Raw genomic sequence first — 139728 nt, 5'->3', positions numbered from 1 at the left:
CGGTCTGGTGTCCCGGGTCTAAGCTTATTTGTAACTCTTCTACATCTATAGATAATGAAATGGGCACATTTTTTGGAAGGCATACCTCTCAGGTGGCTTTATGGACAAGCATCTGAAATTAAAAAAAAGAGAGAAATCATCCATTCATTGAGTGCAGTTGAAAAACACAAACAAACTAGATACGGAGGTGGGGTGGGGGCGGGAGGATGTTGTTAAAAAGATTTTTTTTTGAGAAAAAAAAACATAAACAAAACACACACACACACGAAAGTAAAAAAAAACATTCCTAAACATCACACCGATACACGACAAACAAAAACGAGGGGAGGGAAAAACAATCACATATATCACTTAGTATATAGGAATCAGCACAAACTATTCAAAACATGTGCACGGGCAGCACGCAAACGATCGGCTGTGGGCGATCGAGCCGACAAACGCCACAGTAACACAACACGCGCATACGAGCTGGTACACGCACAGTCCGTTGAACTGGTGGTGGTGGTCAAACATTAGGATCATAAATGCACCCGAAATGGTAGCACTAACGGACGGGAACTGTTTTAGCTTCCAAACCGTGCCCACACACTCCATTGTCCGTGCCATTCGCAATCAAACCACCGCAGCGAACCGAGAATTGGAATCGGTGCAAAGGTGCGAAAACCGCAAAACCTCGTGGCAACTCCGTGCAGCTCCGTAGGGTTTTGCGGCCACAGTTGCGGTTTTGCGCCAAAAATCGCAGAAAGCCTTCCCCGCCATTTCTTCTTATCTGCCGAGATCCGATTACACACAAACGGATTCATCCGCCCTGGCAGTCGGGTCCGTTTTGCTCCGGTGCCGTGTCCCTGACTGCTGCATTCTGCTTTGGCTCGTTTATTTATTTATTTTTTTTTTTTGGTGGGATAACTCTCCCCAAAAAATGTTGTGACGCTTTCCTTTTCATCCCCGTTTTTTTTTGCTCCCATCGCTGACACCTTCCGCTTGCCGGTCGTCACTCCACCGCCAAAAACCCCCCCCCCCCCAAAAAAGGGACCAGCCAAAAAGCGACAAAACAGGTTATGGACAAACTGTTGTTCAGCATCAATTCGCAATAAAACACACGCCGGAAAAGCAGCTCGAAACAAACGCGGGAAGCCGAACGACCACAACAATGATGACTAGCACCGTAATGTTAAACGATTCCGCTTGTACAGGTCCGCTCGCCGAGATTTCTACCGGCACGCGGGTCGAGATTTTTTCCACCCTCGCCGGGCATGGTACGAACCCGTGCCAAATGCTTTCCTTCCTGCCCAGCGCTTAAATGGCAGCAGATTTCGGTTCGTTGGCCGGCACAGTATCATCGTCACCCTTCCGTAGCGTAATAGAATTAGCTTCTAATGCTCGCGCGCCCAAGGGGAAAGCGCCTTGGAAACTGCATCTACCGTCCTTTCGTGGTCGAAGGGATGACACTTCTTCAAACATCGCACGATTTCCGATTGTGTGTGTGTGTACAATTTCCACGAGCTATAGACAAACATCACGTATCAGTAATGTGTTGTTGTACTGCTATTGTTTATTGTTTTTGGGGCGCCCACTTGCTTTGTCACCCCCCTTGTCAACAAAGTCATCCCGTTTTTTTTTTGTTTTCGATTTACTCTGTGACACAATCCATCGTATATTTCGCACTGTTCTTCAAGCTGATATAACTCACTGTGGCGAAGTTGTCGAACCGATGTCCTGCCTTACATGCCCAATAGCGCAGGCAGTGTTGTTGGGCCGAGCTCCATGCAACACTACATCACATCACATGTTTATGTATGCCAACATCTTGACTTATTACAAGTAATTTTCTCCATATCAATTGAAACAAATTTCCCCTGTTTCGTTTTGTTGTAATTTTTTGCTTCCCCCCCTCCCTTTGGACACGCATTTACCTTCCGCGGCTAGGCCAATGAGAGTATTTCTGGTGCATCATAAATAAAAGTGTCTACCACACGTACACGTACACGGTGGTTGGGTACACGCGCTGACATGGCTCCGTCCTGCGTAATATGGTCTTGCACGTACCAAACGATCGTCCGACGGTCTCGAAAGTCTCGGATTTTGAGGAATATATTATTTGACCAATTATATGCAACGAATTGAAATGAAACACGTCAAGCGCAACGTGCAACGAAAGGCGGAAGGTGTTAGCATGAAGAGAAGGCATTAAATTTATATATATACATATATATATATATACACGTACGGACGTACGCGGCCCAGCCTAGCAAATTCACATTTTGCACACAACAGAACAATTAGCGTTAAATTTCTCTTGCTGGTACACGGCGGGGGCCCATGCCATTGCTGTGTACCGGGTTGCAACTTCGTGCCAAACCCTTGTTAAGAGAGAACCCATTTTCATAACCTTTCCAGACTTAAATACGCTTGTTGAATTACGTCCAAGATTAATTGAGATAATATAATAAAGGAAACTCACCAATCATGTCTAGCATGCCAACATCTGCATAGGGCCGATGGACAGATTGAGTCGAGCAGAAACCAGCAAACCGGAGCGGATGTGAAATAGCTCACCTTATCATGTTTGGCTGTGTTGCCTCCTTACCACTTGGCAGCGAATTCTAATAAGACTCCGTCTGCGATAAGGTTCACGGCCATACGAGCTCTCCTGTTTCCCTCTCGCCCTGTGTGTGTGTGTGTTAAGTAATCTGTTCGACAAACCGTGTGCAGGGCACTTGATTAACTTTAAGCACCTGCTTTACGCTGATTACCACCCATCCCATCGCATTTTTATATTTTTATTATAATTTTTAACATTTTTGTTTTGCATAGAAAGATCAATACATATTGTGCACTTGTAAGCGCTAGTGCTGTATGAGAGTTTGTGTTTGGCTAATGGGGCTATGTTTAAGACCCTTTCCACCTTGCGGCTGTAAACAAAATATTGTTTTGTTTTGTTTTATTTCTCCGCTGATTTATTTTCACACCCTGTTTAATGTGCCGCTCGTTTTTTTTTTGTTTTTGTTTCTCCCCCTCCCTCAATGAAACAACATTTGATCGTTTTGGGAACCGTGCACCCCCCGTTCACGTCCTGTCCACCTGCTTCAAACCGAACCGGTCACGGTTATTCAAATCTCTGTACCGAACACACACAATGTATCACACTTTACGCACAAAAAGACGGCGCAACCGGCACCTAACGACAAGGCGGCAATTAACTATCCATCGACGCCACAAATATCCATTACGATTCGTCGAACTTAGGATCATTAAAATAAGGCATTCCGATGCAAACCTCCCCCCCCCCCCCCCTCGAACAGGCCCGCATCGCGAATGGCGATAGGTAGCGGCGGGCCCCGGCCACGGTGTTTGGCGGGAAGATGTTGGATGGGGTTTGGTGGGTGCGCGACGCATCTTGGATGCTCGAAATCACTGATTACCATTTCTTTGGCCGCGCTCGGTGCCCTTCGCGAGCGCCGTGTACGGTAGTGACTCGGTTTAATTACAATCCGAACCTTTTAAATTAACTGGAACTAATGCCTAAATTTGAAGCGAAGATTTCAATCAGCACTGTTATTGCTCCGGAGAACACAAGGTTTTACTCGTGTGTGCTGTGTGTGTGTGTGTGTTTTTTTTTCTTCCTTTCCGCCAGGATTTACGACTGACAGTAGTCGTAATTTAGGAATGGTTGTGCCGTTCATTACAGTGTCGATTCAAACGAAAATCCATCAATCATATCTTCTGTTTCTTAACGCAGGTTAAGGATAATTACACAATGTATGCTAGGAGAGATGAGAAACTCTCTACCATACGCGGCTAGCTGGCGCATCTTGCAACTTTGCAAGAGTCGTACGTGAACGTGAACACACTCGGCCGACCACCCCCGGAACACCCCCGTTGCGTCCAGCTTCCAGCGAAACAGCTTCTCGCGAGGGCAGGTCCACGGACGCTTAGCTTATTTGCCACCACACATCACAGAAGCAATAAAACTCCATTTCCTGCCTAGCCGTACCGCTACGCCTATACGGTTTACCTTTACATTTCGATATCAGTTACCACTGGAAGATAGGATTTAAAATTACTACGCTTCGAAACTCCCCTCCCGCTCGAACCAGCCACAAGGGAGCTGCATCCAGCGCCAGAGGGAACACGCTTCTTACACATTTCCCCGGCCACGATGCACGGTTGCGCGACTACCCAACGCCCCAGCACCATCTCGATCACGACTCCGTTTTCATTTTCTCCCGCTGAATGTGATCAATTGTGTGATCAATCGTTCGCTGCTGCCTCTTCCCGCAACCAACCGCACCGATCAGACCTAGAGGCGTTGATGGTGATCCTTACGTTGTCGTCAATTTTCGTCACAATTACCTAGGCACCAACGGGGTTATGCACCGGATTCAATCGATACTGCATGCACCGATAAAATGGCATCCAGCTTCCAGCGGACAGAAAGTTTAAATTCCTCACCGTTGCAATTCCACCGGCCCGAAATGGGGCGCGAAATATGAAAAGCCCGTCGGAGAAAAAAAAAACGTGTGCTTAGGTGTAAGTTTGCTGCAGTTACAAAATGATTACAAGAAGCACAAAACAACAACAACAACAACAAAACACACACACCCTGCCTTGACTGTTCTCCAGCCCTCCACTGCTTGCCAGCCTCCCGGAAGACCGCAAAACTATTTTGAGGTTTTCAATCCGTTTCCCAAAAACCCGTGTCCACGTAGGGCAACAAGCAACTGCTTATTCCCCCTGTTTTTTTTTTCTCTCTCGGGCCGCACGCAACCCGTCGTGGCGTACGACGACGGTGGGAAGCAACTGGTTCCGATGGGTTCCTACGGTGCACAAACAAGGGATTAAAAGATAGAAGATTTTGCGCTTCAATGAGTTTCACCTTCCGTGGAGTTATAGTTACCAATTCTGGGGCATTTTTTTTTGTTCTTGCGTTCTATAATGCTATACTAGACAGATGCCATCGAGGACTTGTAATTGAAAAAGTTGAAGCTCGCTGTTCAAAGTGTAGCCATTGGGAAACACACAGTTGCATTTTGAGCCCATTTGTTCCCTCTTAAAAAGGGTTCTTCTTAGCACATTTTTTTCCATGAATTATGAGTTTGTTTAACGAATTGTTGAGATATTTGAATAGCGAATTGGAAAATGAACCTTACGTTAAATAGACAAAGAATTTGTTGTCCATGCGCTAATATCAAGCACTTGAACTTTATTTTGTATGGCTTTAGAATAAAATTGCAAATAAAATGTGGCTTAATTTTCTTTGACGTTTAGAATAGCTTAACAGTCAGTATATTTTAGTTATAAAAATATCCTTCGATCGCAATTGAATTTTTCGAAGAGCCTTTGGAAATATATCTGGAATGTATTTCGATCGCAATAGGAAGTATCAGAGTAAAATAAGAAATATTTCTTATATATTAGATGTTTTAAGTCTTATTCTTGGAATAATCATTGGAATAATTTATAAGAACAATCATTTGAGGTTAATAATCATTTGATCGCATTACTACATACGTAGTAACATGTAATATGCGTCCAACCAAGTTCTTGCTATTCAAAATATTTTCAGATGAGATTCGACCCCCAATTTCGATGTCCAAATATTGAGACACAACCCCAGCACTCTAAATCCCCCAATCCATCCCAAGATCCCAATTAACAATCCTACTTGATCTTGTCCCATGTACATGCGACTTTCTCTTCAAATTAGATGTCCAGATGTCCCGCCCAAAAAAAAAATCCTTGAAGTTTCACGTCTAACATGCACACAAAAATAAAAAATCTATAAACACCAAAATTTGAAAACACCTACGACATTTAAGACATTTCAACCTCATGCAGACGAGAATTTTGTATACTTTTTTTTTAAACAGTAAATCGTAAATCTGTTGCTTCGCTAGACGCACATAAACCTCTAGCTGCTGTACTGTTGTCACTTAACTTGCCTTGGCTACACGAAAACGAACGAAATCATACAAACACTAAACGTTTACTGGTGACATGCTATCTATACGGTTTATCAGTTGTAGGCTATACATGTACGTGTGCATAATATAGTGGCACTGCCAAGCGATAGGCCGGCCGTGCAACACTCACCTTGCCGTGGTGCAGTCCCTGTACAGGACGTCAAAGTCCTTGCAGGACAGCAGCTTGCAGCGGTTAACGCCGGGCTGGATCGCGCCGAGCCCGCGCAGTATTCGGACCTGCTCGACGTTGCACACGAGCGGCACAATGTCCAGCCGCTTCAGCTTGGTGTAGACGGTGTGCAGGCCGCCGACGAGATGTTTCAGAAACAGCTCGAACGCCTGCGGAAGACATAGCATCGTTTCACCCTGTATCATGAAGGCAGCTACCTTCTGGCCCCGGTAGTCGACCAGCTTGCACTCGTTGGCCGTGGGATCAGAACTGGATATCGGCGGTGGACTGTTGTACGATCGCGGCGGCACGTGATGGTGGGCCGCGGCCATCAGATCGAGTGGACTAGCATGGTGCATGAAGGAGTTCAGCAGGCCCAGCCCGTGCGGTGGCAGGTGCGACAGGTTCTGGGCCATCCTCGGTGGCATCCCGACCATGCCCGCCATGCTGGACGGCGTCGAAACGTGCGGCGGGCTCAGCGGGTGCGCCATATGGCCCATCATCTGGGCCTGGGCACTGACGCTCAGCGGACTAGACGAAAGTTGGCGGCCACTGTGGTGATTGCTCAGCGGCCCGTTGTTGCTGCCGCCACTGTGGCTGTTGTGCACCGGGCTGACGGGCGTCGGTGTGCGCGTTTTGTCTAGCGGATGCTGATGGCTGCTGCTACCATTGTGGTTGTGCTGTATCGGGGACGAAATGTGTCGGCCCCGGGAATCGTTTGACGAAGCGATACTGTGATCGCTAGCCGTGGACGCAGTATCCATTGCGGAATCCATCACTCGATCGATCGCGACGATCATACACACCTATCGCACGGACACACACACAAACACACACACACAATCACGCACAAACACCAATTTTTGAATTCTTCACCGCAAAACCAGAATTAGTAAAAAAAAACACCCGCTAAAGCTCGTTACGCAAATCGTCAGAAATACACCCAATAATACACGGAAGCTTTCAGCATCATTTTTCACGTCAAGTGCAGGCACGGAATGAACGGCAAAACTACCGCAGACAGTCGGCAAACTGTGGACATGCTCCGAAAACTCACCGAAAAAATACACACCGCGAAATACGCTCCGAAAAGCACGGCCGAGCCACAAGTTCAGACACCCGTCGCCACGAAAGTACCTGGCACTGATACCGCTGCCACCAAAACTAGGTAACTAATCAACGCGCGAACACACGACAGTAATCCTTGTCCCAACCGAAACCAAACTAACGCACGTACCCCAAACGCAAACGCACAAACGAACGGACGGGTGTGCAAGCGATCGACGGCACCCGCCAAGGCGAATTGGCCTTGCCGTGGCCACTTATGCAGCGGACAATCCTCGACCGATTCCCGTTTGGATGCGATTTTGCTTTGCTCTCCGCTTCTTCTCCAATTCGCTGGCTTTAAGCGCACAACGGCCGCACGCCTTTACCCGACCGGGTCGACCTGGAACCTGGGCAGCGCAAAATTACACCGACCAGCGGAGCCGGCAGCCGCAGATTTCCATCTGCCAAGACACAAGATTTTATTTCCCGAGAATCACACAACAAACGGCAAAACGCGCTCTCGTTACGAGTGTCTAAATCGGATTGCTATGCTGCCGGGGCCAGAGCACGACCGAGAGATACACACGAATCCCCGTCGCCGCAGTCACACGAATAATAAATAACAGTTTAAAAATATATATTAAAGAACGAATCACTTAATCGTACAACATTGAAATGAAACAAAAATAGGTGGGTTGTATTTTCATTTCAACTGTATTTTCATTTCAATTCAACTTCAACTTCTCATCTGTATTTCGCTTACATTACATATGTACAGAGCATTTCCTTTGCCCGAATGCCTCACGCACACAGCCGCAACGGGGTACGAGCTCGGGCTCGTTTCAGGCGGGCGCAACTGAGAGAGAGAGAGCGAGGGAGAGCGAGAGAGCGCGATCGAAGCCGTGGTCGCGCCACGCGTATAATCCGCCCCAGTGCGTCGGGGGAAGCGAGCAAGCATCAAACCCGTCCGCTGCCATCACCAAGCAGGCGGCGGAAATGAGTACGACAGCTGCACGAAGCGACGGCGAACAAATACGAATGAAATGTATGTACCCGAGCATGGCTTATGCTGGGGGATTTTTTTTTCTATGCTTATGCTATTCGCCCCGAAGACACGCCCCTCGATTCGAATGCGGAATGTGTTTTCCCATTTTTTTTTGTTGCCGTTTTACTCCGAAAACCACTAGCGCGAATTGATTGTTATTTGCATCAGATGTATGCATATTAAATGTTTATTTTGCATTATTATTCGAATCAATTTTTGTTTCATTTAATCTTTGCTTCCACAACGCCAACAAAATGGCACCAAGCGCAGCTTACGCAATCGTTCTGTGACCGATCGCACTGTGCGATCTCGCTATTTGTTTCTTATCGGTCCGGGGCCCCAATGTCTGCCCGCTGTTCATTAAACTCCGGTCGGTATATACATGCATATCTATATACTGGCCAACCATTATTATCATACGGTGCCGCAGCAAAACAATTTCACATCGCAAAATGTCAAAATTACAAAAGTATCGGTAATTACCTCACAACGGTGCCCGCCGTTACCGGGCGAGCGGTTTTTGCCATCGATCGATCGTTTATGTGCTGTAACGATCGATCAAATTTTGCTGTCGATTTTTCCCCTTTATTTTTGCAATAGATGTTGTTGTGCCCACCGCAACTACTGCATCAGATTGACATACATTTTTTACAACTTTCTTTTCGTTTTTCACGCTGTGTTTTGTGACAGAAATCCGACATTGTCGATCTGTGAAGCGGTCTCCTTCAGGCATATTGTTTCAGTAAATGTGTATTACTTCGTTTACGGTGGATATTAAAATGATGAAAAGCCATCCAAGATTACAGCCTGCAAGTGTCTCGTTACACCGACCAGACTAATCCTTCTCCATCCTGTAATTCTCTTGTTAGCTGCTCAATGCTTTAATCATTGCTCTTTACTCTTTATCTGCTATATCTATTTCAATCAAAATGTAAATCAACTGCGGTGAAAAATTAGCGACTCCGCTAAAAAGAAGCGCGCGATTTACGCAGGGGTGATGTACAGATAAGTGATCACACCTTTGAAGTCGTGCAAGCCTTCATTTATCTAGATTCGCAAGTCAATACCGACGACAACAACGTGCAAGGGTGTTGACAGTCTGCCGATCATATTACAGCCGGAGAAGACTGCTCCATTCATAACGTTCATAGCTGAAGCTGTGCAGTACTATGCAGATTTTAAGTTGTGGCATTCACTTATGTGACATGAACTCTGTCCGAAGCTGAGCTAACAATCTCAACCGAGTAGGAAAGACAGATTTAAAGAAATATTGTTGGTAACGTATGAATGAAACGATTAAATGAAGCAGTTCTTAAAATGACGGAACTCCATGAGACATCCAGTGAGGTGATCAACAGAATGAGTAAATGCCTAGAATATGAGAGTCGTATTTCGAGAGTCGTATATTTCTTATCTACATCTATTCTCTATCTTCTTATCCTATCTTATATCACATTTAGTGTTGGGTGAATCTGATTCAGATTTATGAATCTTAATGAATCTTTGAACTGAATAAATGGATCTGAATCTCTATTCCAAAGATTCATGAACCCTCAAGATTTAAGAAGCCCCAAAGATGCAAGAATCCTCAAGTTTTTTAACAGAATGCTCAATATCATGAATCCTGAAGATTCATACATCATTTTGATCATTTCAATAACTTCTCACTAAAGATTCATATGAATGACTCTTCTCAAAAAAATCATAAAGCACAACTCTAATCACATCCAAAATCCCCTTCGGAACAATTCCGCTATACGCAGAATTGACTTTACATCTACGGATAAACCGAATCAAAGTAAGCCAACACCTCATAAGGTTGTTGTGCCGGTATATAAGCTTGGGAAGAATACTTTGTGGGAGATAAATGAAGTTCTAGAGTTCGATAGAGACCTATCGTATATTCTGAGAATAATCGTGAGAATCCCTCGAGCCTCCAATTACTAATACTATGAAGTAACCGTACGATAGACTGACTATCCGGCAACAGCTAAATAAAGTTAAACAAAGCCCGAAATGTCATGCCTAGACCTCTTGAGGTTGTTGTGCCGTTAAAAAAAAAGATATTTCTTATATACCACACTTTTTCAATTTTTTAAGATTAAATTCTTCAAGGACATTTCCGTCTTCTACCTTCCCAATATTGACGTACTAGGTGAGACTGGCCATCAACATCATGTCAAAAGAATGATACCGTACGATTCAGCACATTTGGCACATGGCACAACATTTGCGAATTAAAGTGCAAACTCTAATGATGATGAGTTAAACAAAAAATGACCAGGAACATGGTGTGTAGAACAAGTTTCTCGACCGTGAGCAATCTCAAAAGCAATCCAGAAATCCGCGAAACGGTTGATAAATAAGTTGTTGTAAATAGGTTTAACTCAGAAAAGGCTTGCTAGACTTGCTTTGCTCGCGTAATCCTTGCTTCGCGTTAAGGATCCTTGTGCAGTACCGTTTCTAGCACATGAAGAATCATTATCACTGCCACTAAATTAGGTAGGGAAGTAAATATTTTAAATATTACAGTAATCATACTTTCCGACTGAGAGGGCTACAAAAGTCCAGGAAATTTATCATACCGCTCCGATCTTCATATTCGTAGAAAGAACTTGCCATCTACGCTACATTAGATGCACGTTGCCGCACAATCACACAGTAACTCCCCCTGCTACAAGGGATTTAGTGCAGATTAGATTACAAACCACAACTTTTCGGGTGTTGAGCTTAAGAGTTTTGGTTTGATTCGGATTTAACTGGTGTGGTCAATGTCCGAGTGTTGTTTCTTTTCGTTCAATATACCCTAGTTGTCTAATTTTATGTAGAAATAAACCAAAAAAAACACATTAAAACCGTTTGATGACATTTATGTATGTATTTATTGAACATATATGATAAGGTAACGACTTAAATTCTATTTTTATGTGCTTTTTATTAAATCTAAGCCCCATCGTTTAATGTGAATTAAATGTCATTTAATATTTCGGCAGTTGCATGCTTCCTCGCAATCCCAACAGTGAGTCCCAGAACAGGATTGCAGCGCTAATCTAATTACGATTTATCAGAGAGAATTTTTCAATAATCTAATCATTCCCAAGGCAATCATCAGTTTTGCGTGAAAGTAAGATAACCAAAATTTGCAGTAGCTTCCACACCGGGTTCCACCAAACGGTTGCGCACCGAACGCGTAACCGTCCCGTAACATGATGATCGAAAACTGTAACGGGATATCTGTATTTGATATCTACACATTTGCAACATCATCGAGCGCCGTGTGATAAATGTTATTTCAAAGTATGGCTTTTGTCAAATACCCGCTCCGCAGCGTAACCTACGCCCCGGCACCAGGGCCATAAAAGCCAAAAAATGTGAAATGTCATTGCTTGGTTGAGTTGAAAAATAATAGAAAAGGGTGCGCGCGGAACGATTTTCCCAGTTTTTCCAATCACCTACCGTGTGTCACGGTCGCCTGATGTCCCTCGATGCGCTCGTTTTTTCTTTCATTTTTGGCTTTGTTATTGTGTGTCGCGATATCTATCAACCATCGACTTGAAAATGTTTGCAATATTCATATTTCTACGTGATATTTTCTTTCGATGGATTTCTCGGGTGTGTGTGTGTGTGTGTGTTTTTTATGTTGTTGATGGGATGATTTTTCCTTGCTCCCGGGGCTCGGGATATAAATTTAATATCGCTTTTCGTATGTCACCACCGTAATGATGGAACTTATCCTTTTCACATTATCCTTTCACGGCCGGCCACCGCATCGGGGGCCTTTTCCCCCTTTCCCTAGCCCGAAAGCGACCGCTGCTTGCGCACGGCGCAGCCACACAGCAACAAAAGGAAACGATGACTATTTATTATTTTTTATTGCACATACATGCCTTATCAAAGCCATTTTTATCATTTCACTTCATACGGATGAAGTCGATGGCGATGGTTGTTTGGTATCACCGCAACGGCAGAAATGGGCGGCCGGTTTTTAAAATTGGCCCGCTTCCATCCATCCGACCGGCCCGGAATGCAATGTAATTCAATTTCGAACCGAAATCTCTGTTCAAATTTAATTGTCTATACAATGACGAAGCCTTTCCGTGCTTCCGCGTGTGCGCTGGGAATGGGAATCTAACCGCCCTGGACAGATTCAAGAAATTGATATCTTCTCATCCGTGTTGCGTCCGACTCCACCCGGCCCGGTTGCGCAACCGTGCACCACAAATCCTTTGAAATTCCGTACAAGTAAAAAATTACACAACAACACAAAAGATGATAAGCCGTTTTTACTTCCCATTCACAAGAAACAGGAGTTTTTCCCGGGGCACTCCGCACGCATTTTCCCAATGCAGAAGTTCTACGCCGCTGCTGCTGCTGCTCAATATCCGGCTGACGAGTTGTTGACGAGTTGGTTAGTGACGGGAAGGGAAAATAAAATCGTTACAGCCAAACAGACTGATTAACATGCCAGCAGCGTAAAAGTACCGCTCGTACCGTGGATTCCTGGCACGGTGACCAGTACCAGTCGCTTGCAATCCGTGACCGGTCCACCATCGAAGGACAACTAAAAGTCGTTAAGCAGCAAACTCCGCTCGGTAGGCTTTGCAACAAAAAAAAAAGGGCTTAGTAAAAGAAAATTGCTCTCGGGAAAGTGAGTTGTAGCGCACGGTGCAAGGTACAATCAGCAAGAGGGCTTATCGCACGGCCGAAAAACGGTTACATCGATACGGGGCAGCACCCAAAATATCATCACCGTGCTATCGATGTCCAATTTATGATGAAGTGCCTACGACGAATCAGTTCGAATGGTTTCATAATCTCTTCGATTCGTCGAGCCCCGTACGGGGCCGTGGCAGCGGAGTTTGCTAATCAAACTCGTACAGGTTATTACGGGAACTACTCCTATCGGGCACATATATTTCATGTTTTTATCATCCTACACTCACGTCACTTTATTATCTCCTGACACAACCGGGAGAAACTGACTGCAATAAAAGCGCAATAATAAAGGATCAGTGTTTTTGCCTCCTCCGCTTGGCCTCCGTCGCCCGAGAAAAAAAAAACAGGGAAAACGGAGGGGTGGGATATTTCGTGGTGCCGTCGAAATTCAATCGTTTATCACCCTCTCTATCTCTGGTGGAGGCTTATTTGGTGTGCGCTTTTATGAAGACTTCCCTGCGAAGGCGCTGAGACATGGGCTGCCGATGCCGAGGAAGCGTCCGATGCCCAAGTGCGCTTATCGATTCCCAACGCGTGCACGCCTCGCGCAAAACCCGATCCGTGCGTCGGTGTACAAGGTTGAAGCAAACTGAAGCCTGACTGCCGTGAAATCTTTGCACATTTTTCGGCTTCTGCCACCGGCTGCACGAGTATGCGGTAATTTGCGTACTGTCGGGCCACACTGCAGCGGTAGCGGTAGCGCTGGGAATCGTGCAACATTGGCGGCCCAGCGCCCGGCTATAGCTGCGGCTGCACATAATATACTTTGCCGCGTGCCTTGGGGGCCTGGCTAGGACATCGCTAAGGACGACCCATGGTATGCATATACATGAATACCAAACGCCTGGAAAAACACGCCCGTTTCTCAGGGACCATGCGCAGAAGGTACGGGCTCCAGCAATCCCGAACCATGGTGGTGTACTACTGTATACTATGTTCCATTCACTCCTGAAATCTTATGGTTGTTTCTTTTGTTTCCCTTACCATCTACGGCCCGATTTTACTTCCCCCCCACCCACCACGCTGCGGACAAACCGATTCATCCCTTCTTGACCTTCCGAACAATAGACAATCCTCATCGGACACAGACTGCCCACCTGCATCCGATGGTTAAATGCAAATTAAATTCTTCTTACCACAGTCCACCGGTTTTTGCAAAACGTGCAAAACCCAGCACGGCGGAAGGATGGGTCGCCAAACAGCAGCACAAAGAAACCTATTTCCAAAATCTTCTAATCTACCTTGTTACTGTTCCCGTACATCCGGGATCGTCGGATGCTGTCGCAAATTGGGGATGTACCCCGGGCCGTCCGTAATGTTTGTCTGTACATATACACTAGTTTATTAGTTCAATAACTCACAGCTATGCTGCACATATGGTTCCAAGGTTTATTACGCTTCCCGAAAAGCGGTCGGCGGCGCTTTGTTTTAAAGCCAAAACTTACTACAAATGATCCAATTTATATGCAGCCGTGGCACCCGCTTGGTGCCTATCCGGTGGAACGATCCACAACACTAGATATTAGGCACGTTGCACTCGTTTATTGTCTAATGAAAGGAATTCTCCTGAACTTCTTGTCTTTGGACTTTTAGACCTATCATCTGCGTTTTTCGTTCCTGTGGTCCTGTTTGGTGGGTTGCCATCATCAACTGCGATGGACTTATAGTTAAAGGCGCCCTGTAAAGTATCTCGCTCCCGTATAATTAAACAGCATCCATATCTCGCCACAACATACTAGAAATGGATAAGCATTGGAAGTGCGGGTTCTCAACAAGCCGCGCACCCCCAAAACTGTAATCGATTCAAGTGCTTACACAACACTCTTTTCAACACAATAATGATGCGATGAGATACATTAAATCTTGCTAATAAGCAACAGCCGAATCTGTCCTACCGAAAACCTGCCCGGCCCCCCCCGCAACGAAAGTAAGTGGCTACGAAGAAAGGATCATAAAACCCCGGGAGCCCCCTTTCGATTGTCTCGGAATCGCAGGAAGTTCTTCCCATAAGGCGACGCGGGTACCGCATCCAGCCGGATTCGTTCGACAGCTCCGTACGTTTTTGAGGAGATCGAATGTCACTGTTTGAAAATTTCATCCGAATGAAAACCGATATTCAAATTTTGCCCTGCCAAAGAACATTAGACCGTACGGAAATATCGATGAAAGAAAACAACAACCAACATGAAAAAAAAATACACGGTATATATTTATAAATACCCACATTTATGTTCATTTGCCAAAAAACCCCCATGGACCACCGTGCATCCTTCGGCGCTCGAACTGTCACGATAAATTACCACAAGAGCCAATCAGGGGACCGTTCGTCCTAAAAACGAAATGAAAATTAATCTGCAGCCCGCTCTTATTACTGCTTATTGGTGGCAAATCATAACTAAGTTTTTTTTTCTTTGCTTTATCTTTCATTTTTTTCCTTAGTGAAGAGTTTTGCTCACAGCACAGCCACAGAAACGTCAACATAAAAAAAAAAACAAAGGAGCTCGCTTGCTACCTGTCATTTAATAACTCACCAAACCACACACTAAACTCGGGAAGCCCGCATCAATGATTTTTGTGTGGTGCGTTTATTATTTCTCCCGTTTTGTGTCACTATGGCCTGAAACTCAATGTGGCTCTTAAGTTTCTTTTTTTACTGTCCCTTTCTTTACCAATAATGTTAGATTAAATTTCCGATCCCAGCATTTTTTTTCTTGTGTGTGTGTTGCTGCTGCTTCTTCTGCCCCACAGTTTCAGTGGGGTTTTTTTTTTTCTTTGCTTACTTTGGTTTTACTTTTATCGCAAACCAAACTTACCGTCGTGTCCAGCATCCTACTCCAATACCTCCAACGAAGATAATTTTTTTTAATCTTTTTTGTTTTCAACATAATACTTTACTAAAACTCCACCGATGGCGGACGGGAGCACAGGCGGGCCACCCTTCGTTCGGACTTGTCAAAGCGGGCGGGAAGATTTCTTCTCGGTAGGAAAATCAATATTTCCGGTATGAAAACCACCGCTCCAGTTTGCTCTCCCGCATTCCTCGGCCTCTTTTTTTTTTTTTGCTATATTAAGCACTTATTAAACCGTATGATGTACAACAATGGTCAAGGCCCATCAACACTGCCTGCAATGGGGAGTACAGCGTCGGTAAGCTGACGCGAAAAAGGGACTCGGACTACCGTCCGTGCGGTGGGCGCGCTCTATAAACTGTGTATTTATCTTCCGTAATCGTCCGTTTGATAAAAAGTAAACTTTTGAATTGAATTCTACCGGAGACCGGCCATTCGGGTAAGCAAATCATGTAACAAACCATCATGCACCAAGCCTCTAGGCGGTGCATGCAGCTACTCGCATTTTGGACAGACATTGGAGTTGTGCGCCGCGTTTGCACAGTGAAGCAAATAGAATTTCTTGAAAAGGTACAATTTGCATCGTGCAAACGAAACCCACCCAGGAACAAACCCAGACAGCAATTCTAGCGGAGGCGAAACACTATTTGATCAGCAAACCTCCGGCTGCAGGCAGTTTGTTTGCGTTGGTGCACAAAGCGAGATGTTGTGCTGCTGCACTGTCGCCTGTCATGAATGACGAAATTGCGAAGAATATCGCATTCAGAACGCTTCGTACTCATGTGCGCGGTGAAGTATGATTACATCTCTCCATTCGAATGCATTTCCCATTCGACGTTTCGTTTCAAATCCAGCTACGAATCAACGCGGTACCGGTACACCCGTTCCCGGCATGTTTGTGCGAGTGACACAGAAAACCTGTAGCTCAGCAATTAATAATTCATTCGTTTAACTACACCGAAGGCAAACCGAAGGGAAGCTCACCCCGACCGCCGTACCGCCCCGGCCCGCTTTAACCGAGACCAAAAATGGTCCGGAAAATTGAAGAATCGAACAAGGAAATTCCGGATAAACCATCCGCCCGGGACCGGGAACAGTGCAGGTGAAAACAATAGGGTGAAACATCCCGCAAAACTAAGGTTTTAACTCATGTTTCTCCGTAGCCCCATCACCACCAAAGGGGGAAAAAACGGGTAAGCAGTAATCCTGCCAGTTCCTTCGGCCAGGCATTAAGGGCAGAAAAATTAGACAAAATCCTTGAGCTGTGGGCGGTGGACTTGCTTAAAACATCTCCGCACAAGCACAAACCGTCCTCCCGCGCTGCTAGTGTTCTGCTGTGTGCGCAAAATGTACGCAAGCAGCAGTTAAAGCCTGTTGCTCTTAATTCCAACCCAAAGTAGCTTCAGATCTAATAGCGTTGCTGCTGCTGATTGTATTATTGGTGCGCTTATTGCTCCCGTGGCCCTGCCAAACACATCAACAGGTTAAATTTTCGTTAGAAAATATTATTTCTATTTCCAACACCGTCCAACCCTCTGTTTAACCACCCCCCAAGTTGCTGCGCAATGACTGCGTACGAACTCGTTTCTCCGCACCGCTGTTACCCCTTTTTTCTGACCGGAAAAGCCCCGACTTTTCCCCGAGAAAACCCGTACTCGTACTCAATCCCGTTTGGTGCTCGGGGTTGCTCCGTTATTTTGGGCGAAACTTCTTGAGCAGCCCGAAAATCGTGAAATAATCCTTTCCAACTTTCTTCACCGTAAAAGGTGCCCCGGGAGGTACCGGGGCGTGCTGGGGTCGGTAGGCGGTCGGGCCGAAGGGATCGAGGCATCGAGGATATAAATTATTTGAATACCTAATAAAGGAAGGGTGTGCCCTTTTGTTTCATGTTTTTATTACACACAAATCTGAAGTTTCCATTTGCATGTAGCGTGTCGAGGCAAAGAGCATTCAAGAAAATAATCGTCCCTGGGAAGTAATAATAATTCCAAACAATATTTTACACTTTGTTGGTTTCCTCCGTGTGTAACTAAAAGTAAGATTGAATCTTTAATAAGATCTCGGAGCACAGATTTTAATTTATTCTCGCACACACACACACACACGTATACTTGAACACCCACATATTGTGTGTCCCGTGTTGGTGTTCCGGAACGGAAACAAGGAACGCTTGTTGTCGCGCTCTATCTATTCGGGTGATCCTTTTATTTGATTTTATTACACAGTGTCGGTCCTATGTTCGCCGCTATCCGTTCCTTATCACATGTGTGGGAGAAGGTATTTGAGTCTTATTACGATGAGATAGTTTGCTGAAACGACAGATTTTCACCCGTTCCTCACCCCGGGTCCGGGAAGCTCTAAACTTCAGCTTAAGAGGGTCGTCACGCTAACGTTACCTTTTCGCTTTTCGGAGCATCGTTTGGTGTAAAAATGTGTTAACACCGGCAGCAATTGACAGCTTTAAAATTAATTTTGAACCAAAACGCTTAAAATTCAACAGTTCGAAACCCATTCCGTGCCGGAAAAATCGAAACAATCAACAGAAAAAAAGGGAACAATAATGATCTGCATTTGATATTTTCCATATCCGCCCAGACATCGGGGCGTGATTTACTTTGATCTTCTCACTACACTTCAGTCTCCCTTTTAATCTCCCCCTCTTCCTCCACTCCCCCCCTTGAACTTTATTGCTCTCTAATGACAATTTTCACGCCTTTCACCCAAAACTGACCACTGTCCGTATGGTCGACCGACCGGCAGGTTGCCTGCCTTGCTGTGACGTGCTGTGTCGTACCGAGTCTTTTAGTTCGCTTTTGTTGCGGTGTCGCCACCAAAAGTCGATCCTAGCAGGATGTCCATCATCATGTTGTTAACCGTTGTCCTTCCCTTCCCTTCCTCACCGCGCAATTAATTCCAATCCAAAGTGGCCGTGGCGGGAGGCGGGCGAAAGAAAACACGACGCAAAAGTCATACAAACTACATTTGCATAAATGGGGATTTAAAAAGTAGTCTTGTCGACTTGTAACAATAACCAATGAGTATTTAATTAAAACCTTTTGTACTTTTGCTCCGACCGAGGAACCGATAGGAACCCTTTCTTTTGCCCGGTAACCGGCGTACGAACACGGCGTCCCTTACGCACCGACGAAACCTGTCCCATTGCTGCTTTGCACGTAGAAGCACTGGCTAATGTTTGCTGTTCGCCGCTGCCCGTGGACAGTTAAAAAAGGGCATCGCATTGCTCGCCTGCCACCGCAAACCCAACGAACGAACTTTCACGCCCGAGATATCGAACAGTCAGTTCATTCAAAGCCGAAATGTGAGTGCACGTCGCGAACTTGCTGACGGCTGTTCGGGGGCGAAAGGTACGGAACGGGCTTCGCATCAACACAAAAACCAACTGTTTGGATTTGATAGCGTCCTCGCCCTCGCAAACAAGGCACCATAACCCTCTGCGCGACACGATGGCGTTAATGGCGCCGGAGGGGTAGAAGGAGTCGGACGATAAGGGCGCGACGTGTTGGTGAAGCAATAATGGAAACAAAACAAGGTCATGCATATGCTATTTCCATTCACAAGCGGAAAACACCCCCTAAAGCCCCGATTGTATGACATATCCCAGAGAATCGCAGGCAACAGTGACTGCAACCGCTACCGCGTGCTGTGTTGCGTTTGTGTGTGCGTGTTTTTTTTTTGTTGTTCCCCCTCTCCATTTTTTAAACGTGTCTTTTCCCCAAATATCCTTTGGCACCTTTCTTTCTCACGTCTTTGCACCGTCCAGCACCACCCCACGCATTGCTGCCTGGTAGCGACGCACCATTGCTGTTTTTACAAATATTCAAATCGTTTCCACTAGGGGCGTCGTGTCGAACCGTTTACGAGGCGAAGCCAAATCAAAGGGGTCTAACGGTGCGTGTGTGTGTGTTGTTTACCGGAGTGCCCGAATTCCCGGTTGATGATTGCGCGACCGGACCGTGATACTGCACAATGTGCACGGGAGCAAACACACACACACCGAGCGGCGCTAAAAAGTAACCCAACCTACCCCGGGGGATCCTGCCACCCTGGTTCCGACACGTGGTCCGAGAGGGGGTGGGACCGAAAGAATGAAAAGAAAACTGATCCGTCCCCGTGCTGCCCCGGCCACTGTCCGGCTTAAAGCACCCTCCGTAACCTTAATCGACATTCTCACCTTGGCAATTGTCAAACCACACATTGTCAAATCGTGGCTATCTTCGTGCTTTGGACGGCGTTTCCTCCACACGTTGGAAGTCACACCGCCGACCGGTCCAACGCGGCCCGGTCCGAGAGACAGATCAAAACTATCATGTTTCGAACGTTCGATCAAGTGCCAGGCATTACCCGTCAGGCGTGTTATTAGTTAGGCTTTTGTGGTGAGACTTTAGCACGCGTGTTAAACACACTTATTGCATTACACACCAACACATTCACCCGTTTCGGTCCGTTTCCCGTTTCGAAATGCCACTAGACGGGCATCCGAGCTGGTCGCTTTTTTTTTTTGCCCCGAGAACAACACACAAATCGACGCGTCTCGCAAAAGGTATCTTCATCTTCGCAAACAAACATAACCGAACGAATGCCGAAAAAGGGCGGCGTGTAAATCGAATATAAACAATAGAATGAACACAACGAAACAATATTCGAGAGCGTGTAGGAGATAAATGGAGCCGAAGATTGCTATCTGCATGCGAATATCACGAGCACGCCACGCAACCGACATTTCGGCGTGTAAATAAAATTCACCATTAAAATATATACACATCTCGGGTCACTCTCGACGCTACACATTTTACGTTCTTGCGGTTTTCCGATACGATTAACGCTTGCGGTTTTGTAGCAGTGTGCTTTTCCCGACCCCGGTTTTGTGCCCCGTCTACTGACCTGGTCGCATCGGGTAGTGGTCGCTTGGTCGGCCCACCGGAACAAGCAGCAGTAGAATACCGGTTGGACTAAATTAGTGGCATTTTGTGGTCGAACATTCTACGGCAATGCACTGCATGTATCATTTACTGTGACACATGTGTCATAATTATCTCGACCCCCACGCGGCACCGTGGGTTTTGTTGTTGTACTGTACTATACACCCGAAAACAGGGATTAGCGCATTGATGTTACACGGAGCATTAAGGGAGATTTATTTACTTTACAACAAATCATTGAATGGCCCTTTAGATGATCAGAGCAAACTCTTGTTTTTCATAACCCATATGGAACACTGTTCAAAATTGATATCAAGACAGTTGAATAATCTAGTAGCTGGTGTAGTAGAAATAATCAACAAGGTCCATGGAGGAAGAAACTCCTGAAGTCACCAAAAAACAACTCTCAAATTCGCTTACTGAAGTCAATGACTAGGTATTGGTATTATTCTGGTTGAGTCTAAGGATCTTATCCAATATATTTCAGAAGTGAACAATATTCATCAGTACTTTTACTCACAAATATATATTGCAAGGCTAACTGTGGATGTAGTTCTTAAACACCCTGTGCGATATTGAAGCGTCGTGCAAAACTTTTTTGGACGGATTCCAGTTTAGTGACCGAGAAAACAGAGCGGAAACACCAAACAGTGTCGTAATATTCGAAACTATTTGAGATCTTGAAGGTCAGTTATTGGAGCTTAGTGATGGTTATCAAAAACATAACCCTTAGTGAGCATTGCTGATAATTATTTGATCTATATCTAAAGCGAAAATCAAGATTACTATCTTAAATGACTTCCAAATCGTCAGTGATGTACGAAAGCGCTAATAACTAAAACCATTAGGTGTTAGCCTGTAGACAGAAAGAACATACTGGAACAAGGGATTGACAAATAAGTGTTCACACACCAAACAGACAAACGATATTTGATGTTGACGTTGAAGAAGAATAATAGTTGTGCTAAACCACTGACGAGAGATACTGTTTTATAAGTGAATTCTTCAAATACCTCAACAAAACCAGATTGAGAGTTCCCCATTGCGGACTAGCTTGGCACGATCAAACGCCACCTTCAAGCGTGTCTAGATAGTATCTACCTGACAGCCTGCCGAGAAAACCTGAAGACACAATGGAAAAATCTCCTGGAAATCAATGCTGACCGATCGCCCAGAGTCATGCTGACGGAGAAAGATGCTAGAGCGTCAGTAGGTCACCGTGCGGATGGATACAATAGCATCTCAAGGACCTTGGCAGTAGCGTACAGTGATGTGATGCCACGATAATGAACTGTGCAGCATTTTTCCCCTTTTCTGAGCCGTCAGCAGTCGGGCAGGATAGTTTCCATTGAAGAGGAATCGTGTCGGAGATGTCGAGGAGACGATGTAGTGGTGCTGAGAGTTCACTTGTTCTTATACGTTTAAAACAGTGGTCAAAAGAATCTATCAAGCGCAGTTAATATAAGTCGATTTTTAGATATGAAAGTTGGTTTAAAACCATGTATGAAGTTGCCTGATCTCCACTACCTTGAGTTTCATTTCCAATACATCCAGGTTATACGCCACCTCGCAACGAAGTACCTTCAGACCAGATTAGATTCAAACGCTCACATACAGCATGGAAACACCACTGAACGAAATGATCTATTCATTAACGAAGAATAACTACATTAACTCACGCATATGGCAACCCAAAGGACATTGTGCACGCATAACGTCTAGTTTAAATTATCCCTTTTTGTTGCAGAAAAAAAAATGTCATTGTCTCCATTTTTCCTGCTAATTTAAACAATCGAAAGTAACCATCGGAATTCGGAAGCACCGATGTACCGCACAAGATACCGAGCGCACGATAAGCGGTAACTCACGATACATGGACCACAAAACCCCCGGGTTGGCCATATACTGCACACCGTTGGGATTTTGCAGAACAAAAAAACAACAACTACAAAACCCCCTCACTGCCATATAAAATCTAGATCGGCGGCAAGCGATTCCCGATCCGGATTGCCGTAATGCCAATGCGCGAGAAATATCTTCAAATTGTATCGCGCCGGCCGACTGGTAAGCCACGGTTTCAATCGGATAAACCCACCCCCGGCAGCCGAACGGTGCTGTGCCCCAAACCCCAATGTGTAGAGCCCAAAAACATTGAATGTTTGAACTGCAAGATAAACAAACGGAACAATTTTAATGATCGCACCACAAGAATGCACCCCGCCCGCCTGTCGGACGGGTAACGCTCCGGTCACACAATATTGTATTGCACCGTCCGGCGTGCGCACCTTTCAGCATTGCAGCGAACCCACACCAAAGAAGCTGCAGCATTGTTCTGCTCCCTTGGTGCTGCTGCTGCAACGCCTTTTGTCAGTGTGGATGTTACGCTTTTTTTTTTTTGTTTAAGGAAAACACACGCCAAATCACGCATTCGCTTTATTAAGTTGTTAAACAAGACGTCGCCGAGGTTTTGCTTCTTTTTTGGTTCCTTCCCTATGGAACCGACCGTGTCCTAGCTGGACAAACAAACTAAGAAATGGAACGGAGAACAACAAAAAAAAAGCACACGGCTACACCGTTGACCGTGTGTGTAGCTGGTGACTGTTTGCGAGCGTGGCACGGTTCTGGTATTGTCTTGTTAGGCAGTTGTCCTAAAGTAATTAAATGCGATATATATCGTATGCTTAGTCTCCCGCTCCCTTCGCATTCGTACCAACCATCCACCAGGCAATAATGCGGCGAAGATGCTGTGTCCACCCGGGTATAAAAGATTTGTTTGTTAACAACGGACTTGTAGTCCCAGCAGCTCGCAGCAACAGCAGCAGCAGCAGATCGATTATTTGCCCGACATGGGCTAGCGCAACGCTTGCTTCGATGCCGGTGCAACATATATGTCTTCAAGACAAAATCGGCACGACCTCGAATCTTTTTCGCCGGCCTTTTTGCTCCGATGGCACCGATTGGTTTGGTACTTCCATCGATCGGGCAAAGACCGGAACGCCGATAACGAAGGATAGATGGAAAATTCGCGCCAGACTCGTTACCAAGCGTCGGGCGGGTTTTCGGCTTCAATTACAATTTTGTTCCTGAGCACCGCGTTTTTGAGATACGTTTCTCCCCTCTCCCCCTCCCCCCCTCCCTTCACTCCAAAACCTCGGGGTTTCCCGGGGCCACTTTCACGTCTGCCGGATGCCCTGCAGGTAAAATTCTATAATTCAATTATTTCACCAAGCGTGAACATAATAAATATCAAGGGGTTAAGAACGAACGCTGCCTTGCTGCCGAACTGCTGCTCGGTTGTTTATTTACATTGGAATTATGGCAAAGCGGCGAGCACCCGAGTTCCGAGGCGTGGAACATGGTAACAGTTTCCCAAAAAGCCCCGAAACTAGGGAGCCGGAGCTAGGAAAATAATAACCAAAACTCAAGAGGTTCATATTACGCCCGAAGGTTTTTGATAAACGGAAATCTTGCAATGCATCCGCTTTTGCGCCCTACTGTCTGATACGGAGTCGTCGTCGTCGTTGTTTTCGCAGCAACTTGTGCCAAGCCGTACATTAGAAATTGTGGAAAAGATGTACTTCTACGCTGTTGTGGCAACGTGCGGCAAATAGCGGGGTGATAAGGACGGCGCAGCCAGGAAAAAAAGGTTCATCTTCGCCCTTAACGTTGGAATTACTCAGTTCAAAATTAAGCCCAGTACCACATCAACCGTACTGTTTGCTGCTGCTGCTGCTCCTCGATGTGTCAGAAACCGGTGATAATACCCGGGCTGTTGTTGTGTTACGGTTTAACAGTAACATCATTGCTTTACCTCACTTACTTTTTCGGATAGCATCGCAAGTCTCGGCGCGCGAACTTGCGCGAACAGTCCGTGGGACCGGGAACCGGATGGGGGGAGGGAGGTGCCTAGGAGATGGAACAGTAAATGAAAGCTTTTAAAAGTTTGCTGCAGCGGGTGAGTAACACCCCCCCGCACCGGCTGCGTTCCGGTTGCCCTTGCAGCGAGCGAAACATTGATGCAATAATCGATTTATAATCAACATAAGCATTCTCACAATGCTACATCGAAAATCAATTTCACATTTCGCAGCCCGACCGCAGTGTCCGTCGTCGTCGTTTCGCCGCCCGATTTCGATGTGCATTCCCGAGCCGTTCAGTTCCTTTTTGGTTTTACTTTTATTCCGCCTGGTGTTCACGATTCAACCCTTCACAACCGTCAGCCACCGCCAACCACCAACTTACCATACAACGCACCATTATCAGTGGCCATTTATTCAAACGCTGGACGCTATGTGAATTGGGCGAAACGTCGGTCCTTTTTATCGGACTGTAAAATGCGTCTTTAAAATCCTTCCGCTCGGTGGGCGCTTCTGGTGTGGTGGAAGAAACCGATTCGGATGCAGGCATGCTGTACGGCCAATTGGCAGACGCAGAGTTGCATTATTGCGTAGTGCACAGTGGTTTACTTCTACGAGCTCTATTATTTGCCCGGGGTGCTTATCGGTGCCGGTGCAGTTGTGGACAACGATTCCCCTGTTGGGGTGATATACGGAAGCTCGAAAAAGATGACCAATTGCTTAATGCATTAAAGTAAAACTATCTTTAGTTTTTTTGTTTTTTAAATTTACACATTCAACAGTAACTTAAATAAGAATTATTGATAAATTACCAAAGAATATGTTATTATAGGGCTTTTCTTGGGAGAGTTCCCAAAGGGCTAGAGTTTGTGATACCGACCATCATCAAAACTCGTCAAAAAAAATCAACAATTTCAACAAAATACGACAGAAGACACAGCTGAGGAAGGGACAGATATGCAATCTATAAACTTATGACGCAATTTCAGACAGATTGGAGATGCAGATTTCAGAATTTCAGTTCAAAGTTTATTTATTTAACAATATTTTAGCTGTGTAGTTATTAATCTGTATCAAACTCTGGCCATATACGAGTAAATTGTGTGAAGAAGTTTGAAGACAATCGATTCTCAGATTATCAATAAATTTTGGACACAATTTACAACAGTAGCTTCTTTATTTGTCGATAACTAGATTTAAATTTTTAAATATTCCAAATATTCTTGATACCGTGAAATCTAGGAAGATACTTTAGTTTGTCGAACATGCTTGGTTGCAATATCCTCCTTATAAGTTCTACTATAAGATACTACGTTTATAGTATGTGGTATATGTTTGCAATTTCCCCTACAACATTTGACCTTCGTGTCGTTATGGATTGTCATGTTGGCTGTTTTGGCTCTGTAAATGAATAAACACTTCTACCCAAACATGTCACTTTGACACAATCTTTAGCTAAATTGCTTGGCTTGAATCGTAATCGTAACCCCAAGAAGATGTGGTGTAAAATCGACAACGAGTCTTAAAAATCATTCCACCAATTCGCTATATCCCAGGATGTCTCTGGTTACATCAATCGTTCAATCCGGTAACTAGAAGGCCATGCATAGAACCCCAATGCCCTATAGTTCTTACGCTAGCTATACACCTCCTGGTCCGCAGTCATTTGAATGTCTATTGTATTAGTATTTTAATGTACGAAGCCTCGATTCTATTGGAATAGATCAACAGGTCTAACTAGGAAGAGTTGGTATTACAATGTTTAACATGAATGAATGAATGAAAGTGATGACGATAAAAGGTAATTAAAACAATAATTGAGTACGATAAATATGCCACATCATAAAGGCAAACATCCTGTACCGTCTTCTTAACTCTATTTTTATATTGTTCATATCCGGCCTAATATTGAACATCCCCCAGCATACCCCGAACATACCTTAGATTATCGTCAAAAACTTCAAAAGAAAACTCTAAACACTGTCACATGACTGACAGACTGACTGACTATTGCTACTACTGTTTCACCGTTTAAGCCAGGCGCGGAAGTCATTACACAAAAACAACCAAAAAACCCCCTTGCTACCCTAAACAATTCCCCAGCAAAAACCCCGAGGGCTGGGTAAAAATTGGGTGCTAAATGTAGCGAATGTCTTCAAACATTCTTTTACTAATTCGATTCCTGGCATTATCAATCAAAATTAAAAGCAAACCCGGTACCGGCACAAGCTTTAGCAGAGTTTCACAAGCGGGTGGAAGTGGGTTATGGGAGGGCGAGGCGGTGTGGTAAGCAAGCATGCGGAAAACTTCCAAAACACATCTTCCTCAATTTAAATCAGAAAATCAATGATTCGGATTAAATATTTAAAAGCAAACATAAATTAAATCTTTAACTTTGCTGCCTCTCCGTCGCCATCGATCGAACCGACTTATCTAGGCTCTCGCGTGCCTCCTTTATCGAGGCCTTTATCTGCTCTGTGTGTGTGTCTGTATGTGCGTATCTGTTTCGTTGTAGGCATACCGAATGAATGTAGTCCGTTCCGATGCTGCTGCCGACAACACTGGTCGCATTTTCCCTGCGTGAGACCAGAGATTGATTTTAAAGGTTCTTTTTATTACCCTCGGCGCGTTTTAACCTTCCACCTTTCGGCAACCGCCGTGCTGCTGCCGGTGCGCGTATCCGTATGGGGATTAGACAACAAATGAATGAAGTAAAAACATTTGTTTCCGACTGTTCCCTTCACCCTTACGTTGACGAGTCAGACGCACTTGCTTTCTTTTACGATGCTTCTTCTGCCGTCATGATTAAAGGTTCTTGACTTTCTTTAATTTGTTATTATTTCGATTTGGATGATGTCTCGCCAACTACGCGCGCGCGCCTACTTTGATATGCTGGGTAGGAGAGGAAGCATTCGCGATCAAACGGCAACCCGGTCCGGGTGGAAGGGGCCCGGGCCAATTTTCCGTGCCCTGCCGTGGAGTTCCCCTGGGTGGTGCTGGCGAAAGCAGCACAACGCAAGCCTTTATTGCCTAGCTTGCCCATCCCAGGCATTTGCAAAGATAAATGAGAACCGTTCAAAACAGGGGAGCCAGATTTGTTATTATTATCAATTTACAAAACGCTCTCTATTTTAATTTGCCCATGTAGATCATTTTTTCTTGTGTCCCACCCATCGCCACGGCTGCCATCGGTAAATCGGTAGGGACAAAGACATCGTTCAGTATTAACTTGATTAAAACCTTTTGTCTCATCGCATGAAGGAATTCCAGCCTCTCCCAAACCAGTCGCTTCGGTTTTCGCTTGTACGCGTTTGATCTCTCTATATTTTTCTTCCTCACACGCGGCACCTAAGGCTTCGCGCCCAGCCTGGACCATCTAGGTCCAGATTTACCAGCTTCCTCTTTGCTCGACGCTCGACCATGTATCCCGTGTTAAGCTACGACACAGACGTGGAACAGCGCGTAAAAGCAACTCGAACCCCGAACGAGCCGATGAATGATATCCTTTCCCGAGGGCGACACATACGTAGTGTCCTACCCGGCACGGTCCATCTAGCCGACAGGGTTCGGGCTGACCGTCCCTTCCTGTTTGCAGAACGGTCAACCACTTCCAATTCCAATCACTAAATCAAATTGCATTACCGTACCCGGCGCCGGAAACCGGGCCTGTTAAAATGCCCGAAATACGTCACACGGTAAGTCAAACGTCCGGACACTAAATTGCAGATGAAATTGAAAAGTGGAAATAAATTTGCCACTTCCGATACGGTTCCTGTTTGAGATATGTTTGAGCTCACCCGCTCGGTTTGTAAATGGGAGAAGAAAAATAAATGTGCACGTCGCTTGTCGCGTCAAAAATGAAACGTTTGCACGGGAAGGAACTTACGTTATGCTCCGTGCAAAAGATCGTCCGTCCCAAAAAAGGCTTTCCCGGTCCCAGGTCAATCGGTGCCAAATGCATTGCGAATAATCAAATATATCACGGCTGGTAATGAGATTTTAAAAGTAATCATCCCGGGTACGAATTCAATTAGACACTCATACACACAGTGGTACCGCCCCGGCCAGCCGCTGACGCTATCGATCCCTCAGGCTTCCATTTGATGAGCTATCTGCAACCGAAACATTTCCTTCCGGAAAGGTGGTTTTTATTCGAAAAACATTCCTACATTCCCCGTGGAACACCTTCTCCTAGTCGGCTTTGTCTCTAAAGAAGCCATCATTCGGCGCCTTCCATTCACCGACCCTTATCCCTCACCGGGGCTAACGGCGCCACCGTAAACCCCTACTGGTTTAATTAGACGTGTAAATACAATTCAATTAATGAAAACGAGTCGCTGCTTTAAAGACATTCCGAATGTACCACCGAAAACAGGCCAAGAAAATGTACTTCGGCGCGAACAAAACAGACAAAGCAAAACAGAGACATAACCGTCCGCTCAGTTCATCTAATTAAAACAAATGTTTATTTACCCCAATTGAGTGTGCCTAAACAAAATGCGCAGCATCTGCTGCTTATTTTTATTTTTTTTTGTTGAATTAAGTTGGAAGAAGGAAAAAAAACATCATAAAAAAAAATTTCAAAACATTTGAAAATTTTCGAAACAAAACCATTGCAATTTTTCATCCTTCTTCAAGGTGCAACTGTTGAGCCCGCATTAATTTACCGATCTGTACGGTGCTGTGTATCTTTTACCCACCCAACAAGCAGATACAGTGCGACTTCTTCCACGGAGAAAATGATTAATAACTGGCATTGAAATCCCCAACTAATACGCACTAAAATGACAAATTGTTATGAGCAGCGGAATCAACACAAAACAAAGCAAAAAACGGCCACGTGGAACAGATCGCAAAATCATAACATGTTTACCGCAAAACGTCACCCACATTGCACATCCGGACCCGAAACATCATTACCCCATCGTATTGGCTGCAAGATAAATATTCAAATTTTGCCCCGTCCAACCCATCTTCCAACGGTTGGCCGGCCACTCCACGTCACGGTGCAATAAAAAACACATAAAACAAATTCAAATATGACTTTTCCGATCTAAAAATGATCCTTAATTTGCATATTTAAATTGCGTCGCTGGGTTGCGGCCCCTCCGCTCCCCCTCTCAGCCGCACAACCACTGACAGAGTGGAAAATTTGCAAAGTTCAAAGATACTGTCGTTAGGTATGTCTCTAGAAGTGAGCCGAGTACCCTTCGATTATCAGAAAGGTGGGCGAACCGAAACAAAAAGAAGTAAGAAAAAAAACGACAACGACAGCCTTAAAATCATCCCCTCGGCGGTACCGTTTTGCACTGTTAACAATCTTACAAGTGCCTGGCATATGTCACACGACCGTTTGCTGTTTTGTGAGCGGGCGCCGAGTGTTCCCGGGCCGAATTCGGTACAGTAAGCTGTTTAACAATAATTTTTCATGATTTCCGTTCCGGAGTTGGCACTTTTTAACACCGCCATATCTCACCCCATGAGGCTCACGATGCCCTTGCTGCCAGTGGTGGGAATTCTGTGGAGATTTTCATGGAGCGTTCGGCCGGAATAGTGGGAATGGAACGGAAAGATTACTACGGATGTTGTCCCGACTCAACAATCTACCTGTTATATTGAAGTTTAGACTTGTTTCATCTACATCCACACGGTTCCTGTGTTGTACACAGTGATTCAGAGTGAGAACGATGATTTAAATCTTTCTAGAGAGTGAGTTAATTCAAATCGTGAGGGAAGAATATTTACAATTGTTTTGCGTGTTAATTCGCTGTAAGAGAATCAGATCGTTGACAACAATTTTGATTTAACTCCTCACAGTGACTTTCACCACATGATTTAATGTGGTGTGAGTTGTGAGTTACTCATGTGTGAGTTACCTCAGGATTTAAATCATGAAGTGAAGCTCCCCGTGAAGAGTTAAATTCTGAGATAACTCACTCATGAGTTAACGCTCGATTTCAACAATGAGTTAAAGGTGAACCGTGATGAGTGTGTGAGATAAATCATTGGAATACTTCCATAGAATTAAATTTCCCATCTCTGAATTGTGCTATTTGCCAAAAAAAAAATCGTTCAATAATCATGTTCATTTGCTTTGCAATATTTTCACTCACATCACACATATCAATACCAGATCATACGGCGCACACACACACACACACATCGAGCAAAACCCCCGGGTACGCTATCGTGATTCGAAAGCTATTAAAACTTCATAACGTCCTGGCGGAAGGGACTTGTCGTAGGACAACACTGCCGAAATGATTAACGAATTCTTCGTTCGAAAATATTTCGGTATTTCATTGCCACCGCCATCATCGGTGCTGCTGAACGCTAGTCTCGTTTTACCCGCTTAACCGTACCGGGAGACGAACGTATCAGTTTTCCCTCCGCCCGTTGTTCCCCCTCCCCCCCGGTACATCTTGTCTGCGATTCGCTAACCCTTTCCTCCGGGGCCGGGTTGGTTCTAAGCATTCATCCGAGTCTGTAAAAAGCATGCCATTGCCTTTTCCGGTTTTTGCATTAATATTTATGTTCCCGTACACGCATTTCCGATGTACGTGATATCTCGCTTTCATATTTCGGCGAGCGCGCGTGGAACCCACCAAGCGCGTGGAACATGTGGGCGAAACAGGGAATTTTTCGTTGGTGCAGCGCCAATTTTCCCAGCGCTTCACGAAGTTTCCCCACTCCCCCGTTTCACATAAGGTACCATTTAATGCCACTTTGTCTTTGGCAGCAAATGGAAATTCTTTGGTTTTGCCAGTTTTTGATAAGTAATAACATAACCTCGCTCATCCACGTCCCATAGCGGCCCCGCACCCGGTGGGATGCTCATCCATTTAGGGGAAGAAAATGAAATTTTTGGAAATATGACCAAAAAGGGAAGGAAGCCGGAACACATCCTCCATGCGAAAACGGGACCCAACACCCAGCAAGGCCGTCAAAATCGTGTACTCCACATTTCCCGTTCAATCATTAATGCAGTTGACAGGCAACCCTTTTGTAAGTATCCGGACGAATATTCGCCCTTCCTTTCGTGTGGCTAATGGATTTTTGATTGGAAACTACACGGGACCGGGAATTGCCGAATTTCTAAACCAGCACGGAGTCGGCATACATCTCGGTGCGAGCTGCAATCTTGCCATATGAAAGTAGCACCTCAGCTTAAAATAAAACACACACAAAACATTACCCGAAGAAGTAATTTTGTAAGCAAAACCGATCCTAAGAACCGATCAATCATTTGTTACTTCAAATTTTATGCCAAAAGATTGGCACAATGCGCTGTGACAGGCTTGTTTTATGTTGTCTGACTTTCTGTTCACACATACACACACACACACAAGAAGGAAAGGGACATCTAGAGGGAAAGTTTGTGACAAGTTTCGGTGACATCGATTTCGGAAAAAAAACCAATGAAAAACACACACATTTACTGGCGGGAAAATTTCCAGTTTCTTCGTCCTTCATCAATTGCTGTTTAGAAACAGCTATCCAAAAACGGTGTGTTTTGGGAAGAAATTGACCCGCCCGTCCTTCACCCACCAGCCCAAAAGCTGGAACAAATTCAATTAAATACACTCGGCTCAATAAAATTAAATCCCATAAGGCACCGGGTCCGTCACCGTTGGAGCAATAAAATCATAATACTCACCGGAGGGACTCCGGTTTGTGATGAATGAACGGCACACACACACACACACGCAGCCACACAACATCGTCCATCTAGCGCCCCCGTTTTCCGGAATCTAATATATCACGAATGCATCGAATGATTGATACGTTACGCGAACGTGAGTAACATTTTGCCGGGGCCCGGTAAAGTTCGGCCGGGCACAAGTGGCTTTCCCCCCCCCGGGTTGCGGGATGAGCTGTGGATGACTGTTTTCCGAACACTTTTGGGCCCAACGAAACCGGAGCGAGATAAAAAATAACATAAGTTTCATATCTGATTTTGATATCAAAAATGATAAATGATTTATCATTCGTTGCTTTCTTTTTTTTTCTTGTTTTCGCCTTTTCGACACTATTTCTTTCTCTGTCTCGCCCTCAAGGGAAACACAGGACAGTCCGGGCCTTTCCACCCATTTCATGCTTCCAACACATTCGCATCTCACTTGCCATGGCTTGTGAGATAAAATATGACACTTCAACAATTTTTCTGTCTACACCCACCACCCACCGGGGGTGGGGGGGGGGGGGGGGGGGGATGTTCATGTCCCTCATGGGCATGAACACCGATGTTTCTATCAATTTGCCGATACGCAACTTGTTATATTACCGCTCCAGCATTCAATGCTGGGTGGTGAAATGTCGCTTTGTTTGCAAATATTTACCTTCCCATACAGCCATGCCATGCCCGTTTTCAATGCACACCGTTTTGCTTGTACGGCGGTTGCCCATTAGCATCTATTGAAATGCAATCAGGTTTTTTTTCCCTCCCCCTAGCTCGCTCCTCAAGTCCGTAGCCGTATCCTTGAATGCACCACGCCACTTCAGATGTAATGAAATGTGCAAAAATAAACCACACCGACACACCGACCAACCAAAAGGCAAGGAAACTGCCTCCAATAAGGGATGCAATACTTCGTTCGTTAATCGAAATCTCTTCTTCGGGCAAACCCCGTCCAGTCACCCCCGGCCGGCCAAATTCGTTTACACTCAATCTACTTTTCGCGCTCAATGGGCAGCCAGTTTGTCATCGGTTCGGTGCGGCGTTCGGCTAAACGGTCCGCATAACTTATTCATGGGTGAGGTTGGCGATAACCCCCCCCCCCCCCCCCCTCCCCCCGCGTACTACTTTCTACCCGCCCTTCGAGATGATCCGCTTTGTAATGCTGATTGGAGTTTTGCGGGCTTGATCACTCTCCGGCACTGTAATCTTGGCAAACTAGCAGCGTATATAATAATGCACTGCACAGTCAGTTCCCCGGTCCGACCGGCAAATAGAGGGGACAGAAAATAATCATGTAATTAGCTGCGAAACATACACTCCCACTTTGTGTCCTTTTTTTCCACACCCCCCCCGGGATAGATGAGACACATCAGAAGCATCGCTCATAATAAGTAATATAAAGCAAAGGGAACGGAATATGAGACATCATCTTTGACATACGATACCCATACCGAGCGAATGTGTCGTTAGTAATGGAAAACGCTTTAAATTAACACAACTTCCACACTGATTACATTTTACGACATTCGCTACCGAAAACTCACGCTAAAACCACCACCACGCACCATCGGTGCGACGTTTTGTTTGCCTTGGAAATTTATGTAATTAATTTTTTGTTTCCTTCCCCACACACACACACACACACTGCGGCCGCCGAAAGCATGGCTGTATCAATCAAACGCTGAAGGTGGTGAAATTTAGATAAATGATTTTTCGTTGCCGTTCTCTGCTGTTAGTTCTCATTATTATTACTATTATTATTATTATTAGTCGTATATTTACGGTCTTCCTTTATCGCGCGAACCATCGCCGACCGGCTAACACGCCGGTTTTTTTTTTTTTGGTGTTTTGTTTCTTTCTTAATGAACATGATGATTGTTTCTTTTAACTTTTCGGGGGAGCTAGCGACTAGCGTCACATATGTTGCCGCCCGACAACGATGTAAAGGAGGAACAATGAACGAAAAAAAAAGCACACACACACACTCAGGAAAAAAGGTGATCATAGACACCGGGACGGACGATGATGATGGCGCACTCACACGACAGAAGCTAAGCAATAATAAGCTAACAGTAAATTTTAATAAAAAGCGCTCTAACTCATTGTCTACGACTCGTCATTGACAAGCGGGGCGGTTTTGTTTCTGCTTTTAAAACTCACGAACCCGATACGAAAATCTTGCGTGAATCGATACTTTCTTTCGAAAACCCCCCCCCGCCGTTCGGTGCGTCGTTCCCAACCGCGTAAAGGAAAGGCTCTCCCGGTTCCGACATGTGAGAGGCATGATGAAACGATATCGGTCGCGGCCGGAAGATGATTTTAGGAAATCCTTTATTTTCCACGCACACACCGCCGTCTTTCGTTCGCTTCGCCCGTTGCCAACCGGTTGATCTTTCCACCGGTTTTGAGCGGCCTTTCGCCCTTTTTTTTTTTTTGTTCGGTGGCACAGAGGGTTTTGTGCATTGCGCAACCGAAATGTTCTTCCCGTTCGCATCCACATCTGTCCTGCCGCTCCGTCCTCGGTTGGATGAGTGTGTGAAATATGATTGATTATGCTTTCTAAGCAAGACTGATCGGTCGCTATACAAATAAGTTTGTGAAACAGATATTGGAAAACGGTAGACCAAGTAGGAAGAAAATCGAAAGGGAATTAATAGGTAAATATGGTTTGCTGTATGCATTGCGAGGTGTTGGGTAAAGATCGCTATTGATCGTTGCCGGTGTCAACATTTATGCTTTCGGCACGAAGCAAACGTAACGAACAATTACAAATTGCCTAAATTAATAGCGGAACAATCCGGATCCTTCGCAAAATAATAAAAAAAAACGGAATGGTTATTAAAACATAAATATCCATTTTTTTTTCTTCAATCTCAATGCAGCTGCACCTCCATCACTATGGGCGATATTTCCATCGTGATTCCATTTTTTTTTCTTTCGTCTATTTAAAACACATTTAATTTCGAGCTCATCAGAAACAAACGCGCGGCGTGGCCGCGGTTCGGCGGTAAAGCACTGTACCTGCAACCAACATCTACGTAAATATTAACACACCCAGTCACGTGCGATTCAATATCTGTGTGTGTATATATATTTTTTAAAACGTCGGATAAACCGAGCACTAAATCGCTTCCAACGCTCCGTTCACTGTTGAGTATGGACCCGCTCCCCTCCTCAAGAAACGGCCCCATACAAAAAAGTGGTTAATATTTTCCTTCGATATTTGTACCATTTGGCACCGAAAGCACCTTAAACCACCCTCTTACATGCACAGACGCTGCAATGTTCATTTTTTATTACCATATTTTCCGTCCATCGTCTTATGCTGGAAAATTAATGAAGCATGCGTATTGATAACGCGCATAGAAACTGATTTCCTTCTGGTTCGCCTTTTTTTCTGTTCAATAAACCCGGGCGGGGTCCTTTCCCTCCGACACCACCCCCGCCCCTCGTACCCGATGGCCCCCTCTTCCCCAGAAGGAAGACGGCGAAGGGTGTGTATGTTTGCTTTACCGCAGCCCGTGGAAAATATTCTTCCTGCGTCGTGTCGTGCAACGGGGCACGACCGCACCGCTGGATGGTGGTGTCGGACGGTTAAACGTCGGCCAACAGTATCACAAAACAACAGAACAGAACAGTGCGGAACAAGAATGTGCCTACCAGAGGAAGCAGGAAGTTGATTTTTTTTTTCTTCTCGCATCGCACATATCGATTGCGACACGAACGCCAGTCCCTGTGAGGCCACCGGTAATGTAAGACGTATCCTTTGTTGCCACCAAAACACCTTCCAAAGCTGCAAAACGCTGGTTGGAGAGCTATTTTTGATTCGCTCGTCTCGATCGACGGTAAAGTTTGGTTGGTATTGAAGTTGAAACAACAGTAACTGGCTGATAGACTGGTCCCTTTTTCCAAACGGTGATAGGAAATTTCTAATTATATATACTGTCTTTTTACGGAGAGACTCGAAATTACCGGTTGTACTCCAATTTCACGAATTCTTGTGATGCGCAGATTTGGAAGCCTGGGAGTTTGTGCAGTTTTTAGGGTGGAATTCCGTTCATTCGTTTGTTAATGTTGTGCTCTAAATATTTATTTATTCGATTGCTAAAAAATATTACGTGTTGTTTAAACCTCACGTTTAGATATTGTCTTGAAGTATTGATTGTATATATAGATTATATATCGGCGCTTTCCCGTGCTCATCGGAACATTGTTAAAGCCGGATATGCGGACAACACGGATAACAGATACACTAGCTTTTGTTACTAATTACTAATACTAGTACAATATCGTTTATACTTCAATGTTACGGTGTCAACTTTCCTCTTTGCTCCTTATGTATTCAACATTTTAGGAGACTTTTTGACAAAAAACGTTATCAAAATCTATGAAAAAATATTGTATTAGATTAAAAGCCCTATAACTCCAGTTTTTACTTGTATGCTTGAGTGTTGTGCTATAAACTAACTCAGTTGTCTAATTTTAAATTTTCGACTATTAGAGGTACCGTCTAGCTCGGGGAATACCATCATTTCAAGCCCAGTGGAATACCGATTATCCGGGTGCCAGTCAACCGGTGTCTGCTTACACGAGCTATTCGGATATACCAATGAAATGCCAACAAATGAAATGAAAGATCCAATAGCTATAAAAAATAAATTAGACATATAAAAAAACCTAACCCATAATAAATTAAACACTAACATTTTTCGAAAAATTAAGATGAATAAATTAAACACTTATATGTTTCGAAAAATGAAGATGTGTGTAATATCCGTTCTATTCGAATATCCGAAAATCGTCGAGTTTGCGATATGCACGGATAATCGGTATTCCACTGTATATTTTCCACGTATACACTAAGCAGTATATTCGGTTTTCCGTGGGACCCGGATAATCGGTATAATCACGGATCGAAGTTGTTGGAATAATCGAAATTCTATTGTTTACGTTAATGTTTATGAGAAAAATATATTCTAAGTTTTACTTAAAAATTAACACGTCGTTGGAATAATCATTTTCATGCAGCACGGATAAACCGAAACCCGGTAAATAAGCATTCGATCTCTTAGTACGCAACATAAACGAAATGTCAAACGATATTCGACTTATACCAAAGTGTGAGTTACTCAAATGACGCTCATGACGCATTATCTGAGCGGATTAAGCGCGGAAAAAGGCTGCGCCCTTTTTTATAACCCACCGCGAAATAGACATCGTATTTCGTCTTCCATCGTACTGCTACGACTTTTGACCTACCGGTGACAAATACTCGCCTCAGATATCACCATTCTTCTATTCTGCACTGGTTGGAAAATGATTAATAAGCACACATGTATATGCTTCCGAGAGCGGCTGTCTTTCCCCTCCCCACCCACGGTATTGGACGGCGTGAAGTGTTTTGATAACAGTGGCACCAGATGACAAGCTAACCACGGCCCCCCCCCCCCCTCCCGGCCAAATCGCAACGGTTGAGCGAGTGAATTAAATAACATTTAAATATGCAAAGGCACGTTTCCATTTGTTGCTGGGCAAATAATATGCAATCCCAAGGTGGGTAAGGTTTTTCGGCTGCGAACAACCCGACATCCGACCGGCAATGGCAAAGGCTTCCCGCGCCCAAACCAACGCCAGCCAGACCGAACGTGGAAAGTGTAATTTTCCACCGCCGAGCAGGAAAACTGTCGCACCGCGTTTCGGATGAGTGGCAGAAAGAGTGCTGAACCGTACAGATTGAATAATGATAGAGTGGAGGGTAGCAACGACAAAAAAAAATGCGATGAAGAAGATGGATTGCCGCTGATGTCAATGAATGTTGTTTATTTTCAAGTTTTTACGGTTTTCTGGCATTATGCAAAGACCGAGTGGTGTGTGTGTGTGCGTTTTTTTGCCCCATTCACTCACTCTTCTAGCACTAGCACACAGCCCAGCAGCTGTAAAGAAGGGATGGCTTCTCCAGCTTCACGCGCTCGCCAAAAAAAAGGGTTACTGGCGAAAAACCCCGGTCGAAATCCGGCTTGCCATGTTCGATGACATACTTACCGTTTGTGTGTCCCTTTTATCTCCCTTTCAATCCCCTCGCTCCCGGTCCACACCGCACAAAACCTCGACACCTCGACGACACCGCCACCTTTGTTTCAATCAAATTTTCCAAATCCTTCAACCCCAATTTGCATTAGATGGTGGTGCAGATGGGAAGCAACCGGAACGGTCGCCTATTCGGTCGCCTATTCGATCGGCATCCCGATTTCCCGTATCGGCTACACCTACATCCATAACGGTGACCTGAAGCGGAAACGCTCTCACGTTGGGGATTGGATTGTGTACAGCTACACCTATAGAGTATGGGTTCGAGCGCTATCGAGCTACTAGCATGCCGCCAGTGACTTCCAGCTGGTGGTAGACATATCGGATTGCTGATGAGAAGTGAAATGTTTTATCCCTTAAGTTTAACGTTATCTCATTACTCCTGTCAAACGAAGAGACGTAAATCAACTGCACACAAGCAGAGTACATCACCCACATGGACGTACAGTTGTTTAATTACGAAACACGGGTACTTACCATACATTTTTGCAATAAATTATCACAATAATTTAGATGAATTTTATTTGTGTCACATTGTGCACACACGGGCCCAAGTTCTTTCGCTGCTGCTTTAAGCCATCAATCTTAAGGAACGCTTTAAAGGTAGGCACCTCTGAAAAAGATGCCCATTTTCACCTTTTTTCACTCATCACCCTCCCATTCTCTCCCTTATTTCGGTGTTCCTGGTGTGAACGGTGGCTTCTCTACCAGGTCACGTGTTTCAAATTCCTGCGCTGCTACAAAAATGGTGCTGACACAATTAAACACAAATTTTGCAGATCGTACGATTTTTCCTCCTCCGGAAGCTTCCTGTTGAAGGACGATGGCGCTACGATTTGATTTATTGTCATGTGTGTGTGTGTGTTGTGCCGCGTAGCTGTTCCGCGGCCAAATCGGGGTTTGTTGGGTCGAAAAGTCTTTTAAGACACAATACGTTCCGGCCGAGCAGCGTGCGGAAACCTGTGGTGGCAATATCACCGAATGCGACATAATTTACTGGCGCTTTTTGCGAAAAGGCGACTATTTTCTCACCCATGTGTGCGCCATCGCGTCTGGATGCTCGCGTAAAGTGTGTACAATGCTCGAGTGTCTTACCTCCGCCAGTCGGAACTCCCACGGAGTGAGGGAAAAATAAATAAATCGAATCACAGAACCACATTTATTAATAGCGCTTCACGTGTTTGTACGGCACGGTACCCGGCACCGGCACTCTTAATTATTTCATTATTCGACAAACGCAATAACACACACACACACACACCGTCCATCCTTGGGATTGCATCGCCTACTTGGGAACCACGTATTATGCGTTCCCTGTTTTCGACTGGATATTGCCCCGCGTACTGCTCATGTTATGACGTGACCGAAGAAAATTTATCGTTTCAATTAATTTCACTAAAAGAGATCATCTGGACTCAATAAAAATTGCTCGTGTCTCGCTTCCGCATCCCCTCGTGGACGTGGTTCATCCAATGTGGAATACAACCGGGAATGCCTATCACATGTCTAGCCCTAGTAAATCAACGATGATTTTGATTTGCCCGGGCAGCGTACCATTCTCGTGCGGTAATGTATGAGCAAACAGCGCCACCGGCCAGATAGAGGGCACGTAACACGAGGACAAAACAAAACGTTTTGTTTTCGTTTTGGAGGTATGTGCGTTTTTTTTAAGGGTATAAATCATCAAGCTATGTGCCCGAACCGAACCGTACACCAATTTCGAATCGAACGCGCGCTAGAATTGAAACGGATTCTCGCACTGGGAGTTAATTATGACAATTAAAATGCGAACCTACGAACCGCACACGGCTCACCCACACCAGCACGCTGATGATTGCTGTGTGCGGTATCAACAAACGGTGGACGATATAACAATCAAATTAACAAATGCTTTTAAGTCATTAATTTATTTTAATTTATTTATTTCTCCATAACGATGCGTAAATTGAGACACGGAAAGGATACATCAGGACAGGACGTTTGCCAGGACGCTGATGACAACCACCGAACGCACACGAACATGGTACGCAGCCGGATCCGGACCGTCCAATATGAACCGTTTGTGATCTTGTCTAAGCAAACAATCATCGCATAAATATCCATTTCATTATGATTGCTTTTGCAATCGATGACGCTCTCGGACTCGGTCGCTCGTTCACGTCCGCCCCTCGTGGTGTAAGTGTGTCCTACGCACGGCGGAACCGCACATGAATGAAAAGATAGTGGTCAATACTGTGTTGTGGATGGGCCGACGGATGCATTTATGTTGCCAGTCAAGTGTTACCGGCAAACAGACCGGCGATTGTAGGCAGGAATTCCATCCCACCAAATCGGAACTCCATCCTCTCGGATGGACCGGACCGCACACTACTCCCCCTTTGCGATTCGCCTTGTTCTTCGCCTTGTTGTCGCCACCCGGTCGGTTGTCCATTGTTTACACACGGGGCTACAAGCGGGGCATCTACGGGGCCGGGTCTATTCGTATGCGCGGTTGCCAAGATGCCTGCCACCGTACCGTATGATGTTGCTACACCGATAGGCCCCAACACGCGTCAACACGTAACCAGATAGCGCTGCATTAGTTGGATTTGTTTTGTGTGAAATGCATTTCGATTTCGGGCCAACAGCGGGCGCGTGTGCATTGTTTCTCCCGTTGGTCCGGTGCGTTGTTGTTTTGCCAGGAGTACCATTTTCCGCAGCCATTTCAGCATGCGGGGGGGTTTATTATGAAAGGGAAATAAAAATATATCATCACCATATCGACTTACCGGAGTGCGCCAAAGGGAGCGCTCGGTTTGCGAAAACGGGAATGGAATGGGGTGCAATCGGAGGGAATCACATGCATCGATCTGGTATTTGCACAAATAATGAACATTTCAAACAATACAATGATAAAACCGAACCCTCGGTTGCCCTTTTCTCCCTTAGGCGATAAACCCGTGGTGCCCATATTGTTTGCCCGTGTATGTTGCCCTTTTCCATTGACAGTATGCAATAGCTGTGGCTATTGATCATCGCAAACGCTTCCTCCCGACCAAACCAAACTGGCGGGTGTAATCTGTCCGGTATGCTTTGCAATTTAGAGACTAATTTCGTTTCGGTTCCAAATGGGAACGGTGGAACGGGTTGAAAACCAGTTTCCTGCTTCGATCAATGAAACCTAGCGACTCAACGTAGCTATAAGACGGTAGCCCAATGAGCAGGGTTTTTTTTCTTTCAACCTCCCTACAGACACCGAACACCCGGTCTGTCGGTCTTCCACATTCGTTAGAAACTTCATAACTCATATCCAATTTCGCCAAAAAGTCGAACAGAAGAACAATCACTGCACAAGAAGGAAGAGTCCACAAGCGCTAGGACATCGGCAAGATGCTAGGTTCTTCCCGCTTTTCCTGCGTTGTTCACGTGCACGCAATCGTTGTACCGTAACCATTTGTGTGTGGTTTGATTATTCCACAAAATTTACTCCTTTTAAAGTGTACTTTTACAAATGTGGTGAGACACCATTAGACCACCCTCCCGGTGCTAAAGCCGGTCCACCCTTAAGATCAGGTAGACGAACGGAAGAAATATTTTTACGGCTCCGTTGCGTTGCCCCGCTGGTTTTGCCTACGCAACCCCCCCTGTTGAAGCTACAAGTTCCGTGAAGCTACAAGTTCTTCCCGCTCGAACGGAAGGGAGTTTCGGTACGGTTTTCGGCAATACGAGATCATTCATATTTTATTAAAAACCCAGCCCGAATTCATTGCGAAACGAAACCTGCCGAAAACTAATTAAACATCCATGTGAAAACAGGGAGTAGTACAGCCTAGAACGGGGAAAAGGGAAGAATTTAAATGTATCATTTAGACGATTCATAAACATGCTGGCAACCCTTTTGCGTCGGAGAAGTTAGATGATGCGGTAGGCATACGCACCGCGGCGGAATTGGCCAAGTTGGCGGTAGTAAAATGGTAACCAGAAGCTGATGCTGTGCTAGACATCTGTAGACATTTGGCTCCCTGTTACGGTGATTTTTTAAACATGAGATCTTCCAGCAATTCGAGCTTATTTTCTTCCAGCCCCCCCAACCCTGATTTCGAACCAGTCCATTTGAAGGGTGGCTCTTGCGGGTAATAAGAGTTTTTTTACGACTTTTAATCGTAATAATTTTCCGTTCTGTTATTGTACGTAATGAATGCGCGATGAATCGGATGAATGGGACGGTGCGATGTTCTAACGTTCATTATAGCAAATCTATTCGCACCTGCTATAAAGTAGGCTGAGTAATTCAAGCTAGAGTGCATCACCCGCACCCGACACGGTCGTAGATGATGCCAAAAAAACGCCGTATCGATTATGGAGCTAGGGAAGCAAACTACGCCACCGGTCCGTACATATGTACCGGACCTTCGTACCACATCATTAAGCAACAGGCGCCAATGGTTTCAGTTTCCGAATTCGTTCTGTTTACGGCTAATCGGAGATCAAAGTTGTTGCACAGGAAAGTACAAAAGCACAAGGCATCGGGGCCGAAAATCGACGCCACCGTTCCGTTCACCTTAGCACCAAAAACCCTCCCGGAGCAACACTCATCTTCATCTGGTCAGAAAACGGTAGTCGGTCAGGGGATCAGGGAGAGAGTGTTGGAGAAAGAACAAGCAAAAAAAAAGGTGGCATCATCCATTCGGCACGATTAGATCGTTTTTTGTTGGTGGAGTACAAAACTCCTAACACACATGCAACAAAGAAAAAGCATAAAAGTAAAATGTTCCCTTTCATCTAGGACGTAGAGTAACTGTAAAACGCTCAACAAACATTCAAAACAGCCCGATACACCCGATTCGCCATGTTACAGACAGAAATTGGTGATGTGTTTTTTTTTTTTATTATTATTCACTTACTTCACCCTTTTACTGTCATAATAATGGAACGAAGAAAACGGAAAAAAAAGTTCAATCATTATATGATATGCATAAATCATTATGTGTTGCGTTTTCGTCTTTTGTCGGCGCAACAATAGGATAATAGACAATCGAAACCTAGAATGGAATCAACAGCAGAAGGAAAACAAAACAAGACACACACACACACAGAGAGGGGAAAAAAGTGACGCGTGATACAACCGTCGAAAGAAAAGATTGAACACATTTCGGCGCATTAAGCATAGTGGAAACGCGTCACGCGTACACCGCGCGTTGCTATGGCGATACTACCAAACGGCTATCGGCGCGCGGTGAGCAAGAAAAACGGCCTAATCATTTACTGATGGGTACGAGTGTGTGTGTGTGTGTGTTCACCTTTAGCTGCCCGGTTTGCCTGTTGCCTGTGGCCCCTTCGTTTTGGCCAGGAGGTTTGGGGAGTTGATGGGCATGATTTTCTTTTTACAAACCGCCCGCGTCCGATGCTTGGCCTTTGTGCTGTGCCTTCTCTTATTTTAGCCCTTTTTTTATTTGGGACTGTCTCACAAAACATAACACACGCGCATACATACCATTCACCTGCGCGTTTGGCAGGGCTTGCCCCGTTCCCCCCTCACACACATAGATTGTTGTCTATTTACCTTATGAATCATACGGCCGGCGGCTACTCGAATAGGAAGGAGCGCTCCTTCAAGCACACCAATTCATCCGATTCATTCATTCGATTTTCCACCACCCATTCCATGCGGTCAATCGGAAAAATGAACCGCCCGCCTCAATCACGGTATCGATGGGGAAGGGGGAGGGGGGTGGTTTGGGTGCGAGCAAAAAAAACGCGAAGCGAAGGTAATGCGATTGGGCATTGGTGAACCTAATCGCGCTCTGCGCGGTGTATTCCGTATTCCGGGCGTTAGTGTCGTTATGCTGCCCGCTGCCCTGCCTCGCCTGCTGTCATTCTCCATCAATGCGCCGAGCTGGGATGGGATCACCAACGTTTTCCGCCTAGTCATGTACACACACAACCCGGTCGAATCCGAATCCTTCCCGCTTCGGGCCGGTTATAAAGAGTCTCCGCCTTTATCTCAATCCGCGGTACGATAAAAGGCGCTTACGCTTTTAATGTATAACTAGTTTCGAGAAATTGCCGAAGACGATGATCGTCTGTTCGGTCTGTTGTATTCCGATTGATTTGATTGATGTTTATTGTTGAATCAATTATATTATATCATTATTAATTCCATATGTATTTATTACGCACGGCCGGCCGGCGTCCCTTGAGTGACAGTAGTATCCCGAGTCATCTTCTTTGTGCCGAGGAATACATGTGTTTGGTTATGGACAGAAAGAAAATAGACACGGACTACAGCCCATGACTGTAGCAGACAAAAAGACCGTGAGGTGTAAAGGAAAACAATGCGTGTCAGAATGTTGCTGCAGTTCAAAAATGATACAGCTCCTTTTCTGTTGCCCTCGACACTCGGTCCATTATGGACGTCCAGTTCCTCATACAGTTCTGGGGGAGCCTCTTAAGCATTAACTTTGAGTGAGTTATGCCAAGCGAATTGCTGTGCATGGTTATTAGAGGGGGAGAGGGTTAGCGCTTTGCTCATCATTCAGTTGTCAATTCTATCAGTCGATCGGCAGTTTCAAAGCACTGTGTGAAACAACACATTCTATGGACGCAAATAACAACCGCTTTTCATGCTGCAATGATATTTCGATTTGATATGCCTTTTAGAAGCATCCTGAGCGTGTAAACAGGTTTAGTTAGAGCCGTTTTTGATAACAGATGTCGCTAGTAGTTTAGTATTTGTTTTCCTTTATCTGGCAACACTGTCGTTTTGAAGTGTCATTTCGATGGGGTGAAACGTTTCAAGGGTGTCAATTTTTCATTTGGCAGTTAAATAATTACTTGGAGCACAAAAAAAGATAACACAATAAACATTGAGACGCCACATATTCTCTCCTAAACTCCAGAAGAACTTTTGAAAATTCTTCACCCAATAACAATAAACATTCATTTCAAAACGTCGGTCTATTTTGCCCAGCTCAAAGTCTCTATAAAAAAAACAACAACATCCGTCTATATTCGAATGTCTCGACCATCTTTCAACATCCACCGCTAAGCTGGGAAGTTCATGTTGAATAATTGGTGGGACCTGCAGGATGTTGTGTATTATGAGTGGCTAAAACCAGGCATAAAGATTACAGGTGAGATCTTACTTGCTTGCCTGCTTATTCGATGTCGTCTGGCGCCACTCTAATGACATGACCAGCATAACAGTGCTTGGCGAATCTAGTTCGCTGTATGATAGTGAGTTCATCGTACAGGGACAAGCTGTAGAGGGTGCATCATTGTCTTTCTACACATGCGGGACCAAACAACCTTCTGAGCGTCTTCCTGTCGGACTCGACTAAAAGGATTCGTCAGTTTTGCACAGAGTCCATAGTCGCTAAGGTGTACGTGAGTATGTATAATTCCGTTCGGTTCGGTCGACTTAAGAACTATTTAATGTCATTTAAATTCCACATTCGCTCTAGCCAAACGGACCACAGCGTTATGGAACCGCACCGCCAAAGACAAATGATGTTTGTTGAGTCCTCTAACGCAAACGATAAAACACCACCAAAAGAGGCAGAACAGAAACTTCACAACATCACCACCACGAAGCAAATGTAGCAAAAGTATGCTTTTAGCATATTGGATATTCATTTTTTATGAACGACCTAATTTAAACCACAAATTTCGGCCGTTTACCGGGTGCGGGTCCCTTCTGCCGGTTGCCATTGCCGGAACGTAATTCTATTGCCCTGCCTTGCGCCAAGCACATTAACCGAAAACTGTTGAACACCTGACACAATAATGGTGCGGGCAGGCCGAAAACGGTTTCTCAGCTTAGCGAAGGGAGCGTATATTAATGTAATCTCTTTTTTGGCTCGGAATATTTAATTCCCACGAAAATATAAATTTAATAATTTTAGCACTTGTCACTCGTTGCGCTGCAGCTTTGCGCGAGTGAAGTAGGAACACCCCGCCTGGATGGGTATGGGTACGCAAGAATGCAAGTAAAATCACCGATTCCCTTGCCGGAGCACAGGCAGATAGAGACGCGTCTCCCTCATTGCCGTTTGCTTTCATCGTCAGGCACTTTATCTTCGTCCGCCGACTCGTCAAGGACGGTACGGCGGTACGGGGTTTATAATTTCATTTTCATACCTAGGCGTTTGTCTTCCATGCGACTCCTAGCGTACAGGGAAATGGCAGAAAAAAAAACAGAGAGGGAAATTGGAATTAAACATTTATTTCAATTACCCTAAACATTATGTGCAAAAGTTGGTTGAGCTGAATGGTGTTCAGCAAATGAATCCAACAAACCAAACCCCCCCCCAAAAGTGTCCCCTGTACGCGCTAGAAGACTATCCATTTCAATGGTTTCCAGACCATAGACCTCAAATGGATGGCTTCTTACAACAATGGCCATCACCTTTTGTTCCACACTGGCCAACCTCACCAAACCCATCGTCTTCACGACAGGGAAAACAACCAGCTCGCGCATCAATCCGTCAGCCCTCGGACGCGACGCACACCAGCAAAACAATTGTCCGCAACGAAATAATGACGAATAACAACAAAAAAAAATCTATTATAATTAAAGGAGTAAGTCATAATCAACAGTAACTTTCGCTCTACCCACTGTCCTAATGAGCGCCAAACCGAAACCTTTGATGAATTAAAGAGGAGATACTTTCAAAGTTCATTAAACTTTTCTGCGGAAGTAATTACGTCCTTCCTTTAAGACGCAGGCATCACATTCAGCACCGGGAAGTCCTTTACCACCTGTTCTAATGCCCGCTTTCGGGTTTGTTTCACATTTTTCCAATTCCTGCTGTTAATCAAATACATTCATTAGTATCCGCTTTCATCGCTGTGTATTCCACCCGGCAGGACTTTCCCGCTGGGCCAGAGTTCTTACGGGATCCGCGTTCGGCTAGGGGATCGTTGGAAAACTGGGTCCGCTATGCAGCGCGTCGGACATATTATTTTATCTGCCCAAAATTTTCCAGCCGCACTTCAAAACAGCTTGATCTGGCTACACAAACTACAAGCTTATGGTTTGGAATTTCACAAATATTTTACTTTTATACTGTTGGAAAAACCGAGGGAGTTCGGCACGTCATATCGCTGGCCAGTAGAGAAAACTGTAGTCGGAAAACTGCAATCGCATGCTGCGTTTGCCCGAGGCACTCAATACAAAAAAATACGAAAAAACCATTTTAATACTCATATCGCCATGTCCGTACACACATACACGGCGCGAAGTATTACATAGCCCTTTTTATTTCTTGTGTTGTGTTTTTGATGTTCAATTTGCCTTTTTTTTGTTCGTGCTCGCCTACTTGCTTCACTTCTTTCTTGCCGATATCTTAACGTCCAGCAGAAACACTCAATAGTCTGTCGGCCTGTAACTCAATTCCATTCGGATATTTACGTTCCTATCACTGGCAATGTCCGGAAGGGCTAGACACCCTCCCGGTTAGTGCTCAAATAATACCAGAAAATGCTCTTACGGATGAAAAAAGTCAGTCGAACGTGTAATATGGATATGAAATTGTCCCGTTTATGATTGTTTGCACTTGCAGCACGGAAAGGGCAAGCCAGAACAACAGCAGAGTGGAAGGCAACAAAACAAAAAAAAAAACACTCACATTCACCCAACCGCGAAGGGGAAAACGGTCCCGATGCTGGGTGTTTTTTTTTTTTTTGGGATTCTGGATGCTGGAATCAGCATACGGCTACCGGAAAGTCATCATTATGGGATGGGCGTAATGTCTTTTCCGATATGAAAAACTAATATTACGCCTATTGGCCGAGCGTTCTCAAAAATACGGGCAAACGAGGAATGCAAGTGAAAGAAGAAATCCTACATTAGGAGCTACTTTTATGGTTATGCGTCTTATCATATTCCTATCATTCTTCGCATAACTTCCAGCCCATTGTAATATGCCTGTTGTGTGTGCTAGTTGGGTGTGCGGATGAAGGAGGTTTTAAGCTGATATCGTAATCAATTCGTTTGCTTCTACCGCATGGCCACGATTCGATTGTACCTTTTTCGCATAATATTTCGATATTCGATTGATGCTCCTCTGTGTAAGCAGACGAACCGTTCTTTTTTTTTGGGACGGAGATTGATTCTGACTTTCTAGCTTCTTTCTATCTTGGTTTGGGACTTCTGACTTTTCTTTGACTTGACTACCCGTTGGCGGATAGTAAATACTATGAGAATTGTTTCTGATCCCCAACGCGCTGTTTAGATCACAGAGTAAATCTCTTGGAAACTCTCTTAGATCTAAAAGGATTTCCTCAGATATATCTATCTAATTCATAGTTATTTTAATTTTAATTTCTTTCATATTTAATTCATAGTTAAACGTATCTTCTAAAGTCTTTTTCAAGCTCAAATTCATGATTTAAATTTAAACATTTATCATTAAAAAAAAAATGGTCATGAAAAGGTATAACTGAGACACACTGATATTAAGACATATTGACGTAAAGGTTATGTGAAGGATCCTACCATATATGGGCTCATCATCAGGAAGTCATCAGGGAATCTCAGAAAAGTCATCTAATCACCCAGATAAAACCTATCCACGTGTGAGACGTGAAGAACAGCATGAGCCACTGCCAATTCAACAACAGGTTGCCGCTGGAATAAGAACGAGTTGGGTTTTGGGTAATACCGCAATGTGTGGTGAGCATACGACTCCATCTCCTTACACTGTAAGAGAACACACGGAAAGGCGTTCTAGTTCCTTAACATCATCACAAAGCCGTTTGCGATTAGGTTTACTATGGGTGGACATGGAAGAATGGGTGTAACAACGTAACTTATCAAAGTGAAGTATTGTCGAGAGTAGAAATTCACGTTAGCTGGTTTTAGCGGTTACACTCACTAAGGTTGAGACGTGAGTCTGACTTTTATACCAACACAATCATGAAGATGTAATATTGGGAGCCTTCAGGTCCCATTTGTATATCGAAATAAGTGCATGGTTTAAGCACTATTTGGAGCGTCACAACTATCAGCAGCATATTCTCTAGCAGGACATTGTTTCCGTACACAGAAGTAAGACATCTTAGAACCATTTACAAGTAGAACAATTTATGAACATCGGGAAAAACCTGGAATTATTATGATAGACAATATTTGGGGAATATTGATTACATTATATATATATAATTAATATTGAAAATATGAATAATATTGGGAAATATTGGTAATATTAGTGAGAAGAACTTGAAAAACAAGTATAAGACTTTATAAGAGCTTGAAAATACTATCCATCTGTTAATACTATACAAAAACAGTTAGAATCTGTTAACATTTAGGAGCACAAGACACTTTAAACTAGACGGCTACAAAGATTAATGGTTATACAATCGACCCGTGTTGGAAGTTTCTATTCGCTTATTAATAGTTTTTTTAATTTTAGCCTGTTTTTTTTACTTACATTCTTTTACTAATATTCTACCTAACAAACAATACTACATCTAATATATAAACGCACGCTACGCACGTTACCAGCTAAGATTCGATTTATGTTAATTTTTGCACCAAACATTTAAATGCCTAGTTGCCATGCTCAACAAGTGTACGATTGCCAACGGTTTTGCCTGCTCACACCCATGTCCTCGCCCTATTATTCATGCTGCCATTCGTCACTCTCCCACGCATCCCAACGCACTGGGAAGGCATCTGACGCAGTGCCCTAGCAAAACGCACCGTCGCCCCTTTGCCAATTCATAGTACTAGCGAACAGAAAACGGCGAGAAGCAACATATTGAACCGAACCGACCGAAAAACCCCCGTAGCTTCTGGACAGAAATACATAGGTTTGAAAAGGGGGGTGGGGGAGGACTTTTTGCAGCAACACCGAAAAACCACGCCAAAACCTCGAATCAAAAAGGCAAACGAAATAAATATTGAAAGCGGAACTGACGAGGGATAAATGTTGTGTGAACTTCCTTTACCACTTTACCACGCACGCTGCATATGGGTTGGCGTGTCGGTGCGTTCGCTCACCCGGGCGCGCTGCTAGACCCGGCCGCACTTCCGATTGAATTTTATTGCCTTTAAATTAATTGTGCGTACTTAGAGTGGCGGATACAAACACGCATATTTACATACCGTTCGACCATCGAGCGCCCAACGCAGGCACTCGGGCCCGGCCCGAACGGGATGGCCATCGAAGGGAGTGCGGGCGAAACGGGGACCGGCCGGTTGGGCGGGAGGGGATGAAATTAAATGGGTCTGGTTCGATTGTGTCTGGTGAACTACTTGACATGTTTAAGCTCGCGTGAGATTGATTGCAAATCACGGACACAATTCATCAATCTGGCCGTCCCCCTGGCAGTGGCTACATGTACATCTACCTCAGCTGCTAAATCTTGACCAAACGCATCGATATGCTCCATCAATCCGAATTATTCTTTATCTAAATTCTGGCCCGACCCCGTACGGTACGTCCCAGCATTCCTCGGGCAGCGATCGTTCCACCGGGGGGTGGGGAGGGAGTCCACCGGGATGCGGATAGCGCAAGGGAAGGCCGTTTTTCGAGCAGGAGAGGCGATGCACTGTCTTAAAACATTCTTCGCACAGTAGACACAAATCAACGACAAAACAGCGATGGCAACAGACCGGACCAATAATAATGTGTATGTTTTCCGAATGATTTATCCAAAGCAAACGATAACATGCAAAGCTCTGATCATTCACCGAAAACAACGTCACTATATTCGGTATGCTCGGGGTTTTTTTTTTGCTGTTTGCTTGTAGTCCCGTTTGCTGCCTGCAAAACATAAATATCGCGTGTAAACATTCGAAATCATACCCAAACCGTTCTGCTCGGTATTTTTTTGTTTCATTTTCCTGTTTTCAGGTTTTATGCTGCTAAACCGAGTGGTGCCCAGAGTGTTCGGGTTTGCATGACGGTTAAGCATGATTCGCAAACGTATAAATGGCAATTGATCTTTTGCACTTTGCCGCTACAGAAATGACGTCGAATACTGCGTGCAACATCACCCTCGTCGGATTCCGTACATGCACGGTAACCTCCACCCGCTTTGGTCACTGCTTCCACTGCTACCGCCCTTCGCGCGACGAACGGGGGCAGGTTTGTGGTGGTGGTGGTGGTGGTGACCTTCCGCGCGCCCTCCCGAAACGCACAATCTAAAGAACACATCGATTAAAAATGCACTTATAATGCACGCACACACACACAATACGTCTATCTGGTACTAGCTAGTAAGTCCCTTAAATGTTCATTTCCTACCATCAATTTGCCATATGACACCAGAAAAGTGCGCAGCCAATCTTTATTGGCAACATTAAAAAAAAAAAGCCCCACTGAGCACTGGGCTCGGAACAAACAGGCGTTAAATAAACGGGCAAACAGCGAACCATACGGCTACAACTACAACAAACTACATTACAGCAGGTCTAGGATAGTTCGCTCCATCCCGTTCGCTCGGCGAGATCGCACGCGCCGAGCTGCAACACAAACTGCACCGTGCACTGCAGGCCCGATTGCATTGGAAGGCAATTATTTCCATCTGCATATTAATTGTTGCAACAAACACCGTTCTCGCTCGCACGGAACCGCCACCACCACCACCGGTCGGTTGGTGGTGATCGTTTTTCTTTCGATTTCGAACCTGCAGCAAATGGCAAGCAACTGCATCAACACCGTTTGTAAGTGCGTCGATCTCAGCGCGGTGCTAGCCCGGTTTTGATTCGACTGTTGGCGGTCTGCCCGGGAAGGGTGCAGACAACATCGTGATGGTTGATTCGTGGCGGGTGTAAGTGCAGTTTGCACATTATCTCAGCACATGTTCCATCCGCCGTTAATCCGGCACAGCGAATGCCACCTATATTTTATTGTACAAGTGCTTGTGAAAATTGCATTAGTCACAACATTTACCCAGCTGTCGGGAATTGCTGTATCCTTTGCTGTGCGGTGTGCTGCACAACGAACCACGCGGAATGTTTTAACGCGTTGGCATTTGGCTCGAGCACTGATGATGCGCAAGAAAGTAGCTGCGTTTTTGGTATTCCTTTGTGCCGAGTGGCTTTGATATCACGGACATTTTCAACCCGATTTTGATTCAGTGCGAAGGATGCGATGCTATCAGTATTTCGATTGCTTTCTTTTGTGTCTTGAGCAGTGTCTGTGCTTAATGAGTCTTTTGGCGAAGAGTCACTGAGTTGAATGTTTAGCGAAGAGTCATTGTAATGATGACTTGATTCTGACATCTCGGAAGATTCGTTGAGTTACTAAACACTCTGCTATTGATGTCTTGACTCTCACATATCGAAAGATATAAGAGTCTCTGTCGAGAGAAGAGTAATAAGAGTCGTCTCAAATGATTCATGAATTACTAAAAGCCCCATTATTCTAGACTATAACCCGCTGATATTGTTATTTCATGCGTTAAAACAGTGTAAACTCTGAGAGCAGCTAAAAATCAAATGCGTTAAAACATAAATCTTCTGAGATTTTTGAGGAGCTCAATCATTTTCAGCAAATTCTTGGTTCTTGAAGCTTCTTAATAGAAATTCGAAGTCATTCAGGTTCAAGAAATTGTCTCCTATACACCCAACACTAGTGATTTTCTGTGTATAGCTTTAATATGGGTGAGAATCTTCAAAGTGCGTGAGATTCTGAGTCTGAGATCTAAGAATTCTGACAATGCGTGAGTGAAAGCCTGAGATACTTCTTTCTTATTCTTGACGTATCTTGCTAGACCTATCATTTGAGGCATACTAGACTTATTTTACTTATATTTTTTGGACATTTTGGAGCATTTGGGGCATGATGGCACCGATCTTCACACGAACGGACCGGACTAAAATCCCATCTGGACCCGTACGCAGGACTGACTATCCCAACTATGGGTAAATAAAGTCACAGAAATCCAGAAATGGCAGGCCTATAGAACTCTTGAGGTTGTTGTGCCGATAAAGAAGAAGAAGAAGACTTATTCTACACTTAGCCGGATAGTTAGTCCTTGCTACGGGGGATTGATCCGGACGGGATTTTAGACCGGTCCTGGTGTGTCCTGTCCAGATCAAATCCGCTATCAATACACTCTAAGCGATTCTGGGCTTGTTTAGTATCCAGAAATTCATAGATCATGACAACTCAACACAAAAGATGCAGAGTTATTCCGATTCAGCCATTTGCATCATATTTACCCAACACTAATCTTGAGTTTTCCTAATCGCAGTTCTCAAAAGAGCTCGTTGGAGGTTTATTGATTTACCGATCTTGAATCCTCATAAGAGATACTCCGATCTCAGACCTCCAAATCATATTAGCCCAACACTTATCTTAAGTTATGCAGTGCATGACATTCACTTGCGAGAGACTTCCTTCAGGGGAGTTGATCCGTTCCATGATGATATTGATGATGTGACAAACACATTTCCAAAAATTAGTGGATAGCTGGAATCCTCCAAAAAATTTGAAATTTCACCTGAATAGAAATTAAAACTCCATTTAAAAACATTATTAAAACAACGCAGATGTTGCCATGTTGTTTTCTAGATGACCTATCATTGTTATCATTGTTGTGGCGGTTGCGTAGCACTACCGAGCAGTGCTGCATCGAAACATTGCCAACAGTTTGTTCGTTTTCCTTTGTTTTTTTTTTTTTCTTTTGTAATTTATTTTATAACAACCCGTAGAAAGCGTTTGCTTTATTATATTCACCTAAGCTGCACAATCGCAAAGAAAACGCTACCCCCAGCCGGGCAGGAAATGAGGCTACGGTACGCAAACGGAGATGAAGCGTACGCGACAATAATTATTATAATTACATGACGTGATCCTCTATTTCTGCATAAAATATTGCAAGCGCGTTGCACTTGGGCGCGCCTCTCGCTCACCCCTGTTCGCAGACAACATCGCATTGTTGACAATCGCACTTGGCGCACCGATTGGCGACTCGATACATTTCATTTGAGCCGTTTTGGAATCGACTCCCCGGGACCCGTTCGCACAGCGGACGCACTGGCCCGGTGGTTCATTATGTATTCATTTCATTAAATTATAAAACTCGTCTCCTTGAACGCACTGCTGGTACATTCTTAATATTTTGCGCCAAGCAGAAATGCAAATCCATCACGGACGAAACACGGGCGAAGTTTCATTGATAAATTGTTTTATTATTATAATAAAAAATAATAAAGCAAAAAATAAATCGGAAGGACAACCCAACACCCATAATTAAGGCACACACACACACACACACACCCGTACATGACTGGTGCTCCAACATATGTGCTGGCCGGATCGATTGTGAGCGGGCCAATCGCCAATCTGTCTGTCGATAGCTTGTTGCGAACCGCCAACCATCCAGCGAAGTGAACGCCAAGCGACAACATCGACGTAGCATAAATTGTAAAAACTAATTATCAACTTACCTGTATTTCTTTCGCATTGTGTGTGTGTGTGTTTCATTTTTTTTTCTTTCTAAAACTTGCAAATACTTTCATTAATTATCATCATAAATCGATCGATTAAACGCCACGGCTATTTGCATTTTAAAAACGTGATTTTCTCGTCCACATTGCGAGACGGGCTTTCGCAACAAGATCACCATTCAGCAGGTTCGACGGGCAGCATATGTTGCATATTACTTCAAACGGCTAGAAGAGACTGAGATGGGCTGGCAAACAACAAAAAAAAATAAACCGATCAGTGCACGTCTCCCGTATTGCATTTGCACCCGGCTGGGCAGTAATTGATCGTACGGTCAATAATTGTGCTTCGAGGCCACCCCTTTTTTTTTGGGGGGGGGGGGGGGGGGGGGGGGGGGGGAATGCATTGGTACGGGGTACGATAATTTCCTGCCAGCTACAAATTGTCCACATTTCACCGGTGCAGCGAACGAATTGTCGAAACAATTCTTTTCTCCAACTGCAACACTAACGCCCGGAGCGGAACCATCGCTGCAAGGCTCAAACATAGTAGCCACACGGGAGTAACGCGTAAAATCCCGCGTCCCGGTTGTGTGGTGCGCCACCAAAAAAAGATTATTAAAGAACCCTGCCTGACGTTAATGTATATTACCTTTTTGGAAGCAGCTTTTTTTTTCTCTCTTATACACCCGCACAGCATCCCCAAAGCCTCGGGAATGCTAAATCAATTTTGTATCATTTTGTTACAACTCGCATGAGCATGGGCAACATGAGTTTCGCTTTATTACCCCGAAGACTTCGACCTTTTAGCTGTTTTATGCTTTGTTGAGGATTGAACGCCACACCGCACAAATGCAGTTCGTGGCTTTTTTGTTGCCGTGTGGATGATGTACATATAGGTGTGCATGCTCTTCTGTGGTGCTTGTCTAGACTTTCGTTCCCACACAGTTCCCGTACGGCACACGGGCACTGGTCGTGTCATTCGCGTTGCTTTCTTTCGTGGCAGGTCTCTTAGAGAAAGAAGTCGGACTAAAAAAAAAACCCCCCGCTCTCCTGTTCATTTACAGTGGGGCATTATAGGTTGTGCGAGATCTGCATTTTTCTGCTGAGTCTGTTCTTTATCTGGTGTCGAAAACCTCAATTTTGCAAATACAGTCAGGTTGCCTGACGATAAACGCTTCCTCTTACACGCGGATTCGAAGATAAGAGGGTTTTTTTTGGGGCAATTTGATTAGTTTATAGCACTGAGTTAGTTTATAGCACAAAATCTAATGCAAAAAGGTGTCAAATTGGTTGAAAATGTCTTTCTTTAACGTATAAGACATATCTTTTCCAATTTTTGGCAATGTTTTCTTTAGTGTTGGGTGAATCTGATGTTGGAACTGAATGAATGAATCTGAATCTCTATTTAAAAGATTCATGAATCCTCAAAGATTAATAAATCCTGCAAGATCCATGATACCCCCTCCCCTCTCTCCTCCTTCGGTCTCTTTTTTCTTGGTGTAACGTCCTTCTAGGTCTGCCATTTCTGTCTTGACTAAGACTTAATTTTTCCACGTAGCTGGATAGTCCGTCCTTGCTGCTGGAGATTGGTCCGGATGGGATTTTGGACCGATCCTGTCGTGTGAAGATCGGCAACTCTACCAACACCCCAACCGGCAGACTCCCTCTCGGTCATTAGTTGTGACCCAACAACCCCCATTTCGCTCGAGTCTTTAAAGAGACTTGCTCTGGAGATTCATGATTTTTTTGGGAGACGATTCTCGATTTTACGATGACTCCACACTTAAGATTCATATGAATGACTCTTTTTCAAAAGATTTATTAAGCATAATACTGGTTTTCACGCAAAAAGTCGCCCATCGAGTTGCGGAATACATATGAATGTAGTTAACTCTGTAACTTTGAAGTATAAACGACGTTGCAGGCGAAGATTCAAGATCTTTCCTGGATTATAGCTTTTCTACGCCGCTATAATAATGTATCTCGAGGACTGCCTGTACTTTCTAAGGTGCGTTATATTCCATCTACACTACGCTCATGTACGTCTCCAGACTCCACTTCACGACACGCCATTTTGCTCTTAATGAAGTTGAATACGGTACAAAAGTGACAAAACGAGCTGTATTGCCACGTACCACACGGGGCAAAAGCAAAAGGTCAACAGTGTATAGTTTCACCCTGTGCATCGGCCAAGATCCAAAAACCGACCTCAGTTTTGCTGTTGCAAAAATGCCAGCGCTGCACACGGGTGCCCAGGGATTACGGCTTGACACGAAGGGAACCGGGTTTGGAACCGTTTTCTTATTGAAATCCTTTGAAATGGGAAAATGAGCGTTTTATCGTCTGATGACACAAGATGATGAATAGCAAACATGATGATGACACCGAGACCTACACGGACAAATTGTTGTTGAAAACCGTGCAAGGTACACATCACTTCTTACACCGGGCCGTAAAAGGGGGGGACAGGCATTCGCACAAACGTGCCAAGATGTTTTGATTGCGGTCCACTACATTCCGTTTGATGTTTTGTCTCGGCGTTATCAGTACGAAAACCAATCCATTGCATGGAATTGTTCACACTTCCGACCGGCAACGCACACAAAGCGCATTGCATTAGACGGGACGAGCTCATTTCAATGGCCATCCAGGCGGTTGCAAATAGGGGGCAAAAAGGGAATTATTGCACCATGTTTCTATACTATCGAATCAGTGATTATTGTCACCATCTGCTAGTAGACAGCTGGGATGCAGTGTGGGATTCCCCATTGGTCTACGGCTAATATTTGCCGAACTCTGTACTCACAGAACCTTTGCAATGCTGGATCGGGCTTTGGTGTATATTTACCAGCAGAAAACAACCATATACATAAGATATGAGTGTATTCAAACTGCGCAAAACTGCCTCTTGAGCTCACTGCGAAGTCGAATGATTCCTTATTTGGTGCTGGAATTTTCTACGGCCCTGAACATCGGTAAAGTTCTTTTCCTTAGCCCCGGAACGCGACAACATTTCACATTGCTGCAAGCTTTTGTTGCCCCAAACATAACCTCATTCGTCCTAATTAAAATAATTATTAATCCCAGGCAAAACAGGAAACCATACAGTGGACACTTATTCGTTCACTAACTTTTGTTTTTTGCCGTAAAAGCAACTGAAAACCTGCAACTGTGCGCGCGATAAGTGACATTATGGGTGAGTGATAAATTTACCATACCACTCACGTGACTCACCACAGGATGGTTCGAAAGTAAATCGTTACCCTGTTCCGTTTCTGTGTCTTATGTATCTTGGCATAAATCGACACCGAACAACACACGACACAACAGTATCCTCTCCTTCTTCATGCGAACTTTTTCACTTAAATTGCATCACTTCAAACAGAGGAGAGAAGAAGAAAAAACCAGCCCAAAATGGTAATTCTTGACTGCGAATAGCTCGGCGTTTGAAAAACCCGCGATCAATTTGCTGGAGTCGGAAACAAATAACCAAAATCTATATGTACTGTATGCCTTTACTGTCTCTGCCCATGTACCGCCTGGTTCCGAACCACCGCAGGGACGCAGGATTAACGAAGAAAATCGGAAAATTAAAGAAAAACACCTGCATTATATTTTGATGCCGAATGCTTTTTGCTTAGGCGAACCCGCAGGTACCATCCCACCCGCCCCCGGCCGTGCACGAGCGAGAAAGAGATTTTTGCCTAACACATACATTATGCTGCCCAGTTTTGAACATGTACATCACCGCGTATATGTCTTGGCGATAAGCACGATATATGGGCACTCGAAAAGCACCGAGTGCATCTGCAAATTATTAGTATATTATGTTTTTGTTCGACATCGGGAAAATTGTGTGTGTTGTGTGCCACGAACGTCGCCTGTAACCGAGGCACTGTTTGTTTACCTAATATCGACGCTTCGTTCGGCAAAACACCAACGTTCGTTCGTATCGGCATGCGCCGAGTATAGGCGGAGCCAACGCAATACGGATCACTACGCCTGGGAAGCAGCACCATGCGATGGGACGACCTCCCTCCCTTCCGCTCTCCACCCTTCCTCCCTCTCACCCCATCCAGTCTTTTTTCACTGCCCGAACGTACCACAAAACTTGCTTTAGAATTTTGATACCCTCAAATAAAAGTGCATACAATATCGTCTTGCAGGTTACCGGTGGAATGTGCGCCAGAAAATGTTGCGACAAAAACGCGATCCTCTGTACATAAGCGAAGGACCTATCGAAGAGATTGCTATTGCACTTTGCGCGAAAGTTTCTTGCTTTGTGAAGATTGCTTCTAGCGCGCGCGTGTGTGTGTGTGGGTTTGTGGATGTGTACATAAAATGTGCCATAAATTGCAAGTTGTATTCCATTCTTGATTATTTCCTTTCCCTAATATTAATCTTCTCCGAGCACAACGTTTGAAGAGAAACGAAGTGAAAAAAAAAACAGGCGTAATGTCTGCTGAATATGAAATGCGCTACTACAAATGCTTTTCAATGCACTTGCGGTGCGGTGGAGCATTGTAATGGGTTTTCTATTGTATGTACGGCTGAACGGCAAATATTTCACTATTTTAAATTCTCGCCAGCGATGGTACCAATTGTTCGTAGTATAGTATCATATCGGTACATCATATCACACTACAGCGAAGTGCAACTTTTACTTCATATCTTTTGCGTTGAGGCAATCGTGAATAATACTATTTGAAGGGTTATTACTTTAGTTAAATAACAAATATTTCTTTCGCATGAAATATCACTTAATCCTAATCGATCTACAGGCTCTTCTCACTCATTGAAACTGAGAAATGTAATTTTAGTACCTCAAACATCTGCATCTCTTCTCCATAAATTAAGGTTCTCTTTCTATTTCATAAGGAACAGATTGTTCCGACAAATGTGTAGCACTAGATTTTCATTAATACATTTAGTGAAATACATTGGAGCATCAACGGGTCAATTTGGATCACCTTGTGTGTGATAATTCAAATTTTCAAAACCATCAGACGTCTAGCGTCAGATGTTTCGAACACGATGGATGACGTTATGTCCCAACTGTCAAACAACCGCATATTGTCCAGCCTGCGGTGCTGTACGCTGAAATGGAAGACGGAAAACAGAAGCGGCTTTGAATGTTTTTGAGCGTGTGTTAGCAAGCGTAAGCTTGGGATATAAACAAATATTCATTTCACAAAAGTTACGAGTATTATTGCCCAACCAATAGCAACTCTAGATATTAGTGGTACGATTTTGCAGCGGCAAACATATCGTGCGACGCGGTTTGCTATCGATTGAATAGTAGAAATTGCATTCAATTGCTCAAAATGGACGCTTTGGACGCGGGAGAAATCCTCAGCCATTTGAATCATTTGGGGTATCGTAACATAACTGTGGTGCAGTTGAAAGAATTTCAAAAAGGTACGATAATTGAAAAACTGCTCGTTTTCACAGTAATTATCACTATTCCAAAACCTAATCTCGTGCATTGCAGATTTGAAAAAACTCATCCGGTACGATGCAAAACAGTGCGTAGAAAGTGATGGCAGTTTGAATGATAACGCAGCACCGGGCAACGTATTTGATAGATTACATACAGAAACAACGGCAAGCTACCAAGCAAAACATACACGATCGAAACATACAGAGCCAGCTGCACCGATGGACAAGGAAAACGTTACGCCAATTCAAAAAACTACTTCTTGTAAAAACAACGAAATAGTCAGCAAAATGTGTAAGTAATACATAAGCGCCCCTCCTATTGCTTTATCTAATTGTCACATTCTTGCAGGGATAAGACCGAAAAGTAGTCAATCTGTAAGACGAAGTGACCCCGTTGCGCTCTACCATTCATACAAAAAGGAATGGAGCAAATTCAAACAGAAATTACCCGGTGAAAACGATCATTCCGAATTGCGCTGGAAAATCAGGAACAAGTTGCTTGGGGAACAATAGATGGTACGAAAGTATAACACGAAGAAAGAAGCGTTTGTTAAATCTACATGCATCAGTTTACACTTTATTTATCATGTCTGAATTTGGTCATTAGTGCCCGAGCATCGTTGCGGTTCAAATGTTCCAAAAGTTTGTTCTCAATGTCTCGCACTGCACTTTCCGTTAGCACGACGGTATTGTGTTTTAACATCGAGTACACATTTAACCCATACGTTGGCATTAAGTTTACGTGCGCCAAGCCATCTGTACTAATGGATATGTTCTTCGGAAGAATATCGGACGTGTCGACAAACAGCACAGAGGGACCCCATAGACGAGCTGCAATCAAATCTTTCATGTACTGGGGATCTTCCGTGGGGATGTTTAAATCTTTTACGACATGCAAATCATCTTGCGCTAGCTTTATCGACATGGTAGAAACTAATCCCAACACTCTGTTGAAGAATGGTAGCATGTAGAAGTGCGTTGTCGGGGATCTTGGACCATGGGCAATTCCGCCTCCTCGCCACAAGGGCGACCGGATCGAACCGTGGCGCGCCCTTCCTAATCCTTTCTGGGGCCATGGTTTTCTTCCTCCTCCACGTACTTCGTTCCTTGTTTTCGTGTGGGCAAAGCTCACAAACCGGTACTTCCTTTGCCACTCGATATTCTGATGAACGATGTCAATTCGCGGCGCAGCACCAAATATTGAACTGTCCAGTTCCATGATACCGGTATGGTGTGGTTCTAGCGAGTCCATGTTTTCCAGCCATACTGCACGCGGCGGACGCCGATCTACTTTCGCACCGAACACTGTAGCTGAGGTAGAGTTGAAACGAGCGAACCCGTTAGTTCCAAACACTTTAAATAAGTTAGAAAACTTAAACATTATAAATGCGTTTGTTTCGTAACCGAGCTCTACCGAGAAGGGAAACAAACAGACCCAACTTGACACCGAGGTGCTGTCAAACATTTGGTTTGACAGTTCATGAGCCAAACATGAAATCCGTTATTGGGCCATTTTTGAAAAAAAAAAACATTTAATATCCAGACAAACATTTCGCAATGGTTTTTTATTAGAAAAAATAATTTTGAAGTGACTTCCAACAATAGATACAACAGATTTATTTTTTGGCAGAATTCTTCCATGTTCAGTGACCTTATCATTTGATTTCTTGATTAACTATGGGCACTCATTGTCAGCTTGCTGTCCAACATCAACTATGGGATCACACGAAACTTGTTTTGTTACCTCTTATGTACACTGCTTCATTATATACTTCATTGACGTTTGGCAAACTGATCAACTCACGCACACATGCATTCTTCGATTGCTTGCGCGAGGTTGTGCTGCTTGTCCGCCGAAAAAACGAGTTAATTTGTGCGTTCAACCCTACTACTTCGACATCGCCCGTGTGCGATTGATACCATTTTTCGGCCAGTTTCGATCGTAGTAAGCAAACGGAAGTGCACCGCGACGGTGGCAGGATTAAAACGCTCAACGTCTCACGCGTACGCCATTTTATGATTTTTATCGCTATTGACGACATCCCACACACTCGCGTAGTGAAGCATCCAATCGATTAGTTTCTTGATTAGTGCTACAACACGTTAACGCTGTAGAGAGAGAGCAACTAGCACCCGATTGTGAAAAATGCATCCGTCACGAGGATCAGCAATGAATAACGTTTCGATTACAGATTCTTGTGGTCAGCCGTTGTGTGAAAAGAAGGACTACTGTGACAGTGTCAATACCGATTCTGGGTTTCTTTCGGGCCATAACCTCAACTCGTCTGAGATTTTTGGGACGGAAGAAAGTGGTTCGTCGGAAACTAATCCCAGGAACGTTGGTGCGCATACATCGCCTCCTGCGAGTGAGAAACAGATCGAGCAGGAACCGTGTTCGAACGTCGACTCCGGGATGATTCCGGATGAAGAGTGTAACTCCCGTGATATGGGGTTGACCGACATCTGCGAACGTTTCGATCGTTTGATGAAGCGTGACTGGATGAAAAGTTTTCAACAGGATGAAATGGGTGAAACGTAAGTGTCTTGGCAACAGCAGCCCTCGATGGATGTTTTGGTGTAGTGTAGGCATAAACAATGGGCACTGTTTTTTTTTTTTACTTTCAGCCAGCTTCATCTGGCCGTATACGAGAGAAATGATGAGCATATTGCCAAGCTGGTTACAAATCTTCCGCGACAATTCCTTAACATCCAGAACGACGATGGGCAAACGGCACTGCATTTGGCTGTCCTGACCGATCAGTCCAAGATTGTGCGTCGCCTGTTGAGCGCCGGTAGTGATCGGTCTGTCCGTGATGTAGATGGCAATACCGCCCTACATCTGGCCAGTGCTATGGGCAACGGGAACATCGTCAAAGAGCTGCTCGCACCGCCATCGTTCAACGAGATCCCGCAGGGAGTATCGCATACAAAAGTGCCACAGGATATTGAATCGTGGAATTACGATGGTAAGTGGGTAGAATCAATTAGTCCATTATCGTTGTCGTAGCAGTCTTTTTTTCAATCTCCATTTATGGTCAAAGCGTCGTTCCTTTCAATCATAGCGCGTTGCTGTTCCGATAGAATGCAACAGAACGAGATGGGGTATGAATATGAAACGAAAATAGATGGCGGCATCCAGTAGGCATGGGTATTTCTAATTATAAAAAGGGACCGTGCTAAATTTAGTAAATGAAGCACGATCCTAGCAGCGATCTGCGCAAAATCGTGTTTATTTTGGTGTTAAAATCGTTCTGCAGAAGAATGTTAATGAATCACGAAGTAAATTCTCTATGCAATGCGTCTGTGGCAAGAGCGGAACTTGCGGATTGCCCCGAAACGTCTTCTTGTCGCACCACAAACATGACCACACGGTCCCGTTTACAAAGTCTGGTTTTTGAAGCGTTTGGGAAACCCTAACTTTCTACTTCGCGACGTGTTTCCCACATTCATAGAAATCCCGTGGGCCCATCATCATCCACTGGGAAATACAGGGGGCCTCGCGGATTGCAATCGCACGCAGTTCAAGCGAACGTTATATGTTGGGTTTTTCCCACTTATTTTGTGTACAACGTCATGCGAACCTACACTACTACGACCCACCACCACCACTCCATTGAAAGCGCATGGCTCTATTGTTGGGTTCGCTGTGTGCATTAGTGTGAGTGTTCACAGATGTTTGAACAAAAACGCTGTTTTCTAACCACCCGTGGGATTTTTTTTATTTGTTATTTTATGTAGAATTTTTTTTTTTGCTTAATTTCATACATTAATCATGTACCGTTCATTCATTGATGGCTACAGAATTAAATCTTTGCATCATATTACATCTGAGATACAGTCTCTGACATATTACCCGCATACCAATGGCTGTTCCGGGGGGTTGGGTTAACTGGGGGACGTGAAAGTGTTTACGATCAGGTTTTTTTTCTGTTATTTCATCCAGCGTGGATGGGAAATTCCGCTTTTGCGCGGTTCCGCATGTGTGTTTGCGTATTTATTTCTTTTCGCTCGGCCGAACTCCAGTGGATACACCTGGAATTGATAAACCACACACAAAACACATAGGTACAACTTAGTTACAGTAGGCGTTGTAACGCCGTTCAAGCATTTGAATTTTAACGTTGATCGGAAATGAGAACAGAATTGAAGCTTTTAGGACAGTTAATTAAGAATTATATGGTTGTAAGAGATAAGATACAAACAAAAGCAATTAATTTTTCATTGAGCGAATAAAATATTTTTTTTTATTTTCAAGCTTAAATGGAAGCGAATAATCTTACACCCTTCACTATAAAATGCAACAGATTCAATATTCATGTTTTTTCCTGTTTGACTAAGAAGGAATGTACTTCAGGATACTCGAAACAATACCATGTTTGTAATTTTTAAGAGAAAATTTATCTCTCTTATTGGATGAGAAGAATTTCAATTTTAAAATAAATGCATTCCAGGTGTAAGTAGTAAATTAGAGAGTGAGAAGTAAAAAATAAAGAAGAATTAAATCCACAAAAATTCAGCACCGACAACCTGCTCGGATGCTGACTGCCAACCGGCCTTTTTTGTAGTTTGAAGGAACTTCTCTACTCAAAACGCCTATGGTAACAAACGAAGCTGGAAGAGGAGGGACAATGACGAAGGGCTGAAGAAGTCTTGATGCTAATCTACGCGCCGTAGGATGAACTTGCTATGGTGCAGCGAATTAGACTCGTCAAGCTCAGTTAAACTGGTCATGTCATTAGAATGGCCCCGGACGATTCAGTCCGTTAAGCCCTTCAAAGTTGAACTTTGCCCAGCCGGTAAAGCTGAAAATGCGGTTCTTGACTGAGAGTTATTTGCCATTTCGTCTATTACACAAAGGGAATCAAATTTATATTAAAAGTATGCAACAAGTACTAGATAATTGTGTATATAGCGTCTGATTTCTTTGGATTTAAAGATTATCGACATATATAGGATACCAATATGCAAAATATTGTTTTAAGAAAAAAGCGTTTCAACATTAAGAATTTCTTTCAGAGATTCCGGAACCTCGAATAGATTCCTTGAGGTTCAAGAAAATGCAAGTCTTCATTTTTTTAAAGCATACTAACTGTAAATTACCCCCCTTGCGATCGTATATTTTTTATAATGTTTAAAAATTTGTGTATTTATCACTTACATTTTCTCCCTTTTGTCTTTCAGGTAAAACGTGTGTTCATTTAGCGGCCGAAGCTGGTAGCATAGAAGTAATTCGAACACTACTCGACGCCGGTGCCGACATTAACGCAAGGGTAAATATTTCATTAAACCTCCTCGAGGGGCTTTTTTTTGTATTGCTTTTGTTGTACAATCCCACTGATAAAAACCCCTCGTTATCATTGCCTCACAAAAAAAAAAACAATAGGAAGGAAAATCCGGAATGTCTCCACTGCACATCAGTATCGAGAGGGGCAACGAAGGGCTGGCAAACTTTTTGCTCGATGAATGTCCACTTCTCTCGCTGGAGGCGGTTACTTACGCGGGGATGACGGCTTACCAGCTTGCTCTCATACAAGACAAACGCATGCTGATCAGTGACCTGACGAGACGTGGAGCGGAACCAATTTCCCTACCGGAAAGTGATGTGGAATCCGATTCTGATGACGAAATGGTAAGCTAAAAGCAAACGCACATTAATGATAGTATATGTAGAACAGGATTGTAGCAAATGGGACGAATGAAATTTTGTTTTTCACTCACATTATCGTACGCATACGTATAAACACAATTAATGATCATGTTTTTAGTTTTGAGCGTTATCTATTGAAATACTGGTGAAACAAATTCACAACCGGTTTAGCAAATTGCTAGATAGATGTTTTTTTTTTTTAATTAGCGCCATATAATATTAGAAAAAGCTTCGTTATTGCCGAATGCGTGAGCCCAAGTTGCCGTAAGCACTACTTGGGTTATCCGACGTAAATCCCAAATTTTTCTTACACGAGTTACCGTGGACAGATAAAAAGTAACAGTCAGCTTTAGGCAATTAGTGAATCATTACTAGGCTGTAAGGTGTAGTAGTGTGTGGTAGCTCTCTATTTGTTTTAATTCTGTATGATTTCACATTCCACAGATCAGTAACTACTACGGGGCGAGTGCATTTTCGGCAGCTTTCACGGGATTATCGGCTATCAATGTATCTTAAAAGAACAGACAAAAAACAAAAACAAACACTATATTTTGGCCCCCTCAAATTGACCCAGCACCACCTACCCCAGGGGCTGCGTGCGAAAAAAAGAAATACAAACCACGCATACCGAGCGCAGATAGAGTAAAAAAAAACATATTGGAGCGTGGTTCTAATGTAAAATAAAAACCGTATGTAACTATTATTCCCATTCTAATAAGTGCCTTATTGTAAATGTTGGTCAAGATGAACAATTGTGACGTTGTTGGTCTCTTGTTGGCATAGTTAAGCGTATATACATGGGCATGGAGGTGTGATCGTGTTCGGATTACCGTAAACCATCCGCATCATCCGTCAAATGTTACAATGAAAAGAAATGATTCTAACACAGATTATGCACGCATCACCTTCCTTTCCACCCTTTCTCCCGCCCCACGGTCACCTGTTTGGCTTATTTCCAAGCCATCAAACGATGAAACGCTAAGGCTTTAAAACGTATCATTTTTTCGAAATGTGTGTTTTGCCTGTCCAACCCAAAAAGCAAAGGCGTCGATGTGTGTAATAGTGGTATAGCGATATGTTATTTATATGTTTCGATTAACTCGTAAGCAATTGTACATGTAACAAATTTAAAACAAAACAGAAAGACGATGTCGAGAAGCGAATAAAAAAAACAAAACTATTGCGAATGAACCTTCTTATTATGTCATCATTCTCTATTCGCGGCTTGTTAAAAAAGAAAGAAAACGTTTACGCCAAACAAAAACGGGATCGATGCACACGGGAGATGTGATGTTTACGTTTTTTTTTTATTTGAAAACAATAATATCCCATAACATTTACCTAACGAACAGGCATTTTATGCATAATTAACATGGCGCCACTATCGATTGTGGGTGTTGTTTTTTTTTGTATGTGTGTGTTAACGAAAACAAAACGGACTATCGGAAATTAACCATCCTGTACACAACGGCTTGCGTTGTTTATGATGGCGCTACTTTACTAAAAAATCCCCACTATGTAGATATTTGCGTTGTTAGTGTGTTTTACTTTATCGGTGTAGCTTTGTTAGTGATGGCACCCCCTTTTGTAGAAGAGTATATGTCAGGCTCGTACGAAACGGAAAGCTGTGTTTTTGATGCCGCCACACCCGCGGTGGTGGTGAGCTAATTATTAGCGGCTTTAACGCTTTACTCTACTGCGCATCCAATGTAGGCGCGGTGCGTGGTTGGAACGTCGGCAGTGGCGCAAACACTTGGTGGACTATATATGTTACCGCTTACACGTTGCCACACACACCGGGGAAGCGCACGGTTTACTTTGCGCTGCCCGGGTTCGGCAACTTCTCCCAGCTCGGTTCAATACCCCAGATTTGTCGCGCGTACTCGGCGATGGTACGATCGCTGGAGAATTTGCCACTGGTTGCGATGTTGTTGATGGACATCTCCAACCATTTCGATTGATCCTGCAAGAAGGAATGGGTTTGAAATTTAGAAACTAATAGTAATAATACTACTACTTCAGCGCCGTCGCCGACTCGCCCTCGTACCTGATATACGGCCGAAACACGATCCTGTGTTTTGATGTAGGAATCGAAATCAGCAAACAAGTAGTAGCGATCATACTTCAGCAGCACATTGGCCAAATCTTGGAATTCATGCGGATTGCCCGGGCTGAAGAACCCGCCCTGAATCTGATCAACGCACTGCTTAATGTCCGGATTCGAATTGTAGTAATCGTACGCATTGTACCCGCGGCACTTGAGATCCTCGACCTCCTCCACCGTCATGCCGAAGATGAAAATGTTCTCATTGCCCATCTCCTCGGCCATCTCCACATTCGCACCATCCAGGGTGCCAATGGTCAGTGCGCCATTGAGCTGGAATTTCATGTTGCCCGTACCGGAAGCTTCCGTACCAGCGGTCGAAATCTGCTCCGACAAATCAGCCGCCGGCATAATCTTCTCCGCGAGCGTTACTCGGTAGTTCTCCAGGAAAATGACCTTCAACTTATCGCCCACGATCGGATCATTGTTTACCACGTTGCCAACCGCACAGATTAGCTTGATGATTTGCTTGGCAATGTAGTATCCCGGGGCCGCCTTTCCACCGATCATGATCGTGCGCGGCGTGAAGTTGGCGGTCGGATCACGCTTGATGCGATTGTACAGCGTGATGATGTGCAGGCAGTTGAGCAGCTGACGTTTGTACTCGTGGATACGCTTCACCTGGATGTCGAACATGGAAGCCGGATTCACCTTCACACCGTAATCCTTCTCCAGCAGCTGTGCCAGCTTCAGCTTGTTTTCCTGCTTCACACGCGCCACGGCCCGCTGGAATGTAGGATCCTTGGCCCATTTCTTCAGCTCCTGCAGCTGCTCCAGATGGACCGGCCACTGGTCACCGATCTTCTCCGCAATCAGATCGGACAGGCCCGGATTGCACAGCAGCAACCAGCGCCGGGGCGTAATGCCGTTCGTTTTGTTCTGGAACTTTTCCGGCGTCATCTCGTAGAAGCACTTGAAGATATCCTTCTTGATGATTTCGGAATGGATTGCAGCCACACCGTTCACCGCGTGCGAACCGACAATCGACAGGTTTGCCATGTTGATGCGCTTCTCGCCATCCTCCTCGACCAGCGACAGTGCACGCATACGGCCGAAATCGCCCGGGAAACGTTTTTCAACTTCTTGTAAATGCAAAAAGTTTATATGATAGATAATCTCGAGATGGCGCGGCAGAATCGACTGCAGCATCGACACGGGCCAACGTTCCAGCGCCTCCGGCAGCACGGTGTGGTTCGTGTATGCGCAGGTACGCGTCACAATGTCCCACGCCTTCTCCCAGCTAAGCTTCTCGTCGTCGAGCAGGATGCGCATCAGCTCGGGAATGGCCAGCGACGGATGCGTATCGTTCAGCTGTATCGCCACCTTGTTCGGGAAATCATCAAACGACGTACGGACGGCATCGCGCGAACCAAACTTCGATGCCTTGTAACGGCGCACAATATCCTGCAGCGTGGCGGCACACATAAAGTATTCCTGCTTCAGGCGCAATTCTTTGCCTTCGAAGAAGTTATCGTTGGGATAGAGCACGCGGGAAATATTTTCCGCCAGATTTCGGTCCAACACGGCCTGGATGTAATCACCATCGTTGACTGGTACATGAAACGGCAGCAGAAGTGTAAATATTAACGCATCGACCAACTACTTCAGCATTCAAATGGAACAGTTCCCATCGATACTTACAGAACTTGAGGTTGAAATCAATTGGCGATTTGGCAGACCACAGGCGAAGTGTGTTAACGACATTGTTGCCATAACCGGGCACCGGGTTATCGTACGGCATAGCGAACACGGTCTGCGTGTCGACCCACTTTTTACCCTCGGGTGTGTCGATCACTCGGCCATAGAAATGGATCGGGATCATGTATTCCGGGCGTGCCTTCTCCCACGGGTTACCGTAACGCAGCCAATCGTCCGGTTCCTCAACCTGTTCTCCGTTACGGATCTTTTGTGCAAAAATACCATACTCGTAACGAATGCCTGCAGGTTGGAAACGGAAGGAAGGGGTGGCTGTAAAAATGTCTAAATACAACTAAAAAAAAAAAGCTCATATACCATATCCATAGGCTGGCATTCCCAGCGTTGCCATGGAGTCGAGGAAGCAGGCAGCCAACCGGCCCAAACCTCCATTACCCAAGCCGGCATCCTCTTCCAGCTCCTCCAGCTCCTCAATGTCCAGACCCATCTGATACATCGCTTCATCGCACGACGTCTGTATGCCGAGATTTATCATGGTGTTTTGCAATGATCGTCCCATGTAGTACTCCAAGGACAAATAGTACACGCGCTAATATGAAAAAAAAATGAAAAACAACGGAAACGAAAACATTACACTTTGCTGCCGCCGGCCATGTAATGTTTTAATTTGTTTTTTTTTTTTTTGCTGCTATTCATTCTATTATCAAATGCAATTCCACTTCCTTCGCGGCAATGCGTTTAGTTTAGCCGGGCGCCTGATTGTAAGTTATAATAATTAGGTCATTGTTATCGCGTACAACCGTCAACTATGTCACCGATGCTTATCACTAGGCATGCTAATACTAGTGATAAGGGAATCAAACATCCGCTTATCATGTCCTACCCAGGCTGATTCTAGTTTTATTGGCTATATTTTTGTAATCATTCTAAGCATCTTGCTGGTGTTATAATCTAACTATGACCACCAGCCGCTTATTATGTGACCGCTGATTTGTACTAACGAACAAAAAAAAAACCCGCATTTAAGTCACCTGACTTTCGCAAAGAATTTGAAGAATATTTCCTTCCCTTCCTCGGCACACCATTGAACGAGCTCTGGTACCCGAGAGATCGTAGACTCGTGCTCATGTACCGAACTCTTCACGATCACCATTTGCCTGATTGCCATTGAAACATTATCCATTCCACCCAACGTCTCAACACTTCTTCCCACCGAACCGGTCTTTCTATTAGTAGCACTGACAATTAGAGGTCAAATATCGAGTTCATGGAGTACGACCGTATATCGCACTGGCTACTGGGATCGCCATCGCGAAACGCATGCAACGAACCAAAGAAAAAAGGGGAGGTGGTAGCAGGATATACTTACTTTCGGATCCTTCTCGTAGTAATATTGCTGCGTTCGGATCCATCGCGACACCAGATGATCCTTCACGGTATGGGCCAGGGCAAAGTAGTAATCACGCACGGTGGCTACGTTCCTATCCTTCACCAACGTGTAGTGAAGATGCCGATTGAAATCCTTCTTGATCTCGTTCACATCCTCCAGCTGGGCTATGCCGCGCACACTGATCTGTTTCCTTTTATCGACATCTGATTGTGGCTTTGCCATCGTGAAAACGTTGCTAGAATTTGACTCGTTTGCAAGACTCGATACGGAATACCGTGGAACACTTGGACGAACACAACCGCTAAAGGAACTGCAACGGTGCAAACGCGGACCACTCTTCGAGATTAGTGTTCAGAAAATGGGATTCTGGCTAGCTTCGTTACTTCTTCGGTCACCTTGCGAAGGTCAAACATGCGCTGTGTTGTTTTAGCGGCTGTCATCCAGCGAACCTTACAAATGTTCACTGGCAAATGCAACGGTTGCACGGTTCCGTTCTATGCCAATTTCGACGTTTGTGTTTGTACAAAAAATTAGGTCATGTATTTTTGAACAATTCTTTTCAACGTTTTTTTTTAAATGGTAATTCTCGTTCGTTTTGCATTTTGTTTGATTGTCTGTTCTATTAAGGCTTACCAATGTATTATTGAAACACTTTAAATGAGCAGTTAAATAACAAGTTTGCGGATTTAGTTAGTTTTCTTGATTTATTTTGTGGTGTTGGATTGCTTATGCTTCGGTTTTTTTATTGGACATCAAACTTCGAATTAACACAACCACTCAAGAACCAGCGGTACTTAGTTTAAAAGGTGTTTTACATACACGGTATGAACTTAGGTTTTAAATGTGCTATATTTAATGTTAAATTTTCAACAAAGGCAAAACATAATCTACCAGCTCGTACATGCGGATGAAACCGGTTCTTTCACTCTTTCCCAAAACGTTTAAGTGAACGCGAACACAACGCATGTTAAGATAGAAAGGTCTGTAGTTTTATTTTCTAGCTATGGCGAAACATGCAGCTTAATGTTGGTTGTGATTATTTTATTCCATACTCGAGAGATTTCTTTTGCAATATTCATTTCATTCAAATGTTTCTATAGTGTAATTTAAGCATGTGCTGTAAATTCTACATGGAGTGTTTGTATTGGCCTATAGCTTTAGGTTTTTCTTTTCTTTTCTCTGTTTCTTGTCTCCATTCCACTCGTCAAAATCTTCCGCCTTTACGTGAACGAAAGGTGGGAATAGTTTTAAAGCGTACCACAGAAAACAAAAACCAACGTGAGGAATACCACAAAAAGGCAAAGCCGAACATAATTCAGAGAGGTGGGCTCGAAAACAAAACGTTACAATTTGGCTGTGCCAATAAAGCATTCGCAACGCTCAATTTCAGTACAATCACACGCAACTTCAAGGTATGTTATATTTTCTTAAGAGAAATAACACTAGTTTCTTTTTTTTTTTGTTTTCGGGTACGTGGCAAGCCACACAATCTCAATGACGACCCCCAATCGCACGTGCTACACACATTATGGACCTCCTTTTTTATCTTTTGTTCGATCGTTTAATTTAAGAAGTGTTATAAATGGGGTTCACTATCAAGAAGCCTACGGACATTTAAAAATTTTGATTTCCATTTCTTCACATAACACTCCTTCCTGGATGATGGCATTACAAAAGCAGATTCGAAACGAAATGGTTTTGCGTAAAACTTCGAAAGCAAATGACAAACAACAGCAAATAGTCGAATGCTAATAATATCCTGTTTAGCAAGGTTTTTTTCCTTCTTCAACCGAGGGCTCTCTTGTGCCTTTGAGCCACGTTTGAACGTACGTCTTTACTTGGTTTTCTCTGTTTCCGTCTTCTTGCCCAGCGGTACAGCAGCTTTTACCCTAAAAGTATGACAATTGCGAGAAAATTCCGTTAAATCAAACAATCATCGTTGATTACTACAATGTTGCATACTTACTTTTCTGTGATTTCTTGAATTTTGCTTCGCACTATCTCTATGTGGGTGTCAATCGACTGTTTGTTGTTTTCATATACTTTTGGCAAGGTGAACAAAGCGACAAATCCTGCAATGTGCGAGGGGAGAAATAATGTTGAAACCCAGCCATCCTCACGGGTAAAACATTCACAGTTCCTGAAGAAACAAATGGTCTTACCAATCATGACGCATGTGATACCATTGAAGATCGCTCCAACGTATGTCAACCAGTACAGCAGTACACCAAACTTGATCGAATCGACAAGATCCTCTACCAGAAACAGGCGTCTCAATCCGGTCAGTAATGCATTCACGTGAGCCACTGCAAATGTAGCCAGCTGCTGGACCTTCTCCTGCGACAGAGTAAGATCCATTTCCAAGTAATCCCTGTAAAATGGAGCAGTATTTAATTATGATTGCATAAGTGCAACACTCACTCTCTCTTTCAACACAAGTGAATAGTTACTTGAATGGGTGGCCCTCGGCAGTTTTCTGCACGGCTTGCAGAACGTTCTTATAAATCCGAAAAGAAATCGTTCCGAACAAGAGCAGCAACGATAGGTATGAAAATACACTGATCAGCGAGAAGAGAGACATGGCCAGCAGAATGGCAAGTCCGCCACCGAATACCACTGCCGACTTCTTTATATCACGCCAGTAAATGAGAGATTCCACTAGAACGAGAACAAAAGACACAAAACGATAATTAAATGTTTGTACATTGCGTTCGGCACGTTGCCGTCCGGAAAATGGGTTACAAGCTTCGACTAACGAAGTGCTGGGCACAACTATATTGACACGTTGCCAAAGATCGCATGCGTATCCTTCTCAATTTCACGGCGCACGGAAAACCATCCGCAGAAGAGGCTCCGGTTCCAATTATTGTCCCGTAGTTACCTGGACCCCGTGGAGGCAATTCCAGGCGATTATAATGCCCATTTCCATTGAAAGTACGCGAATTTTGTCGTTTTACCATCGCGAACAAATAATGTGTCTGCGTGTCTGCGCGATGTGTTGATGTGTGGGCTGCTGGCGGTCAACTTCCAACTCAACACTTAATCCTTCCTTTCGCGTTGATGATCGCCAAGCTCCAGGCAGTGTTCCCAAACTTTACGCGAAAGCTTTTCCAGGTAGCAGGTGTCAAAAATATGATTCATCTGTCTGCCGTACCCAAACAAACCGAAAACTACGGGTAAAACAGAGGTACGCGGATTATTTCCGCGGAACATAATTTCCAATAAAAAAGTAAAACTCGTTGCATTCCCGGTTCAACAGTGGCCCTGGTTAAATTAAAATTAATGTGTTCAGCTAACTGTGCACTTGTTCCTGTGCAAATATTGAACATTTGCCCGATGGGTTTTTGTTGATTCAATTGTTTGAAACCTGCCATGGTCTGTCCCAACGCTTTACATAATGTTCTATAGCTGCTATAGGGAACAGCGTTGCTTACTTCCATCTTTGGTGAAATCAGAAGCTTCTAAAACCAGAACATCGGCGAGAGAAAACGTTGCCATCGTTGAATGTTTCGCCGCTTCTCGTATTTGTTTACTGTTGACAAAAACTCATCCACCACCACACCAAGTCGTATGCCACAAATTAATTCGAAAATTCTAATCCAAAAGTCACTAGAACAGAAAATTTACTACTAGGATCGTATTGGAACTTAAAATTTCAATCAAAGGAGAACGTTTATTTATAACTTTGCCTTTTTTTGCTGCATTTTATTAGTCACTGTGTTATTTTTACAAATCTTGGCTTTGCAACAAGGACTTCGAAACTGTCCGGTTCGGACCAATCGGTGCAGCTTGACAGCTAGCAACTTGACATAAGGGATCATCTTTGAATCTTCCGAAAACATCAGCCTACTGGATAATCGCGATATGTTTTATTCATTTTCAAAATTCTAGATGAACCTTTCCTCATGAAAGGAATTGGAAAACAAACTCACATTCCATTTATTTTCTTCCTTGAAATTAAATACAAATAAAATGTTATTAGTATTGTCTCACAAATTTAGTAACCGTTTTTGTTTCTGTGTGAGGTATTAATTACTGTGCAAAACATGTAATTTACGATTTATAAAAAGATCGGTGGGTTAACACACTCGGCTAGATGTTGTTCTGATAGAATAGAGGTTTTCGGCCTTATGGGTTCGTATATATTCGACCTTATGCAACTTCGTATATATCTGCATCATTTCGATCGCCATCAAATGATTATTCAACAAAACTGAAATTATGAAATAGAACCAAACTTTAATAAACAGAAATCCTACCTTACCATAGAAAATACATATTGGTATATGATATATGCTTAACATGAACATAATAAGCATAACAATATTTCACAAAATACGGCGCAACAAGTTTTGTGAAACATCGACAAAGAAATGAGAATAACAAATCATTCCCATCAAAGTATATTTAGAACTACAAAAGTTCCAGAACCAGGACAACGTTACACCTCGAATCATCTAAAAAAAGGGTTTTTTTACTGATCGGAAAAGTAACGAAGCCTGCATAATTGGTCCACTTTCAACTGTACATGCATGTGTTATTGAACTTAAGTAGATACCACCAACAGACATTCGCGGTTTTGCTACCGACACTCACACACTTCTGAGCACAGTGCCAATATTGTTTTTTTTTTTTGTTGAATAAATCATGTTTTCTTTTTGTCTGCTTGTGTCAAGTGTACTGCATTGGGCTGTCTGAAAGTCTCTTACCTTTGGGGTGTAGTCTTGCTGGATTAAACCAAGTATCTGCATAGAAAGGAAAGGAAGAAAAGCAACAAAATTATTAGTGAAACATCGAAAACTCATTACGTTGTAGGCTTCACTTAGTTAATATAGCGCGTATTCACGATGTGAATTTAGAACGCAAAAAACGAACTGACGTACATGGATTAATCACGCTGCAAATTAGAAGGGGAGAAGATTTGCCGTTGCCTTCCATTGCGTTCTTTTAGGGCTCCGAAGCACCGAATTGATTTTCAACCCTCCGAACAATCGTATGTGCGTATGAGTCACACTTTTGCGGTGAAGAATTAGGATGTAGCGCTTTTTTCAGTTTTATAAATCCGTTTTCGACCGAATCGTGTGTGTCTTGTGTGCGAAGGCTTGACTATTAAACGGTTCTAAGCGAATATCGATTTTTACATTTCCCTTTGTATGATGTGACTGACATGCGAAATAAAACTCAATCGCCCTTTCACTGTTGCACAAATACTACTGACCACATCTAGGATACGTTTTCCACGTATCCCTCTTGCCGTTAAAAAAGATAGTGCGCAATCACTTCCTACTGCGCATGCCCGATTCACAGGCGGAGGTTTTCATCCCGACGTACCGGTATATTCATGCTAAGAGTGATACGTTCCCCGTGTTTTTTCCCTTTTCTGTTCTTGCAAATTTCTTCCGTTTTACTTACCCAATCCATAGTCCTTAAACATTTGTTCAATCTTTATGCATTCATTGGATGCTTCGGCTTCAACTTTGGCAGCTACTACTTTGTCGGTTGTGCGTGACACATCGCATGCTGGAGAAGCAGTAACGTTTTTTTCGGGCTCCGGTTGGAGCGGTTCCAACGGTTGGACATCAGAAAAAGGTGCAGCAGCTGACTCGTCGAAGATGAGGGATTTTTCCTCTTTCTGTGACCGTACATTTGCGTAGGGATTCATGTAGTCACTTTCAACTTCATCCTTTATCTCTGCATTGATCAACTCGATGGTCGAGTTTGCGGATGGTGCAGAAGCTGGCTCCACTATCGAAAACGGTTCGTCCTTATCAATCAACGGTTCATTTCGGTAAGTGCTGTGAGTCATGGGCATGCACTCATCAAAAACATCACCATCTTTTGACTTTGGCTCTGGTTCTGGAGTACAGGAGAACAGTAAATCTGCACTATTTTCTTCCTTTCCGAATTTATTATCTACCGCACTGTCTGTGGCAAGAGCGGAACCAATATTTTCGAAGCTTAGATCTAACAGAGAATTTTCACATTTATCTTGGAAGCTGTCCATGTTTAAACTTTGCATATTTCTTTCTATCGTGTACGAACTGAACTGTTCGCTCCACCGAATAGCTCGGCTCGCACAAGTTACCTTCTGTACAATTTTCTTCAAAGCAGAGCATGCGTACTGCTTACGTCAAAAGCATGTCAATATTTGCTAAAAGATTGGAGAAAATCTCCCCCACCCTCGGCTAGGGTTTGAAGCAGCCCTGCAGAGTTAAAAAACACGCCATATAGTACCACAAAATGCGCCATTACATGGAAATGTAAACTTATAAATGCCCATGGTAATTAAGGCATTAATCATTAATTGGAGTAAATCTTCAAAGAAAACAAATGTCATTGCATTTACAAATCCGTGGTGAAAGCTGCGTCACATGGCCGGGACACTCCCCCAAGATCCAACGTGCAACAGCGTCATTAGCCAGGTTGCGTCGACAAAGAGAAATTTGTACAGAAAACCCCTGCAGTATGAATGAACACACCAACACACTGAAAGGTCGACATCAAATATCTGCCAAAATTATAAATATGGTTGGTCGACCTTATTTGACATTTTGCATTCCCATCCCAGGTGTCCGGGTATACGCAACCCCGTTAAAGTAAATAACTTATCAGGTGTTTTTTTAAAGTAAAAACGGCCCATTGGGATCATTTTCTCGTGAACTACAATGAACGGAACTATTAGGAGTGGGTCTGCTAACCCGACACAAGGGCTGGGTCATGTACAAATGGGGAAAACAACACCGGTAAGTATCGTGGTATGAATCATTCGACACGGGGCAATACGCTTATCACACACCCCAATTATCTGTTTTATCATTGTAGAATAATGGACTGCACAGGAAGATGACGAGAACGGATCAGTCGAAATCATCGTACGAGCAGGTTCCGCTGCATACCGCATGTTTCACCTATCTTGGATTCTATCTGTTAATGATACTGGGTAGGCACGAGGTCGTTTTGTTTATCTGGCGACATTTACTAAGCAGAACATGTGTTTCATTGTACAGGATACATAAACCAGCTGTTCTTTACACCAAAGGTTGCTACGGAAAAGCATCGAGATGTAAGATTTACACCAGCTGAGAAGCCACTTTTTAGCGTACTTTGATGTGAAGGAACATTGACATACTTTCCCCGCAGGGTTATGTGCCGCTCTACGATGCTTTTGAGAAGTTTTATCTGCGCTATGTTTACCGACGCGTGAAAGATTGCTGGAACAGGCCAATTTGTAGCGTTCCGGGTGCAGAAGTCGTGCTGAAGGACCGAATCACGAAGGATTACGGCTGGTCGTTTGAGTACGTTTGGCCACATGCATCAACGTCTGATTCGTATTTGCGAATATTTCATCACAACCGGGGTTATTTTTTTCTAGATTTACCGGAACGGAAACGAAGTGTCTGAATCTGGGTTCCTACAATTACCTTGGCTTTGCGCAGAATGAAGGTCCTTGTGCTGATGAATCTGAAGAATGCGTTCGGACACACGGTTTGGCATCCTGTAGTTCACGCCGGGAATTAGGTAAGAACGAATTTATAGCAAAGGAGAACATTACATACTCATGCTTTACGATCTGTTTCGCATCAACAGGAACGAATCCGCTACATAATGAGCTTGAAGCGCTGACTGCCAAATTTCTTGGCGTCGAAGATGCGATCGTATTTGGCATGGGCTTTGCCACGAACTCTTTAAACATTCCTACACTGATTTCACCGGGTTGTTTAGTGGTTAGCGATGAGAAGAATCATGCTTCGATCATTTTGGGACTGCGACTTTCCGGAGCAACTCCAAAGGTTTTCAAACATAACAACATGGTGGACCTTGAACGTGTCCTGAGGGACTCAATTATAGCCGGACAGCCTGGCACTGGTAAACCGTGGAAAAAGATTCTTATAATAGTGGAAGGCGTTTTCAGCATGGAAGGTTCGATAGTGAAACTTCCCGAGATTGTTGCGTTGAAGAAGAAGTACAAAGCTTATATTTATCTGGACGAAGCTCACAGCATCGGTGCGACCGGACCATCCGGCCGGGGTGTTTTGGATTATTACGGTGTCAACCCGAACGATGTTGACATTTTAATGGGCACATTTACGAAAAGTTTTGGTTCGGCCGGAGGATATATTGCGGGCAATAAGGTAAACGGAGCGAGAAACTTTTGGCGTGGCGTGTACATTAATTTCAATCGTTCTTCTGTTTCCGCAGCGGCTTATCAACTTTCTGAGAGTGCATAGCCACGCACACTGCTACGCTAGTTCGATGTCTCCGCCCGTAACGCAACAAATTTTAACGTCAATGAAAATTATTCTTGGAATGGATGGATCATCGGAAGGCAAAAATCGTATTTCTCAGTTGGCAAGAAATACGCGCTACTTCCGGAAGCGACTAGCCCAAATCGGAGTGATCACCTATGGGCATGAGGATTCGCCCGTAGTGCCTATGCTGGTGTACCTGTTTTCGAAGATTGGGTAAGTGCCGTCCGAGCTGTCTGACATGCGGATAAGGGACGTTTCATTAATACCTTCCTACTTACCACAGGGCCGTAGTTAGAACATTGACTTCTAAAAACATTGCCGTCGTTGGTGTTGGTTTTCCCGCGACTCCGATCATGGAGGGCCGTATCCGTTTTTGCCTGTCGGCCGCACATACAAAGGAACAGTTAGATTACGCTCTCTCGGTCATCGACGATATAAGCGATACGTTGGGTCTAAAGTATTCCCGCAAACCTAGAAATGTAAATCCCATCGAGTATTAGTACAATCGCAATACATTCACAGGCACAGCGCATCATATCTATCTAGTTGCTGGTGGGTGGAATTTTCGTTTAAATTAAAAAAGTAGAATGCAAAACAAAACAAAGCTTTGTCAATCGTAATGGAAAAGGGTCGGTTTGAAACGATGAACTGTATTAACAAAACAAAGCTTAAAGTCAATATTTCTTTAGGTTGAGCTTTCGGTATCTTCCACACCGATTTATTCACACAATAAACGCATAAAATATAGTTTGATTCCTGTTGTAAATGTTTCAAATGAAAGAAACTCTACAGCGTGTGCAGTACATTAACTGGTATGTGATTACAATTTTTGCAATGTAAATCGATAATATCATAACATTAAAATCGAAGCAGATAACAGATGAAAAGAGATAGGGTGAAAGCTTGCACAGGGTAGTTCATTTAAAAAGCTTACTAACACATTAATGAAAAGGCATATAACGTTTAAAAGAAAAGTTCTTACATTATTCCCCATTTTTGAACTCACATCCGGCGGAATTCTCGAGCTTGACTAACAGGCAAAGACATACACAGTACACAATAGGCAATCATTACCCAGTTGGCTATTCAAATGTTTAAAGTATTTGTGGTAAAAGCACAGGAATCCTCAATGTAGTTGCTCCACCATCAGCTAAAACTGTTATACTGCGGGAATTGATTGTGAAAAGCCCCACATTTTGACATTCTGTGCATGTTGTCAAGGATTGCGTACGCAGGTACGTTGCAAATGCGCATGTACTACATTTACAATCTTTTCTGATATGCATCGATTTTCTCATTCATGTTCAATAGCTACCATCTTGAGGATGTGAAAATTTTGCTCTTGCACAAGGTCCAAAAACGCTAGCACTGGTACTGGGTGGTCTTGGTGAAGTGAAGCAACAAAAAAAAAACGCACACTTTCTCTACGTTACAATCGTACGATGATAGTGTAGGGCAGTGTGCAAAGCAGTAACGTGCGTGCAAAAGGATATCTTTCAAACCTAAATAGTGCAACACTTTGCAAGGTAAATCTGGTTGTGTAGTTCTGGATGTAAGGGAAAAGGGGGGGTAGGGGACACCGTCTCAGCTTTGAGGCATTCGTGTACCCCCCCTCTCCCCACACTGCTGCCTTTCAATCGTTCATTAAAATATTGTAGTGAAAAATCGAAAGCTCTTCACCCGTAGAGCACACACATGACCTGAGCAAGTCGTGACACGGACTCAATTTGTAGTGTTTTTGGAAGGGCGATTTTTGGTTCTGTGCTTTGACGAAGAAAAATCGCTACGCTGAGTGATTAATACAGTGCGTTAATTTCACAGAGGAAACGAAAATAAAAATGGCTCCCAACGCTCGCCTGTGGAAGAGAGAGGCCGAGGTGGACTCGGATGCGGCAAAGCTTGCGGATGTAGCCAGTACGCTAGCTACAAAAATATTCGGCCACAAGCAAAAGCACCATACGACCACTACGGAGTCTGAACTTGAGCTGGGTAAGTGTGTTTCCCTTTTCTTTTCGCTTTTCAACCCCGTGATACCACAGCTAGTATTTCTTTTTTGCCCGTTTTTTTTTTTGCTCGTCGTTTAATCCGTTTTACGTTATCCTTACGTTTCGCTCACACTTATATAATGGGGTTGTTGCAAGCCGCGCAAGGGTTGGGAAATATTAAACAAAATGATTTCAATTTCTTTCCCCAATCTCTACCCACTCCATCATAATACATTGCGAAGGCGACTTTGCGCGTGTGTATGTGTGTGTGAGTTCGCTTATATATATATACATATAAGTGTAACTGAATGTTTTACTTGCAAATGGAACCGTCAAAAAAAGAGAGTTGTTTCGAAAACTTTCTAATGTGGGTCAACATATTAACTCGAAATAAGATATTTTAGAAGTACTTTTTTAGTGGAGTTATTGAATCCTGATTTTGTCCCCATATTATTCACAAAACAGTGTGAAGGAGTTTCCACTTCACCTGGTTAGAGAATAATGGTCCGGTGGTACTTGTTTTCATCGTAAAATTTTCCCTTACTTCCACTTCCTCTGTTGCAGAAGAGAATGAAGATTTCAGCACAGCATCGCCCACCAAGGGGGAGGCGGAAAAGTTGGGCGATAAGGCGGCGGAGATGACGGAGGCGCTAGCGCACGAGATGGGCATACCGACCTGGGGGCTCGTGTCGATCATCATCGTCGTGGTACTGATCATACTGGGCGTATGCGGTTTCTGCATCCGGCGCTGCTTCCGAAAGAGACGATCCAAAGATGGCAAGAAGGGCATGAAAGGCGTTGATTTGAAATCGGTACAATTATTAGGTTCAGCATACAAAGAAAAGGTATTCAGTAGAAAACTCATTCATTACGTGTCAGTGTACAGGTGCATTTGTAATCGTGTAATTTCTCACTAAAAAATATTTGTATTCGTTGTAAAACCCCTCTTTAAGGCTGAACCAACTTTAGATGAATGTTAATGTTAGAATTTTGTATTGTAATGTAGCTCTCTCTTCTGCGGTATCGCAGAACAGACGGGGTGGAAACCGGGCCCATACTAACATGTGTTTTTTGTGCTTTTTCTCTTCACCACACTTTTACCCCGTTCATCCGTTCCTTTTTCCCGATTTGTGCACCCCGGGGGTGGCGCTTTCGTGTTTCGTGTTTCGTGTGTGTGTGCATTTCAAAGGTACAACCCGATATGGAGGAGCTGACGGAAAATGCCGAGGAAGGTGATGAGGGCGAAAGCAAACAGAGTGAGCAAAAGCTAGGCAAACTCCAGTACAAGGTACGGTTATCCATTGTTCTCCATGCACTCAATATCCTTTTACAACTCCATTCATGATGCTAATCATCCACGTTTGTCTTGCAGTTGGAATATGATTTCAATTCGAACGCTCTGACCGTCACCGTGATACAGGCGGAGGAACTCCCTGCCCTAGACATGGGCGGCACATCCGATCCGTACGTTAAAGTGTACCTACTGCCGGACAAGAAGAAAAAGTTCGAAACGAAAGTGCACCGTAAAACGTTGAATCCGGTGTTTAACGAATCGTTCACCTTCAAGGTAAGTTTCTCGGGCGGCGGTAAGATCGCGTACGGGTTGATCGTTTGCAGGACGAATGTTTAATGGCAAAATAAACAATAATCACTACGGTGTCGATAGTCAAACACATTGCAACCACCGTGCCACAACATTTTGCTCTAGGAAAGGTTATGTCTTTGCAATAGTACGATAAACATCCTCAGTCAAGGGCTTCTTGGTCTCATTTACTTGATCGACAAACTCACACACACACACACCCACAAAAGAAGCACACACTATATTATGCCGTGTTCCGTTTGCCCCAACATCGAAGTTAGATAGATCGATCTGGTTTTAACTCACATTTAAGACAGGAAACCCCTTTTTAGACAAATCCCAACAAGTTGCAAATTAATGTTGTAAGTATCGAAGTGCAAGCGTAAGCAATATAACTAATGTTGTGTTGTGTGTTTTTGTGTGTGTTTTTCTTCTTTTCTTCCTTTATTTCGATTCCCACCCGCAACAGAGTCTCCCATATGCAGAAGCGATGAACAAGACGCTGGTATTCGCTATATTCGATTTTGATCGTTTCTCCAAGCACGACCAAATCGGGGAGGTAAAGGTACCACTTTGCCAGATCGATTTGGCCCAAACGATCGAGGAATGGAGAGAGTTACAGAGCGTGGAGGGTGAAGGAGGGCAGGTACGTACACATGTTGCCATACATTCTCCACCCACACCCTTCGGCGAGGGTGGGGAGGTTTTCCTTTTTGTTGTTCTACTAAGAACCTCGTTACTAAATACCTGAATAATTGCTGAATAACCATAATGTGGCTTAGGAACAAAAGCGTAACAAACGAAACTTTTGGCCAGTATTGAACAGTGGACGGACAGAGTTCAGCGACTCCACTCTGCTATTATTATACTAATATATGTATTTGTGATCAACAACAGCAACAACAACAAAAAAAAAACATTTGTGTGATATTGTGTGTTGCGGGGGAATGTTTAAGAAGAGGAAGCACAGGTGCCTTTCGCGGTCGCGGTTTGGACAACATTTAAATATTTTTTTAAAAAAAATATACGTTTTTCGTTTTCTATTTTGTAACTTACACCCAGTTCAAATCCTACTCATTTGAAAGCTATCAATAATCCTGATATTATATATTTATAGACAAAACAATAGAAAATCATACAAGTTTATTGATTTTAAATTAATTTGAACTTACATTTTCATTCCTCCTCATATATTTGCTTACATGTTAGCATATTTTTCTATTTGACGTGATATTGCATATATTACTATAACTCTATGACTTATTCTTTCAGTTTTGGTTTTATTTTTTTATATAATCAATCTTCAACAGCTTTTATATATTTCCAAACAAAAAAAAACATATCTAATTGCTCTGTGTGGAGCTGTAAAACGATACTTTCACTATACACCGGTACCTTTACTTACTTACTTACTTACTTACTTACTTACTTCTTTTTCTGTTTTTGTTTCTGGTTTTGTTTTGGTGTCAACCTGATACAATCAATTCAATTCATTTGAACAATATCGTACGAAGCATTGAGTTATTGTGTAAACAAAAAAAAACAAAACAAAAAACCACACACACATTCGTGACCGGGACGGTGTAAAAGGACGCGTGTTATCCATACAGCACTACTATTACTACTACTACTACTACTACTCTCTCTTTCTCTCTCTCTCTCTTCTATTATAGAACGTTGTTGAAATGAGTTGAATGAAACTAAAAAAAAACACTGTTTGAGATAGTTTTAAGTTTTTTCTTTCCTATCGTGGTCCGATTGATTGATTTTTGAAAAACTAATTTAATTGACGTAAATTGTTTTTTTCTTTTTCCTCAAATTTTCTCTGCTGTGCTTACGCCTGTGAATGGTTGTGTCTACATCAAAAAAAATATATCTAACATATTTTATATGCATGTAACTGCTTCAAAATATATAAAAAAAAACTCGATAAAAAAACCATTACACGTAAGTATTGTTTCCATCAAGAAAAATATTCAAATACCACTTACTACTACCCCCGCCCCCCCTTTTACTACCCAGTTTTAAAAGTGCGCTGCTGTATATTTGTTTGATCGTATTGGCTTTTGTATAGCTTTTGTGTAATGTAAAAAAAAAAAACATGTGTGTTTAATGATGATCCTCCCCCCCTATCAGCCCCCGGCCCCAACCCCTTTGCAAACCACCCCAACAAAAAAAAAACATTAATACCAGTTGTGTCCTTATACAATTATGCAACACACATCATATATGGGCAACAAAATCTCCCCATTTGCCATACTTTTTTCTTAGAGCCTTTTGCATCAAATCGATTAATCGATTGCGTGATGTGTTAGTGTTAGCACACCGTTCTTTTCCTCTTTCTTTTCTTTATCAAATTATAATGCTATCGGTATGAGTTTCACGAAGTCCGACACAGATAATATGATGTTGGATCGCAAAGCAGCAACTGACACTCTTAGAACAACACTTTGATGAACAACTCATGGCTACAATTCCCCACAACTATTTGCTAGTTGAAATAAAGACCCCCCCGCATCACAAAACTCAATGCAGAACCAGAAGTCACCATCGTAATCATGATCATCCCAAAAGAAAAAAGAACGATCATCTACTTGTACACCTCTCCCCTGTACAACACACTCCACTCTACAGGGCTTATTAACAGCTGGTTAAGCTTTTTTATCGTTTTCATCTGTAAATGGGACCATTAATACACACGAAAACCACTAACTAACGCCCGAAGCGCTCACAAATTCTTTTCCTTCCGCTACGCGCCCGGTGGCTATCTCGTTGTGGCCGCGTGACCATTTGTACAAAACTTTGCCCACTGATTTGACAACTAAGTAGTATCTCCGCTTTAGTGCGTAGTGTGCGTAGTGCTAATTTTCTGTAATGTCTGTGTGTGTGTGTAGTTTTGTGTGAAATAAAAAAACAAACAAACCGCTTCAACGTGATCATCAAAAGCGCGCGCATTTACCCCCCATACAGAATTCACACGACACACGAGTTACTTTCACTCGCATTTCCACCGTTTATTTTCCCACCCCAAACAAAGAAGAAAACAGAGCGGTTGATGGTAGAGGATCGTATTTACCTGTTTTGTTTTGGATATTTTCCCTGTGTAAAGTTTTTTTTTTTTTGAAGCGGTAAATGTAAGTGTATCTTTACTTTGAAAAAAAAACCTACTACTACTGACAATGATTAAACTCGTTTGGTTGTTTTATTCTCTCTTTTCTTCTATTCTTAATTAAGTAACAACTTTGCCGGAATGCTTACTGATCCCTTCTGTTTAATGCATATTGAACGTACTTAAGTTTCTCATCACCTCATACTTATAAAAAAAAACCTTTTTCTCTCTCTCTCTCTCTATCTTCCCATTGATGCTTTTTATGTTAAAATTTCTCATAGTAAGAAAAAAAAGTATATATATATATACATATATACAAAACATACTTTAATCATTTTATTTGAGCTGGGTGTCTTCCTGAAAGTTTTTCTGTTCCAATGTTAAGTTTTGTTTCCCCCCTAACCTCACCCCACCCTCCCCTTTTTTGTTCTTCTTTTGGACGGTATTTAAGTACATATTTTTGGCAACAGCAAACAAAAAATAACCACGTTTTACTCCCCAAAGTCCGTGTTTGTCTTTTTTAATCGTAAAAATATATACTTTTTCCAACCATTTATAGAAACATGGAATGTGATTGGAAGCATATTTTATGTTTCTGTATTTAATTCCATGCTTGAGACTAGTGTTGTGTTGGTTTTTTTTTATGAGACGGTGTGTTTCTTTAAACGGCGATATTATTGGCGTGTATTGTTTTCCTTTACCCTCCTTTCAAAAAAAAAAAACACCAACCACAAAATAATACCAGTATAAGAATAGTAACAACAACTACCAAAAAAAATAAACCGCTACAATCGCCATATTATCCGATAGATTTATATATTTAACCCATCTTAGCGTAGTACATTTGTTTCAATATAGTTACCAAACTAACATACAGGCGCTGTAAAAATAACGCTGAATTTTTAAAACGATGACCATCCGTAGCAAAAACAAAAATTATATAGAACGTTGTATACCTCCTTCTCTCCCCTCCCCTCCCTCACGGTCTTCCTCTCACATCCACCTCCAACATTTAGTTTTTGTTAATCTATTTATATATGTATAAGCAATTCATTTTAACTTCCCTTTGTGGTTGATTTTATTTTTTTTTTAACAACAACTTAATTTTATAATAAATATAATCATATAATTTTAAAATCCTCCCTTCTCCACATTGCGTTATGTACTTTTAGAGGGTTTATATAATTATTGTTAACCTCCCCATCCCCCCAAACCTCTCCCCCCCAACCACAAAACCCAACCACCAATCCCCCTTTGTTCCTAATGTGGCGAAAGCAATGTGGCGCTTATATAAACAGAAATTTAGATTTTAACTAAAAACCAAACAAAGAAAAAGTCTCTCAAGCATGTTGTGCTTAGTGCTTTAACTAATTGCGCGGGTTTTGTTTTTGTTTTGGTTAGTACAAGCAATAAGATACAATGCAAGACAATAAAACGCACCGAGAGATATACTGTCGAACGTGTTGCTTAAATGGAGGCATCAATAATAAATTTTCATTATTGAATAGAAAACTTTCACGCAATAGCCAAGAAAAAAGCAAAGTATTAGAAATATGCCTGTTTTGTGAAATTAAAAAGCAAAAGTTGTCACAAAAGCGGTAGTTACAGCAGTTTCGCTTTTCATTTGAACTAAAGTATTATAACTTGATTGTTGTATGAACTTTCGTTCCGTAAAATGGATGGTTGTAATCAATGTCAACTTGCAAGTTGTGCCAGTGCGGACAAATAATGCCGGCACTGTTATATATATATATATGTTTTCGCGATTAAAACCCAAACACGCAGTGTGGATTATATAATAGTTTACTAACCAATGTCCTGAAAGAGGTGACGGCAGGGCTTAACATAGTGAAAACAGTCAAGAGTCAAAAGAAAGAAGACACGGAGGGCAACAAATCGTATTATCAGTATCTGTTCCAATACAGAGTTTAGCGGTAGATGGGATCGAACGAACACAGTACAGTGAATCACGCAAACGCAGAAGATAATCATGGCGATTGATATTGAAACACAACACATTCAGCCACCTTTACTAGCTTTGCTAAGTAACTTACTGAACCGCGCGCACACTTTAGTGTATCTTATTTATTCAGACGAGTTCAAAGGGTGAGATTATCGTTTTGATGTATACGGATATTCGGATCGACGGCTTGAAGAGTAGAGACTAAAATTTGAAGTCAACTCTCCCGGGTTGGGTTGCTTGATAGTTGGCACCTAAATAGTTGGGTAGCATTTCCAATGTTAATGAATATGGCCTACTAAGCATAATTGTTTTTTCACCGTAAATACTTCGTGTTCGGTTCATGTGTACGTTGTGTGCTTATTGGGTTAATTCCTCGATTTTGACAGATATCATACAACCCAACCATCAAGTACGATCTTACTAGTTGGTACGCATTGATATTCCAACCAGGGAGGTATTACTGTTAGTGTTTTACAAATTCCCTACTAAACAAATGATACAGAAAAAAAATAGTTCAGACATTATATTTAATAACAATTAATTACAAATTACTTTGTTTTTGTCAAATTTCGAATGCAAAAGCTTAAACATTACCATTCCGACGAACAAAATCAATACTCGTTTGCATAGATAATATGTGCTAAACTGTGCACGAAATTCAATATCTAATGCTGCATAGTCGGTAAAATCGTGTTTCAGCATCAAATGACAGTGAATATCATAATAGGCTTTGGGCTTTTCATTATAATGTGTCCGTTCTATCCCCAGTCTATTGCCGGAACTCTGCGACTATATTGCTCATTTGTTTGCAACATACTGTATAGATTTGCATCCATGCCTTATATATAATATAGACAGTGACAACAACGCATTATATATATCTATAAATACATACATATATCCCCGATTAAAACATTACAGTCCGAGTATATTTGCTGAGTGATACCAACTTAAAAGTGTAAATGCTAATAACAAAACTTAGAAGCACGTAGTGAACAAGTATCCCAATTATTAATTAAATTTGCCGCTGGTTTTTAAATAGAATCAAAAAAGCATGATATCCTAAAGATGTCTTTTTTGGTTGATTTTATATAACTGTGCCGCTAGAAAAAAAAAAAAACAAAACAAAAAAAAAATACATATGTCGCTTCGTTTTACCACCCAACCAACCGTTAACCCAACTGCAGACATGTTTCACCTTCAACCATTTCGGTTGTTTTCTTTTTCTTCTTCTCCATGTCTACTCTCTTGCAGGAAAATAAGTTGGGAGACATTTGCTTCTCATTGCGCTATGTACCCACTGCAGGTAAATTAACTGTCGTTATCTTGGAAGCGAAAAATCTCAAAAAGATGGATGTTGGCGGTTTATCAGGTGGGCTATTAATTAAACGATGTGTTTTTTTTTTAAAGAATATTTTTAGTTACTTTTATTGGTTTTGCTACCCATATATTGTCACTTTTCTTTACAACAATATGCTGTAATGTAGTAGTCGAACGATTGTCGCACATTTGCCTCTCCCGGGAAGAAAAACCTGGGAGCGAAGCATATGCTGCACCACTGTCCAAAGCAAAGTGAAAAATTAATTCGTTTTCCTCTCTTTTCTAGATCCATACGTCAAGATAGCCCTGATGCAGAATGGAAAGCGTTTGAAAAAGAAAAAGACTAGTATCAAAAAATGTACACTAAATCCCTACTACAATGAGTCGTTCTCATTTGAAGTTCCTTTCGAACAAATACAAGTATGCGAGAATGTATTCTACTATCATATAAAATTCTGTGTTGTGTTGTATTTATATATTGTGTATATATATATATTTATATACATATCAAGCCAAAAGCATAGAATCTCCTACCCTGCCCCCTCTCTCTTCTCAATTCAATTATGTTTTGTTTTCGTGGGCAACCAGTATTTGTATTACAAATTGTGTACAGTATTATACTCCCTAAAACTTTGTTTGTTTTTTTTTTGTTGAGTTCTCTAAAAAGCATGATCCTGTCTCGTAATTTTTACTAGCACCATAAATGCTGTATGAGCGCGGGTGCATCATCCATGGCCACACGTATGTTTTCTTTTCTATTTCAATTATTTACATCAAGGACTAACCATATTAATGATTAACGTATAACGTATATAACAAGTTATTATATGTAATGGTACAAACATGACCGTGATTAAGTGTACTTATTAAATACTAATCAAACAAAAACAAACTAGTAAAACATAGAATAAGAAACAAACAAATTAAAAGACTGCCATTTCCAACTTATTTGCAATGTAATGTAATGTAAAATTAAAGATTTTGCGTGATAAAAGTAATATTTAGAGAAGAAAATAATATAAAAGAATTCATACGTGGTGTAGTAACAATGTCCCATTTTTTCCCACCTCTATCCCTTATCTCTTACTACGAACTATCTATCTCTGTCTGTCTGCCTCCCTCTCTCTCTTACTCTCTGTCCTGTAATCCAGTAATTTGTTATTTGTATGAAAATGTTTGTCAGTAAAGTAAATGCAATAGATATTCTGTGTGTAGAAATGACAAGTATTATTGTTTAAAAAAAAAACTCCAAAAAAAGACACAGTGCTCCATATTTTGGCCGGTACTCTGAATAACAGAAATATACTTCTACCAGAAACACTAACCAAAAAAAATACTAAACAAATATAAATACACACTTCATACATGCATAGCGAAAAAAAAAGGAAAAGCAGAACGAACTCCGCAGACAAATTTAAAATCTCCTGCCACCAAGCCATGGATATAATTGTGTGTCTTGAAGAGGATGATTTTAAAACTTTGTTTGTGTCTACAATCCAGAAGCGTGACATTTTTTAGACACTTCCTTTGTCTAGTTCAAACAAAAAAGAAAACCGTACATTCAATACACCCTGGGAAGATTATCAAACAGATAACTCGACACCTTCTCAACACGGCATGACAACTCCCCACCACCCCCCCCTCCTCCTAATTCCATCAAGATCAAAAGCGCAACACCCAGAGGTCTAGGCTCCACATAATTTGCTACCCAATTACTCGAATATGCTGCTAATGCGCGCCACCCCGAGCGTCTTACCGGGGGGGAGTTGCGTGTACCTGGTGCCTTCTCCAAGCGAAGCTGCCCTGCTGCTCCTGGCACTCCCGGGGAGATTAATGCAGCAGTACGATAACCAAAACAATATCAGCAGAGAATTTAAGAAGCGAAAATGCAACACTGTTAAACCCCCACAACAAAAAAAACCGTATTACAGGGAAAACACAGTTTTGATCGAGTATTATACATTTCCGTGTACCAGTATTTAAAACACTACATGAATCAAGTAGGACTTTACGTAGGCACAAATATCTCCCAGTACAGTAATACTGCAAAAAACCAAACCCCACCCACCCAAAACCCACCCAGCCCCTCCAATTACAGCAGAAAAAAAGGAGTTTGCAAAACCAACCTTGACCTGAAAGGGTGCTGAATTTGAGTTGTGCTGTGTGCACCAATGTTTTTTTTTAGTATCGCTAATCAAGATTGGTGTGGTACGAATTATATAAGCCGGAATCGTGAACACGGATCGACTAGAACGAACAGTCTTTATGCATTTCTTGCGAAAGCCATCGAGAACGAGTTCCATTGACGATCGTTAAACGATCGCGTTTAGATCATCGAGCAGGTTCTTCGAGCCATTCGAGTCTTAACTAAATTGATGTAACATTAATTTAAACACTTAATGAGAGCTCGTCCCTTTTTGTTGTCTTATTCGATGGACAATTAAAAACTATTTTTCAATGCCACTAAACGACAGCTCCTGCAAACTTAACGATCATCAAAGATTAAAGAACAGCCATTAATTCTAACGCGTTCGTAGCTTTTACCTACATTCGACGACCGTTAGAGATGAACAACGAATGAATTTCAAAATGAGCTTCTGACGATCGTTCAATTCCATTAGCCTGTGTCACGATACCGGCTTATAGTGTTAGGTTCTATTCGGTATTTTAAACTTTATTTTTAAACTAATTTCCCATCAGTTAACACCACAATCGTACATTGTACCCTAAAAAACACATCTACATCCTGTGTTTGCTTTTCTGAAAATCGAAAACAAGAAAAAAAAAACGCGCTATGCCATATCTCTCAAAACTCGAGACAAAACACCACAAACCAAAATAAAAGAAGATAAAAGAAACACAACATATAAAACGCTCAACTCAACTTCAATTCATGCAAACTATTTTTTTCTCTACAATGCTCTCACAAAGCCTATGTAAAATATTCTACTGTACAAAAAAAAAAAATAACAAAACCCCCCCCTAATGGATTGCATGTGCAGAACAAGATCAAATGACTATTGGGCGAGATCGGGGTTTTTGGCACTACTCCATCCATCCAGAGGAGTTCCATACCGTGATTAACCAACCCAAAACCCCTCCCCCACCCCCACCCGCACACACATGTGTGTGAGGTGGGAAGGGCATGCAAACAAATGCGCGCGCCATAGTCCGTTGATCATGCCAAGCAACTAACAGCTGTATTTATACCTACTAAAAATAATATGTATATGATATGTATGTGCCCGTATGTATGTGTGTGCGTGTGCGTGTCTGTTCGGTGTATAAATGGCTTAAACCATCTTGAGGCATTGCATTTTGCGATGTTGTGTTGTGGTGGCCAGGACAAAGCAACAAAAACGGAACAGCCCCCGAGATATTACTAATGATTGTTTTTAATTCAATTTCCAACAGAAAGTTAATCTTGTCGTCACGGTAGTGGATTACGATCGCATCGGAACCTCGGAACCAATCGGAAAGGTGGTGCTAGGCTACAACGCTAGCGGCACCGAGCTTCGCCACTGGTCGGACATGTTGGCATCGCCTAGGCGCCCGATCGCGCAATGGCACACGCTGAAAGATCCGGACGATGATAAGAAGGATTAAGCGGCCACAACGAGCATTTAGAAGAAAAGAAAAAAACCAACAACAACCCACGAAGGACGAAGTGGAGGAGTACACAACAACCGTACAGCTGGGGGGATCGAAACCCCATCCCCCTCACCACCCACAAAAAAAAACCTAACCTCTCCCCCCGTTATCAGGCAAAGAAAGAGGTTGAACCTTGGGAACATGTGTGAGTGACTGTCATGTATGTTTTACAAGTTGCGCTGTAAAATAACCTCGACAAAGTTCTTCGGTAATATGCCCGGTTTAGCACAATTGTTCTCCCTGAGTTGACCTTTTTCCGTTTTTAATTTGGGAATTGATTGTACCATCCCAGCCCCGACTACTACCAATGTGGGGGCAGGAAGAATTTTAATCACAATCTAATGTGGATCTACCCTATTTTGCGTACACACACACACACACACAAAAGAAGGACGCGCGCTTTAGTGAAATGATGAACCAAGTTCATCCAGACACGCCATTAAAATATCAACAAAAAAAAAACACTGCAAATGAACTTGCGGTTTGATTTGCTTACTTGGCTTAACATCCACATTTGTGTGTACAGTTTTGTTATGTATTTGTTATATATTTGTCTTCAATCTTACCAAAAGCCAGAAAAGTATTGACAGTCGGTTAATCAAGCGGTTCGCTTTGCTTGTTGCATCCACAACACACCGCCGCTAACCTATTTTTGTTAGCCCTCATTTGTCGCATATATTTCCCAACTTTACACACAGGACCGTAATGTGTCGGTGTGTCTGTATGTCTGCATTTATTATTACAAATGAAACTAAATACGTTAAAACGAACATTAAGCGAACAACGCGCTCGATGCATTGATGCAGCACCACCTACACTGGTAGAATTGCAAAAGAGCGAAAGAGTAAACAAAAAAAAAAAAACAACACACACACACATATGTTCATCGCATCGCAAAAGTAAGATGAAATGAAAACGAAATAGATTAGTGTCAGTCAGTAAAAGGAGGAAGAAAAAGGAAAAAAAGTACCGTCTGTATTTCTTGTTGAATAATATAAAAAAAAAACCACTATTGACCTATTTATTGTTAAATAAATAATCTAACTAAACATATTAGGCATATATAACCATGAAAACAACCAGAAAAAAAAAAACAAAGTTGATAATATCTGAGCAAAACATAAGATATGCGCGCAAGGGCAGTATTTGTACACGAATAATATCAGTTCAGGATTGAGAGCGAGAGATAGAGATAGAGAGAGAGAGAGAGAGAAAGAGAGTGGGAGTGAAAAACAAAGAACAAAACAGATAGCAACGGCATATAATAAACGCATAAATTATACACAACCCATTCCATTGTAGCGAGTGTAAATGATAGAAACGGGATTTTATTAAATTAAATGCCTAGCAGCGCTTTATTTACACTACTGTTAAATAGTTGATTCTTCCGATTGGTTTTGGTTCCATCGTTAACCGGACACCGTATTTGAACGTATTGTGGCGCGGTGGTGGGGCGCGCGTAGACCACGTCCCTAAATGAGCATTTTAAACGCATTGAAAACTCTGTGTGACGTGTTTCATTCCACCATCCACCCCCCCCCACCACACGACGATGATGATCGTTGGTGGAGATAATGATGCGATGATGATGGTAATTTGACGATAACAAGTAACAAAACAAAACAAAAAACAAGATTATTGCGTGTTCAATGCTGTTAGCTAGCTATCGTAACGTCGGTAGCCCTTTATCGAAACTATATCTTTGTTTCACTCTATTTTGACTTTACTAAACGAAAAGAAAACAAACAAAAAAACCACTAAGGATTCCAAAAATCAAGAGCAAACAAAAGCTACATTAAAACGGGATCCAAATTTCCAAGATTAAAAATCTATGAATAGCAGACTCTTAGCGCGCTCCGTAGCAGAAGGAATAGAACACACAAAACCCGGCTTTTACCAACATAAATACCGAAATAAAAGAAAACATCTGGATCACTAAAAAAAAAAAAACGAGTTGAAAATGAATGAAAGCAAGATCTTTAAAAGTATAACAATAATTAGACATGTATAAGATAACCTTTACCTTATCAAGTACACGCATTGCGAGAGTATGTATATTAAGATATTGTAAATCAAACGCTAATAAAGTATTGAAGTGTAAATTACAACCAACGATTGCAACTTTCCTTACTGGCTTTACTAATTCAATGGTGCGCTTTTGAGAGCTTATTTCTTATTTTATGTTTCTATTAACTTCACGATGGAAATGGAGGGGCATCACTAGACTATGGAATTTAAAGCATTATTAGTGAGATATGAGTGTAGTTAATCGAAAACCCCATAAACGCAGGTGGATCTTTCATAAGGGCACCTAGGCTACCTGAAGAACCTGGCAGATGTAACATCAGGCGAAGTTATACCTCGACGACCCTCTCAATCTTCCATCTACAATGAAAAATTGCCAGGATATGGCAAACGAGGAGCCGACTCACAGTACCAAAAATCACTGCTACAAATGGAGTTTCCGAACCAACTTTCCGCTTGGAGCCTCCAAGGAGCTGCCTCTGTGTCACAAAAAGGGGGACAAGGTATTGCAATAAATAACAATGATATTACGGTGTTTGATACGCCTTACAGGTATTCCCCCTTTTACTACTCATCCCATTCGAAGTAGAGAAAGTAGGAAAGTGTCAAAGATCAGATCTTCACTACGCGGCGGATCTTGTAGAAGTGGATCGAACAACAACGAACAAACTAATCAGACCCTAGTACGAATGACAAATACCAAAGGCTCATAGCAGATACATGAATACATGATGGATGGAAACAGGATTAATCACTAGAGAGAGCCACTCGCGACTAGGAGGTAGAAACTTCGGGGAACATCTTCTATAAGTCAATCCTGATATTGGTATACGCTGATGACATAGACACTATTGGTTTAAAGCTCTCCTACGTAGCGGATGCTTACCAAACGAGCAGACGGTAGAAAACCTCGGGTTGGATATTAACGAGGTAAAAAACCATATAGAAGGTGTCAACACCATCAGCCCTGCTAACAAATCCTGGTCACGGTCATTGGGTAGGTCATGTCTTTAGAATGACACCGAACGACTCAGCCCGTAAAGATCTTTTAAGTCGTCCACATGGACAGAGTAGCCGAGGTAGGCCCAAAGGACAATGGAGAAGCCGCAATAATGAATTCTATGAGCTCCGTTGGGCATGTCACGTCATGAGAATGACACAGAACGACCCAGCCCGTAAAGTGTTTGTAAGTCGTCTACATAGGCAGAATAGCCGAGTTAGGCCCAAATGGAGTTGAAGTGATGGCCAAAAAGACCGGAATATTGGATTAGCAGGCCAATTGAGGCCCAAAGAACAATGGAGAAGCCGCTACAATAATGAATTCTATGAGCTCCGTTGGGCAGGTCACGTCATGAGAATGACACCGAACAACCCATCCTGTAAAGTTCTTGTAAGTCGTCCACATGGACAGAGTAGTCGAGGAAGGCCCAAAGGACAATGGAGGAGCCGGTACAATAATGAATTCTATGAGCTCCGTTGAGCAGGTCACGTCACGAGGATGACACAGAAGGACCCAGCCCGTAAAGTCGTTGTAAGTCGTCCACATGGACAGAGTAGTCGAGAAAGCCCCAAATGGAGTTGAAGTGATGGCCAAATAGACCGGAATATTGGATTAGCAGACACGGGCCTCGATCATGAGCGGTTTATCGGACTCCTCCTGCAGACCAAGACCACGAAGTGAATGTAGCGCCAATTAAGTAAGGTTTCTGTCTACTCTTTTTCTATTGTGTTTTTTTTTCTTTGCGTCGTGAAGAATGGCCTAGCCTTAGTGCTAGTTTTATTAATATCTATAAGTAATAAATTCCTTTCATGCGCTTAAAACGCTTCCTTGAAATTTTTCGGACAAATATACGCTGTTCACCCACATGTTACGAATGAATATTCGGTCAAGCAAAATTACGGGATAGCATAACAAGTTTATTGGCATACTCTCCTCCACCAATGGGGCTGAAGAAGTTTACTTGATAAATTTGCTATACTTAGTAATGGCACTTTTCCCACCAGCTTCTAAAAATAAAGTTTAAGTTTACTTTTAAGCTAACTTCGGGCTAGAAAACTCCACCAAAACGCGGGCAGAATAAAATACAGACCTATGGTGCGCCTCAGCAAATACAGAAAAAATGCTATTATTAGATTCATTATGATGGATTTGGTGGAAAACGATGCAGTGGGATGTCTAACTTTCCGGTCCATCTGCTTATCCTTTGGAAGCTTATCGTCCTTCTTCATTGTGGGATGAACTGTATGAGGCTTAGGGTAGTCGCGCGCGGCTTTGGTTGTTTATCGTTGCAAGGCAATTGTTGTTCCACCACAATGTTGCAGCCGGTTCTGACACATGTAAGGATGGCGCTCAACAGAAAACCCTACGGAGTTGCACGCGGCAACAAGGAAGAACAAACAATCCGATTAATTGCCGAACCTCTGTATCATTTCAGGGTGCAAAAACATGTAGGAAAATGTTTCATAAATTGCTTACCCCTCGGGTACGTCACGTTTGTTTTTCCCATCATCGTTGTAGATATCAATTAACTAAGGAAGAGGGGTGCTTGTTGGTGCCATAGATTCTAGTAATGGTGCGAGCGTGGAGTGTGGCGGGTGCACGAGCGATAATTGCATTTTTATTTCAAACAAGACCTTTGGTGGAAAATATAAGTATTTCACGTATATATTATTACGCCCTGACGAGCTGACTATTGCCATTCTGCTTCTGCTAGGTGTCTTACTTTGTGCCATTTTAGAAGCTGGTGTGGATCTGCTGTATCCTTATGCCATCTTTGATACTGGGGTGGTGTTTGGGGATTCGTGGTTTAAACAACACTCAACAACAAAAAAAACCGTTAAACTCAAACTAAAGGTAGTAAATGCCTCCCGTGCCTCCCCATGAACACAAAAACACACACACACACTACATGTCTGGTTGATAAAAGCCTTCGTACACTAGGTACAGTAGTAGCAGTAGGAAAATGAGGATGAAAAACGTGGTCATCAAGTTTCTAGTTTCACTCATTGTGCTACTCGCTTTGCGGTTGATCCTCGTTCACTCCTGTGATCACAACAACAACAAAAACACTGGAAAATGTGCAAGGAAATTAGAATGGAATGTTCCGTGTTGCAATTAAAACGCCACACATATCGGCACTCCAACTTGGGGCGGGGGCGACGTTGGTTTTTAGGTTTGCGAGAAATGTTTAAACTTACATGCGCGTCACTAACTGTTAGGTGCGTTCCAGCCAGAGGAAAAATCAATACTGACAACAGTGATCCCGGCGAATGGAAAAGATAAAATTTCTAAAAATATCAACATATTACTCTTTGCAGAGTAGTAAATGTGTTTTTAAAAATGTGTGCGAACGATGATGGGGTGTGTGTAGTAAAAAAAATCCCACGCTAAAAATACTAAAATCACAATTTATTGTTTGTCTTTCCAAACACGCTTACCTAATTCGAAGCGCACATATGTACCACCCGATCGTCCGGTTCACGCATCGATGTTTCGGCCGACCCATGTATTAAAGGATCGAATATGGTGAAATGGGGGAGGCGAAAAAAAAAGCGAAACAAGAAGATCGTTTACAAAACTGAGAACGCGCAGCCACCACACATCAGCGGGACAGTTTTAACACGCTCTTCCCAATATGTCATCGCTTCGATCGCTTCGTTGCACAGGTATTGATTCACGAGTTGTCGGTGTCTTTTTGTTTTATTTTTTGTTCTTCCAAATGCAAACTCTACACCCATTTCTAACCAATAGAAGGACCAAAGCGTGCACAACAAACCAAGCACGATTTGCAAATAGGCAAGCAAACACAAGAACGATCACTTACATGGTTTTAAAACAAGTAACATTTGTTGCGCATTTGCTTGCGTTTCACATTTGAGTTTTGAGTTTACCAGATGTACCACGATGGCGTACCGTATATTCCCATGCGTGCGCGGAAAACCCACTTGAAGCAAACGGAAAAAACAAATTTGACCTACGGGAAACCGTGTTACATAAACGTAACGTTCGAACACACCGGCAAGAGCGATCGGTCTGATCGTATAGAAAGCAGAAATTCGCTGAATCGATCAAGATCAACGAGCCAAATCTACGCTATACACGTACCTGCAGCAAATAGGGAGGTTTTGTGTATTTTTTTCTTTTCCAAACGGTTATTTTTGATTATCGATTGCACAAATATTAAGATCAAACACGGTTTAACACATGGCACACAATATACGGAAGCGCGCTGTATGTTTTCGTCCCCCCGTCCCCAGCATGGCTTTAATATCTGTCTAGAAGATCATTTATAAGTGCCGCCCCGCCTTAGCTCTTTACCTTTTAAGCGTGCAGGCGAAATTTGTAACCTTGAAGTGGGGTTTTACTAATACTGCAATAGCTATATATCGACATGGGGATTAAACATCATTTTTTATGCGTCACTGCACAGGGGCATAAATAGCGAGTGAATCGGTTTTCGACTCAAATTTCACTCTGTAGTGCATTTAAATGGTGTTTAGATTTGTTCATCCCAGTCACTCTATTCTTCATACGTTTCACTGGTTTTAGTTATGCTGATAAGTATCTATTAATGATTTCGTTTCCATCATTCGTACACATTACTCTCCTGCGGCCAGGGTTGTCAAACACTTAAAAAAGCGTTCATTTTTTTTGAGTCTCGGAATAAACGCAACTAAAATAAGCGCTCGTTTGGTATTGAAACATGATACACCTTCGAACATATACCGCCGGATGGCATAAAAATGTTTACCAACGCGGTCGCGTTTTATGATCTACTTTACGGTATACCAGCGTTGGCCCACATTACTAGTCCAAAACGTAAGATTTATTTATATCTTGTAGCCAGATAGAGTAAGTTCAATTGGTACGGGGTACGGGGAGGGGGGGATCGGTCCAGATAAGATTTGATCCACGACCGTTAATGAATATGAAGGAATCTCGAGACACAATACCACGGCAAGCAATACACGACAATGCCTTTTACTTCGTTGGGTACACTTCGATCTCTGAAGGTCTAGGTTTGGCATTTTTGGCTTTCCTTGACATTATCGACACGTGTCCCTCGGTGGTCAGTACTGCGTACGAGGCCGCCAGAAATATATCTTGGTTTGGCGGCCTCGTACGCAGGACTGACAATCGAGACATGAGCAATATCAGAGTGTATCTATGGTTTCATACGTAACAGAGGGTACCCGGAGGTATGTTGCGCCCATGTGATATATCATTTGGGAAGTAAGACTAATGGCCGACTAAAGAGCATGTCATACTAATGAATGTGTTGAAGAGAAGTAATTTGTTTATGACATTTTCTAATGCAACGTACGGTTTAATGTTTGGTACGAATAGAGCATCTGTATCATTTTTATTCGATACTAATTGAAAGAAGCTTACAACAGTAACACAAATTCTACTCACTGAATCTGACTCTGATCAAGCTAGTTGTTGACATTGCTGTGAACTGATTGGGCTTGGTATTTCTTTTGCTGTTCATTTTCATCCTTGCAGTCCGGAATCTATGGAATCCCTAGAAATGAGAACAAAATAGATTATCACTACACCTACTTTGAAAAGTTGGCTAAACTTCTAACGCGCCTAAAATTATCAGAATTTATCGTATAAGGTTTAATCAAATTAATTCAGGTGAAACACGGATAAAACATCATGGTATTTCGTATATGTTGTTTCTTGTTTTAAAGAATAGTTTTTACTTACCGTAACGGAATCCGGACGAGGCTATTCATCTATCGTCCCTTGCATCCATAGTTCAATAGAAGGCCTAGAAATGATACCAAATAGGCTTTCATTATTAATTCTATATTGTAAAGGTTTAATTAATATCGAACTCATCGTAAAACTATCAGAATTATCGTTAAAGGATTAATCAAATACATTCAGGTGAAACACGGATATAACATCATATTGATTGCATCACAATTTCTTATCAGTAATTTCCAATCAGATTCTACTTACCTAGATAATGCATTTAGTCTCTGATCAAGAGGATTTCGGGTAACGATGTGAGAACGGGGATCATATATTCAGCCAAGGGAGTCCTCGTTGGATCCCTAGAATAGAGAGTAAATGCTATCATTAATACGCCTGTCATAGAAAGTTCGATTAATATATAATTTCTCGCAATGTTATCAGAAGTATCGTTTACGATTTAATCAAATGCATTCAGGTGAAACACGGATAAAACATCATATTAATTACACGATCGTTTCATGTGTTAATATAGCTTCTACGTACCGGCTTGGACTCTGATCCAGATGATTTCAGCCATTCTCGTGGACTGGGTTTCGCCATTGTTTTTCCTGTCCCTCAATCATCCGTTGCTTCCATCATAGTTCAATGGAACGCAAGTTCTTGTTGGATTCCTAGAATCGAGAGCAAATAGATTATCAACATCCGTCCAGACAAGTTTACCGTATATTTAACCGCTCCTCGTAAAGCTATCAGAATTATCGTAAATGGTTTAATCAAATTCATTCAGGTGAAACACGGATATAACATCATATAGATCGATCACACGATCCGATCTTGTTTGTTCTCAACATCCCTTAACCATTCTAACCTAAAATGGAGATAACATGAAGTACTTACCAACAGAAACCAACGTTTTTACGCATGGTGTGGTTTGTAAACGATGTTAGTTCATAGGTAACAGTAAATCGAAAGAATTTGCCGCGAAATCGGCTTATAAAATGTTACTTAATGCGTGGCTTTACCGATTGCTGGAACAAACGCTAGCTTAACTTTGACGAACAATATGCACGTGCATGAGCTGTCAATAACACGAAGTTCCGACAAAGGTGAATAAAGAACAGATGTCGTGGTAGATAAATAGATTGTGACAGTTAGGTCACCCATTTTAATAAAATTCGTTCAAGCTTGAGGAAAACAATACACAAAGTTATCGACTAAATGTGCTGTTTATTCATCACGACCTACTTAACATCTCTTCTACAAGTTCTGTATACTTAATAAACTCTGCAAAAACTGTTAAAAGGATGTTTTTTCTCGGAATGGCATAGCCCGATCAGCATAATTCGATGGCAGCCATCCTGACATGTTTATGTCTGCACCTTGTGTATATTATCTTGATAATTAATCGCTAGAAATGAATTTTCTTCGCATGTCGTGATTGATACATTTTTATGCATTATTGCACCTATATTTATATTTTATCGTACTTTACACGTAATTTGCTGAAAGTGAAATCCAACCAGCAGAACAGCACGAATTTAGACAATTTATTGAAGGATTTGTGCAATGCTACAATAGGTTGGATGTGGTGTCTGTGCTCCTGCAGAGTTGATAGCCTGAAAACGTATATAAAGACGCCGTGAGTCGTGTGCCTGCGTACATATCAAAACAATTTACGGAGGCGAATGTAGCAAATGCTTAGTCTCTGTAATAACTAAACAAACAACAGGAGCATACGCGAAACAAATTTCTTACTTATCGTAGTGTAAATGTTGATGCAATCTTCAAAGTAGGTCATCGTGGTTAAGTTGATGCTGTTGCCCTGACGGTGAACCATTACCAATATTTATTCTGTGCCAAAAAGAGTGCGTGCGAACAATTACTGAGGAGACTGTGCGTTGTTGACTGCTGCAATTGTAGAAAAACGTATCGAAAAGGTGTAAAATGAAAGCCATCACTGTGAACTGTGCTACGGGTGCTTCGGTTCCCTCAATCGTAGGTGGCCGTGTGCGGCAACGCCATCGTCGGGAATGTGAAAACGATCCGGAAATTCAAGTGTATCTTGCGAAGCTCAAGGATTTGGTACCGTTCATGGACAAAACGAACCGTAAGGTGTCTAAGCTGGAGGTGATACAAAACGTTATCGACTACATCTGCGAGCTTCAGAATACGCTAGCAGATGCGGACGTTTCGACGGCCCCTGATTCCCGGGATACTCCAGCAAATAAGAGCAATACCTGTGAATAGGTATCAAGATTCCGTCAACAAGAATGGGGGAAAAAGGTACAATCAAAAACATAGTTTAACATCAGACCTAGGGAACCAACAAAGTATTGTTAAGAAAGGCCATATTTATTCGTTTTCTTGAAGCAATTGGAGCCTTACGGATTACAGAGATAATATTGGGAACCTTAAAAACATTCCATTTACAAGCTTTTTATTTCTATTTACTCCACAGATCAAATGGTAACACGACGTCATCATGGTAATTGCCTGTAACATGGCGCAGCCGGAGGAACACTTTTCGATATGTGTGCAATAGGGAGACAAAACACGCAAGATGAATAATTAAACAAATCTCAGTAGATGGCCGGATATTGCCTGTACTGGAATGATGCATCTATCATTGCCGGAGGGTTGTCATTGCCAGCATAATAGCATTAGGTTTGTGTTTTATTAAGCCCGTTCTTAAAGCATATAAATATATGAACAAATTTGTAGGTAAGAACATACCAGGAATGTAGGCAAACGGATATTGGCAGAAGAAGCATTTATGTTGTAACTAACCTCATAACAATATGCTGTGATCAGTAGAAATATGCGTTGGTTTGTGTTACTTATGTTGCAGCATAGCACACGCTTATTTCAACGAATTTACGAATATGTTTCCCTATATCGATTCAGCTACAATTTCCTGGTATCTACAGTATTTGCAATTTTTAATACATCGTTTGTTTAATTGTTTGAATTTTATGAGAGATTGACCATACATATATGTGCTACGTTTGGCGGAAGAGAGAAAATGAAACAGAAATGGCCTAACGAGCATTGTAAAGCAGATTTTATGTGATGATTGAGTAAATTTCATTTTAGTACATAATGAACCTTTAGTTTTACTACACTACAAATGCATCAAGCAGGATCAACAGAACATGTTGTGTAACATTCATCACTTTAGAAACTCTTACTATTTTATTGTATCATCTCTATTAGTAGACTCTAATAAATAACTTACAAAACGTACACGTTTATGGGGAGTATTACTTGAGATTATGTAACTGAAAGAAGTACAGTTATCTTTCTACCTTTCATTAGGTTGTAACAATCACTTTCAGTTGATCCTTTTAAAATGCGCCTTAATGAGCTCTGCATTAAGTCCACCAAACAGGAACACCTTAAATGAACGCGCATGATATGGTGTATGTTCAGGTGCGAACCGTGTCTCTTACGCACCTGCCACAGTCGTCAAAGCGAACTTGCCCAATGCCCTGATAAGAAAGTGAGTAAACACCTGGCTAACAAACATGGGCTGGATTTGTACGAATGAGCAGCAAATGACATATCATGGGCAGAGATATGATGATACGGGTACACCTGCACTGCACTCGGTCCTATAGAAATATCGTTTTTTTATATAGGTTACATGACGCATGCATTCTTAAAAACCAACGCACACCACACACTTTGAGTGTAAGAGTACTCATCGCGTTCATTATCTATGTTTTATATTATTCTTTCTTTTCTACTTCACTTGCACTAACGGGCAGTCCCGCAAACCCACAGATAACACCCACTGCCACAGGCCGCTGACTCTATCACAGGAACAACAAAAGTCCAATCGATTGATCACCGACATCGCCACGAGGTGGTATTTTGTGTCACGGAAAATCGGAACGCTCCCCGACCAGGTGTGTGTCTCAGTATCGTGGCATTGGGCTAACGATGACACAGTACACGTGCACCTGCATTACTTTATGGCCAGTAATCGGTGATGTCGGGCTTGTCTATCAGTGACGCCCCGGTATCAGTTAGGTGCATGTGAACCTGTTTGGTGGACGCTTATCTAGGCCGATGGTGGTCAATTAATACCGGTAAGCCCTCAACTCGAATCATGATTGTAGAATTGTCCAGGGATTCTTCGACACCACGTACTTAAAGCAAAAAGCCTGATAACAACGATCCGGTGTGTGTATGGTGTATGAGTAGTACGCTTCACCAGCCAAACACCTGGATGCACTTAGCAATCGGAAACTTGCCTCTAATTGGAAGTCACAAGCACGCAATGGAGATGCTTATCTGCAAAGAGCGTCCGATATGGTCACAACTGTGTTCTGAGTCAAATCTATTTAATTTTTGGAATGATCTTAATATATCAGTTCGAAGACTGTGAAGATAAGGTACTTGAAAAAACTAAGGCTATTAACTGATATATAGATATTAATTAGTTATTAACTTGTTTTTTATTGACTTTTCATATTGACCCGGTCACCATCAGTTAGCTTCAGCTTTGTAGGGTGCGACCACTTTCCCCGGACGCAAGTTATCTTGCTGCACAGCAGTTAAATACCGCGTTCCGTATGGGCGTATGGTGAAGTAGTAGAAAATCTCCACAAAGGACAGTAAGCTGGCGCCGACAAACAGCCCTGTAGTGCCTCCGACAGATACTAGAGATTCGTGAGAGACAGAGCAGTAAGATACGCACCACTACCCATGAGGAACATTTTGTACACTTACCCACCAAATCGAGCCGTCCGCGGACAACGTTGCGCTTATAGCGCTCCGTCGGTAATGCCGACAGCTGGATCTCTATAGTGGAGTATCGTCGATCGGAATCGAATATACTTTCGCGAGAATCATGCACAATACCAATGTCCACCTCGGTACAGGATGGCAAACAATCGCAGACAACACCTCGGCGTCCTACCGACCATGTGGGTATGACAATCGTAAGATCTTCGTAATTATCATTCAGACAAATCAGCCCGGACATGTTACATTTAACGTAAGGATCTGAGAGATATTCGAAGTTACCAATATTGCACTGTCGTACAATAGATTAGAGCTAAGCGGTAATGGTACCGCCTCTTACCCGTGTTCGGCATCAGATGGCTGGTGCAGTTGCAAATCTTCAGCTGCTTATCCTTCCGACACTGGACCGAGCATGCACTGTAGCTGTAGTACCGATGCACGTTCAGATTGTTCTCGTCGGGAAAGCGGCACTTGCGCTGCGATACGCTGACCTGCTTCGCTTCCGGATCGTTCTCAATATCCTTTATCGATATGTGGCGCTTGTAGGCGATGTAGTGATCGACCAGCAGTACGTCCGACTTGGGTGTGATCAAGTTCGGTACCTCCTCCTCACCGATCGTGTACACGTACGCCTCGGTAAGCACCGTAATGGTGAGCTTACCCGGTCCCGTATGTTTGTTCGAGATCATGTTCAACTTGATCGGATGTTTCGCACTGGTTTGCAGGGAGTTGACCGCATAACACAGCCCCAGTTCGGTTTCCATCGGTTGAAAGTATCGGCAGCAATCGAACGGTTTATCATTCCAGTAGCAATCCTCCAGCGTTTCCATGCACGTACTGCGCACCAGATCTGCGTACGCGGTAAAGTTGTCGAAAAAGCAATTCTCCGCCATATCGTCACCGGCACACTCGTTTACGGTGTGGTACGATTCGCCCCGAAAGTACCCAATCTCGTTCAAAACTTCTTCCATTGCGAAATCGTGATCGTCACCCCAAAGGCTGACCAAAAGTAACGCCATCGTTAGCAAGGGTTATAGTAGACCAATCGTTGTCCGCAATACTTACTTATCGGCAATTGCCTGAATGCGTTCCATGTTGCGCATTTCGCATACGACTATCGAGGGAAAGCGCGTGTTCCAATCGAGATAGCTCGTTTCCACTACGAACGAGATGGCACTGGTTTGGAATGCTTCCAGGGAGGCATCGATGAGAAAGGCGGAACCGACCCAGGAAATTATCACACACACTATCCAGAATATGCTTTTGTGGGGGAGGAATTAAGATACATCGATACACATAATGCGTTGAGATTAGTGTACTCCAACTCGATGGAAGTAATAATACCGTTCCGTTGCGTGGTATGAATCATCCGCTATAAATTTCACACCATGAAAGGTGGAGTTAATCAGGTATTCTTTTACAATGTCCATAAACCTCATCCCGGTGCCTGAAGGACTGGTTCGATCACGATCAAGTTAGAAACTGAACCATTTCTTTCTACGGGCACCATGTGTTGCTCCACTGTCCCAGAAACTAAATCAGATTAGGTAAATTAGGCTCTCGATAAAGATCTCTCCGGACGTTGCCCAAACTATTGATTGCGTATCGTGTGCATAACAGTCGGTGTAATTATATCCTAATTTATTCATGCTGCTTATTATGTTCCATTGTTAGTTGGCTAACCTGCATTAAAGGATAAACTTCTCAACCAGCTCAGTTAGCAATTCCGACATCTGGCTCCTGTATGCAGCTGCTTCCTCGAATGCACCCAGACAGAAGCGCTGCTTGCCATTGTCGCGCAAAAAACTATCAAAGTCCTCCGAAGAACTGAGCATTGCTTTAGCAGCTTGCTTGGGCAAGAGTGTAACATGGCTAAACAGTAGAGATTCAATCATCCCGGCCAATGCAAAATGTTCACACGCTGCATTATATTCCGAGCGCGGTAAGATCATTTCCACACTTAAACCACTACCACTGTACAGCAGATCACCGAAGGTCTGATAATAAGTGTTGAGCATCGTTTGCAAATGGCGTTGCCGAAAGTCGCGCGAACTACCAAGCATTATGAGCGTCCAAATATCCAACGCAGGTGGAGCGTACCGGGCCAGCTGGAAGTCAACAAGTTTCGCCTCAACAGGGATTAGCTTCATCGACCGGTTGTTTGCTAAAATACAGGAAATACTAAAAATTAATGTCTTTGGTCGCAGTTTGGTTGCAAAACAGTAAACAAATCGGATGGAACGGATCGTCGCTGGGAGTGTCGTTTGATCGGCGAAGAACCAGCAGTAGTGGCCACGGCCTCAAACCCGAAGGATGTACTGATCAACTAAGTCCGATAGCATGTCCGTCATGAAATTTCGATAATCTTCACACTGTGTCCAGGCCTCGAGACACACATCCATCTTGGCGGACCGTGACTGGCTGCCCACCGTGCCCGGTAGCCGGTGTTCCTCCCGGCACCGCGCAACTAGCTCCATCGGTAGCATCGTAACATGCCGATACAGGACACTGTCGATCAGTCCAGCGAGTTGATACTGATCGCACGAAGACCGATAGGATGGAAAGCCGGCCGGGAAGAGTTCCCGCACGTCCCGATGAAACCAGTCCAGCTCAACCTGCAGCGACTCGTAATAACCGTCCAGCAGCTCGTCGAGATAGCGCGCCCGAAACGCCCGTGTGGTCGTCGAGGTGAGGAAGGATAAAATATCGTACGCAGGTGGGGCGTAACGGGCAATTTGGAAGTCGATCAGTATGCAACTCGATGGACGGGCAGCACCCGGTGCGGACCAATTGCCCAAATTGAGCACCTCGCAGGGGTTTGGCTTTTTGATAGACGAACGCTTCCGACCGCGACCGCGCTCACCATTCGACCCCATTAGCTGGCTGTTTGCAGCGTCTACGTTAGTGTCTTTTTCCGCTTCCTGCTGATCCTCGCGGTCCGACGTCACCTTACGTGCCTCGGCCGGGTGCCCTTATCAGGTGCAGATGACGTAAAAAGCAAACAAAATTTGTATACGTTAAGAACGAACGTGGCTTGGCGATAACACCACCACCTACTCAAGGCTACAAATCTGGTTGGGGATTTCTGTACCTTCTTCATTGATGTCACCATCCACGCTCGTCGGTATCATCTCGTATCGAAACATTACGTTGTTACACCACAGATCGCCATGATTTAACACGTTGCGAAACACCGTCGAGGGTTTGGCGAAGTCGTAAATCTTGCGTACCACCGCTGGGACTTTTTCCAATATTTCCTCCAGCTTATCAGAACTGGCGTATTTATCAATTTTCTTGATCATCTCGCACAGCACCTGGATGGCATTTTCGAGATTAATCTTCCGCACATAATCATCATCATCCACGTACGCATTCTCGTTCAGATATCCGGCAAAAAGCTTCGGAATTGGGGTTTTCGACCGTTCCTCCAGAATGAGCGATGATGCGTGCAGTTTGGCGATGGCCTGCAATGCCACCTTGAGGTGTTCAAAGTCTAGCAGGTTTTTCGTATTTTCCACTATGCTATACCCTTCCGATTTCAAATTCTCGAACACTATCATTCGTTCGCCCTTGGTGAAGTAGGCCGTGGGTACGAACGGGCGCGTACCGATCATAACGTCCTGCAGCCGCGGAATCACATGCTTGTACAGCAAAATTTCCTTTCGAAAGCAACCCATCTCCTTGATGTAGTCAGCCAACTTTGGCACGTGTTCGGGGATCACTTTCACGAAAAAGCTGATATACTCCTCTTCGGCATACTTTTCCTCCTCCTCCGGTGAGTAATGTACCATCTTTTCGCGCAGATTCACATCGAGCAGATAATGGTCTCCCAAATACCCGACCGGTTCCTCGCACAGCCGCCGCACTTGGTACGAGACGAGCCTAAACTTTCCATTGACACGGTTCCGCTTATCCTGGATGTAACACTTCACCAACTCCTCTATATCGCTTTCAACTAACCCGATCGTTGCGGGGTCCATTTGGACACCGGGGTTTGGGGAACTGTTTCTTGTACCACAAAATACGCTACAATGGCGGTATACGTAACGGTACAGCTGTACTTTTATAGATGCACATGTAGTTTCGAATGCAATAAAGATAATGATAAGAAATGCAAATACGGTAGGCCCATCTTGCCAGCGTGATCTGGAGACATAACAGCGATGGCTTTTTACCGGTTATAACGACCTAGCCAAATGGTTTGCATTGAATTGAAATGATTGCTACCAGCAGTTAATCACGTAATTACATGAATCTTTTCATAGCTGGAACTGGAACTGTGTTTTATAAACGCATTTTTCGTTTTCCTTAACTCTACAACCTTCGTCGATCTTGGTAACTGGCATGGCTTACTGTGACTCTTTTCTAGTAGATGCTCTCGTTCCATCGTTTCTCGTTATTTGGCCTTGCCTGAACAGCCCAAAAGACTTAACGTGCTGGGTCGTAAGTGCTGGGTTTAAATAAGTTTTAACCGGTGATGTCTACACCGGTGATGAAGATGGTCCCCGAAGAAGCTCCTCTAGCGATAAGTTGAGATATGTGAGTACAACTTCATCTCCTTGATGGTAAGAAGGGACCTTGATAGTTGTCCGACCACCATCCACCATCTCCTGACACGTGACGTTGTTTATTGTCATTGGCCTTGATTCCAAACAAGGGCAATTCTGTCGTATACGGCTTTGAACATCTAAGTAGGACTAGAGTGGTGGAGCAACACACCATCTTCAAGATCTCTTCCCGGGGGTATTCAACACCGTAGTATCCCTGTAATTGAAGCACTCTATAATAAATTACAAACTCTGGCTTTTCACCCATTACTCAAACTATATTAACTTCTTACATCGTGACTATTTACCTTTCTTTCCATTCTTTGAATTCTTCGTCAGCTGAAGCAGGCTTTTCCAGTCCTTCGGTCCGATCATTTCGGATACTATAAAACATTCCCGAAAAAGGTAACGAAATGTTGGATGAAATTTTCATTCAAAGGTATAATTTATTATTATTTTTTTCGTTAGAACGGATCTGGCCGTATCGACTTATTTTACCACCTAGCCGGTTAGTAAAAATTTTGGTCCGGTCCGTTTGTGTGAAGACTGGTACCGCTACCATCATGCCACCGGCCCGCGCGTTCTACGGATAATCGATTTGCTAAGCCACGGATAGAGAGCGACGAGAGGAGGTTCTCCTTTTCGAATCATTCGACGGGTTCTTCATTCGTTTAAGAAGACAATTGGCTCGTTGCAGATGAGATTCACACCACCCGCATCTATATTTTCCAGCATGATTGGGTTCGAATTGATCTGATAGCAAATTTCGTTCAAAATTTCTTCGTTTACTGCTTTATCGCCAAAATCGGGCTGTAGCACAGTGCTCGTCTCGCCCCCAGCACTAAAGCCACTTTTGTTCGCGCATATTTGCTCCCGCTTTGGGTGGTGTTTGTTTACGTGCGCTTGGAGTCGCGACGGGGATGTGTAAGCCGTATCGCAATAAGTGCACTGGAACGGTTTGCCAAAGTGTTGATAAGTGTGCACCTTCAGTTGCTGCTTCTGACGGAAGCTTCGTTCACAATGATTACATTTATGAGGCTTTTCATTGCTATGAATCAGCTCGTGATCGTTCAAATGGCTCATGGTGGTAAATTTTTTCGAACAAACCCCACACGTGTGCTTTCGTTTGCTCTCTGGCAATTCGTGCTCCTCGAGGTGCTTTCGCAGGAAGCTACCTTTGGCGAATGATTTACTGCAAAGCTTGCATCGATATTTTTTCCCAACATGCAGCACCATATGAGTTTTGAGCGAGTTTTCCTTCCCAAACGATCGGTTACATATGTGACAAACGTGTTGTCGCACGCCAGCATGTAGCACCAGCTTATGATCGTTTAGCGAAGATTTTCTAGTGAAACTTTTTAAACAAAGATCGCATGGAAATCGAGAATTCTTCTTTGGTGGCTGTTCTGGTTTTTCGTTGCTTGTTTCGTGTAATCTTCTTTTCTTAACAGCAATTGAAAGTTTTTTGTTTGAAACTAGTGTCTGCTTTCCATTTCGTTGCGTTGGTGCCTTTCTATGCATTCTCAACTCATGATTATAACATGATGCTTTTGCTGCAAATTGCATTTCGCAGTACTGACACTTATAATTTTTGGTGATGGAATGAATTTCCACGTGTCTGGTAAGCAGTTTCCTGTTCTTAAACTGTTTCTGGCAAGTTGTACAAGCGAACTTCCCTGTGTCCGTATTACCAGAGCTTTGCAATCGATGAATGTTGACATTTTCGCTAGTTTTGTCTATACATTCCTTAGTTTGTTCCGTCTCTTCATTACCCGCACTGCTTTGCTCTAAACTGTTGATAATTTTAGCAATATTCGCTTTGGTCTGCAGCTCTTCGTATGCCTTTATGGCTCGCATCCGGAATCGATAAAAGTCTTTCAGCATACCCACGCATCGGGAACAAATATCATCGTACAGTAGTTGAATATCCGATAGTAGCTTTTTCGATGGAAGCTGTATGAGTTGTGCGTAAAGTTCGCCCAGCTGTATCATGCTGTTGGATGGATTCGTATCGTTGCATTCGTCGGCCCGGAATTCACATCTTGCAGACATTTTATACGTGAGAGTTGCCTCGGCTAGGCAGCATAAGCAGGTCAACTCCATTTTATATCACGTAACTAAATTTTTGCATCAAATATCTTCTTCTTGCGATACAGAATGTATCTTTCTATGCAGGGGAGCATCAATTTTTTGCAATTTTGTTAAATTTTATACACTTTGTTTTGCAGCAGAAAACAGATGTTCATTTGTTTATTTACAATTTTTAGTAATGTCATATCCTTTGCATGAACCAAACACATTGTTTATAACACCGGCTTCAAAGCGCTCGACACCTTTGCGCATTTGCACAAACGGTGTTATTGATTTTGTTTGAAAATTATCGTTTAATTTATAGATAACAGTTTTTCTACTGAAAAATATATTCTCTATTTACCATTTATGTAGCCTCATTAAGCCGTGTATATTTTTTATATAAATTCGACAATATCTACGAATATCGTTACATCATGTTATATATTATTTTACACTGTCTTTTACATTATTCTTTTTGATAACTTTGCGTAAATCCTTTGAACCAGGGAATTTCATCAAAACAATGCACCCTATTGATTGCTGTGCGTTCTTTTACACATTTTTAACGTTTTACGAACAACGCGGTTTATTGTTCTAGCACGTACTTATCAACAATTTGTGTGATCATATCACTAATGCGTGTACGATACTGTTCATACTTTTCGAAACCTCGTATACTGGCCCTCACGAATACGCTGGAATTGTTTTTGCAATCAAAATCATCTTCCGTACTATCATCCCGCTCGTAACAATCTGGCTCTGGTGGCCAGTGAAAGTACATACAGCTTTCGATCAATCCGGCCAGATGGTAGTGTGCGCAGGACTCGAGAAACTTGGATTTTGGTAAAACTTTCTCCACCTCCAGCTGGTTTGTCGTCAAATGTGAAGCCAAACTGGTGTAGTACAAATCCTTCCAATGGTCTAGCAGCGGATCTCGAAAACCGCTTAGCGTTGATATCATAATGAGAGCCATCACGTCGTATGCTGGTGGTGCGATGCGCGAAAACTGAAAGTCCACCAACTTCGCATCGATGGGTTGAACTGTGAAAAATTAACAAACATACGTATAAGTAAAAGTTAATTTGCTTACGATTGCCCGGGCTTCTCTTACCTGTTTTTGTTCCATTTACTTTTGTTTCGTACTTGAACAAGATGTTGTTACACCACAAATCTCCATGGTTTAACACGTTGCGGAACACGGTCGATGGTTTGGCCAGGTCATAAATTCGTCGTACTACTAGCGGGATACGTTTCAGTATGAATTCCAGCTGGTCTGAATTTCGATACTTATCAATCCTTTTCGCTACTTCACACATCACCTGTATGCAATTCTCTATGTTTGTAGTTCGCACGTACGCATCCTGATTAACGTACACATTTTCCTCTAGCATACATGCTCCACTGCCACCAGAAAGCTTGGCCGTTACTTCAGCTAACGTGGTTTTAGTTCGTTCTTCGTATATTAACGACATTGCGTGTAATTTTGCGATCGTCCGTAAGGCCATCTCAATGTGCGCCTGATTAAGTAAGCTTGTCCCCCGATCCATCATCATGCTATAGCCTTGCTGCTTCAAGTTTTCGAAAACAATCAGATTCGTTTGTTTCGTAAGGTAGGTGTTGGCCACAACGTTCCCAATGCCATGACAGTGCCGTGCTAGCTCTGGCAACAGCTTGCTATATACGAAAATTTCCTTCTCGAAACAGTTCATCTCGGCTATGTACTCGGCCAGCTTTGGGTTTTTCTCCGGTAGCATCTTCACGAAGAAGGATTTGTTTTGACTGCCAGCTCCAATGTTTCCATCAGTTCTTATAGAGGATGTTTCACATTCTTCTGCATGCTCTCCCTTAATTTGTGGCAATTTTTCTTCAACATCCACCGCTAGGATGAAGTGGTCTGCCAGATATCCGATGGGTTCATCGCTTATTCGTTTCAAGCCGTACGATACGACTTTCGACGAAGCTTGTATGCTCCTGGCCATAACCAACTGTACGTCCTCAGCGGTGATGATATCCGTCGTAAACGCATCCATATTGAGGTCGACTTTGAATTCTCCTATCGAAAACACTATTGTTTAACAAACATTCTTCAATGAGCAATGAGAAAGTGTGCCGTTGGGCCACAACTGTAGAGTCACCAGCTTTCACACAATGTTCTGTGACGTAATCACATCAACAAAATTGCTGAGTCACCACTTATTCTACTATTTCTTCATCCAAAGCACTACACATACAGTTCTGTTCGTGCAATTACAGACGAACAGGACGGGCGTGAAACTTTAAAGAATGGTATTCAAAGGTAAATTACATTCCTGCACCATATAAGCAAAATGCATCTGTTGCCTATTTTGTGTTGTTGTATCATCTATCTGGAAGACTAGATCAGTAAACTTTGTTTCATGTGCTTCACGATATTTCGTCGTACTTATTCAATTCACTGCGCTTTTAACGAACCACGCATTCGCCTATCTTTTTATTAACTTGTTTCCTTGTTTTGTTCAACACGATACAACCCGATACGGTTTGATAAATACGAAATGGTTGTGATCTATTATGATCATTTATAAGCAAAACTTCGTCTTTTATCAGCCTCCGTTTTGACAGCTCGTTTGATAACAGCTGACTTTGACGTTTGTCGGAAATGTCGGAACATAAGTTGCTATGTGACCCTGGCGAGATTTCAATTCAAACCGGCGACCACGTGACTTTGCTATGCAAATCATTATCCCGTTTTCTATGTAGGAGTTATTACACTTTTATTTCTATTAATGGAATTTGCTTTTTTAGCTTAAATACACTTCAATACACCGGTTGATATCGGAACCGTAAGCCATGCGTATTATCCTTCCAATTGACCTAACTATTCATAACATTCTCGTGAAGATCCTTTTGCTTAGATGATTGACTTCCCTATAAGCGCTCTTATTCAAACCCCATTACGGAAATAGATAATTCAAATACAGAAAAAAAACCTTATCACAAAAACAAACACTGCTCTGCTATTGTGCTTTATGATGGTAGTAAGGAACAGCCCGTTGGCATGATGCCGTGGTAATTGAGATAATTGAGTTAAGCAAATATTCATCATCACACCATGCTCAGTGGGACGAGTGATCAAAATGCTTGGCGAAATACCAGTCTTGATTGTGGAGTGTAGGATACAGACAGTCACAGCTAGAATCTTCGTCACAAAAACCTCAAACATGGAAGTAAAGCGATATCAGCTATCCATCGATGATTGTTGTATGATCGTCAAAGCTGACCGAGAAATAGGCGCTGAAGTATTGAAAGTGATCAAGTGGGAACTGGAGCAAGTACCGGGTCAACCGGGATATCTGGGAGAATATTACTATCTGACTATCTATTATAAAACAGTAAGATAACCTTGTTGGGCTAATACTACAAATGTAGGTTAACGGCGCTGGTTTGATCATTCCATTAGGTACATGAAAGCATCATGTGCGGCAGATATTTTATGAAATCGCTTCCGTACCACGATTCAGTGCTAACGAAAGCCGTCGAAGAGTGGGGTGTATTTCGCAAGGAAGCCGAATTATACTGTGAGCTTTTTAACAAATTTGAACGGAACGCAAGCAAAGTGAACAAATGGGCGCCGGACTGTCTGCTGGCGCGAAATCATTTGCTCGTAATGGAAGATCTAACGCGTGCGGGATATCGGACTACGGAATTCCCACACAATTCCCTCAATGAGCAACACATGCAGCTAGTGTTCGATCGGCTAGCGCAGATGCACGCCTGTTCGTTACATTTTGAAGCTAATCAGCTTGGCGCAAAGTCCATTGAATCGCTGTACGGTAATAGAATATTATTCGAAACCACCTTCACTCCTACAAGTGGGTGGTTCGTAGCTGGATTAAAGGTAACCCAAACTGCCGTGTACTTCATTCCACTATATGTTACATAATTGTCGTTTATTTACATTTTACCTAGGGAATACAAAAAGTGGCATTGGAGAGAAATCATTATGCTAACGATCCAGTTAAAAAGACCATTATTAAGGATCGGCTGTGGAGTAATCTAGAGCGTATCTATACTTTAGCAGAAAGTACGGATGAATTTCGTTCCGTAGTGGTGCACCGGGACCTGTGGGTTAACAACATGATGTTTAAATACAACCAAACCGGACACCTGTCCAGCGAACCAACCGATTGTGTGCTGGTCGATTTTCAGTTGGCGCGATATTTGCCCCCCTCCGTTGATTATTTGAGCGCATTATACCTGCTAACAGACAGTGCACATCGGAAGCAGTATGAGCAGAAATACGATGACTATTATTACAATTCGCTACAAAGAAAGCTAACTTTGCTCGGTCTGGAGGGCTCAACGATTCTGCCAAGAGAACAGTTCAGAAAAACCTTAAATCATTACCGCCTGCTTGCACTGGTTTGGACCGGTGTTCTTCACGGGTTTGTTAACTTTCCCAAGGGTGTACTAGCCCGACTTCACCAAGAAGATCCTGAAACGTACACCCGTATGTCGATGGAGGATCGAGATGATTTCATCATAAAATATTACGACAGTGATCGTTTTTATCGCGATCGGTTAAACGATCTCGTTACGGAACTGTTGGAGTACTTATTTGATTTCAAATAACTCGTACAAAAACTGTATATTATATCAAACATTTGAAGCAAAATAATAAAAACACGGTGCATTGTTAAAAAATTTAAATCCCATTGTTTCATTAAACTATTGTGTTAGTTCATTGTTGCTGTAATTAATTCGCAACATTTCGAATTACGGAATAAAATGTCATTAATAGCTTTTTTTTTTAACATAAATACATTATTTTTTGTAGAAATGTTATTTATATATATTTTTCTCTATGCAGAGACGCATTGCAATACACACAAATATCAGCAAAAAGGAATGGTTCTGGTGAGAGAGTACATTGAATATCTTATAGAGCCTCCATTAAATCGTTGACGATTCCCGTCATTCTACTGCGATAAGCGTCATCATTCTGTAACACTTCTAAGCACATCTTCATTTTTGCCGCACCACTAAAACTTTCGTAGCATTCGGGCGAAGAGAATATGGTATCGATGTAACTGCGCGGCAACAACGTGACATGGTTCATGAGGAAATTTTCAATCAATCCCGATGTTTTATACATCTCGCAGGACTCGAAGAACATTGCCTCGGGATATAAAGCGTTGCCCCCATCCGCCGAACCAACTGCATCTGGATGCCGTTTCAATTCCGTCGCCAAACATTGGTAATAGTGTCGGGTCAGCTTATCGTAGTGCTTGTGCCGAAATTCACCGGTGGTGGTGAGTGTTAGCAGCATGTTTACATCGTACGCTGGCGGCGCATAACGCGTAAACTGGAAGTCAATTAGTAAACACTCCACTGGCATCCGGTCATCAATCGTTTCATCGTAGCGAAACATCATATTACTGCACCACAGATCACCGTGACAGGCAACATTCTTAAATCTGGTCGAGGGTTTCACAAGCTCGTAGATCTGCATTACAAACGAGTGCACCCGGGGCATGATCGGATTTAGCCGGGTGTCATCCTTCTCCATCGTACGCACGAATGCAAGTAATACATCAATCGCACCGTGAAGCTCCTCTACTCGCGGATTATTTGCCCTTTTAATCCATGCATTTTCGTCCAATAGTCCGGGAAACTGTACCGATAAACTCGCACCTTTCTCTTGCTCCAAAAGTAATGACGCGGCATGAAACTTTGCCAACGCAGCAAGGGCACACTTTAAATGTGCTTCATCAAGCACCCCTGCTGCGGCACTGGGAATCGTTTGAAAGCCTTGTTTGGCTGCATTTTCCAATATCAACACCTGACCAGATAGAAAACAATGCGGAGCGAAGCGTGAAAAGCGTCTAAGCTGGGGAAACAGTTCACGGTACACTCTCGATTCCTTGGTGGATGTGCCTATTGCCGAGAGGTAATTGGACAGGGCCGGAATAGCAGTTGGGGTCGCTTTCAAAAACAGCTCCACGCGTAAATCTGATCCATCAGCAGATAACTCCAGCACGTAATGGTCCCCAAGGTATCCGGCACGATTTTTCCCGAATGGGCGCATCCGAGCGGACAGATTTAAAGGACACGGGGCACTTTCTTTCTGTCTGCCATTCTTGTACACCCAATAATTATTCCAAATAGCGCGTAAATCTTCTGGTGTCAAGCAATTTTTTACCGATTCGAAAGGCAATGCGCTTGACCCGTCCATCTTACCGATGGGTTTGTTTTGAACTGGTTCCAATAGCCCATTCACCAGCACACGGCCGAACTGTGATAGTAGGTGCTTGCGTCACGCATTACGACTTCATAGTGTTTGTGTTTGAGTGCGTGCAATATGTGTGCGTACATACAGTGTGCGCCTTTTTGTACAGTTGTTTATTTTTATTGAGAGAACTGATAATGTACAATACTCAACAATACTTCAACAATACTCATCGTGTACGTAACTTAATGCAAACGCTAGCAAACCCACATGTACGTAAATAAGCAATTACTGAAATTAGTAACTATAAAAAACAAAAACATTTATCTTTTAAAAGTAAGCCTTAATTTACTTTATAATAAGCAAGCTAAAAGATAGAAAGTAGTACCAATTATTGTCCTTAATCGATCATTTATTTCTTTGCACTTATGTACTTCTTTTACAACAACAAACTAAGTGAACAGCATAGTTTTTTGATTGAAGAAGAAAAACAGCCAGACTAAGCTGTATCCATCTAAAAACATTTTATAGTTCCCCCCGCTTGCTAGTACGGTAGAACTAAGCTATGAAAATACCATGTCTATTGGTTCATCGAGCAATTTCCTAAGATTGGCCTCTTCTTTATCTGCGCCAGACGAACTGCGTGATTTGGCTTTTTTTATACTATCCATCTCCGACTGAGCTAAGTAGCGAGACGACCACTTCTGCTTTGCAACCTTATCTTCATTGAGTGAATTTTCTTCGTCATCACTTTTCTGTGCCACGGTACCTGCATCGGGAACAGGATTTCTCCTGTCACTATCAGTAGCAGCCGTACTTGGACGCTGTTTCGACGATGGTAATTGATTGTGGTTTGCACCAAGCCCTTCCACAATAAGCAACGAACGAAGAAAGTCCTTACACAATAAGCTCATCGGGGCCGCCGTGTGGGAAGATGATGAAATGATCTACATTGAAAAAAATACAATACAGAGACAAAAAGAACGTGTAATTACCGTTATACCCATTAAGACATTACAGATACTCGGTAAAGTAAAGAGATAATTTAACGTACGACTAGTTTGTTGTGACCACTTTAATCAATGTTTTCAAAAAATTGTGAACCCAAAGTACCGGTACGGACTTAAATTGTAACGCGTCACATTAACCCGGTACATAAACGAATGTAAGCGACAGCTAGCACAGCAGATCCATCATAACATATACCTCCCCATTAGGCTTCCCTTCCGAAATCGTCCTCCTGTTGCTGGTGCTTTGCGCACTGCCTCGAGGACTCGCGAACTGCGGACAGATGCAACTATATAAAGCCACATTAAAATGATGTGGAAGTACCATTTTGCATACGATAGCTCACCAGTGTGGATATATAAAAAAAACATAAAACATTCCTTTCCAGAGTGAGTTTTAGTATACTATACGATAATTATACCATTAGTTTGATAAACCAGCAAGTCTCACTAGCAAAACCAATCCTTTACAATTGTTGTTAGTGTTCGCATTAAGGATTAGTGGTTAATGATAGTTGCATGTTAAGATGTTACTCTTGTAAATGTAAATAAAAACTTTTAAAATTATATGTCAAATGTGAAATTCAGTTTATAATACAAGCTCACACTATCGTATGAATAAAACTTTGTTTAAAAATTCGGTTTTTCGGTTTGGTTTTTTGGTGCGTCCAGTTTCTATACTTTCCTTAGATGTGAAATCTGTGCTTGGTGGTGATATAGAAACAACAAACCGTACATTTGAAACTTTAATGTTTGTCATTTAGTTCCTGTCGTTAGAATAATAATGAACGTTTGTTTGTTTTAGCTAGCCAGCAAACTGTTATTTAAAAGAAACATGAAATTGTACGGATTTCTTGTTTCTACATTGATTGTGATCTGCGCCTTCAGTGCATGTGCTGTGAAAGGATGGCCTGTTACCAATCCAGAGGTAGTGGACAGTCTTATATTCGCCGATCCGGAAGAGGTACGTGGTGCAAAACGGATAGTTGATTTTGTGTCCCATTTAATAGCGGTTTCCCGGAACGGGTTTTATAAAACATAACCCAAAAATTAAGATAAAAATCATTAAAATAAAAAAAACTGTTTTATAATCAGCTTAAAAAGACGCTATTATCATATTCATACATTAAAGGAAAGGAAATAAGTTGATAAATTTTATAATTAAGAAAAGGTTCCAAACAGCAGTGTGCTCTAAATTTGCGCACGCCACGGAGCCCTGTCCTGTCATGTGCAGCTCAGGGAAAAAGTGTGTACAATTCAAAAACAGATCGTTATTGCAATTATGGCCATTTTCTTTTCTTCCACGTCATTTGCAGGCAGCACAATCGATGAGAGAAATCCCCCAATGGCATTGTTTGCGATATTTCAAACATGACATTCATCTCATGCGCCGTTGTAGGAACTACCGGCTACACATGCTGCGTCGGCCAACAGAGATAATGTAATATATTACATTGGAACAAAAAAAAACACACACACACCCATACATACACAAAATACTGGAATAATATCAGTCAACCGTCATCTACGGAAGAAATGTACCGATGCGAGTAGTTTATGTTAGCATTTAGGATAGCCCCTTAATCAACGTAAATTTCATTCAAAAACACCCACACTCGCAACAGGAACGCAAAACAGATATGAACATTACCTTAAAAAAATCTTCCCCATATCTAAACACATTCATCTAGGAATTGCCTGTGTTCAAAATGAAACAATTGAAATGTAAATAATAGAAAGAAAAAAACTTAGCAGAACTCGTTAGATTATTATGCAGCATTCAAGCTACTGTCCACATTCCTAGCAAGGCATGTATTAGACTTAGTTCGTTCAAAGGTCAATATTCTTTTTGAATTTCGACTGCAGCTTACAAAACTTTTAAAAGATCCATTTTAAACAATCCATCAACACCAAACATCGACTAGCAAAAGAAAACCCTTCACAATCGGTAGAGTTGCGGACTTGCTTGCTGTAAATTTCGGAATAAAGTATAGCAAATGGGTGCATATTCAGATGTAAAGCAGAAGAGCACACACAAAACCTTTAACAAATAATAAAATAGTAAAAACTTCACAACTCAACTAATGTATACAAATCAAACGTCAACTTATTAGAATAAACATGTGTTCCATATTTGAACGAGTTCAACAAGTGGTTGAACAAATAAAGGCATTCTGATAGTACTTACGTCTTTTAATGCAGCGTTCGATGCGCTTCCCAAGCGCATTCCAAATTCTGCAGTTGTACCTTCAAACGGTTTAACGTTGCTACTACCACTTGCTGCTTGCTTATGCAGCATAGCGGCAAAAGGTGTGTTCAAACTTATCGTTGGCTCATTCGTGCATATCACCGGTCCTAAAGATTCCTCATCGCTGTCGGAAACCAGTTGCAGCAATTCCTGTAATAAAACATTATTCTTTAGCTCAGTTTGTGGTCAGTGTCGCTGCTTGATTGATCGATCGGTGACAAAACCGGGGCTCTCTGACCTGTTTTTCATTTAGGAAAAATAGCTGCGAAGTAGCTTGCCAATCGACATTGAACGATTGCGAACGTGGATAACGACGAGGAATCCAGACAGCACCAAAGACTTTCGGCAGATGGATTCGGTGAAACAGCGGCATAGGGATGTTGGGCAGAAATACATACACTGTTACAGTAAAAAGAAAGCATAGCGTGAATCGTAAATAATTAAGTAACTAAACTTTAAATGCGAAGAAAAACACTTACCTTCGCGATCTTTCGTGAATGCTGCGATTAGGTTCGTGAAAGGATCTAACGCTATTTGATCGATGGTAAGGTACAGCGATGCCTGCATCTTGAGCGTAAGTAAGTTCCAAACCATTACACGATTCTCCGTACAGATAAGCAACAGATGCGAAAATTGTCCATAGCAGAAAAACACTTTCCAAATTTGGGCAAAACTTTTAACGGGCACTTCTTTGCTATTAACCGAATTGTCGCTTTGCTGGTTCACTCTGGAAAGCATATGGCTCGTGGAAAATACTTTTTCCAGAGCTTTATCCTTTATGGCAGCTTGCTTACGACGCTGGAAGTTTTGCAAACGGCGATACTCTCGGAACAGCGTACCGGTATCGATGCATTCTGCTAATTGTTGCACATGTTCAAGTATTTTTTGATGCGTTCGTTTGGTGCTGAAGATTTTATTGAGAATTAGTTGTTGGCCGTTTTTATTAGGAACGCGGCAAATTATTGCTAATGTGTGAAAAATTTCCGCCCGATGGGCCATATTTAGATGCACATTCGCTGCCGTACGTTGCACTATCAGCTTTTTCAAATCGTTCGAAATATTGCTCGTTTTATAACGTTTCCAAATTGCTTTATCATGAATGATACGGTCGCTTTGCTTACAACCATTGCTTAATTTTGCAGCACGAGAACTCTTTTCTTTTCCGCTCAGCACGAACATCATGTCGGTTACGATCTTAGCGCGAATATTCTCGTACGATTCCGGCTCTTGTGGCTGCGTTGCCGTTGTTGGTAACAACAGCATCGATCTGTTAACACACCCGTCAAGTCCGCTCGGTGCGGAAAGGTTACATTTTAACTGCAATGTTTCTGAATTCCACGTGCATAGCACATTGCCGAAACCGCCGGCTAGCAGGGACGCATCTTGTGAGAATGATACGGATTTGACCGGAAGGTTACGATGCTGTACACTTCCAACACAGACCCACACCAACTTTTCGCCACCATCAGTCGTTTGCACATTTTCTATCGACCACACCTTAATGCGACGATCCTGCCCTGCTGTGGCACACTGCAAATCCCGTTCGCGGGTGCTGCTCGAAAACGCTATATCGTTCACACCGCCATGGTGGACGTTTTCGAAGTTGACACAGAGCGCGTACGTTTGGTGCGATTCATCATACCGCCAGAACTTCAGACGCGTTTCCATCGAGTATTGATTGTCACACCAATTCTCGACCGTGGCCAACCAATACGCGTTGATCGCAATATTCGTTACAACCGTGTTGTGTAAGTAGGTTTTATCTTCAATGGTGTTGTAATTGCGCTGCGTTATATCCAGCGTGTAGAGCAAACTCTTGGTGTACGTCGAAAAAAATTGAATGCATCCTTTCCGTCCATTCAGGACAATTGCTTGCGTTCTCGGATTGACGCGCAAACCTGCTGGGAAGAGTGTAGTGTCTGCTGGGACAGTCGATATCCCGGAAAAGTTCTGCACGATCGCTATCTTTTTGTACTGCACATCCAGTATTTGAATACCATTATCAGCGGTACATAATGCCAGCTTATCATTATCCGGTCCCACCACCACGTGCAGGATGGTGTCGGAAATTCGGGCCAATGCATCATCCGTTTGCTGCTTTCCCATCTCCCATTTCACCAAAACACGTTCCAAACCGCCGGAGTAAAAGTGTGTTCCGTAGCTTCCGAATGCGATCGTTTGCACCGTTTGCGGATGCCAGTGGTAAGTTTCGGGGATTGGCGTACTCTGCTTGAGAAAGTTTCGGTACAACACCACGCGCCCGATGTTATCGCCTACCGCTACCACTGGTTCCACCGAATGGCATGCTATTATTTGCGGTGTGTTACCAGCGAAATGTTTGCTACTATTAACAAACAATTTCGGTTTCAGTGTACACCAGTACCATCTATCTTTAATGATGTAGGCGAAATAGTTCAAGCCACGTCCACCTGTCGCTGCCACAATTCGCACATTCTGCATATCGTCATTGGCAGGCTCTTCGCCCTGTCCGACGTGCAGTTTGGGAAATATCTTATGCATTTTTTTCCACGTGCGCGCACAGTACTGCATAAAAATTCTTCTAGATGACCTTGTTCCCAAAAGCAAAAAACTGGACACATCATTTTCATCGTAAAGAATGTGAAAGGATTCGACATCAAAATTTTCTTTTGATAATCCATGTCTGTCGCACTGTACTCCGGAATCTATTTTCCACGACACTAGCATTCCACTGTTAGTGCAAGCATAAATATACTTGCTGTTGGTTCTATCTATCAATATGCCGATCAGCAGTTCTTTTTCAGGGGTTTGCGGTGTATACTCATAGTTGTGAACCAATTCTCCTGTGATTGCGCTGAATGCTTGAACGCTGAATTCATTTATTAAAAACAGCAATCTGGAAAACAAGCCAACATCCATTATTAAATGTGCTGCGTGCTACAAGAGTATTCCAGCAAAAAGTGTTTCGTACCTTCCGTCGGATGAAAAAATCGGAGCCTGCTTCACGATGCATCCTCCCGCGATGCGTCTTATCCGTAGTCCTTCTTCAAGACCCAACTGAACAGTTAATTTTTCATTAACCATCGTTTCTGTGCGCGTTATGCAGATGATTTTTAATGAACATAAACCACAATTAACTACAAACCACTTCCACTTTAACCATGAAGCGGAGCACGGAACACGCCGCAATTTATAAACACTTTTCGGTTTTAAACCCGGCAAGCACATGGGTTTTGACAGCAACAACCCTTCACACTGTCGTCGCATATGGACATATTTTAAGACGTACCGTTAGCACCAGCGGGAAAACGGGGCGTTTCATTTGGCCGTTTTTATATCGCCCGCGTTACGATCGAAACGGTCCCATGATGTTCCTCGGCGCAATGAGTTTAAATCTTTAGTAAATTAAGATCCTTATTATCTACCAGCTATGTCGTCTATGACTATGTCGGCTATGTCGCCATAAAAGATGGAAGCAAATGGGGCAACTGTTCGGGAGTTATCTGTACCAAACATGAAAATAGTTATACATTGATAAGATGATTCATAAATAGGGATTGTCCAAAAGATGGTGATAGAGCACCTTAGATATACAACAAGAAGAAATTAATGCTAATAAGTAATAATAATAAATATTCCAAACCACAGATAGTCAACTCCACATTAGGCCAAAATCCACAACGGCATGAAGAGACCGAATGATTCCCTGCCCATTTCCCAATGGTGAATTATCCGTTTTGGAAACATTCTACAAATGGATTTTCATAAAACACTTTGCCCATTCAAATTAGATTCACATTCGCTTATTTAGATTGTATCATACCTCAATTCCACGTTGGTTCTGAGCATTTCTCCAATATCACAATATCAGCAATAACAACAACAACAACAACAACAGCAAAAACAACGGTAATAATAACAACAGTTATCTCATGGAGACGGTTCGAACCGGTTCTTGCGGTTCGTTCCTGTTACTTTTGCGCAAATCATTGGTGGCATTGCCTTCGTTGCGTTTGTGTGATTCTGAAGAAGTAACACTCAATCGGTCAACTCAAACACAGTGAGTACAAAAGCAAAATGTTATCTTTTTTTCTAACTATACTGTCAACAGATTAACTCAATCTTCCTAGATATTGTTTAAGATCAATAGATTTTCAGTGCATTCAGTAAGTTCTCCAGACACCAGCTTCGTCTGGATCAATGAGAACCGTGCAACATAGGCAAGTTGGACTCAATTGGGAGAAGACAAAAAAAATGGCTTAACATTATACGATAGTCCATTTAAGAATCGAGGATCACGCGATCGTGTCGTCTGTTAGGATAGAAACTAAAGCGTCGAGAAAGTTGAAAAACGCATACAACAAACAATTCATTTAGCAGGTTTCCAAGCAATTATACTTACATAGCACCATATTTCTTACAATTTCAGTTCGTCCTGTACTTCATGAAAAGTTTGATTTTTTTGAAACTTGATCAGCAGTATTACTAATAAAATGATGCTCACGGTTCGGACAAAGTATATAACAACTATTCTCAGTTTTCTGACCTGTGTCGCGGTAATATCCCGCAACCTACCAACGACTTCGGCTGCACCATCCCATTCGTCTAGCAAGAAAACCAACCACAGAGATCCGGACCATAGCTCTAGTGAAGTTGAGTTGCAGGATCAAGAATCGATTGCATCATACGATCAGCGCCAGACCGGTCAGTATAATATAAAGGTTAACATCAAAGATGTTAAAATCATTTACGCCGATAGAGACGGAATTGAAGGCAGCTTAGATGATGATACCATCTACGATTATGGTGATTACGATTACGATCCTTCACATCTTACCGTAAGCCCGTTACCCATATTTGGCATCGGGTCCGTGTCCTTAACCTCCAGCAAACCACCGAAATCGTCAACAAAAGTACCTACAACAACTATTAAGCATGGTACAAAATATACCACTGAAAAACCGCAACGTACAACTATCGCAATCGCGTCACCTACGACACCTAATCCACCTGCATCGACGCCAGCAGCCATGATGCCATCATTGGTTCAAAACCAACCTTTAGAAGTGCAAACATCAAATGGTATGCAGTCTACCAACACCTCTTCTTCGGTTTCCGATGAGAATCAGGCTACAACAGAAAGTATTCGAACAACAGTCAAACATTCCCATAATCCCATACCACAAGTACCACCCTCTGGCCATTACGACTATCAGCACATACCGGTACAAGTAATAACTGATCCATTTTACAAACGAAGCAGCAAAATATGATCACGAATCCTGCACGCGATACGTTAACGAACAGCGACATCATGTAAAGCCATATGGTTCGTAGTACAATATGGATGAAGAAGGATAATATCGATAATTTAATAAATTCTAATTATTCATTTAGCTGATGAATTGTTTTTTTTTTTTTTGTTTAGTTGGCTTCATAAAGTACTCTCCCATTTCTAGCATGCTATCATACCGTAAACATTTACTAATATTTAAACATACTCTTTTGTTTATTCGTCAGCTGCTAATAAACCTCAAGAAACGCCGTGTACACGTACTTTTAATGTTTGCTTAAAATGTCTTTTAAGTTTTATTTTACGCTATTTTTGTGATACCATTCCGTGTAATTTGTGCTTACTGTTGGCAAAGAAACAAAAACTGTAACATAAGCAATTATAAACTCACTATTGGCAAGTACTGTCTGGTGATATATGGTATAGAAATTTGTAAATTTAGTAATATTTTCAATATGTTGTGCTGCAGTAGCGGTAAACAATTGTTTGCACCAAATATAATCCGTAACCATTAATTACCCCTCTAACCAATTACCGTGATGTTTACCGAAAAGAATGATTCCGTAATTTTTTTGCGAAGCATGTTTTTCACTGATTTAATTTTACCAGCTTGACCCTGCTTTATGTCAATAATCGTGTTGCCATTAAGTACCAAGTTAACGTCTCAAACGAAGAGGAAATAATACGACTTTCAAACGGGGCTATCCTAACCTAGCCAGCTAATTTAAAATATAACAAATCACAGCCTACAAAGACAAAATAACAACGGTATGAATGCTCCGATTGCAATGAACACAGGCAGCATTATAGAGGAATCGTCCAACGAGTACGGGTTCGGTTGTTTTGGGCCGCTAGTTTTACGCATTTTGGACGATGATTTTGTCGACTCGTCCGAGGATGCGCTCAGAAAATCGTCCATGATATTATCATCCGCACCATCGACGATCGGGCCATCATCATCGGCTGCGGGATATGAATGTGAATGGTACTGTTCGCCAATACTGTCCATCCCGCTAGCACCGGTATGATGGTCGTTAATCAGCGGCGGCAAACGGGGCAGAATGGCCTCATTGTAGTCCTTGATGAGCAAAATTGCATTAATTTTCGGGTTATCTTTGAATCCCTTCAGGAACTCTAGCTTTAATTTACTGCCACGAATTTCCGAATTCTTATCCTTAATATATAGCCGTCCTCGCGAGATGGTAAAGTATATGTACTCATCGTGCGCAGTGCCTTTACCTACTAAAGCGTATATATCTAAATCCGATACGATCGTGTGCCGATCAAGCAACACATCGAAAACTTTCATGTTTGGGCTGTTGAAGTACACTTCGCAGAACTTCAATATCAGTACGTACTGACCGTCACCCGATACTGGCAACTCGTAACCAAACGTATCGTGATGGTAGCGTTCCGTTTGATACAGAATCTCATCATGCTTACTGACTCGATTGATTGCTAGCAGCTGTCGGCCATAGTCCGATTCGGTGCCTATCTTACCCTTTAACGGGTCACCCAGGTAGTATATTCCATGCGAATCAGTATGTGCATCGCCACCAGCATTGATCGCATAAATCACATTAAAGGCGCTTCCGACAGACGATTGAAGGGCGGACAGTACGGCCAATATGCTGATCCAGAAGCTACCGGTCGGTCGATGGAATACCATTGTTTAGAAATGTACGTTCGCTTTACGTCGGTGGATTGTTATTGCTCTGCAATGTTGAAAAGTACACGCACGATTAAATTAATTCACCATCTCAGCATTTCAAAGGGCATTAGAAAAATCGATAACACCTACATCAAAAGCGTGCAAGTTGCACTTTTACACAATTACCTTTACTATATCCACAATCGTGTATTTTCTCCATTACCTCCTTTAGCACCAACTAAGCCAGTGATTTCACTGCTGCCTTGTACTTGCTTGCTTAAACTTTATTGAAAATTTATCAATCGCCGGTAACATTACGTGGCATTTCAGTGTTGGAGGTTCCAACTTTGTACACTTATGTTACTCACTCAACCATAGATTATGCCCATGTATCGTATGCTAATGTATGGTCCATGCGTATCGGGACAATTCCTATCAGAACAACAAACGCGATGGCTTTTGAGTACACTATGAAAGCGTTTTTCTTCTGTTTTTCTCCACACAATATTCGACCACACTAAAGTTTTCTGAAAAATCTTGGGACAACTTTTCTAAACAAATTCCTTTGACGTTTTATTTTGACGTATTATTTTGTTTTCCTAGCGACGGTTGGCGGCACTCTTTTATGCGTTCGAGTTGAAAGATCCAAGCATCTTTGAACTTGTGCAATATTGGATTATTTCGATGAAAACTACAACAAACAATACTCATAGTTTCAAAGTAGTTTAGAAATAAATAGCCCAAGCGTGGATATCAGAAAGGCTTTCGCGATCGAAAATTAATCAAATCCAACAACTTTAAGGCGATGAGTCACGACCGAGGCATTCACTCAAGCCGGTATTTCTCCGATGTCGATTCGGTCACTCATAGACCACTCAGTTTGTCGGACCATAGCATACAGTGCGTGACACAACCATCGATAGTTATTCTTGTGCCCTTCACATTTGGCTTTATTCCTGAGGAATATTGGCCAATAAAAGCCACATGACCGCCTTAACTACCATTATAAGTTCGAAATTAGTATCTTACAAGGGTATTCCAATCTTGCTACGACAGGAAGGTCCGTATGGGATTTTGGCACCAGTTCTATAGTGTAAAATAACGGTTCCGCTACCACATACAACTCAAGGCCGTTCCTATTAAAGGGTTTCAAAGATCAATTGTAAAGTCTTCTATTTTCTAGATGTAAAATAGAACTGTACGTCTTTCAACGATACTTTCAAGTCACCCCTTTGGCCATTTCCCACGAGGGAAAATTTAATATTTAAAATCAATTTACATATTATATTACATTCCATGCAGATTTGGCAACAATGAGATTAGAGGATAGGTTCAATGGGCAAAGCTAGTTGCTGAGCACGGTTCGAAACAGTAAAATGTGTAAAGCAAATGCTTCGCTTTGGGTCCTGCTAACTGTGATTATAATTTCCTGTGTAAAGGAATGTAAATCAAAGCAGAAAAACAACCTCATTAAGGAAACTCAAACAAAGGCAATACGTTTCAGTCACTTTCAAGAAGACGTTCTTCATGTGCATCTCGAGATGCTGTTGTTAGAGTTGGTGGAGAAAATGAACTACGGCCACTGCTATGCGATACTGTTCGATGAAGTGTACGAAAGTGTACTGAACGAGTACTTTTTCCATCGAATACATCGTGCCGCACGCTACATTGTAAAAATCGCCGAAGACGAAGATACCTTTAATCCACGGCCGGGTTTAAAGTGCATTCTTGAAAATATACGACGAGTTGGATGCGGTGGTTACGTCATCCTAATGGCGAATGGAATTCAGCTGGAACGTTTGCTGAGATTCGGTGATAAGACACGAACCATTAATACACGTGCCCGGTTCATAATGACCCACAACTATCGACTATTCGTACCACAGTTAAATTACATCTGGAAGCGCATTGTCAACGTCCTGTTTGTGCGACCGCTGCAAAGGAGAAAAACGCTTAGCTGGAAAACCCTGAACCATTCCAACGCGACACCTGTCTACGAGCTAAGCACCGTTCCATTTCCGATGCCAATCAATGGTGTGTTCTTCTCGAAAATTGTAAACTTTTGGCAGGCGGGTAAATTCCGATTAGCAAACAGCACGTTTTTCAGCAACAAAACTAACAACCTGCGCCACCAAAAAATGCACGTCGTGGTGCTAGAACATACACCGGCTGTATTCAAATTGGAGACACGCGATGACACGGCGTCAGGCACGAAAACGAATGACACTTCCGACAACAGCCTAAACGGTATTTCTGCAATGTCGCATTCGAAAACCTTCTACTATGGGCTAGAAATTGAGCTGCTTAAAGCCATCTCAAAGGCCATGCGGTTCGATATGGTATTCTACGAGACGTTCGATGCCGACATCGAACGATGGGGCAATGTGCAGGACAACGAAACGCTCACCGGATTGCTTAGAGAGATGTACGACGGGAGGGCAGATTTCGCCCTCGCCGATCTACACCATACGGAGTACAATCTCGGCTTCATGGATCTCAGCGTACCGTACAACACGGAATGCTTAACGTTTCTTACACCCGAGGCACTGAGCGATAACTCCTGGAAGACACTCATCCTGCCATTCAACAGAGAAATGTGGACGGGTGTGTTGATATCGCTCGTTTCCGTTGGTTTCGTGTTTTACGCATTCTCCAACACGCTCACCTTCATTCACCATCACGAAAGAGGATATCAGCCGGAGCAGGATCTGGTGCAGCGACATCACAACAGAAAGCGACATCGAAACCACAACTTGTGGAAAAGGTTCAGCAAACATCGGTACACTACGGTCTGTAAATCCAAATTAACCTACGGCCTAACGCGCATACTTCGCAAAGCTCGCCGACACAGGAGATACTCGAAAAAAGCCTCACACTACACCGCGAGTGGTTTGAAAAAGTTACAAATGATACCGTTTAAACGCAAACCGGAACCCTGGCATGATCCTTTGCCGGCGTACGATATTTTCGATACGTTTTCCGGCTGCATCTTGTACACTTACAGCATGTTACTGCTGGTGTCCCTGCCACGACTGCCCAATGGATGGCCGCTTCGTGTCCTTACCGGTTGGTACTGGGTGTACTGCGTCCTGGTCGTGGTCGCATACCGGGCCTCCTTCACGGCAATACTCGCAAACCCAATACCACGGTTAACGATCGACACGTTGCAGGATTTGGCGGAAAGTCCCATTCGTTGCGGAGCTTGGGGTGCACAAAATAAGCTCTTTTTCCAAATGGCCCAGGATCCCTATTCGCAAGCGATCGGTGCAAAGTTGGAACATGCTCCGAACTACAACGAGGCGGTGGATAAGGTCAGCGAGGGCCTGTACGCGTACTATGAAAACATCTACATTTTGCGGCAGTTACGATCGACAAGGAAATCGGAAAAGGCTCGTCAAACCCTGCACATCATGCAGGAATGTGCCGTGCATATGCCGATATCGATCGGGATGGAGAAAAACTCACCGCTCAAATATCAAGTCGATCGTCATGTCAGGGCATTGATCGAAGGAGGACTCACCAGAAAATGGCTCTCGGATGCGATCGAACGGTTCCAGTCGAACGTTGAGCTGCCGCCGCAAGAGGCTACGATCGATCTGAAGAAAATGTACGCCGGCTTTGTAGCCCTCGGCCTCGGCTACACGCTGGCGATGTTCGCATTCGTCGCGGAAAAGTTATACTGGACGTATGTTGTTGAAACCAATCCGGCATTTGACAAATATTTGCATGGCATTGCGTTTCGCAGGCGTATGTGAATGAGTGGAGATTTCTTTTCATCCCGTCTAAGCCAAATATGTGGCCTAACTTTATGTTATACACCTATAGTTTCTTGTTTTATTTATACGCAAATTTTAAATTTGATCCGCCCCCCATTATAAACGTGTTTTTTCCCGTTTCTTTAAAATCCATTCCGTGTTCACGTTCAACCACATTTTGTTATGCTAAAATTTTACATATTTAACTTGGTTGTAATTTTACATTTCCCTCTTTTAATATTGTGACCGTTGATGCAGTTTTTTTATTAATCGTTTTGTGCGTGGAAACTTTGTGGTAGAAATTCGCGGTATACGATACATCAGTTGTACCATGCTTCTTACCACTAGCGTCTGTCCTAAACATTTTCTTCCAGCTCCATTGAAAGCTGTTGAAGCCCTTTAATTCATGCAATACAAGCTAGATGTACCACCGTATCTTAACGATCTCTACACCGGTATGTTCGTCCGTAACGCTGGTCGCCGAGGAACTTCATGGTTAATGTGTGTAATTCGTAAACCCTGCACTTACAGAATAATTTACTTATACAGTGCATCGTCGATTTTCCGGGGCGGATTATCCGTGAGCTAAAAAATGACAGCTAGTGGAATAGTTTTAATTTTTATGACCGTTTAACCGGTAGCGCCGGGAGAAGAGCTTGAGAGTTTTCTATATAGAGTTTACTTTAGTTAAGTTCCCAGGAAAATGTTCCATATTGTTACCGTACAACAACTTTTAATATTAAACATATATTAATGGTTTTAGCGTTGACCTGTGTTCTTCGTCTTTAGTCATTGCACGTACAAAGCTGAAGGACTTATTTGAGGTGAAAATCGATTAACGCCATGCGACCGGTCCGCAGTCGCCCGGATAATCGACGTTCTACTGTACAAATAAATTTCAATTCCAATATTAATTTATTGCGTTAGGAAATTGGTAATACAAAAAACAACATCCCTGGTTGAATGAGTTGAAAACGATCAGCTAGTGATTACCGCTAATAATTCTGTTCATGTAGTAATTATGTTGTATACACAATCAAAAAGAACGCGTTAACCTAAAATTCTATCAATCATAGTAAATTAAAAAGCTTTAGGAATTTTTCGTACCAACGATACATTCAGACAGTCTCGCATTAATAGTACACATTACATTATTAGCACACGTATGGCTTGCTCATTGCACATGCATCTGAAAGTTTTGTGGTAAAGCCTTCGCCTACGAAACTCCAATGGTCAGTGCCCCGCACTCGTGGTATGTTACGCAAATTCGTAATCTCGGCCATCATCAGGTGGACTTATGGATTTCATAGTCATTCTGTACTTGTTGACATTATACAACGAATAGCCTATTAACTTATTAGAGGTAACTTATTTTATCTATTGTTCTCCCTGTTGATGATAGACAATTAATATTTACAAAAGACATAATTGAGAACCCATGTTTTGATCTCTGATCTCTGATGTTTGTTGTTAAAAATCATATTTTTCGATAGAAAACAGTAGCAGGATGTGTGTCTAGTTTGCAATACAAAGACATTGCCTTAATACAACCTTTTTTTCGATTTTGGCTATTTACCCCTCAGTCAGTCCTGGCACGACATGACTCATAATTGGCATTGCCAAATATTGCCTCAAATTTGCATCTAGATTTCGCATGGTTTAGAGAGACGTTTCCTGAAAATAAAGACAGATTATCAAAGACCTTAGCATGTCCAGTAAGTTATGTCTGTTATGTCTATAAACGTATAATCGATTACGTTGTATAGTTCAACACTTCGGATATTATAATATGAAGTGCCAATTACGTGCTGATCGAGTTGGTGGTTTGCATTTTCTTCTAGATCTTGTTTATTGACTCAATACAATACCGCAAACTAACCAATACATACAAACATTTCCAATTAAATGTTTTCCGGTAAAACACTGGTCGTGCTAAAATATAGCTACTTGCTGGTTCTCCTTCCTTTTTTGCATTTTGTAAATTATTAGCCTATTACTAACTAAACACTAGCAATGTTACCAAGAACGGAAGTATAAACTGAACAATCAGGATGCAATCAACTCATAACGTTTTGTCACTATTGTGTCACATCACATACGATCGCGGCATCTGTGAATCAGCGTGGAACATGAACACGAACCAAGTAAAACGTTAGTACTACTGAAACTCTAAAAAGAACATATTCAATTGTTGTTTTTAAAGTAAAATTTACAGTGAGATCGAGTTCGATGCGTCATCTCAGTAATAAAGAACTAAATCTTAACTAGTATTACATTATTTCTTCCGACCGTATATGCTCTCGGTAGTATGCGTTCTTAAAGAATAGCTCGATACAAACGAATCCGGATAGTGTTACGAAATGTCAACGTGCCCCCACAGTAAAATACACATCAAAAATCATTCAATTAAGTTAACTTTATGATGGTAATCACAGTACTGATTCTACTTCATGCTGCAAATAAGGTTGGTTCAAACCCTTCTCGGTAGGAAAAGAAAACATTGCAGGTTGGAAAGTGGATTCTTTACGGCTGAATGAAATAGGGCTGCCGTTCGAATAGGTTCATTATAATTTGCTAGACTTAGGCGGATTGACTTACATTAATGAACAAATCGTCACTTTCGGCTGGCTTTATCTAGACTTGGTACTTGAGGCTTATGCAATTCAAATTTATTTCACTTAAATGAGATTTAAAACATTACTTCGTATCTTTGTTGCATGCATGATTTGTTGCGCTATTGGTTCAATGCGTTGAAGTAGAAAATAAAAACAAAACCGAAAATAAAATCATACAGCATATCACTTAGGAGTGGATGCTCAGTCTAAAACTATTTTATGAATTATCTTTCAACGGGTTTCGCAACGAACTCAGTTGTAATCCGGTATTAAGCTTGCCAAACCGTGTTTATTACAATTCTTCCCGTTAAAAATTAATTTTGAAACTCTTCCATCAATATTAAGTTTTGTTCATCGATCACCGAAGTATGATCCGCATGAAGGATTTTTGCAACGAATAGTTTTCATTTCGCGTCAAACGTAACCACTCTCTCACACTCTCCTCCTCCTCTGTTTCTCTTTCTATCTCTCTCTCACTTTCTGATTGCGCTAACAAGTGCGTCGTTCTATTTTATTATTTTTTACTGAGTCGGGCTATGATGCGTTTAGCTTTGCGAAGTACATTGTAGGGTTGATTTTGTTGTTACGAATAGATTCATAAATTAGTATCGATTGCGCGTAAAAATATACAGACCTCCAGAGTAATGAAATCACGTAGCATATCTGAAATTATACAGAACATTTATACAAACGTTATTCGATTATTGTTCCATAAAACGATGAACTTTAATCTCTTTTTACAAGAGCAAAAATTATACAAACAGTAAAAAAAGATATGGTTGTCTGATTATATTACATTTAACGGCGACGATTCATTACAATGTTATTTTTTACAAAAACGATCTTATTCACTCTTCCTAGAAAGCGATTTACATTCAATTATGTGAGGAAGGACTGAGGCGGATCCTTCTAGTAAACACATGTACAACCGTACATGCAGACTTCGGATAAGTTGTTGTCACTTCGAGTTGTCGAACGATCACGCAGGAAATGGTGCAAGCGCAAACGTTTAAAATATGTGACAAACCGAATCCTTTTTTCAACATAAAGTTACTATTTGTGCTTAGATTTTCTATCTTACTGCCTTTAGAGGCAAAACACAATGCATATTCTCTTGCAGACATAGAAAATATATTCGTTAAAGGAGGTATATCGAGCGCATTAAGCCTCGGACGTACAAAAAAAAGCGCCGGAACATAGTCAGTTATATGTATGAGCTGAAACTAGGTTTACAGGGATCAGCCAGTATTGTAATATTTGTACTCTCTTTGTGGCCTTCCCATCGATTAACACATGCCTATGATCAATTGATGATATAATGTATGTTCTGCTTACCGTTTTGTCCACAGGCGAGCAATTCGATCGTGCTCTTCTCTATTTTGCAGATATTGAGTCGCAATACTTCCAACTAGCGGATCAGCTAAAGGGAAAACATTCGACAAGACGTTTAGCACCGGAACAACAAAGGAGCATCACATTACATTTTACATACCTGGATTACAGTCTGTCAGCAGGGAACAAATGGATAGCAACACTTTTGATATGGTCAATGCAGGTGACCAGTTATCTTTTAAAATGTCCAAGCAGATTACACCTTGACTGTTTATGTTGCAATGATATATCCTAGTACGGAATGTTACCTAGTAAATAGAAAGAGAAAAACTAAAATAAATTCTGTTCCGAAATGCTCCAAAATGTTGTTTTGTTTTTTCTTACCTTGGGTGGTTTGAACGGATACTCTGGAGAAAAGTGTATATCCAAGAAAAACACACCACCTTCATAAACTGATCCGGGGGGACCGAGAATGGTTGAAACCCATTCATAAAGGTTATCGCCCTTCGGTCCAGCACTGCAATTTGGTGGCGGATCAAGCGTAATTTCCGCCAGCTCTTTTTGAATTCGTTTAGCAGAAGTTCCTAAGGCTTTCGATATTTTGGGATTTGATTTTGTTTCCTTTGTTTCCGGCTTCGGTACGGTGGCTTCTGCACCCGTAGCTGTTCCACTCCCATTGCCATTACGGCGTCCTCCGGCACTGTTATTACCGTCACTGTTACTGCTACTGCCACCGTTTCCACCACCGTTACCAGTGCTGCTTGACCCCGCACTTGTCGACATTTCGTAGATGTATCCTTGAAATTGTGCTAAAATAATAGAAATAAAAAGAGACAAATACATTAATCTTCGCTCATTCTACAGTCAAGCTAATGCTTCCTGCAACATCATGAAACTCGACCAGCCTCGCGCTTATATCCACATTCGACATACGATAGTTGTTGAAACAATAACAAAGTACTGACTGATTTTATATCTTTTTGTTCGGGTTCTGAAACCCACCTATATTTTTCTTCTTATTTCGCCTTACAGCACTCTTTATCGGGCATGGCCTGCCATTCTTAACGCAGACCGCTTTCAATGACTTGTATTACCCAGAGCAGAATAAACTAATCTTGCGTGTGAAGAAAGCACGATCGAGTCGAGATTTGAACCCGGATGGAACGGGTTACTGAGAGAGACATGTCCGATATACATAATTGATTTTAATTACTTTTACGGAATTTATGAGATTATTGGAAAACATGCGATTGTTTCAAATTTGGACATCAATCAAGCTGGTTGGGAATAGCTCATAAAGATTGCACTTTTTTACACATTTTAAGAATTGATAAAGCTTCTGCAGATCTTACTTTCCACATGCCTTAATATCTAGATAATTGGAAAAAGCAGTCAAGAAAAATAGACAAGGATCAACACGGCATTAAACTATTATCTTCAACATGATACGCACTGCATATAGCACAGAACTTGCACTGGTTCTATCTCATAACAGCGGCCATTTTGGCTATAACACAGGAGTGATGAATATATTGCACTCGACGATGTTTTCCCTAGTTCGTGCATTTATATTAACAATCGCACAGCTTGCGCGTAGATAGCAGCGAAATACACTGAAACAACGAAACTGCATTTGAAATCTGCAATTACATTATGCTACCAACCAATGAACGCGTCCGCCTTTCCACTATGCCGGATCGATCTTGGAAGTCTATGAACCGGGCAATGTCATTTACTCTCGGCCTTTGCTATTGCACCACGAACACTAGCACAACTTCTGTCTAGCAGGCTACAGCTTATGCGGCACCGTACCGTCGAAAAGATTGGCAGGAAGAACTCCGTCCAAATGGTTTCAACGCTTTTCAAACGATTTAGATATCGATTGATTGCAATAGTAGCATTCGGAATAGTTTAACCAGCTTCTTCACCAGCAGCCAAATTTTCATCAAGGGCTTGCTATTTGGTTTTCTTCCTCGCCGGACTACCATTCCACAACATTCTTTTTTTCTACCACATTTGTAGTCTACCACAAACCCCAAACATTTGTAGGGTACACAATTCTGCTAAAGCGCCTTATTTTCAACCTGTCGTATGGTTGGATGTTCCTAATCGCCGATCACACATATTTTATGGGTTTAAACACTGTAAAAATTACCTTTTCGACCTTTTTTACTCGGAACTACGTCGGCTTTGTTCACCACCGCTTGCTTTACCTTAAGCCACGGTCAAAGGTATGGAAAATGTAGCAAATCCAAGGTGTACATAGAAACGGTTCGACACGTCAAACATGACAGCTTGCAATTTGACGTTGGCAGAGTGCATTTGTGAGGTTTCGTAACCCAGTATACAAACTGGTTGTTATTTGGCCGCGAGTTGATTGTCCAACGAATCGCTCGGTATTGTTTCCACAAAAAATTGGTTTGCATCGGCTTTAATTAACTTAATTGTGAAACAGTGCGATATGAAATGGCACAGAAGATTTAAGCGGTAAGTAAAGATGAACATAACAGCAGTAAAATTATATAAATATTGAAAATAATTAAATACATCCTGTTTTAATAAATAATTAACGTTGCGCAAACAGAAATTCTCAGAACACTTCAAAGCATCCTTTACCAACAAGATCACCCATACTTTGTAGCAAAAGTTCTGACCTGGTTCAAACATCATACAACATCAAAAACGTTCTATTCACTTCGCCTGAAAGTATGCAACTGACATTCAATTTTAAACTCAACACGGAAACAGATGCTTGAGTTCTTTCTTCAAGCGAACAAATCAATATTTCATTTTTGCAAACATTTATTTGGAACATTGCTATATGATCATTAGCATCTTGGTCGTATCCTTTTACTTAACCCGAAATTTGAGTTACAGCAGAGCCAAGAGTGTTGGCCAACTGGGTCAGCGTGGCCTGTAGTGGCGCAAGACCCGACTGGTTGAGCGCACCAAGGTTGCCAACGAGCGTGGACAGAATGGTCTGCACGTTTCCGAGGGCTGGCACCAATGTCGCTAGAGTAGTTCCAGCATCCCTTACGATAGGTATGATTTGTCCCACAGCATTCGTCAGCAACGAGTTAACGGCGGTCAGTGCCGCTTGTGGAACGGTGAACAGCGAGAGTGTGGCGTTGGCCAATCCGTACAGCAGGGACAGTGCGTTCGCTACTACTGAAGACAGTGCAGATTGAGTGGTTGTTCCGGCCGCGGTAAGGACATTGTTCAGCAGTGTCGTGATTTGCGTTACCAATTTTGTAATCGTCTGCGACAACGTACTAAGCAGGGTTAGGGGTAGTTGAGGAGCTGCCTGTGTGGCCTAAGATTTGTTCGGTTCATTAGTAAAAAAAAAGAAATTGTACAAGCGACACACTGACTGAACAGAAAATCAACACTTACCACAGCAAGGCACAGCGCAATAGCAAGAACGTACACGGCTTTCATTTTCGAGGTTAGCTGCTGATAACGATCCTGATCGAAGATCTTACAGATAAACAATGATAAATTTGCATGTTTTCGAGATGTCTTATATAGTCGAAAGAAAGTTGAAAGTCTCCCTACCACGTCAAACAAATTAATACAATCGATCCATTGTACGCCCAATGTTGCATTCAGAAACTTCGCGTTCGCACAAACTGCCCTACTTCTGAAAGGCTGAGCAAACACTGCTCTACTACAACAAAAACAGTGATAGCTATTTAAAATTGTAGAA

The 139728-nt window shown here is 42.6% G+C and overlaps 22 protein-coding genes across 23 annotated transcripts in view; 9 read left to right on the top strand and 13 right to left on the bottom strand.

Moving 5' to 3' along the window:
• LOC128713783 (dachshund homolog 2) overlaps positions 1–6908 on the bottom strand; it is an 18132-nt gene extending 11224 nt beyond the window's left edge. Inside the window, exons 1-2 of the mRNA XM_053808650.1 lie at positions 6094–6908; positions 86–112 (exon numbers count right to left, since the gene is read on the bottom strand). Coding sequence (XP_053664625.1) covers positions 86–112; positions 6094–6908 — 842 coding nt within the window. The remainder of the gene's footprint in view (positions 1–85; positions 113–6093) is intronic.
• Positions 6909–60062: 53154 nt separating this feature from the next.
• LOC128715010 (uncharacterized) lies at positions 60063–60690 on the top strand. Its single transcript, XM_053809891.1, has 3 exons — positions 60063–60156; positions 60230–60469; positions 60527–60690. Exons 1-3 carry the CDS (start codon positions 60063–60065, stop codon positions 60688–60690), a joined length of 498 nt encoding a protein of 165 aa, XP_053665866.1.
• A 64-nt stretch (positions 60691–60754) lies between these two features.
• LOC128713611 (39S ribosomal protein L4, mitochondrial) lies at positions 60755–61558 on the bottom strand. Its single transcript, XM_053808471.1, has one exon. The coding sequence runs from the start codon at positions 61556–61558 to the stop codon at positions 60755–60757; it is 804 nt and encodes a 267-aa protein (XP_053664446.1).
• A 765-nt stretch (positions 61559–62323) lies between these two features.
• On the top strand, positions 62324–66340 carry LOC128710811 (NF-kappa-B inhibitor cactus). Its single transcript, XM_053805663.1, has 5 exons — positions 62324–62712; positions 62803–63143; positions 65359–65447; positions 65561–65806; positions 66269–66340. Exons 1-5 carry the CDS (start codon positions 62324–62326, stop codon positions 66338–66340), a joined length of 1137 nt encoding a protein of 378 aa, XP_053661638.1.
• Positions 66341–67637: 1297 nt separating this feature from the next.
• LOC128715785 (glycogen phosphorylase) lies at positions 67638–71196 on the bottom strand. Its single transcript, XM_053810700.1, has 5 exons — positions 70954–71196; positions 69942–70173; positions 69570–69866; positions 67872–69478; positions 67638–67787 (listed from the first exon to the last, which is right to left on the bottom strand). Exons 1-5 carry the CDS (start codon positions 71194–71196, stop codon positions 67638–67640), a joined length of 2529 nt encoding a protein of 842 aa, XP_053666675.1.
• A 1612-nt stretch (positions 71197–72808) lies between these two features.
• Positions 72809–76993, bottom strand: LOC128715669 (reticulon-3-A). 2 transcript variants are annotated; one of them, XM_053810578.1, is made up of 6 exons: positions 76387–76993; positions 75684–75719; positions 73425–73632; positions 73137–73345; positions 72941–73046; positions 72809–72863 (listed from the first exon to the last, which is right to left on the bottom strand). In XM_053810578.1, the coding sequence occupies exons 1-6, from the start codon at positions 76991–76993 to the stop codon at positions 72809–72811; spliced, it is 1221 nt and encodes a 406-aa protein (XP_053666553.1). The 2 variants fall into 2 exon arrangements, with proteins under 2 accessions (XP_053666553.1, XP_053666554.1); XM_053810579.1 differs by lacking the exon at positions 75684–75719 and having other exon boundaries at positions 76957–76978.
• Positions 76994–77639: 646 nt separating this feature from the next.
• On the top strand, positions 77640–79723 carry LOC128711326 (serine palmitoyltransferase 2). The gene is made up of 8 exons (XM_053806195.1): positions 77640–77717; positions 77797–77914; positions 77982–78037; positions 78115–78269; positions 78347–78492; positions 78562–79106; positions 79174–79436; positions 79507–79723. Exons 1-8 carry the CDS (start codon positions 77640–77642, stop codon positions 79721–79723), a joined length of 1578 nt encoding a protein of 525 aa, XP_053662170.1.
• Positions 79724–81061: 1338 nt separating this feature from the next.
• On the top strand, positions 81062–92802 carry LOC128714412 (synaptotagmin 1). Its single transcript, XM_053809286.1, has 8 exons — positions 81062–81212; positions 81773–82053; positions 82398–82496; positions 82581–82775; positions 83260–83436; positions 89117–89234; positions 89469–89602; positions 92597–92802. The coding sequence occupies exons 1-8, from the start codon at positions 81062–81064 to the stop codon at positions 92786–92788; spliced, it is 1347 nt and encodes a 448-aa protein (XP_053665261.1). The 3' UTR covers positions 92789–92802.
• A 9707-nt stretch (positions 92803–102509) lies between these two features.
• On the top strand, positions 102510–102812 carry LOC128712361 (protein extra-macrochaetae-like). Its single transcript, XM_053807256.1, has one exon. It carries the CDS (start codon positions 102510–102512, stop codon positions 102810–102812), a length of 303 nt encoding a protein of 100 aa, XP_053663231.1.
• A 2244-nt stretch (positions 102813–105056) lies between these two features.
• On the bottom strand, positions 105057–106753 carry LOC128712360 (sodium channel protein Nach). The gene is made up of 5 exons (XM_053807255.1): positions 106659–106753; positions 106380–106574; positions 105655–106313; positions 105300–105575; positions 105057–105229 (listed from the first exon to the last, which is right to left on the bottom strand). Exons 1-5 carry the CDS (start codon positions 106751–106753, stop codon positions 105057–105059), a joined length of 1398 nt encoding a protein of 465 aa, XP_053663230.1.
• Positions 106754–107614: 861 nt separating this feature from the next.
• Positions 107615–109294, bottom strand: LOC128711290 (uncharacterized). Its single transcript, XM_053806157.1, has 2 exons — positions 108406–109294; positions 107615–108285 (listed from the first exon to the last, which is right to left on the bottom strand). Exons 1-2 carry the CDS (start codon positions 109292–109294, stop codon positions 107615–107617), a joined length of 1560 nt encoding a protein of 519 aa, XP_053662132.1.
• A 1230-nt stretch (positions 109295–110524) lies between these two features.
• On the bottom strand, positions 110525–111964 carry LOC128713628 (zinc finger protein 558-like). Its single transcript, XM_053808489.1, has one exon. The coding sequence runs from the start codon at positions 111962–111964 to the stop codon at positions 110525–110527; it is 1440 nt and encodes a 479-aa protein (XP_053664464.1).
• A 556-nt stretch (positions 111965–112520) lies between these two features.
• LOC128714564 (uncharacterized) lies at positions 112521–113964 on the bottom strand. Its single transcript, XM_053809439.1, has 2 exons — positions 113046–113964; positions 112521–112975 (listed from the first exon to the last, which is right to left on the bottom strand). Exons 1-2 carry the CDS (start codon positions 113962–113964, stop codon positions 112521–112523), a joined length of 1374 nt encoding a protein of 457 aa, XP_053665414.1.
• A 1170-nt stretch (positions 113965–115134) lies between these two features.
• Positions 115135–116545, top strand: LOC128715039 (uncharacterized). The gene is made up of 3 exons (XM_053809920.1): positions 115135–115305; positions 115374–115811; positions 115883–116545. Exons 1-3 carry the CDS (start codon positions 115135–115137, stop codon positions 116543–116545), a joined length of 1272 nt encoding a protein of 423 aa, XP_053665895.1.
• Positions 116546–116852: 307 nt separating this feature from the next.
• Positions 116853–118148, bottom strand: LOC128714684 (uncharacterized). Its single transcript, XM_053809559.1, has one exon. The coding sequence runs from the start codon at positions 118146–118148 to the stop codon at positions 116853–116855; it is 1296 nt and encodes a 431-aa protein (XP_053665534.1).
• A 557-nt stretch (positions 118149–118705) lies between these two features.
• Positions 118706–124460, bottom strand: LOC128712359 (WD repeat-containing protein 75). The gene is made up of 5 exons (XM_053807254.1): positions 124348–124460; positions 121877–124272; positions 121636–121796; positions 121338–121547; positions 118706–119089 (listed from the first exon to the last, which is right to left on the bottom strand). The coding sequence occupies exons 1-5, from the start codon at positions 124458–124460 to the stop codon at positions 118706–118708; spliced, it is 3264 nt and encodes a 1087-aa protein (XP_053663229.1).
• Positions 119985–120594, top strand: LOC128712069 (uncharacterized). The gene is made up of 2 exons (XM_053806964.1): positions 119985–120113; positions 120466–120594. Exons 1-2 carry the CDS (start codon positions 119985–119987, stop codon positions 120592–120594), a joined length of 258 nt encoding a protein of 85 aa, XP_053662939.1.
• Positions 124461–125576: 1116 nt separating the features above from the next.
• LOC128712358 (uncharacterized) lies at positions 125577–126649 on the top strand. The gene is made up of 2 exons (XM_053807253.1): positions 125577–125596; positions 125854–126649. Exons 1-2 carry the CDS (start codon positions 125577–125579, stop codon positions 126647–126649), a joined length of 816 nt encoding a protein of 271 aa, XP_053663228.1.
• A 724-nt stretch (positions 126650–127373) lies between these two features.
• On the bottom strand, positions 127374–128338 carry LOC128712192 (malectin-B). Its single transcript, XM_053807088.1, has one exon. It carries the CDS (start codon positions 128336–128338, stop codon positions 127409–127411), a length of 930 nt encoding a protein of 309 aa, XP_053663063.1. The 3' UTR covers positions 127374–127408.
• Positions 128339–129861: 1523 nt separating this feature from the next.
• Positions 129862–132075, top strand: LOC128712357 (uncharacterized). Its single transcript, XM_053807252.1, has one exon. It carries the CDS (start codon positions 129862–129864, stop codon positions 132073–132075), a length of 2214 nt encoding a protein of 737 aa, XP_053663227.1.
• A 3946-nt stretch (positions 132076–136021) lies between these two features.
• Positions 136022–136805, bottom strand: LOC128715892 (ubiquitin-conjugating enzyme E2-24 kDa). The gene is made up of 3 exons (XM_053810809.1): positions 136407–136805; positions 136183–136330; positions 136022–136110 (listed from the first exon to the last, which is right to left on the bottom strand). Exons 1-3 carry the CDS (start codon positions 136803–136805, stop codon positions 136022–136024), a joined length of 636 nt encoding a protein of 211 aa, XP_053666784.1.
• Positions 136806–138876: 2071 nt separating this feature from the next.
• LOC128715277 (uncharacterized) lies at positions 138877–139460 on the bottom strand. The gene is made up of 2 exons (XM_053810158.1): positions 139416–139460; positions 138877–139335 (listed from the first exon to the last, which is right to left on the bottom strand). The coding sequence occupies exons 1-2, from the start codon at positions 139458–139460 to the stop codon at positions 138877–138879; spliced, it is 504 nt and encodes a 167-aa protein (XP_053666133.1).
• Positions 139461–139728: the final 268 nt, after the last annotated feature.

This window comes from Anopheles marshallii, chromosome 3 (assembly GCF_943734725.1).
Source record: "Anopheles marshallii chromosome 3, idAnoMarsDA_429_01, whole genome shotgun sequence".
In the NCBI taxonomy this organism is placed as follows: domain Eukaryota; kingdom Metazoa; phylum Arthropoda; class Insecta; order Diptera; family Culicidae; genus Anopheles; species Anopheles marshallii.
Note: the sequence above shows the minus strand (reverse complement) of the source record. Positions and strands in the feature narration are given on the sequence as shown.

What these genes read in the sequence shown, in the direction of transcription:
- LOC128715277 (XM_053810158.1), bottom strand. Translation starts at nt 139,460, where the DNA reads ATGAAAGCCGTGTACGTTCTTGCTATTGCGCTGTGCCTTGCTGTG. An exon ending in TTGCGCTGTGCCTTGCTGTG is followed by an intron (nt 139,336 to 139,415) that starts GTAAGTGTTGAT and finishes AACAAATCTTAG; the next exon opens with GCCACACAGGCAGCTCCTCA.
- LOC128714684 (XM_053809559.1), bottom strand. Translation starts at nt 118,148, where the DNA reads ATGGACGGGTCAAGCGCATTGCCTTTCGAATCGGTAAAAAATTGCTTG.
- LOC128712069 (XM_053806964.1), top strand. Translation starts at nt 119,985, where the DNA reads ATGAAATTGTACGGATTTCTTGTTTCTACATTGATTGTGATCTGCGCC. An exon ending in TATTCGCCGATCCGGAAGAG is followed by an intron (nt 120,114 to 120,465) that starts GTACGTGGTGCA and finishes CGTCATTTGCAG; the next exon opens with GCAGCACAATCGATGAGAGA.
- LOC128712192 (XM_053807088.1), bottom strand. Translation starts at nt 128,338, where the DNA reads ATGGTATTCCATCGACCGACCGGTAGCTTCTGGATCAGCATATTGGCC.
- LOC128715892 (XM_053810809.1), bottom strand. Translation starts at nt 136,805, where the DNA reads ATGTCGACAAGTGCGGGGTCAAGCAGCACTGGTAACGGTGGTGGAAAC. An exon ending in ATCCGTTCAAACCACCCAAG is followed by an intron (nt 136,331 to 136,406) that starts GTAAGAAAAAAC and finishes TCTATTTACTAG; the next exon opens with GTAACATTCCGTACTAGGAT. An exon ending in GCTGACAGACTGTAATCCAG is followed by an intron (nt 136,111 to 136,182) that starts GTATGTAAAATG and finishes TTTTCCCTTTAG; the next exon opens with CTGATCCGCTAGTTGGAAGT.
- LOC128710811 (XM_053805663.1), top strand. Translation starts at nt 62,324, where the DNA reads ATGCATCCGTCACGAGGATCAGCAATGAATAACGTTTCGATTACAGAT. An exon ending in CAGGATGAAATGGGTGAAAC is followed by an intron (nt 62,713 to 62,802) that starts GTAAGTGTCTTG and finishes TTTTACTTTCAG; the next exon opens with CCAGCTTCATCTGGCCGTAT. An exon ending in CCGATTCTGATGACGAAATG is followed by an intron (nt 65,807 to 66,268) that starts GTAAGCTAAAAG and finishes CACATTCCACAG; the next exon opens with ATCAGTAACTACTACGGGGC.
- LOC128712361 (XM_053807256.1), top strand. Translation starts at nt 102,510, where the DNA reads ATGAAAGCCATCACTGTGAACTGTGCTACGGGTGCTTCGGTTCCCTCA.
- LOC128712358 (XM_053807253.1), top strand. Translation starts at nt 125,577, where the DNA reads ATGAGAACCGTGCAACATAG. An exon ending in ATGAGAACCGTGCAACATAG is followed by an intron (nt 125,597 to 125,853) that starts GCAAGTTGGACT and finishes AAACTTGATCAG; the next exon opens with CAGTATTACTAATAAAATGA.
- LOC128715010 (XM_053809891.1), top strand. Translation starts at nt 60,063, where the DNA reads ATGGACGCTTTGGACGCGGGAGAAATCCTCAGCCATTTGAATCATTTG. An exon ending in GTTGAAAGAATTTCAAAAAG is followed by an intron (nt 60,157 to 60,229) that starts GTACGATAATTG and finishes CGTGCATTGCAG; the next exon opens with ATTTGAAAAAACTCATCCGG. An exon ending in CGAAATAGTCAGCAAAATGT is followed by an intron (nt 60,470 to 60,526) that starts GTAAGTAATACA and finishes ACATTCTTGCAG; the next exon opens with GGATAAGACCGAAAAGTAGT.
- LOC128713611 (XM_053808471.1), bottom strand. Translation starts at nt 61,558, where the DNA reads ATGTTTAAGTTTTCTAACTTATTTAAAGTGTTTGGAACTAACGGGTTC.
- LOC128714564 (XM_053809439.1), bottom strand. Translation starts at nt 113,964, where the DNA reads ATGGATGCGTTTACGACGGATATCATCACCGCTGAGGACGTACAGTTG. An exon ending in AGTAAATGGAACAAAAACAG is followed by an intron (nt 112,976 to 113,045) that starts GTAAGAGAAGCC and finishes AATTTTTCACAG; the next exon opens with TTCAACCCATCGATGCGAAG.
- LOC128712357 (XM_053807252.1), top strand. Translation starts at nt 129,862, where the DNA reads ATGCTGTTGTTAGAGTTGGTGGAGAAAATGAACTACGGCCACTGCTAT.
- LOC128712360 (XM_053807255.1), bottom strand. Translation starts at nt 106,753, where the DNA reads ATGAGGTTTATGGACATTGTAAAAGAATACCTGATTAACTCCACCTTT. An exon ending in ATTCAGGCAATTGCCGATAA is followed by an intron (nt 106,314 to 106,379) that starts GTAAGTATTGCG and finishes ACTTTTGGTCAG; the next exon opens with CCTTTGGGGTGACGATCACG. An exon ending in CCATCTGATGCCGAACACGG is followed by an intron (nt 105,576 to 105,654) that starts GTAAGAGGCGGT and finishes AATATCTCTCAG; the next exon opens with ATCCTTACGTTAAATGTAAC.
- LOC128715039 (XM_053809920.1), top strand. Translation starts at nt 115,135, where the DNA reads ATGGAAGTAAAGCGATATCAGCTATCCATCGATGATTGTTGTATGATC. An exon ending in TGACTATCTATTATAAAACA is followed by an intron (nt 115,306 to 115,373) that starts GTAAGATAACCT and finishes TCATTCCATTAG; the next exon opens with GTACATGAAAGCATCATGTG. An exon ending in GGTTCGTAGCTGGATTAAAG is followed by an intron (nt 115,812 to 115,882) that starts GTAACCCAAACT and finishes CATTTTACCTAG; the next exon opens with GGAATACAAAAAGTGGCATT.
- LOC128711290 (XM_053806157.1), bottom strand. Translation starts at nt 109,294, where the DNA reads ATGGACCCCGCAACGATCGGGTTAGTTGAAAGCGATATAGAGGAGTTG. An exon ending in TGGTGACATCAATGAAGAAG is followed by an intron (nt 108,286 to 108,405) that starts GTACAGAAATCC and finishes GCACCTGATAAG; the next exon opens with GGCACCCGGCCGAGGCACGT.
- LOC128713628 (XM_053808489.1), bottom strand. Translation starts at nt 111,964, where the DNA reads ATGGAGTTGACCTGCTTATGCTGCCTAGCCGAGGCAACTCTCACGTAT.
- LOC128714412 (XM_053809286.1), top strand. Translation starts at nt 81,062, where the DNA reads ATGGCTCCCAACGCTCGCCTGTGGAAGAGAGAGGCCGAGGTGGACTCG. An exon ending in ACGAATCGTTCACCTTCAAG is followed by an intron (nt 82,776 to 83,259) that starts GTAAGTTTCTCG and finishes CACCCGCAACAG; the next exon opens with AGTCTCCCATATGCAGAAGC. An exon ending in TGGAGGGTGAAGGAGGGCAG is followed by an intron (nt 83,437 to 89,116) that starts GTACGTACACAT and finishes ACTCTCTTGCAG; the next exon opens with GAAAATAAGTTGGGAGACAT.
- LOC128711326 (XM_053806195.1), top strand. Translation starts at nt 77,640, where the DNA reads ATGAACGGAACTATTAGGAGTGGGTCTGCTAACCCGACACAAGGGCTG. An exon ending in CTATCTGTTAATGATACTGG is followed by an intron (nt 77,915 to 77,981) that starts GTAGGCACGAGG and finishes TTCATTGTACAG; the next exon opens with GATACATAAACCAGCTGTTC. An exon ending in GATTACGGCTGGTCGTTTGA is followed by an intron (nt 78,270 to 78,346) that starts GTACGTTTGGCC and finishes ATTTTTTTCTAG; the next exon opens with ATTTACCGGAACGGAAACGA.
- LOC128715785 (XM_053810700.1), bottom strand. Translation starts at nt 71,196, where the DNA reads ATGGCAAAGCCACAATCAGATGTCGATAAAAGGAAACAGATCAGTGTG. An exon ending in ACTACGAGAAGGATCCGAAA is followed by an intron (nt 70,174 to 70,953) that starts GTAAGTATATCC and finishes TTTTCATATTAG; the next exon opens with CGCGTGTACTATTTGTCCTT. An exon ending in AATGCCAGCCTATGGATATG is followed by an intron (nt 69,867 to 69,941) that starts GTATATGAGCTT and finishes TCCAACCTGCAG; the next exon opens with GCATTCGTTACGAGTATGGT.
- LOC128715669 (XM_053810578.1), bottom strand. Translation starts at nt 76,993, where the DNA reads ATGCAAAGTTTAAACATGGACAGCTTCCAAGATAAATGTGAAAATTCT. An exon ending in GTTTAAGGACTATGGATTGG is followed by an intron (nt 75,720 to 76,386) that starts GTAAGTAAAACG and finishes CTTTCTATGCAG; the next exon opens with ATACTTGGTTTAATCCAGCA. An exon ending in ATTCAAGAAATCACAGAAAA is followed by an intron (nt 72,864 to 72,940) that starts GTAAGTATGCAA and finishes TCATACTTTTAG; the next exon opens with GGTAAAAGCTGCTGTACCGC.
- LOC128712359 (XM_053807254.1), bottom strand. Translation starts at nt 124,460, where the DNA reads ATGGTTAATGAAAAATTAACTGTTCAGTTGGGTCTTGAAGAAGGACTA. An exon ending in ATTCACGAAAGATCGCGAAG is followed by an intron (nt 121,797 to 121,876) that starts GTAAGTGTTTTT and finishes TTACTGTAACAG; the next exon opens with TGTATGTATTTCTGCCCAAC. An exon ending in TTTTCCTAAATGAAAAACAG is followed by an intron (nt 121,548 to 121,635) that starts GTCAGAGAGCCC and finishes GTTTTATTACAG; the next exon opens with GAATTGCTGCAACTGGTTTC.